Source organism: Mya arenaria, chromosome 9 (assembly GCF_026914265.1).
Source record: "Mya arenaria isolate MELC-2E11 chromosome 9, ASM2691426v1".
NCBI lineage: Eukaryota > Metazoa > Mollusca > Bivalvia > Myida > Myidae > Mya > Mya arenaria.
This window is the reverse complement of record NC_069130.1, coordinates 11,193,839-11,324,699: the sequence shown is the minus strand read 5'-3', so window position 1 is coordinate 11,324,699 and position 130,861 is coordinate 11,193,839. Positions and strand designations below refer to the sequence as shown.

The 130,861-nt window shown below is 34.8% G+C and overlaps 5 protein-coding genes across 5 annotated transcripts in view; 4 read left to right on the top strand and 1 right to left on the bottom strand.

The window, feature by feature from the left end:
- The first annotated feature begins 9,389 nt into the window (after nt 1-9,389).
- Nucleotides 9,390-45,630, top strand: LOC128246590 (sacsin-like). The gene is made up of 9 exons (XM_052964857.1): nt 9,390-9,421; nt 10,390-10,462; nt 11,341-11,453; nt 11,750-11,866; nt 18,100-18,247; nt 20,410-22,008; nt 22,235-36,162; nt 38,616-38,712; nt 39,491-45,630. Exons 2-9 carry the CDS (start codon nt 10,459-10,461, stop codon nt 39,679-39,681), a joined length of 16,197 nt encoding a protein of 5,398 aa, XP_052820817.1. The 5' UTR covers nt 9,390-9,421; nt 10,390-10,458; the 3' UTR covers nt 39,682-45,630.
- LOC128245738 (pleckstrin homology domain-containing family B member 2-like) lies at nt 42,988-51,823 on the top strand. Its single transcript, XM_052963964.1, has 6 exons — nt 42,988-43,013; nt 46,647-46,688; nt 48,347-48,492; nt 50,580-50,689; nt 51,336-51,470; nt 51,739-51,823. Exons 1-6 carry the CDS (start codon nt 42,992-42,994, stop codon nt 51,821-51,823), a joined length of 540 nt encoding a protein of 179 aa, XP_052819924.1. The 5' UTR covers nt 42,988-42,991.
- Nucleotides 51,824-53,297: 1,474 nt separating this feature from the next.
- LOC128202921 (uncharacterized) lies at nt 53,298-57,347 on the bottom strand. The gene is made up of 5 exons (XM_052904098.1): nt 57,140-57,347; nt 56,380-56,525; nt 55,995-56,102; nt 55,489-55,595; nt 53,298-54,908 (listed from the first exon to the last, which is right to left on the bottom strand). The coding sequence occupies exons 1-5, from the start codon at nt 57,278-57,280 to the stop codon at nt 54,736-54,738; spliced, it is 675 nt and encodes a 224-aa protein (XP_052760058.1). The 5' UTR covers nt 57,281-57,347; the 3' UTR covers nt 53,298-54,735.
- A 293-nt stretch (nt 57,348-57,640) lies between these two features.
- Nucleotides 57,641-85,157, top strand: LOC128245652 (trifunctional purine biosynthetic protein adenosine-3-like). The gene is made up of 22 exons (XM_052963861.1): nt 57,641-57,725; nt 60,786-60,931; nt 61,295-61,417; nt 62,261-62,408; nt 62,593-62,704; nt 62,995-63,063; nt 63,476-63,601; nt 68,914-69,001; nt 69,324-69,409; nt 69,915-70,083; nt 71,260-71,476; nt 72,163-72,267; nt 72,791-72,905; nt 73,628-73,826; nt 74,587-74,835; nt 75,929-76,131; nt 77,039-77,192; nt 78,422-78,541; nt 80,117-80,253; nt 81,811-81,928; nt 82,283-82,422; nt 83,040-85,157. Exons 2-22 carry the CDS (start codon nt 60,787-60,789, stop codon nt 83,223-83,225), a joined length of 3,009 nt encoding a protein of 1,002 aa, XP_052819821.1. The 5' UTR covers nt 57,641-57,725; nt 60,786; the 3' UTR covers nt 83,226-85,157.
- A 44,593-nt stretch (nt 85,158-129,750) lies between these two features.
- Nucleotides 129,751-130,861, top strand: part of LOC128245572 (L-rhamnose-binding lectin ELEL-1-like) — a 5,731-nt gene continuing 4,620 nt past the window's right edge. Inside the window, exons 1-2 of the mRNA XM_052963770.1 lie at nt 129,751-130,010; nt 130,740-130,861. The exon at nt 130,740-130,861 is cut by the window's right edge and continues 75 nt beyond it. Of these exons, the coding sequence (XP_052819730.1) occupies nt 129,953-130,010; nt 130,740-130,861 (180 nt within the window). The 5' untranslated portion in view covers nt 129,751-129,952. The remainder of the gene's footprint in view (nt 130,011-130,739) is intronic.

The window sequence follows — 130,861 nt, the reverse complement described above, 5'->3', positions numbered from 1 at the left end:
AAGTTTCAGGGTTAGAATCTTATTTGTCTTTTTAAATCATCCAGCCATTTATTACCTTAAATATTCTATACATGTATACCAATATATGTCCTCAGATGTGTTTTAAATTTCACTGTATGCTTTTAAAGTGATATATTTAAACAAAATTCGGCGGTATGTGAAACCCGCCCTTCATCGTAAAAAAGCCTAATGACACTAGGTTAAAAACAAATATTCATATAATACAGAAAAATACATGTACACCATTTTACACTAAACTTAGTTTTTCCCCTAAACCCACATCTCAATTGAAGTTTATAGTTTCAGGAGGAGAGGGGGGTGCACTCTGAGTTGCGCCCCCAAGCTATGCCCATTCTATGATGTCTAGAACTCAGTGTTATATGACAGCTGACAAAAGATCAGATCGCAGTTTTTATGCCGATATGTTTTTAAGAAACGTTTTTTAGACATAAAACATTAATTTTGAACGTAAATATGAAAATTGCGATCTGCGGATCTTTTGTCAGCAGTCTTAAATAAATGGTTTTCATACGATTACGCAAAATTGGCTTATTTCAAGACGAAAAATTGAAAAATTGTCAAAACGGTCAATCTGTGAGAGTGCAGCTTTAAGCAGCGCAAGGCTTACGACTAAATATATTATTGAAACGGGACCATGGAATCCCTGCAACTTATTGTATGCACAATGATTTATAGTTACTGAGGGCATATCATTGATTGGTTGATATATTGATTGGCAAGCTATTACTTAAGAACATTTATATTTAGATAATTATATATACCATAATACACACCATATCACAAGCGGATCCAGCAGGGTGGAGGGCGCATCCACCCCCCATAAATTCGTCCAGATTACTTTTTGTTTCAATTAAGGAGAACAAAGTAATAAAATAGTGCCAGAATGCACCCTTTCGGACTAGAAATTGTTAAAAAATAATAAAGATAAGCACTGACAAAGAAATTGTCTACCATAAAAATGATCTACCCTCGTTATATAATTATTAGTATATTGCATGGTGTAAGATAGGTTCATCCAAAACCGACCGTAAGGTGTTTTGCGGAAACAACATTCACCAAATTTCCGCAGAACACCCCGCGCGAGTGTTGGAACGTGCCTATATTAATTCGCGTAAAGATAATATGTGCAAAAATTTGGATAACAACAGCATTTCTTGAAATATCGATATTCATCAAAATAACTAAAATGCATGTAATAAACAGTTTGTTTAATGAAAGAAATGAACAAAAATCTTTTTAACACATGTATGATTTTTGAAATATTACTAATTATTAAAAAAATGTGTACAAAACAAAGACTCACGACGCACACATCTTTGCATCGTTCTACACAATTCCGTCGAGGAAATTTATTGGCCAAGGAATGCATCGTTAAAATACAAGCAAATCTTAAATATGTCTTACTTGTTGAAGCAGAAAATAGCATAGTCTTTTATAGGCTAAGAAATATTTCCATTTATTTTCTCTCAAAAAAGTTATTTAAGAATTAACGTCACTTTTTTGTTTAAAATAGGTTATGACCCGTGGTGACTCATGTTGAAGACACGTGATTCCTCACCCTGTGTATGCCCCCAAAATGATATATTTCAACAAATGCCTTTAAAGGGATGGGGGTCTTCCGCGAAACGCGAAGCCCACCCTTCTCCGTAAAATACAATACGGTAGAATAAAATATGCATGTTAGGAACCTAAACAAACCATTTTACGCTAATATTACCTTTTCCCCAAACCCCGCATCCTATTTCAAGCTTATTTTTTATTTCGTAGGAGAAGGGGTGCGCTCTGAAATGCGCCCTTAATCTATGCCCACTCTGTGATGAAATACTGTGCCACATACCAATAAAGATAGAAAGGCTTTAAATCGTAATTATTTAGGCGTAACTCCATTTTGGGCGTAAACTACGTTTAAATAATGAAATCAAATCGTAAAGACATTATTGAATGGATTTGCCCGTAACTTTTCGAGTGTCACCGAGTACTCTTAAAGCTGCACTCTCACAGATTGACCGATTTGACAATATTTTTTTGTTTGTTTTAGAATCAGTCAATATTTACGTCAATGTCTAAAAATCAGTGATATAAGACTGCTGACAAAAGATCAGATCACAGTTTTTCATATTTACAATTATAAATGCCGACAACTTTTATTTCTTAAAGCGTTAGTAACGCTTTTAGCCATAAAACATTAATTTTCGAGCGTAAAAATAACTGCGATCTGCTGATCTTTTGTCAGCAGTCTTACATAAATGGTTTCCAGACATTTACGCAAAATTGGCTTATTTCTGGAAGAAAAATTGAAACGTTGTTAAAATAGTCAAGCTGTGAGAGTGCAGCTTTAAGCAGCGTAAGGCTTATAACACGACAAAGATATATTACTGTTTCATCATGTTCATGGAAAATGATAATACTTTAAAATACTGATGACAAATCATTGATTGGTTCATATATTGATTCAAGCAATTTATTAAGAGTATCTATATTTAGATAAATATTTAGATAAACTATATATACTATACCATAAACTATGTCACTAGCGGATCAACCCCCCCCCCCCCCCCCCTAAATTCGTCCAAGTTTACTTTTAATTTCAATTGAGGAGAAAAAAAGTAATTAATTACTCCCAAAATGCACCATTTCGGACTAGAAAATGTTCTTAGAGGAGAACCCGCCTGTTAACACTTTAAACCAAATATTTTTCGATTCTGAGGGAGGTGAGCAAGTCAAAAGGTTACGCCCCTAAGTTACGCCCTCTCTAACGTCGAATCCTGGAGTCGCCCCTGGATGTCACTATGATAATAATACGTTGCAACCTTGCCTTATTGTTTTATCTAGAAAGTAATTAACTATTGATTACAAATATACAATTTATTAAAACCACAATCTGAATAACTAGATCACTCATTTCAGTGTGTGTACACCACGTGGAAAATAACGTCATTTATGCTACGTCGGAAGGCAACATTTCGCTTAAAATTCAGACTTAAATCAAAGGTAACTTTTATTTCAATACACCATTTAAAAATAACACAAAGGGCAGTCCATGCCGCTTAAAGAGCCCCGCCTTCGTTTTATTACCGAAGTTTGATAAGGTGATTAGTTTCATCAAACACTTCCACGGGCGCAACTGAGCCTTTTTGAAAGGTACTCCCTTGCTAGAAGGGGTCCGGGGGCATGCCCCCCCCCCCTGAACATTTTTTAGAGAAGGAAGCGATATACTGGCGTTTCGTGACTATCCAGAGGCTATATTGACGACATATTTGGTTGAAATAAAAAATAAAACAGATTAAATGTTAAATGTTATTGTATTCAGGGCTCTCAATAAGTTTTGAAGTAGGAGGGTGTTCAAGGTAAGTAGAAAGGGGGTCTGGGGGATCTCCCCCAGCGGTGTTTTAGGGGCAGAGCCCCTATTTAGCAGGGGGCTGCAGGCCCCCGGCCGAAAACGATTTTAAGCATTAATATGAATTCAGTCAAGGTTAGCTCTCATTAGAGCATAATTCCTGCTTTGAACATGATTTTACATATGTAAATACCATTGATACAAGTAAACAAAAATAATCCTTGGTTCAAAAACGTACATATTTTTATTTAAAAAAAGAAAAATTGAATTAAAATAGTCATCTAGAATAGTCATCTTCTAATCAAAATAGTCATCCTCCAGCTCTGACTCATCAGCCCATGGCAGATCAAATGCCCTGCTATAAACCAGCTCTTCGTCCCGAACCAGACCCGCAATCTTGTCTCGGGTCATAGGTTTTCCACCTTTAGTACAGAAGCATCATTTAACATGTACAATACAACAACATGTATTATGAAAATCAAAGATTAAAAATGCAGTATTAACAATATTGAAATTCTTAACAACAGATGTTAAAATAATTTGGGCAGGGTTTTTCCTATTGCAGTGTTACTTGATACCTTAAAGCAATAACAAGTGCCCCTCTCTCCAAGTCTTCAAAAAACTGTGAAAGTTAGCATCATTCCTGAGTATCAAACAGCTTTAAAGTTTATATATATATAACAATCCACATACCTGTATCAGAAATATGTCAGATAAACTAGCTTAAAGCAGTCATTGTAACAGAAAACTGGGTCTTTCAAAAGAATATCAACACAGTCGAAAATAATCGTATCCGAAATATGTGCAGTTCTTGCAATGACATTTCAAAGCCACAATTGCGCCGTCATTGAGTCGCCATAAATATAACTGGAATATCATTTATATACCTACATAGAAACAAAGAACGATTCCATTTATCTTTGTTTGACATCGTCCTTCCCGTCTTTTTTACTTTTTGACATTTTCGCATGTTAATGTTTTTGTTGTTTTATCGAATATTTTGCTTGTTATCGCCGATGTTCTGGGTTGTACTTTAACAAATTAATACGCTGATATCATCTCATGTTATTTTAAATAAGCGTCTGTCGGATTCAAAGCACTCCAAGTCTTGTAGATGCATATTAGTTCAAATACAAGCGTTTGAATACCACGATGCAAATCGGCAATCGGGCGCATTTAACAATAAAATTGATCGTAATTTACATTGTTTCAATTCATTTTTTTACGTTTAGACAAAGTATTATCTTTATTTAAGATAAGGGACATTTTAAGAATAAGGGACATTTTAAGAATACAATCATGACATATTACTAATTGAGAAGGCAGTTGTTAACCTGAGAATAGCCGGGTCATACAGCCATAATTGCCGGGGGATATCCCCGGGCCCCGGCTCTTATTGAGAGCCCTGGTATTGTTTCTCTGACACACAGTACATTTTATAAAACACATCTGATTTTATAAAACTTCCTTATTGTGTCTTTCACAAGCGACATTGAGCTTTAAACCTTGAACACAAACGCAAGGCGTCCGTTTTGTTGGTTAGCAAACTTAAACTTTTCGACAACGCGCCCGGCACTGATTTCTCTTTCTCTATACACATTCATGAGACCAAGACATTATAGGCGCTCAGTACCCATCGTACTTCTTAGGTATGTCTTGACCCTTCTCATCACCGAAAACGACCGTTTGGCTGTTACCGTAGACACCGGCATGACCATTAAAAGGATGAAACAGTGTCGTATGCTTGGGTAAAGAGCTTTTTGATTCCGCTATTGACGCCGGGGCAGCTGGACGGTCAACCGCCATCGTCCAGTCCGTCCGTCCGCCACATACGCCGCCGCTCACACTCGCGGACAAAAATGGTTTCATCCACATCTAGGCATGCGTGGAAGGCTTGGTACACTTCATTGATACTGTCCCGGGGAAGACCGTCATTCTTATTCTACAAAAAAAAAATGCAAACGTTGCGACATATGTTTCATCATTCATTATATAATGATTTAGTAAACAAATCCAAGGATGTATATAAATGTATGTCAAAAGATACCTTCAATGGAAGAAGCTTTTGGGCACAGAACCGACCATGGCCCTGCATCAAGCGTGTTTCTTTTTCTACCAGCAAGTGGTCGACGAAAGGCCAAAAAACATGTTTCTCTTCCGAAATTCAGACGTGTTGCCTGGGGGCGTTCGGCCGATTTTGTTGACGTCCATAATGTCTTGGAGCGGAGGGTATGACGTCAACGTCACAAGCAATGTCCACCACCTTCTCAAACAGGCTGTTCCAGACTTCATCGTCATTTCTCTCCGCCTGAAAGTATTAGGATTCGTAAGGACATTATAATAAATTATTATATATATAATCAGTTTATGCTTACCCGTTTGTGCTTGATATTTAACATTTATCATGAAAAATGGTAAATAAAATTTACCTGAAGAAGAACCATAACGACCCGTGTGTTGTTAGATGCATAAAGCAAGTCACAGTCCTTCGCCTCTAGTATGTTAGACAGTGGGACTAGGGCTGACAGAAGATGTTCAATCGCCACCAGGGTCACAATGAATTCGAAATTCGTAACTGACAGTTTGAGTACCGCAACCTTTGTATGCCCTTCATCGGCAAGTCGGTCGAGTGTCGTTACCACAGTCCTACAGGATAAAGAAAATTATGTCCGTACCAGTATGGTGTTTGGTTAACAATAAAACAACATTTACGCAATAATTTCATTTTCGAACGTATAATCAAGATTGTTTTACTGGGGGAGTACCTAAATCGGAACAGTACCTAAATATGGAACACCCATTATAAAAATGTTTTTCCGATCGAGATCAGTTTATTTACGATTTTAATCAATAAAGACGCTTGCTTCAGATACTAGTTCCAAGGTACACGATTCTCTGGTAAGTATTTCAAATACTGTGATCATTTAAAGTTTTTCATGTTCAAATGTCAATACATGACATGAGGGGAATGACTTCATGCTTGCAACAATCACAGCATATTGGTACAGCCTGTATTTTACTGAAACCATCAAATTTTACTGACAAAAATGACAAAAAAGACAAGCTGGAAATAACATAAATTTATTAATTTACTTAAACAATTAAGGAGCAATAATTTTAAAAGAATACATAAAAATGAATAACGACTTAAAACTGTTCCATATTTAGGTACTCCGAGGAAGAAAATGGCAGTCCTCGACTTTGCAGTTAATAAAATACTTTTCATGCAGATTGGTATTATCATGAAAAATGACATTTATATCAACAAATTGGTCTTGAATCCTAGTAATACTATGCTGATGGAAGATTTTGTAGTTGTGGTGCAAGTCTAACTAAAAATATTTCAAAAATAGTGCCAAAAGTGTTCCGATTTAGGTACTCGCCCAGTACCTGTATGATAAAAGGAATGTGTGCAATGCGTCCGCACGTGCCGATCAGCGAGTCTCACAAAGAGATGAGCCGCGTCCGCTTCGTCATGCCTTCCCTGCTGACATCATCTCCTGCAAGCGTTTCTTGGAATTGAAGTAAGCGTTTTGCGGAGTAGTTAAATGCGAATGCCGCCTGTTGCACCGTACTCATAGGGTTTTTGGCATAAACCTCTTTGGATGCATGGTTTATGGCGATGTTCAAACAATGCGCCTTGCAATGGGTATATATCGCCTCTGGTATGAGGCATTGCATCCTCGCCTGCACTCCACTATGTATGCCTGACATATTGCTGGCACTGTCGTACCCCTTGCCACGCATTTGATCCGTTTTGACACCTTAAAACGAGTTATGATAAGCATTAAAGGACGTTTTTTAAACAGTAGGTAAGTTTTATTCGTTTTTCTACTGTTTCAATCTTTTAGCAAAGACCCTAACACGACATTACATAATATAAAAAAAACGGCATACAACAAATGAAAATTACATACAGAACAAAAAGGGAAAGGTTTCCTGAAGGATACATTTTTTTGTATGTAATTTTCATTTGTGTAATAAATCTAAATCTGACGATTTTTTTAAAGATCTTTTATATGACTGCATATGTGTTACAGAACCATGAAATATTTTCAATAGTATTGCATACCTAATTTAGTGAGGTTTTCAATGAATGCATTAGCCAATGCCTCTCCAGTGGTGGACTCGCATTGGGAAATCCCGAGGAACTCCTCATGTATCTCGTCGTTCTCGGGATCTACAAAGCGCACACATAGGGCCATCTGCTCCATAGTGGCAGCGTCCGTTGCCTCGTCCGCCATGAAACCAAATACGCCAGCGTCGTCACACCTCGAAACGATATCGCCACCTATAAGTTGGTCACAAATATCTATCAGATCATTCTGAATCTTAGGCGATGTACGAGTATATCGGGTTTTAAGGGCACCATTAACCAAATGATCATTGAGAAGCTTATTATGTTTTTGCCTGGAAATGCAACAGTGCTTTTAAATTGCTTTATCGCTCATCATGGCCCCTAAGTGCAATGTTTTGCTGACCACAAAGAATAATTGTTTCAACAATTGACACTAGAATCTGACGATTCTCTTCAACCAAGGCGTTAAATTGAGATGATATTGTGCACACAATGTCTTTTTTCTGCCCTTTTAACACGGTCAAGTATTTCTCCGCGGCAATTAATTGGTCAATATGACATTGGGATTTGCTATGTCTTTCTACAATCTTTGAAATATTACACCAGTCTGTAAAAGATTCCCTTTTCAAAGTTTACTACGGGCCACCTGGTCACCGAAAAAGAAGCACGGCGCGCAAAAAACGTCATCGGTGCACGGAGAATACCTCAGCCATTAATGGGTCCTGAACCAGACACCTTGGGCCTTCCGTAGTTTTCCACCGCTGAATCTGTAGATAAGATATATTATATGTGTACTTAAATTATTTGTTTTGAAAACTTTTAAAAAAACTCAAAATAATAGTTTATCGTACAATGTTGACAGCATTAAAAGCTTTTGCTTTACAATGCTATGAAGACGTTTCAAACGTGTTTGCTACTCATAATCATACAATGTTGTCTGCTATTTACAAAATCGTATACCATACAGTACTGAATGTTTTCTTTAAAATAATGCCTGTACAATCCCCAAGCATGGAAAAATATCTTCATAACAAAACATACGATTCTCGGTACAGAAGGCAATAAATCGGTGCTTAACTTTACTTGCTTAGTATACAAATCCGACGTAAACATTATTTCATGAAATATTTGTATATCTAGGTACAGTGCAGAGCAATTATTTAAAACATACCTTGAGGGGAAAGAACAACAATGTGCCTCGTCCCATGAAGTGGACAACATGACAAACTTCTGGGCATCAGTCAAAGGCTGAATACTGCTAAAAAACATCCGGATATGGCGGATAAACACATGAGGATGCCATTTTGAAATTGCTGATTACTCGGAATAATCTCGGTGTACGTATATAGCTGACGTCACAAACGTGACATCATTGGAGGTATAGTTAAAATTAAAAAAGCGGACACATTTAGTTATCACTCTTCCGAAAACTAACATCGAAGTCATAAGTTCGAAAACAGAGTTCTGACAAACCACAGAGTCAGTATATATGTGCCCATACCCGCCTAAGCCTCTGGTTTTTATTAAAGTTTAAGCCTTTCTCTTTTTCCGATAACGGAATCGAATTGTACGCACGTGCGTACAGGTGTACGACTAGTTACGTCCCTGACTTCGACAAACCTGTTTCCAAAATAAGGTTTTGACATTGCTCCGTCAGACGGCCGTTTTGTCAAAAGGTTTGTCGAAGTGTTTAAAGAAACTAAACTTCAATCAAACTCTGGTTACAAAAGACCAGCAAAATTCGAAGAAAAATATTGCCGTCCGACGTAACATTTATGACGCAAATTATCACGTGGTATACATACACTGAATTTAATGCCGACACAGCGCTGATTTTTAAACGATTTTTAAAAAATAACAATCTCTATTGTATAGTGACAAATTCTACTTTCGTTTTCTCTTCCTTGTAATGAAGTCTAGGTGTATAAATAGTATCCATGCAGTTTACTTTCATTTTAATTCGTGCCGTGAACACATGTGTAAGGGTATGTTATTCTTCTTTTCCTTGTTTTGTAAACATTTGAAGCTAATTGTTTGAATAATTTGTCACACTACTCGTACATGTAAGATATACATAATATTTGTCGAGGAATTTGTTCTAAATCAGTTACATATTCAGATAAGCCATAAGGATACAGGAAATTTATTTAGTGATTCTACATTACATTGGTACATACGTTAGTATGTGAAAACATATACGGCGAAGTCAGTCAGTTGAATATTTATAAAGCAGACACGAACAATTAAATTAATTCAATGGCTACCTGTCCTTCTACATGTATATTGAATGTACATGCCTAGAACAGCCGGCATAATTCGAAAAATATTTCAGTCGGTGGTGTTTGAAAACATAAACTTGAAATACGTTATGCACCAGTCGATTGTAACCACGGCCCCAAGGTCCGGGGAATAGCGGGGACTTTGACTTTCGGTTCAGCCAACCCCGGCTAAAATCCCCGCCCTGCGGGGACGAACAGATGGTAAAATCCCCGCCAAATGCCCCCGCACCCCAGGGACCCTATGTAAGGCCCATTCCCCCCTATATTTAAAGCGAAGACAAAACCACCGCATTCACCCGGCACCGCGGGGTAACCTGAAAGGTAAAAACACGGCCCATTTCCAAAGCTATCCCCGGTATACCCCCGGACCGGGGGGTGGGGGGGCTCTGGTTACAATTGACTGGTGCATTACGTTTGAATCCTAATGTCGAATCATTTTCATGTAAGCCTTTTTTGTGCAAAAATTGATTTTTTTAATGAAATCTATAACTGGATGGTAAACAAACAATTATTTGATAATCAAACACTGCATTTTAAAGAGTTCAATAAGTTATTGAATAACTGATAAAGAGACCAACTCAATGACTGCATTTTCTGAAAATGATCATGCACAATACGTCTGATAAAATGTCCGTGTTAAGTGTTTAGTTACATGAATATATTTCCCTTTTCAGCTTAATATTACAGGTCTTCTATCATTAAACGTGCAGTAGAAAATATGTAATCTACAAAAGGAGTTTAAAATGGGTAAGTTTATTTTTATTTTTTTTCTGATTTTTATTTATAAGTTTAAACATCATACCTACATTTATATCAACATATGTGCACAGATCATGACTGAAAATCGATATTATAAGATATATGACAAATGTTTAACATTTGTTTAAAGAAAAAATCGATGCAAATTGAGGGGAAATATGCGAATTCGTCTTCTATTAATGTACTACAGATAGCGATGTTCCAAGTTTAATATAAATGAACATTTTGAAGAATTTCAGATAATTTACCATACGTTGATTTACGAGTAGTTTACAAAATGCGTGTTTTTTGGTTACTACTTCGCCGGAACATTTTTATTAATATATGCCTTATATAATGTCAATAACACTATTCCAAGCCCCGCCCCTGCAAGAGGGTGGTGGGTAGTGGGTGGGGGTGGTGATGGTGGTGGTGGTGGTGGTGGGGGGGGGGGGTAACACAATACGGGAGACGGGCCCTTTCCGTATAAAATCACTATGCTCCCCCGTACACACCCAAAAAAGTACACATACGCGCGCGCGCGCACACACACACAAATACACACACACACAACACAAGCTAATACTTTTAAAGGTTATTCACCAGATTGTATTCAATTATACACATTTTGTTTATATATATGATAGTTTTAATGCATGAGGTATCTATGCAAATAATTAAGGTATTTGTGGGTGGCTATCGTTCGGCCTACTTCCGCGCCCTGCTATTAACGCTTTACATCTCTTTCAAAGACATGTCGTATCTTTGACCGGTTTCCTACGAACCAAAATAACATACTCTCTCCGTATTCCACCTTTACATATATTCTCCTGCTTTATACATTTCTTCCTGTTGGATTCCTTAAACCTTTTTTTCTATGCGTCTAGGCGACTCGGATTCTGGATCAGACGCCGAGTATGCGGGGATAGAGCAGCCGCCCATCATCGACCAGCTCCGGCGTATCCTGGACGAATACAGGAATGATGTACAGATCATTAAGGTAATGTCCCCAAATAGGTACCGGGATTGATGTAAGTGTTAAGGTATATGGTCCACAGTATGTATGCGGGGATCGAGCAGCCACCCATCATCGACCAGCTCCGGCGTATCCTGGACGAATACAGGAATGATGTACTGATTATTAAGGTTATGATTAAGGTCTCATTTAGACAAAAACCGCAAAAAATAGGTATCGGTTATGATGAAAGTGTCATTAAGATAAATATCCAGATGCCATTGTTGTTTTTTTGGTTAAAACAAACGCAAATAATATTGTTTTGCATTCATTTTCCGTAGGAGCTGGTACAGAACGCAGACGATGCGGGAGCGTCCGAGTTACGGGTACTTTACCAAGGAGAAACCTTTAACCATGAGCCTCCAACCCGCGGTGATCGATTCCGGAAATTCTTCAAGGTAGGATCAATAGTGTGGTCTAGTCTTAAAATCTGCTCACAACGTCATTAAGGTCTCATGTTTAGCGTCTCATGTTTAGCTTTTCTGATAAACAGGATAATTATGAATAAATTCAATATATCGCATATCCTGACAAGAATGAAATATCATATTATAGTATTTATTTCTACGCGGACTCGACTGATACGCGTTTACACACCGAACGCGACGTGATACAGGACCTCAGAAAAGTATCAGGTCATAGTATCCCACATACATATATAATAATGCTATAAAATACGCAGAAAGTTGCCATAATGAAGATTTGCGTTGACAATGTGTCAGCCAATGAGGTTGTATTCTAAGTCAGTAAGATGATCTGAATTATAATTTAATTGATTAAGCAAGGCTCGTTCGCTACGCTCACTCCGCCCATTCTTAAACATTAAGATTTTTCCTTATGTCATCTAACTATTACTAAAATGCAACCAACATTTGCAGCAAATGAAATTGCATATCAGCAATTATTAAGTGCTATGCTTAATCATCAAGAATTCCAAAATGAGCGGGTGTTTTAAGGTCTGCCGACTGCCACTCATCCAATACACAACCCCGGCGTCAGATTTTCCTTTGACAAAGAGGTACCAAAAGAGGTTCGCAACGGTCACTGCACCCATTCTTAATCATTAATATTTTATTTCATGACAGAAAAACACTCTAACTTTATTGTGTTTATACATTATGATTGATTTTGAAAAGTGTTCTTTCGGAAATGTTTATATAATGTACATGTTTATATTGTATGTAACTCATGGGCTGTAAGCTTATAGTTAATAAAATGTTCTACTTCTATACATATACTTAGGCCAAGACTCGGTTATTTTCCACACCTCGCATGATAAACTTAATTTAATCCCCATCTCGTATTTACTGTAAATTGATATCTGTTTATAATAAACACGTGCATACACTTCTTCAACTATCAAGATGTTTTTTGAAAGTCTATTGATAAGATTTATGAAAAACACGCGATCCTTCATTTTTAGAAAATTAAGTCGTTTGTCTAGGAAGAAGGAAATGATAAGCGACCATTTTTAGAAAATGCATGCAATCCCGCTCGCTTGTTTTTACTTCATGAATTGCAAAACCTTATCGTTCACGGTACTTAATCCCAGTTATTTGGTAATAATGCACACACATGAATGACAAAGGGTGTTTTTATCTGGGTCTGTGGATCGTTTATATAATATTTTGTCTGGGTCTTTGAAGCGTTTAAATGATAGAATACATTAAAGATTATCGCTTTTTAAAATACACTTGATCTTAAAAGGCCATAGTGTTTGTCAATAATTATTTGTTAAACCGTCTGTGAGAAACATTGTTTCCTTTAAACTGCATTTCAGTATTGTAGAATAGTTATTTTAAATGGCATGGAGTTGTATCTAACGTATTGATTGCTTGCTTCAATAAATAAATAAAAGAAGAACTTGATCAAATATTTTCCATTTTAGAGACCCTATGTACAAAGTTTTTTTTTATCGCGCCATTAGCCGCAATGTTAAATTTGGATACCTAGTGACCCCATATAAAAGTTAGTGTTTATTTGTTGGTCTTCTAAACCTCGACTTATTGTTTAGAAGATGTGAGTGAGTGAGTGAGTGAGTGAGTGAGTGAGTGAGTGAGTGAGTGAGTGAGTGAGTGAGTGAGTGAGTGAGTGAGTGAGTGAGTGAGTGAGTGAGTGAGTGAGTGAGTGAGTGAGTGAGTGAGTGAGTGAGTGAGTGAGTGAGTGAGTGAGTGAGTGAGTGAGTGAGTGAGTGAGTGAGTGAGTGAGTGAGTGAGTGAGTGAGTGAGTGAGTGAGTGAGTGAGTGAGTGAGTGAGTGAGTGAGTGAGTGAGTGAGTGAGTGAGTGAGTGAGTGAGTGAGTGAGTGAGTGAGTGAGTGAGTGAGTGAGTGAGTGAGTGAGTGAGTGAGTGAGTGAGTGAGTGAGTGAGTGAGTGAGTGAGTGAGTGAGTGAGTGAGTGAGTGAGTGCAATTCAAACAGAGTAGTAAAAACATATACACAAACATTTGCACCCGAAGTGTAATGTAAGTAATATAAGGTAAATAATATAAATTGACTAGTATATATTTTCTTTTTCTACTCGTACAACTCTTTACAATAGTATCAAAATATCAGGGGCAACCGGGATTGTTATTTAAACAATGAAGTCGACAGGTCTGGCCCAAATATCTCGAAACTGATGACATGAATTTACATTTTAAAAACTGTTAAAAACTAAAAAAAAAACCATCCCGCTTTAACGTTTTAAGCACATAACAACATCGTATCAACCATTAAAGTAATAACCAAAATGCATACATAAAGCAATATTAAACCTCGCATCAGCGATTTTAAACAAGTGGCATCATCGTATTGACCGTTAATAGCAAGTAACCATATCGCACCAACCGTAAAAAAGTTACTAAAACACACCAACCGTTGAAAGCAATCACTAAATCGCATAAACCATAAACAGGAAGTAAAAACATCGCACAAGCAGTTATAAGCAAGAAATCACATCTCACCAGTCGTTAAAAACAAGTAAACACATCGCTCCAGACGTTAATTGCAAGTAACTACATCGCACCAACCGTTGAAAGCAAGTAACCACACACGCACCAACCGTTGAAAGTAAGTAACCACATCGCACCAGCCGTTGAAAGCAAGTTACAACATCGCACCAACCGTTGAAAGCAAGTAACCACATCGCACCAACCGTTGAATGCAAGTAACACATCGCACCAGCCGTTTAAAGCAAGTTACCACATCGCACCAACCGTTGAAAGCAAGTAACCACATCGCACCAACCGTTGAAAGCAAGTAATCACCTCGCACCAGCCGTTGAAAGCATGTAACCACATCGCATCAACCGTTGAAAGCAAGTAACCACTTAGCGCCAACCGTTGAAAGCAAGTTACCACATCGCATCAACCGTTGAAAGTAAGTTACCACAACGCACTAACCGTTGAAAGCAAGTAACTACATCGCACTTACCGTTGAAAGCAAGTAACATCATCGCACCAACCGTTGAAAGCAAGTAACACCATCGCATCAACCGTTGAAACCAAGAAATCACATCGCACTTACCGTTGAAAGCAAGTAACAACATCGTACTAACCGTTGAAAGCAAGTAACCACATCGCATCAAACGTTGAAAGCAAGTAACAACATCGCATCAACCGTTGAAACCAAGAAACCACATCGCACTTACCGTTGAAAGCAAGTAACCACATCGCATCAACCGTTGAAAGCAAGTAACAACATCGCATCAACCGTTGAAAGCAAGTAACAACATCGCACCAACCGTTGAAAGCAAGTAGCAACATCGCACCAACCGTTGAAAGCAATTAACAGCATCGCACCAAACGTTGAAAGTAAGTAACCACATCACACCGACCGTTGAAAGCAAGTGACAACACCGCACCAGCCGTTGAAAGCAAGTTACAACATCGCACCAACCGTTGAAAGCAAGTGATAACACCGCACCAGCCGTTGAAAGCAAGTAACCACATCGCATCAACCGTTGAAAGCAAGTAAAAACATCGCACCAACCGTTGAAAGCAAGTAACCTCATCGCACTAACCGTTGAATGCAAGTGACAACACCGCACCAGCAGTTGAAAGCAAGTGACAACACCGCACCAGCCGTTGAAAGCAAGTAACAACATCGCACCGACCGTTTAAAGCAAGTGACAACACCGCACCAGCCGTTGATCACAAGTAACCACATCGCACCGACCGTTGAAAGCAAGTGACAACACCGCACCAACCGTTAAAAGTAAGTAACCAAATGGCTCCAACCGTTGAAAGCAAGTAACAACACCGCACCAGCCGTTGAAAGCAAGTAACCACATCGCAACAACCATTGAAAGCAAGTAACCACATCGCAACAACCGTTGAAAGCAAGTAACCACATCGCACCAACCGTTGAAAGCAAGTAACCACATCGCACCAGCCGTCGAAAGCAAGTAACAACATCGCAACAGTCGTTGAAAGCAAATTACCACATCAAATCAGCCGTTAAATCGCACCAGCCGTTCAAAGCAATGTGCACTAATTTGTCAACCGTTAAAAGAAACTTACATCGTAGTAACCTTTAAACGCAAGTAACAACATTGCGTTAACAATTTTTCGTTAAAAGTTTCATTTTTCAAGAGTTTGTATCCAATGGTAATCAAACTTCATACAATGGTAGAGCACAATGAGAGGAAGTGCAGTGTACAAAACCATAACTCTATTCTTGCTTATTACTTAGTTATTGCCCCTTGTTACTTTTTTTTGTCCGGAGTATAACTTGAAAAGTTCTGGATGGAATTCATTGGAACTTCATTCAATGGTATAGCACAGTGAGAGGAAGTGCAGTGTACAATAACCATAACTCTATTCTTGCTAATGGCTGAGTTATTGCCCCTTGTTACTTTTTTTGTCCGAAGTATAACTTGAAAAGTACTGGATGGAATTCATTGGAACTTCATACAATGGTAAGGCACAGTGAGAGGAAGTGCAGTGTTCAAGAACCATAACTCCACCTAAACTAATTACTGAGTTATTTCCCTTTATTTGTTTTGTTTTTTGCTGTCAATTTTTTTCCAGTCCTTAACTTGCAAACTACTAGATGGAATTTATTAAAAATTCACACAATGGTAAAGCACAATAAGAGGAAGTGAAGTTCACAAGAACCATAACTCTATTTCAGCTTAGTACAGAGTTACTGCCCTTTGTTACTTTTTTCTTGTCTGGAGCATAATTTAAAAACTATTGAATGGGATTTAATAAAACTTCATACAGTGATAGATCATAATGAGAGGAAGTGCAGTGTACAGGAACCTCAATTCTATTTCAGCTTATTACATAGTTAGTGCCCTTTGTTATTTTTTCTTGTCCGGAGCATAACTTGAAAACTATTAGATGGAATTTAATAAAACTTCATACAGTGATAGAACATAATGAGAGGAAGTGAAGTGCACAATAATCATTACTCTATTTCAGCTTATTACAGAGTTACTACCCATTGTAACTTTTTTCTTGTCCGGAGCATAACTTAAAAACTATTGGATGGAATTTAATAAAACTTCATACAGTGATAGATCATAATGAGAGGGAGTGCAGTGTACAGGAACCGCAATTCTTTTTCAGCTTATTACATAGTTAGTGCCCTTTGTTACGTTTTCTTGTCCAAAGCATAACTTGATAAAGCCTTCACCTCCATGTGAAAATACAGACTACTACTCTGGCTTGGACCATATATATATATCAGATATGCCTCACAAAACAGATGTCATGGAAACTTTCTGGACTGACAACAAAGCTGTCTGGATTGCCTTTTAAGTGATTACCATTACCATTTAAGGTTAACCATTTCATATAATCCTGCCTACACAATTCTAACCAAACCTATCAATATCTTGCAGGCAACAACTATGTTCAATTGCTAGTTTATAAACACATATTCCAATCATGAATTTCATATCTACCCATATTTTTCAAAAAATTAAATTTTAATTAACTTTAAAAATATTTGTGTACATGAAATCTTAGATGATAAAGTGTGTCATCTAGGATCAAAAGTTAGGTCTCTGGGACAGATCTTATTGGAAAAGCTGATGAATTTATAAAATGTTCATTTTTCCTCACACAAATGGAATAGTTTCTGTTCATCAGGCTTTTTGTATGAACGATATATCCGATAAGTATATATATGGGTCTTTTTGGTTAAAAATACTAGGTCACTAGCTCAAATCCTCGGATTGCAAAATTTCATCGTCAAATAAAAATCCGGCTTTAATGCGGCGTTGCCGCATTTCGTCTTGTAACATCATTGTATCTACCGATAAAGGAATCCATACCATCGCATCAACGTTAGATGCATGTACCAACATCGCACCAACTGTTAAAAGCAAGTGAAACCCTCGCCTCAACAGTTATAACCAAGTAACATCAACGTATCAACTGTTAAAATCAAGAGCAACACCGCATCATCTGTTGAAAGCAAGTTGAAACATCGCATTAACCGTAAATAGGAAGTAACAACACAATTGCACGATTTAATTCAATGAATATTTACATTTTATTGACAACTACAAGCGAGTGGACAAACCAACGTTAGTAATGTTCTTTATGGATAAACGAACAATGCTCGACATAATCGGGCAACCAATATCTGTATGAGTGTGTTTAATTATACACCACATGATCTAAATGGTTCGTTTTTCCAGGCACCGGCTCTGGTTTTCTACAACGACGCTGAGTTTACCGAGGACGACTGGCGGGGCATCCGACAGATATATGCTAGCATCAAGGCTGACGACCCGATGAAAATTGGAAAATATGGCCTGGGATTCAAATCCGTCTTTCATTTGACAGGTAAAATAATGTCTTATTTGTCCGGGCTGTATTTTGACCATGCATTTTAGGATTGCAAAAGGCTTGCCATGAAGATTCACCATGCTGAGATGTCGTTTTGCGCACAAGACCCAGGTATGTACTTCAAAGATCAAGCTCGAACTTAATAGTGAAATGTCAAAATGAGTACAATTGATAGGACTGATTTGGACTGAGCCTTATCCGGGCTGTTTCTTTACCATACAATATAGGATTTCAAAAAAATGCCATGGAGGTTCACCATGCTGAGGCGTGGTTTCGCAGGTACACGTATTATTGAACTCCATGTGATTATGTGTTTCATTTGCATAGAATATCATTATGTCTGTGTCAAATAATCTTTAAACGGGCTCGACATGTCGCCATTTGGTGTCTTGTTTATAACTGCTGCTTGTCCGAGTCATATCTTAAAATAATTTTGAACAAAGTGATGGTTTTGTTGAGACGTTCCAATAATAGTCAAAATTTTAATTAGAGGCGTCTAAGAGGCCGAATGCAGCTAATTATTTATTTATTCGCAAATATAAACAAATAAACAGGACAAATGGCAACTGGGCTTAATTCATTAAGTTCTTGACAAGCAAAAATAAGTTGTTGTTTTTTAAATTGAAATTAAAAATATTTAAAAAAAATCGTGATCATGAACGTGAGATCGTATTGCTAAAACGTAGCTGACCTTGTTGTTCAATTATCCCCCGCTGTCAAAATCGGTGGAGGGATGAACATTTAAACGTTGTCCGTCCGTCCGTCAGTCCATAACCATAACTATAAATCTTTTGAACAAAAATTAATTTAACATAAGCCATGTGCGTATAACCATTGTGCACTGATAAACATGTAAGCTATTTATCTAGTTCAGGTAAGTAACACAAGAGTTATTTCCCTTCAATAAATGAAAAAGAGCTACAAATATCCGTCTGGAGCAATTACTATGTAACGTATCGCATAAATAAATGAAACTGATGCCATGTGTGTATAGCAATAGTGCCCTGGTGCATGCACACGATTCATCTGATTGCGGTCATTAACACAAGCGTTATTACCCTTTAAGTATAGAAGAAAGCTGAAATTGGTTATCTAGGAGTTTTTACAATGTAACTAATTGACCGAAGCTAATTAACGTTTTAGGTATATAACATATATGTGTCCTGAGTGCTGTGGTGCACGTTCAAGATTTGTCTTCATCGTGTCAGTAACTCAATAGCTGTTGCCCTTTAAAAAATAAAAATGCTGGAAATTGTCCTTTCATTGTAGAAATGAAACAAATGTGAAGTGTGTATAGCTATGAAGTGGTGGTGCACGCGTAGTTTTATCTTGATCGCCTCGTCATTACAAGAGAAATCACCTTTTAAGTAATGGAAAAAAGGCTTAATATGTTATTACTTTGCTACTAATTGTCATAAATTACTGAAACGTTTGTAAAGTGCGTAAAACTATATTGGAACAGTGAATGTGCATGATTCGTATGTATTTTGGTGTCAGTATCACTAAAATTATTCCTTTAAGTAATTTGGCTATCCTCATAAGCTATGTAACTTAAGAACAACAATTAATAAAAACTCACATACCATGTGTATAACTATTTCTCGATGATTGATGCGCAAAACTCAATTATTGGATCAATAACATTTGACTAATATTATAAAAAAATCTCTAATTTGCCAATTAAAAGCACTGTAATTTATGAAATTATTATGCTTGAATTTGTCTTTTTGAAGCGATAATTGTGGTTTGCTGAATTTAACTTTTTGAAATGTTAAATAACTCTGAGATATGAATAGTCAAATTTGCATTTTACATATCTAAATGTAGATAGGACAAACTAAGCATATGATCGAACATCGATGATTAGCTCTTCGTGAATGTGGCTTTTACCTTGTGATACTGATTAAATAAGATTTCTGCACAGATATCAAAAGTACACTTATGAATAGATTTTGACGATCTATCCGTTTGGCCGTTCGGCCCAAAAATGTTTATATATGTTATAACTCGATTGAACACAAAGTGCTCAGGGTGAATTGTTCACATTGCCCATCATCCGGCGTCGGTCTCATGGCCCTCTTGGATAAACAAATTGACCATTAATACAATAACAAATGCACGATGCGTTGCTACAGTTATAAGTTCATAACAAATTTCAGATCATCCCTGCATAGTTAGCGGTCAGAAGATACTTTTCATCGATCCTCATGAGAGAAATCCAGGAAAGGTCTGTGTCACTATGAAATTAAATAAACTACGAACATGGCGACGACTTGACATGAACATTTGCCTTCGCGCTCTTGACGGTCTATTTGGGTTTGATAGTGATACTCTAGACAGCGGGCGATTCCCGGGTACCTTGTTTTGGTTTGGCCTAAGAACTGAACCAAACAAACTTTCTGAAAGCATATGCGATGAAAACCAAGTAGAACGACTTATGCAAGCATTTATCGATGAATCAAAGAGGAGTTTGCTCTTCCTAAAGACGATTTGCAGCGTGAAGATGTTTGCGAATTCATCAAAAGAAAAATCACAACATGTGGCTCCCGATTCATCTCGAATTTTATATCAAATGTACAAAGGCATTGGCACCCCATTCTGTCAAGTGAGCATTGATAATGAAAAGGGGAATCTGCGACACCAAAGAAAAGAGATGTTGGCGGAAGTGTCTGAGATAGGAAGATCGATACCAGCCGAGTCTAAAATGTGGACTGAAACTGTCACAGTGCATACGGAGATTTTCGGCAATTGCACTGTGTCCAAATGGTTTATGATTAGCTTTATGAAAGGAGGCGACGTGTCGGAACGATTTAGGACATTACTGGCCGATGAAGACATTTGCAATCCGCATTTAGTTGGACTCGCTTCTCCTATTGTGGAGAAGGGAGAGTACAATCGAAACAAAGGCCACGTATTTGTATATCAACCTCTACCGCAAGAGTCTAGCGCGGTGACCGGACTTCCTGTGCATGTGAATGCATTTTTCGTGCTAAGTCAGAATCGCAGGCATATACGATGGCCAGATACCGATAACGAAGTTGTGGACAAGAAAATTGAATGGAACTTGAAGTTGGTGTCTGAAATTCTACCACACGCATACGCCAGTTTGATAATAGAGAATGTCCGGTACTGCAAAAACAACGGATGCGAGGCACACTTAGTTAAGGGTATCTGTAATGCAATACCCGATACCAATCTAGTTAATGAGAGATGGCTAAAACTGTGTACTGAGACATTGCGTTTGCTTTGGAAACAGCCGATACTAAGGACGCTAAATTTGAGTTGGATAGAACCACAAAGTGCTGTTTATTTGTGCAGGAACAAGGTCCCCAATGTTCCACAAAGAGTTTTGGAGCATGTTGTTTCAGTCTTCATGGCCGACAACCCTGCGCTTACCGACGTTAGCGATCATGTTGCGGATTCGTTTGAAGGAACTCACCCAGGAAAATTGTCATACTTAACACCTGGTCTTTTGCGCAACATCCTGTTAGCTAACGAAACCTACAAATCTCGAGACAATAAAGTAAAATTGAGCCTGCTCCAGTTCCTTTCAGTTGACAATAATTATACTCGTTTCGAGTCTCTTGAACTTTTACCACTGGCCGATTCAACATTCACAAAATTTGAGAAAACAGCTTCTTCTGTTTACGTAGAGGATCAAGATACAACCAAACTGTTCAGTGACCAAAGCGAAAAGTTTCTCGATGAACAAGCCTTTGAACATCACAGCACTTTGTTCAAAAACTTGGAAAAAACGGGTATGTGCAAGCTTTTGCAAGTTTGATAAGACATTCCCCTTTTTTCTGTCTATTTCATTGGTTAGAATGAAGAAAAAGGATAGAAAAGAAAATGTTTAATTGCATACCGAATAATTCAACTAAACAGCATAATGTTTTAAAATATGACTTCTCCATATATTTAAATTATGATTAACAAATCATTATTATTATTTTATTACGTAACCTTTTCACATATCTTCTGCAGGCTTTTTTCAACTAAAACACCTAGACACTACCGACGTCATCAAGTTAATCTCTGAAGCACTGAACCACTTTGACGTCCACGGCGGTGAAACTGTGCAGAATTCAAAAGTAGAATGTTGGATAAAGGACCTTTGGACCCAAATCATCTTGCCGAGATGGGGAAGCAACTTGTGTGCATTTGAAAACCTCCCAATATTCATGGCATGGCAGCGTAACGCAACTCTGCGTTTGGTAAGCTTAAAAGACTTAATTATGATTGCCCATAATATTGAAGACAAAAGAAAAGAAGAATGTATTGACCAATCGTTTTGTTTATTTGGCGTCATCGTGATCTATAAGTTACCAGATTGGTGTAACGATCCTCGTATCAGAAGTTATGTTCTACCCAATACATCTGATGGCATTATGTCTGCCATGGAGAGGGTAAGTGTTGAGCGAACCAAAATGTTCAATGAAGATTCGACAGTCTGTCAAAAAGACTGTTTACGGGAATTTCTTTCTGAAGTATTCGAAAACAAAACCATATCAATGGACTGTAGGTCAAAGTTGAAACATTTTAACATTTTCACTAAGTCCGACCTAAAGATCTCGGAGCACATTTCAGCACAGTCATCCAACGACGTATATTTCATTGACAGTTTCCCTGTTGAATTTCCTATGCCTGTGTTATTGGCAAACTCACAAGCTGAATTATCTCTTCTGAAATCCTTGAGAAAAAATGCAAAAACAACGAAAGATATGATAGTGCATGCACTGCAACAAAAGGATAAATACACTACCGAAACTCTTCAGAAGCTTATGTTTTGGTTGCTAAATAATTCAATTTATTTAGAAGACGACACTATCTTGAAGCTATCTAAGCAAACGGCATTCCTGACGACAGATGAAAATGTGACTTGTAAAGCATGCGAACTATTTGATCCCAGCGATGAGGTGCTCAAGAACATTTTCCTTGCAGAATCCGTGTTTCCTGTTATCGAAGACTTGAAGAATTCTACCTTAAGTAATTTATTTCGGATCGGTTTAAAAAGAAGAAGTGACATAAGGAAGGAAAACATACAAACGTCAATTGAACGGGTAGAACGTTTGGCCCTAGAAAACTATGAAATGGCGAGGTGCAAGTCAAAGAGTCTTATGAAGTTCTTGAATGAACACATTGACTTAGTTCCAGTGGAAGAAAGCAAGTATAAACACTGGATAGTTGTAGATTTTGATGATGAAACCTATCCGCAAAATATGCCGCTAAAATCTCGCGCATCCACCCATTTGGTGTCTCCTGATTCTATTGTATCCTCCAAATGGGTATATACTGTTGGATCTGTCACTAACGTCCACAACTGCAAGGACTTGCCTGAGCTTGCCAACGTTTACAACTGGAACAACACTCCAAAATGTACAAACGTTATTGACCATCTTTCAAATGTAATTAGCGTATTTCAGCCTCAGAATAAAACAGAGTGCTTAAAAATGATAACGGATATCTACAAACATCTGTCCGAGAGGTCGATGGAAAATGATGATGTTTTCGATGAAATGAAGCAGAAATGGGACCAGATATTTAACAATGGCCAGGTGGCATGTGTATGGAATGGATCAGATTTTTCCCCAATTTCAAATATTTACATTGAGTCGCAGGAGGGTGATGTAAATTTGCATCATTACATGAGACTGTTACCAAGTGAAATGATGGATGTTAGTGAATTTTGCCTAAGACTTGGTTGCCAACCAAGGTTAGGGCTCGAAACCTATTTAAAGGTGTTATCAGAAATCGATACTGATAGTATGAACGGTACACTGAATGGGCAAAGCGAGACTCTAAAGATAGCAATTGATATTTTGAATACCATTAATGAAAAATATTTTGAAGAGACTGATGACGATTCTGTCAGGGAACGATTGCTTTTTCCGATCGATAAACCGGACCAAATCGTTTTGCAACCCGTCTCAAAATGTGCATTAAACGATCTCGGAAGTAACTTCGACGACAATCCCTTCGACGACGACGAAGATATTCATTTTATAAATCCGAAAGTTCCAGATTTAACGGCCAAAGCGCTTGGGGTTAAATCGGCCATGCAACAGTTGTTGTCCTCAAGTGATGCATTTGAAGAATGGGGACAAGAAGAACCTTTGACACGACGAATACATATGCTGTTACAAGAGGGCTACGTTGAAGGCCTGGCAATAGCAAAGGAACTTTTGCAAAATGCTGACGATGCTGGTGCAAGCAAGCTGTATATACTCTATGACCAACGGACGAATGACGACTTTAAGAGTAAGCTGTTAAGTCCGGAACTGAAAGAGTTTCAAGGTCCAGCGCTGTGGGCGTTCAATGATGCAGTTTTCAGCGAAAAGGATTTCAAAAATATAACGAAATTGGGTGGAGCTACAAAAGAAACAGATGCGTCTAAAATTGGAAAATTTGGACTTGGGTTTTGTTCAGTGTATAATGTCACAGATGTACCAAGCTTTGTTTCTAGAGACAGTTTCGTCATGTTTGATCCTCATATGACACACCTGAGTAAAGCCTTGCCTGGTAAAAACCCAGGAATAAGAATAAACTTTAAAAATGAAAGAAACAAGCGAACACTACAGAGGTTGAAACATCAGTTTCAGGTGTTCGATAATATTTTTGGATGCAACCTTACGGATGCTAGTGAACCGTTCTTCAACGGAACGTTGTTTCGCTTACCTCTTAGAGTAAGAGGGAGTGAAATTAGTGATAAGATCTTCTATAAAGAAAGCATAACAGAGCTGCTCGGGATTGTAATAAAAATGGCACCCAACATGTTCCTCTTCAACCAGAATGTAAATGAACTAAAGATATTTCATCTGAATCAGTCTGAATCGCCAGATGAAATGAAATTGGTGTTCGAATTACAAAAGGATAAAGCTTGCCTGATTCCAAAATCACTTGGAAATATTGGTATTGTTCAGGAAACAATTAGACGAAAGCAGAACAACGATCTCAAGTCTAATCCACTGAGAGCAATACAGAAAATTTCCGTTTCTTATCAGTCCCACAAGAACAAACCAATGGGTACTCAAAACCATACAGCAGATAAAGAATGGTTCGTGTCGTGGGCAACTGGTGTTAATCAAGCTACTCTAGACTTCGCGTGCAATGACGATGGTGCTTTACCTCTTGGTTCAGTTGCAGTTGAATGTGCAAAATGTATTGATGGAGTCCTGAAATGCTTCCCAATTACTGTGTCAAATGATTCTTATAAGGATCCTCAAGGAAAGTATTTCTTCTTTTTGCCACTTCCAATTGCAAATAAACTTTTCTTTCACATAAACGGCCAATTCACGGTTACATCAAATAGAAGACATTTAAGGACAGTAACAGAAGATGACACAAACAAATCTCAAGCTAATTGGAACGAGTACCTCATGTCAGATATCATTGTGGAAGCACTCGTTTATTTATTTGAAAATAGCCATTTCCAAACACCGAATGAATTCCGGTTTTGGCCTGCTACAACAGAACACGATGAATTTGAAAAACACTTGGTGAGTTCTTTCTACAACAAAATTTCAAAAGAAGACAACAGAGTTTTCTGGGACAAAGGAAGTACATATTCGTTTTCACAAATTGTGCTCATTGACCCGGAACTGCATAGTATTGAAGAGGATGCCGTGGGAAACGTAGCGTTTGAAATGCTTCAGACACTGCTTAATAAAACAATATTGATTTCCTTACCAACAAATGTGCATATGGCCTTTGAAACAAATGTTGGTGAGGTCGTAAAAAGAAAGACTATAAGAATAGTGCAGTTTATTATCAAATATTTCTTGCCCAACCTTACACATTTCGGTGGAAATCCTGATATAGAGAGAAAAAGAGATTCTGTGACACGATTTATGTTAAATATGGTTTCATCGTCAACTGAGGTCCGAAACAACGTCTGCAAAACTGCGTGTATTCCAACAGAACCACATGCATCCCTTAAGTTACCATCAGACCTTGTTTACAAACAGTCCAAGATTGCTGTGTTGTTTGACGTAGATGATGAGAGATTTCCATGTGAGCCTTTTCATGAAATATTGACGGAACTCGGAATGATGAGCAATACAATGCCCGAAGAAATATTGATCGAGAGAGTGAGATCGGTGTGTTTAAAGAAGTGCTCACAGTGTGCATATGAAAGATGTATTCATTTAATGGAATATCTCGAAGACAATGCCGTAAGTGATACCTGTATTGAACAAATGCAGGCAATACCTTTCCTTCCTGTAATGCAAGCACCAGATGATTGGAAATTTCCCTGGCATGGAAGTTCTTTAAACGCTGTTGGACATTTATGTGAAAAGCACACGCATACAAAGCAATCTTTTGCATTTTTAAAACCAACTGAATTGTTCATAAGCGACAATTTAAATCTTGTGGGATGCCATTCCTTCGTTGTCGAGCATAATTTTTGGAAGCGTGTTTGCGATGAACTTAAGACTAAGCTTGAGTTGAAGAGAGTAAAACCCAACAATGTAACTATTGTAATTGACCAGATACAGATCATGTCGAAGTCGAATGCGTTTGATGTCACAGAGCTGGGAATTAAACCGCTTTTGAATGTTTACAGTTTTTTAGAGAATTACTTCAAAGAAAACAACCATGATTCCGGTTCTATTGCAGAGTCACTTAGAACAATGTCCATCGTGCTGATCGAAAATAAGTTTGTTTCGATTAAAGATGTTGCCAAGAGTCATTATGTGGATTGCAGGCCTTTCCTGTATGGTTTAAAGGATTCTCCTATCAGCAAATATTGTCATTTGTGCGATTGGTTGCAAATCAAAGACAAATTTAGCGCAGACGATATTGTAAACGTACTGCGTGTTCTTCAAAACAAAAACAATGGGGTTGCTTTAAAAGACCAAGATCTTGGACTCGTCAGGCGTCTATTGGAATGTCTTCATACTGTGCTTAAAGTCTCCGATCGGGATTGGCAAGATTACGACGTTAAAGATGAACACATTTTCCTGCCAGATATTGATAAAATTCTGAGGTCAAGTAGAGAGTTGTGTTTTGACGAGTTTAATTCGACAGATATCAGTGATGAAGATTTTTTCTACGTTCATACAGACATTCCAGAAACACACGCAAAATTATTTGGCGTTAGATCCATTAAACAACAGATTTTGTCTGAAACAGACGCATTTGAGGATTGGGGACAGGAGGAACCACTCACTAGACGCCTTAAAGTCTTGCTGGAAGAGGGATATGTCGATGGGTTTTCTGTTGCAAAAGAACTCCTCCAAAATGCTGACGATGCAGGGGCTTCGAAATTGTACTTTTTATATGACGAAAGGACAAATGAATCCAAACGTTCATCTTTGCTTTGTGAAGAAATGAAAAGTGCTCATGGGCCTGCATTGTGGGTCTATAACGACGCAGAATTTTCTGATGAAGATTTTGTAAACATTACAAAACTAAACGGCGGTACAAAAGAACTGGATACTAGAAAAATAGGGAAATTTGGGCTAGGGTTTTGCTCTGTTTACAATTTAACGGACTTGCCTAGTTTTGTGTCTCGACATAGCTATGTAGTATTTGATCCCCACATGCGATACATTCATTCAATTATAACAGGCAAAAGCCCAGGACTGAGAATAGACTTTTCTAAACCTAAGAATGCGCGTGTGATGTCTCGAATGAGAAACCAGTTTGAAATATTTGACGACATATTTGGGTGCAACATAACACAGCAAGAACATCCGTTCTTTAAAGGTACTTTATTTCGACTACCCTTACGGTCATGTCCGAGCGATATATCTGAGCATGTATATGGAAGAAACGAAATGATATCCCTCTTTCACAAGATACAAGAAATGGCACCATTGATGTTCATTTTCAATCAGAACGTGAAGGAATTCAGGTTGTATCATATGAAAAAAGGTGACTGTGTGGATTACCGAGAAGTGTTTTCCATACAAAAACAGTCCCTAATTATATCGGCAAATCCAAGCATAAACACAAACGTCGTTGAAGAGGCTTCAAGAATGAAAGAAGAACTTGAACTTGAAACATCGTCACTTAGGGTATTAGAAAATGTTCGCATTGATGCAACGACTCTCGAAGATGAGCAAATAAAATTTTCCTCAAATAAAAACTGTTATAATTGGATTGTGTCCTGGGCAACAGGAAATAACAGGGCGACGTTAGAAATAACAGGGAAAGAGAGAGGATCCCTTCCAGTTGGTGCAACAGCAATACCGATTCTAAACAGTTTGAAAGTTAAACATCTAACTTTGGCAGAAACTATGAATACAAATGAATGTAAATTATTGGAAATTGGGCAATACTTCTTCTTTCTTCCACTTCCAATCGTAAGCCCATACAAGTTCCATATAAACGCACAGTTTAGTGTAACATCAGACCGACGACATTTTAGAACATCAACTCAAGATGATATTGGAAAATCTTCATCAGCATCCGGGGAATGGAACATATGTTTAATGTCAGATGTTGTAGTAAGGTCTTTACTACATCTTCTCGGAGGCTTAGGTAAGGCGGCTTATCAGCTTTGGCCAACGGAGAACAAAAGAGACCTCGAATCTGTGTTTGCTGATTCGTTTTACCGGCATATAATTGAGGAAGGGGAGGATTTCAAAGTGTTTGAAAGCAATAAAATGCTTCTAGCGTTTTCAGAAGTAATCATCTTAGATCCCCAAATACGCAACAGTTCGGTTGGAAATACAGTGTTTGAGTTTCTTTCAGGAATATGCACAGAAACAAGTTTGGTTGATATCCCTGATATAATTTATGATATGTTGGTTAAAACCAATAAGGAAGTGGTCGAAAAGAAAACAATATCTTACAAAACTTTCGTTACAAAGTTTTTTTTAACAAACATTCACATATTTGAAGAAAGTGCAAAGAGAGATAAGATCATGTGCTACGTGTTGGAAAATGTTTTAGACGATGATATAGAACACTCAATTAAAACTACTCCGTGCATCCCTGTTAAGCCAGACGGCAAGTTGAAACTCATATCGGATGTAGTTGAACCCTTTGCAACAGCAAGGATATTTGAACTATTTGAAGAAATAGATGAAAGATTTCCAATGTACCCATACGCCGAAGACAAATTTATACTAACGTTAAAAAGACTTGGTATGCTACATGATCGTCTTCCACCGAACTTGATCATAGATCGAGCACTATCAGTTACTACAAAAAATGATGTTTGCAGTGTTTGTGCAGGTATCCGTTCCAGATCACTTGTAAAGTATATTGACAAAACATTACGAGTTCACCAAGATGATTTCAAACCGATTTCAAATGAATTGAAGACAATTCCGTTTATTGCTGCTTTGCCAAGACCCGGCTATTGGGCTTTTAGATGGTTAACAGACGATTGTGAAACTAGTGGACTTTGCGCTAAACATTCTGAAAAAAATACAGAGGGAATAAGATATCAGTTCTGCAGACCAACAGAAATCTATAATCACAACTGTAAGGATCTTGTCAGTTGTCATTCTAAGGTAATGAAACTTCAATGTTCAAACGAGTTTCACAAATTATTGGGCGTTTTACACCTTGATGCATCGTTGGATGTTCCAACTGTCATACGGTTACTTACAACACAGCTTGATGCAATGCAGTTAACTTTTCAATACCAGCAGCCGCACGCAATAAAAAGCCCAGAACAGTGTGTTTCGGACGTATACAAACGCTTAAATTCTTGCTTTCAAACGCTACCAGAAGGACATGAGATACCAGAGGTTTCAGAAATGCGTAGAAATTCCATAATTTTTGTAAAAGATCGTTTTATAACACCGCTGATGATTGCTAGGAACGTACTTGCAGATTGTCGACCACATTTGTACAGGCTTAACGACAGTGAAATTAAAGGATGTTCTGCATTATGTACTGTTTTGCAAATCCAGGGTCACTTCAGTCCGTCCGATATTGTAAAAACATTGAGGTCATTTTATGAGGACAAACATTCTAAACAACTGACAGACAAAGAATTGTCTCAGTGCAAAAATATTCTGGAAGTTCTCACTGACGAAATGAAACGGATGAAAATAACAACAAATGTATTTGTAGAACATGAGTGGGAAGTGTTTATTCCGGATGAAGACAAAGTTCTCTTTCGAAGTACCGAGCTTTGTTTCAATGATTTTGATGCAGCTCCGAGAAGTGATACTATGAGATTTGTCCACGAAGGCATTCCGAAAAACGTGTGTAAATCAGTTGGTGTGAAAAAGAAAAAGGTGCAGATTTTCGATGAAAATACCGATGACCTTGAGGATTTTTACCAAGAGGAGCCTTTAGTTACGAGAATAAAGACTTTAATAGACGCCTATCCTTTAGACAGTGGTATATTCAAAGAACTACTTCAAAATGCAGATGATGCAGGAGCAACAGAGATACATTTCATTTTGGATGGTGACATGCACTCATGCACAAATCTTATGTCGAAAAAAATGAAGCCTCTTCAAAACAAGTCACTTTGTGTTTACAACAACAGTCAATTTACCGAAAAAGATTTGATTGGTATCAGAAGACTAGGACAAGGGAGTAAAGACGACGATCCATCGAAAACGGGTAGATATGGTGTTGGTTTCAATTCAGTGTATAACTTGACTGATGCTCCCTCCTTTTTGACGAAAGGAAGTGTGGTTCCTAATGGGGAAGCACTGTGTTTTTTCGATCCGCTTGCGCGCTTTATTCCTGGAGCTACCCGAAAAAAACCTGGAAAACAGGTAAAAAATGTACAGTTATTTCGAGATCATTATTCAACGACTTTAGATGGCTATCACGAAGACCATTTCACAGCACACGAAGGTACAATGTTTCGATTTCCTTTGCGAGCAGAACCGTCTGATATCAGTGAACAACCATGTACGTTCGAAACAGTAAAACTTTTGCTCGAGGAATTTAAAACGGGCTTAAAAACTGCTCTTCTGTTCTTGAAAAACATTCACTCAATAAAGGTGGGCGAAATACACGAAAATAAATATACCGAATTATACAAAGTCTGTTTGGTGATGGACGCTACATCTCGAGAAACGAGACGCTCTTTTACTGAAAACTATAATAAATGGTGTCGTTCTTACATTGAAGACAGAAATACCGTTGTAGAAGCTTCACCGTATTTCGCTTTGTACAAAGTAGATATTGTCGTGAAAAGTGGAATATTACAAAAAGAAAGCTTTACTGTTTCACAAGCATTGGGGTTTAAATCGGGGCCGTCTGCTGAATTATCCAAACGCATAACTGAGAGAAATATTGGAATGATGCCGGTCGCCGGTGTAGCTTGTAGAGTTAGAAACAAGAATACCCGTGTTGTACCAGAAACCGGGTACAATGTACACTGCTTTCTACCCTTACCAATAGATTCAGGTTTGCCAGTATACGTACATGGTCACTTTGCACTTGATCACGAGAATAGGCGGTCTCTTTGGCAAGAAAAGGAAGACAAGGCATGTTTTAAAACAATGTGGAATACAAATTTGATACAAACTGTACTATGTCCAGCTTATGTCAAACTTTTCGATGTCGTTCGTGATGAAGAAACAAAAGATATAACAGACTTTCAAGTGCAAAGTAAAGTAAATGCAGTGGTAAATTATGTAACAGGCCTACTTCCTCGTGTGAATGACGTGAAAGGAGATTACTGGAAATTGCTCACCAAGTCTGTATTTCAAGAATTGGTCAGGGAAAACCATCTGTTTTTGCCATGTTGCTTAAACAAGTGTATTGAGACGACCTCATACATAGTTATTAAAGACGTATCTATCCATAGCTGTCTTTACTGGCTTTCTCTGAAAAGCGACGAAGATAAATTCCCTGTATATAACAGTGAAGAATCAAGCCAATTAGGCGATTTTTCTAAATCGCAGCAAAATGCTGTATTGAGAGACATTGGAATGAAAATAGTATTTGTAAATAAAACAGTGCAAGAAACGTTGCTTTATGCAGAAGAACCAATTCTTAATGTTACGCCTGCGATTGTCATGGACTTTCTGTGCTCGTATGATATGAATGTTAGAGACGGCTGTACAATAAACACAGATGTTGAAATCGCCTGCACTTTTTTGAAGTCCGTTGCAAACCTAAATTTGCTGATTAAATATATTGTCCAGGAACCAAAATATTTGTTAGAACATCTTAGTAAAATGCCCATAATGCTTTGTGAAGATGGGATTTTGCGTTGCTTAAAGAGGAGAAGTATTTTCATTACAAGCTTTTCAAAGCTATTTGATAAAAACAGGAGTTTATTTCTTCACCATGCAGTTTACAAAGAGCACAACGAAAAGTTCAAAGAAATGATGCAGCTAGATTCATCAATATTAAAAGAATTCACTGTAAATGAATTTAGCAGACTTGCCAAACTGTCGAGCTTTGTAACTGCTGAAAGTACAACATACGTTCTTTGGGACGAAGACAAATTGGCAAGTGATTGGTTAAAACAATTCTGGTTGTTTTTCGAAGAGTGTGTGTTAAAGCAAACAAAGATCAATGAGAAGACACCCAAGGAAAAATGCGTTGCAAATATCTTAAACGATGTTAGTGAGTTTGCACTCGTGCCAATTAAGAAAAAAGATGGGAAAAGGTTATGTGCACCTAAATTGCTCTATTCATTGATTGTAGCTGGCACATTTTCACTTAAATATGACAAGGTGTTTAGCAAACTGGACATTCCGGCAATTGAAAGAGGTGTAGTTGGCTCTGCTTTTGGGAAAGTTTGTGCATACGACTGTCTGACTCCAAACATGGCAAGGAATGAGAGTCCAAACACTGTTGCACGATGCCTTCATTTTCACAAGGATAAACTTCAAGCTACTAACCTATCTGTAGATGACGCCAAAACCATTCTTAGGTATTTCAATGATAATCTGCCAATCAATAATGTCAGCAAGGACACGCTGAAATCATTGCGGTTGTTCTCAACATATACAGGTGATCTTGTTGTTTTGAAAGATTTTAAAACGTCTTGTTTGATTCCAAACGCCATGCCAAAATGTGGAATAAATGAGATTATAAAAGGGAGCAGTGTTCTTCTAATCGAAATAGATCATACTCTTGACGCATTGATGAAAGAACTTGACGTGAAGGAAAGAAGAATATTAGATGTTTACATCGATCATATTTTGCCAATGCAAAAGCACATGGCTCGAGCGGATTTTTATGAACACGTGAAATATCTAGCGCGGTATATGGAAGAACATGAAGACCTAAAAAAGCAGAAAAATGGAAAGATTGTTCAAATGTTACAAACAGCACAGTTTGTAGAAACAACGGATGGTTTTAAACGAGTACAGGACTTGTTCGACATTAAACATCCAGTATTTGCTAAGTTTTGCAAAGATTCCGAATTTTTGCCAATGGCTCTTCGAGATCCGTCTTTACGAAAATTGATGAAACAACTGAATTTGACAATAGAATTACAGTTAAACCATTTTGTGCGGTTTGCACATGAAATAGCATCAGCTTCTGGAATCGGTGTGATATCCAAAGAAGTATTTGAAAAATCAAATCTACTTTTGAATCAATTGTGCAGCATGAACGATGACTTTTTCAAAAGCAATTGTATTGACAAATTGCTGGACATTCCATTTGTCGTACCCTACGTAGTGGAAAACCAGTATGTTCCAATAGCTGATAGCATTTCGAGAGGAAAGCTTGCACCAATACGTGGAATGGTTAAACGAGAAAATTGGAAGATATGCTGGTCTTCGTCTCTGGTATTTCCTATAGAGTTAAGGCAAACACGTAAACAAGTTATGTCATTTCTAAAGATTCTGGACAACCCTTTACCGGATCAGTGGTGTGCGCATTGCAAAACTGTTGGAAAAAACATACTAAATGCTTTAAAAAAGGCTCCTAAAACCATTGATCAGAAGGATTCAAAGTTTGTGATGGAATGGATTTATAAATCCGTCAGCTTTTATGAACAAAACGTGGATATGAAGACGGAATTTTTCGACATTCCAATAGTTTACCTCCCCGAAAGAAATTTTATCGTTCCTGCAAAAAACATTGTAGTACAATGTCAAAGTACCGATGAAATTCCACCGTACGTTATGCAAGCTCCTACCTATTATGGGAAATATTTTGACACCTTTTTAAAATTAGGTGCATACCAGTCCGCCGAATTACCTTGCTATTCGGCTGTACTGTCCCAGCTTTTACACGGGGAACCGTTATTACCTAAGGAACTGTCAGATGCAAAGAAAGCCATGATGAAAATCATGGAATTGCTGCGTTCTGAACCGTCAGATTGCGTTCGATTACCAGAGTTGTTTCTCCTTTGTAGTGATACATTAATCAGAAAATCAACTTGTACCGTTGTTGCCGACCATCCCTTTTACAGGAAAAGGTTGGAAATAAATCTGAAGACTATTCCTTTTGTTATGACATTCCGCCATCGTTCCGAATTTGAATTGAAAAGCTGGTTTAAGAAACTTCCGCAAAATATAAGGCCGCACTTTTTAACTGACGTTGTTAAGGAAGAAATAGATACTTCAAGAATGACTGTAGTTCCTAACGAGGTTGTCAGCAAAATTAAAGATTACATGCATTCCTCATTGTTTAAGGAGTTCTTGTTGAGGCTAGCAAGGCATTCATATATAACGAAGAACAAAGCTGAGTGGGAAAAAGAAATGGAAAGTAAAATAATTAACAGAATAAGCAATTTGGACATTAAATGCGTTGAAGGAATAAATACTGTTTTACAAATGTACTCAGTGGAAACAGGACTAAAAGAAAACTTGCAAAAAGTTTCCGGAACTGAATTGTCAAAACCGGTCCATACGCAGTATACAGATGAAAAAACGGAAATATTTGTGCAATTCTCCCGCAGCCTTCTGTGGCTTGATGAAGTAAAAGAAGATTTGCTTAAGTTCATTAAAACTATAACAGAAGGATCAATTGACGACATTTACGGATACCTTATAATACGCATACTGAATTATTCTGCAACGCGAAAAGACATGGACGAAACGTTCGAACGTTCAGGTATTTTACCGTACGATGTAAAGTTTGAAGAAGATCCCATTTCTCCAGAACCAGGTAGATACGTTCCTAAGCATTTGCATAAATACTTAGATAACAGTTATGGGATTATTCATGACTTCGAGTACAATTTTATTGCCTATTTAGTTGAAGATCCGGCTCTGTGTGACGATGAGATAGACGATTATTCGCCAACATATATTTTTGTTAGAGTAATCCAAAGGATAGAAAGGACTGCACAAGAGCACGAACTAGTGCAAGAGTACGAAATAAACATCGGAGAAGAGAAAACCGTCACAGTGAAAGCATATTTGCTATACAAATTTGTTCGACAGAAGAAGGTTCAACTTTCTAAAGAAAGATCCATTGTCTTATATGAAAGAGAATCAAGCGAAGCGTCGTTTGTGCAAGAACGATCATTAAAGGATATTTGCGTTGAAATAAGACAAATATTGATTGATGCATGGCCCAGAAATGACATCGAACGCCGGCATATTGTCAAACGCTTAATGCTGAAATGGCACCCTGATAAAAATCCAGACAAAGTTAAATTAGCGACAAAAGTGTTTCAGTACATTCAGCACTGTTTAGGTTTACTTGAAAGCGGCAAGCCAATTCCTGAATATGCAGGAGACGACGAAGATTTTGTCAAACGAAGTCAATCTTCTGGCGGGTCATCGTACTGGCATGATCGATTCTGGCAAAGATACAGAGGGAGCTACGATGACGATGATTGGTATCCACGAGGGAGGAGAAATAGAAGAAAAAAGGGAAGCGGAGCACACGGAGGGCAATACAACTACGATCCTTTTTCGGGGTTCTTTTCCGAAGATAGAAAGCCATATCACTTTTACAGCGAGGCCAAGCGATGGCTGGCGCAGGCTGATGCGGATTTACTAGAAGCAGAGAGAAGTCTGCGAGACTCGGAAATGGCAAACAACTGGATATGCTATAAAGCTCATCAGGTTTGAACATAACGTGCATTTCTAAGTATTATTGTTAAAAAAGGTACAGATCAAACAAAATGATCAACGTTTTAATGTTTTAGTTCGCTAAATGATAAATTACGTCTCCCCCTCTCTGGGGGAGACATATTGTTTTTGCCCTGTCCGGTAGTCCGTCAGTCCGTCAGTCCGTCCGTACGTCACACTTCGTTTCCGATCGATAACTGGAAAACCGCATGACCTAGGATCACCAAACTTGGTAGGGAGGTTGGTCGTGAGGTGTAGAGGATCCCTATTGTTTTTGGCGTCACTAGGTCAAAGGTCAAGGTCGCGGCGACCCCCAATATAAAAAACATTTCTGCTCAAAATCTTGAGAACGGTTTAACCTAGGTTCACCAAACTTGGTAGGGAGGTTGGTCATGAGGTGTAGAAGATCCCTATTGTTTTTGGGGTCACTAGGTCAAAGGTCAAGGTCGCGGCGACCCCCAATATAAAAAACATTTCTGCTCAAAATCTTGAGAACGGTTTGACCTAGGTTCACCAAACTTGGTAGGGAGGTTGGTCATGAGGTGTAGAAGATCCCTATTGTTTTTGGGGTCACTAGGTCAAAGGTCAAGGTCGCGGCGACCCCCAATGTAAAAAACATTTCCGCTCAATATCTTGAGAATGGTTTGACCTAGGTTCACCAAACTTGGTAGGGAGGTTGGTCATGAGGTTTAGAAAACTCCTATATTTTGGGGGGTCACAAGGTCAAAGGTCAACGTCGCTGTGACCTCTAATGTAAAAAAATATTTCCGTGCAATATCAGGAGAATGCTTTGATCTAGGTTCACCAAACTTTGAAGTGAGGTTGGTCATAGTGTCTAGATGATCCCAATTGTTTTGGGGGTAACAAGGTCAAAAGTCAAGGTCGTGGTGACCTTCCATGTAAAAATCATTTGCGTGTAATATCTTTATGTCTCCCCCATTCATGGGGAGACATATTGTTTTTGCCCTGTCCGTCAGTCAGTCCATCAGTCTGTCAGTCAGTCAGTCAGTACGTCACACTTCGTTTCCGCCCAATAACTATAGAACTCTTAGACCCAGGAACTTCATACTTGGTATGCTAGTTGGTCATGACTAGTAGATGACCCCTATTGAATTTGGGGTCACTAGGTCAAAGATCAGGGTCAACGTGACCTTGAGGTGAAGAAACGGTTTCCACTCAATAACTAAAGATCCTTTGGGTCCAGGAACTTCATACTTGGTATGCTAGTTGTTCATGACTATTAGATGACTCCTATTGATTTTGAGATCAAAAAGTCAAAGGTCAAGGTTACCTTCAGGTAAAAAATGTTATGTTGGCAGTGACCTTAAGCTTAAAAATGGTTTCTGCTCAATAACTAAAGAAAGCTTGTACCCAGGAACTTCATAGTTATTCATGACTAGTAGATGACTCCTATTGATTTTGAGATCAGTAGGTCAATGGTCAAGGTCACCGTGACCTTGAGGTGAAGAAACTGTTTCCGCTCAATAACTAGAGAACGCTTGCAACCAGGAATTTCATACTTGGTATGCTAGTTGGTCATGACTAGAAGATGACCCATATTGATTTTGAGATCACTAGGTCAAAGGTCAAGGTTGCCATGACCTTGAAGTGAAGAAAAAGTTTCCGCTCAATAACTAAAGATCCTTTGGTTTCAGGAACTTCATACTTGGTAAGCTAGTTGTTCATGACTAGAAGATGACCCCTATTGATTTTCAGATCAAAAGGTCAAAGGTCAAGGTTACCTTCAGGTAAAAAATGATACGTTGGCGGTGACCTTAAGCTTAAAAATGGTTTCTGCTCAATAACTTAAGAACGCTTGTACCCAGGAACTTCATTCTTGGTACGCTAGTCGGTCATGACTAGTAGATGACCCCTATTGATTTTGAGATCAGTAGGTCAAAGGTCAAGGTTGCCATGACCTTGAGTTGAAGAAATGGTTACCGCTCAGTAACTAAAGAACACTTGCACCCAAGAACTTAATACTTGGTATGCAAGTTGGTTATGTAGATGATCCCTATTGATGTTGTGATCAGTAGGTAAAAGGTCATGGTCACGATGACTGTGAGCTGAAAAATGGTTTCCGATCAATAATTGAATAACGCTTGCGCCCAGGAACTTCATACAATGCAAACTTCGTTTACATTTTCCATGATTAATCAACAACACTTTCTTCTATTCACTATTTAATATAATCGAATAAACCAAACTTCACTGTTGGTTTGTCTCCAGTCCAAAGTTACAAATTTCATGTCCATCATTTATTTTTTCTCACCTACGACCACACAATAGGGGAGACAAGCGCTTTTCCAAAAAAGCAATCTCTAGTTGTCATTCCATTTCAACGTTTTATCTTTTTTTATATAAAACAACTTGTGTTTCTTGATTGTGATATTGAAAAGGATGATTATCGAGGAACATAAGTGAATGTTTTACAATAACAATTGTAGGCAGCTGAAAAATCTTTGATGGCAGCCTGGTACGCAAAAGACGCGAACAAAATTGGCAGTGTTAAAGACAGCCATGAGTTGACTTCTATCGCCTACGGTATGTACCAGTTTAGGTTTTGGTTAAGGTTAGGGACATAATCTGTAAGTTTCTGCTCTGTTTTTATCTGTCCATGTTTTACATATTGAACGTGTTCGATACACGTATATGTATGCCAGGACCTCAAAGATTATGTAGCAACTGCTATCAAAGAACGTGAATACCACTTGTTAGTAAGCCCAAAACATTAAGACTTAAACAAGTACTAGTTTATAAGAAGATGTTATTCCACCTGTCCAACAAAGCAAATATTTGTCAGTTTATTTTATTAAAACTCAACGAAATATTTAAGCAACCTGTCGTGGTTTATCAACTATGCAAACATCTTAAGAAACTAGAGGTTATGCTGTTGTAAATAATAATATTGTTTTGTATTTCTGTAAAAAACATTGGCATTGCTTAAAGACATGCCCTTCCTAACGCTGCATTTGCTATAATCATGTTTTTATCAATGTTTTATGCGATAAATGGAGTTGAAATGAACTGTACCAGTCATGCGCAATATTTTAAGATATTTATAGCATAAATGCGAAAACTATTAATAAATGTGGCATTTTGATTTTGTATCCCATAGCCTACAATTTAAAATCTACAAAGTGATTAAAGAGCCGCACTGTTTCTGCTCAACACATGTTTTTCTACTTTAGTTTTTTTATTTAGTTTATTCTCAAGTATGAGTTGTGTATAAAGTAGGAAAATCGTTTTACATTACTATGATCTCTTTTACTGAACCATTCTTTAAAAAATAATACAAATACAAATTTTATTGCGATTTCAGGTCTTGATAGTACATTGAAGGCGCTCGCCAGACAAATTACTGTCATTTCTGGAGATCATAGGCGCATGCGCTATCCACATACTTTATCTGGTACGATTCCTGCGCATGCGTATACGAGGCAAAATGCAGACATTATGACTTCTTTAGCAAAGGATGTCAATGCGCATGTGCGAGGTAATTTTCTGAAGTAAAAACACTGAGTTTTCGTATTTATGGACACAACTGAGGTTTTGAATTGTGCATTACTTTTCATTTTCTGATGAGAAATAATGCGTGTGGTGTGTTATTTTGAAAACTATTGATTTGCTATTTTGTTGGCGATTTTTATTGATTTGAAATCTTCAAATGAGTGTAATTGGTTAATAACATTTTCCTTGTATACATACAATACTATGATTTTGATAGACTCACATAGATTTGATAGTTAGTTTCTTCCACACATGTTTTTGTTCTATTGGCAAAGTTTCTTCCACACATGTTTTTGTTCTATTGGCAATTATAGTATTTTGTTCATGAATGTATTTCTGTTTTATTAAGTGTGAAATGTTAATTAATGTATTATTGTACATAATGCTTGAAATAAGATTGTAGAATAATTGTTGCCATTGTTTTTCATAACATGAAATGTCACAGTATACAGAAATATGAAAAAGAAGAAAAAGAGAAAAATATATCACCAGTTCGCTTTGCTTTTTACAAGAATTATATTAATGCCATACATGCAAGTGTGAAAAATATGTGCGTTTAGTTTGAATATTATCATTATGCTTTTGATTTTCATCTTTTGATACAATCATATCTATACCATTGCGGAATGGGTTTTACTATATGCGTATAAGAGTGTGTTAAAAATGTTAAATTAAGTGATTAATTGTTTTAAATAATTATGCAATTTTCTAAGTTAGTTAGTAGCCTACTGATTATAAGGTATTTGAATGTTGTGTACTTTTTAAGAATGTAGATAGTGTAAATATTTCCCTTGCTGACATGTTTTGTGTTTAGAGGACAACCAAATATTTGCATTTGTGTTATGTATAAAATTTGCTTTTGATTTGATCATTATTGGTAAATCTATAATATGTTCTTTCAAGTATCTGATGACAACCAAATGAAAAATATGATAACCGTATTATTTAAACGATGTAAGGAAACGATGCAACTAGAAATCATTGCCATATTATTTTTCTTGTAGCATGGCATTTGATTTGATTGGAGCTTCAGTAGCACTTTTGTAAATAATAAAAGTGATATAAGTACATTGGATATGTTTTCTTCTATATGACCTGTTCACTTGATTGACAACTTATGCACTTATGTGTTTAGTTAGTAGCCTGTTAGTTAGTTGGACACTTTATAATCTGTTTAATCATTTGTTGTATATAATGTCATATTATTATATTTAAAAATTACACACTTTTTTATCTTTTTAATCTATATTGAGATATCTTTGATTTCGATTTTATGCATTGTATCATTTCTTTGAATTTCAGTCCTTCATTTTTCGAGATACTGTTGAAATGCTTTAAATGCCAATAACTAAAGTTTTGTTTGTATTCGATCATGCTTTGTCTCTGAATGCGTGCGATACCATTGTCGGTATATACGTTGATTTCCTTAATTATAAAATACATAGCTTTTCTTGGATGTAATTTATCTAAATTTCGTGTCTGAACGTGTGTATAGGATGGATGATTTAATGAAACAATTAGATCTGCATATAGTGTGCTAGTGTGTTAATTGGATAATACTATAATGAAAGGTTTCACAATGCTATCTGCATTAAGTGTCATAATGTGTCACTAGGATAATACTATGATGAAGGGTTTCACATTGCTATCTGTAAATAGTGTCATAATGTGTCAATGGGATAAACTTATATTGAAAGGCTTCACAATGTTATCTGTAAATAGTGTCGTCATAACTTAGTCAATAGGATAATACTAAATGAAATGTTTCACAATGCTATCAGTATATATTGTCATAATTTGTCAATAGGATAATTCAAAAACGAAAGGCTTCACAATGTTATCTGTATATATTGTCAGGATAATTAAATAATGAAGGGTTTCACAATGCTATTTGGATATAGTGTGCTAGTTTGTCAATAAGATAATACAATAATGAAGGGTTTCACAATGCTATCTGTATATATTGCCATAATGTGTCAATAGAATAATTTAATAATGAAGGGTTTCACAATGTTACCTGAATATAATGTCATAATGTGTTAATGGAATAGTTCTAATATAATAGTGAAAGGTTTCACAATGCTGCCTAATTTTAGTGGTTAAATGTGTTTATAGGAAAATGATACATTGTATAATGAAACGTTTCACAATGCTTTCTGTATATAGCGTCGGTTGGGTGTTAACACACATATACTTGATAATTATTCTATTTGTTTATATTCTGTAAAATATATATCATTTAAATGATCTGTTACCTGTTACGCAGCACTGCGCCTGTTTTTTTCTGTACATTGCGACTCATAACAGCAGGAGTTATATATTTGTTTTTTTTTATTGTCTACAGATAATATGATTTACACATTTTATTCATTTTACTTTAATCGATAATACTGTTAATCATTTATATTTAAATGTATTTTTATGTAAGCTATTCTGTTTTCGTGTTAGGCTGGACCGCATTCTGTTTTTATTCAGTAAAAACTGACAGGAAACAGCATGTTGTATTAATAGTTGTCCAGTAAACTGTAAACAGTTGAAATAATTAACATAATTTAAATAATTAATATATGTTTGTACATAATAGTGAGTGTTGTTTGTACGATATGTAACATCAAAATAATGTTGTTCTGTTTTCATGTTACGCCGACCCCATGTGAGTTTTCTGTACTATGTGACAGATAAAGAAAGTATATATAAATGTTCTGTAAATAGAAGGTTTAATTTACAAGACAGAATAAATCGTTTATTGTTCTATTATATTTTATAATTTTGGTTGAGCTTTTTATGTTGCAAACCGCTTAATGCAAAACATTCTGTCTTCGTGTTAGGCTGGACCACATTCTGTTTTTCTGTAATAATTGACATAAAACAGTTTGTAGTATTAATATGTGTGCAGTAAACTGTAAACAGATTGTAAAATTTACTTGGTGTAAATAATTGAAATATGTTTTTACCAGATATTGTTTATTGTTTATATTATATATATATTAATATAGTAATAATTAATCAATCGTTTAATTGTTATGTCAAACAGTCTGTTTTCGTGTTAGGCTGGACCGCATGCGGTATTTTCTGTAATCACTGACAGAAAACAGTATGTAGTATTAATATTTGTCCAGTAAACTGTAAACAGATGATATTTATTAACATGACGTAAAAACTTGAAGTATTGTATCTATGATATGTATCACAAACGTAATATTGCTCTGTTTTTGTGCTACGCAGGACCGCATGGGTGTTTTCTGTACCGTATGACAGATAAAACTATGTTATATAAATGTTCTGTAAACTGTAAACAGGGGATACTATTTACATGGCGTTATCAATTGATAATTGTATTTTTACCTATGACAATATAAATCATTTTATGTCATAAACCGCTTAAACTTATTATGTAAATGCTCACATATAACTTTCATTACATCTATTTTCTTGTTACACAGGACCGCACGTGTATTTCTATACTTTGTGACAGATAACGGCATGAGTTATGAAAAATGTTCTGAAATATTTAACAGATAATTCATCACGACTTTATAATTTTTTAATATACTATTACCTTTTATACTGGAAATATGTTATAAACGCTTAGTAATTAAATTGCCATGTGAACCGTTCTGTTTTCGAGTTAGGCTGGACCGCATTCTGTTTTCTGTATAAAATGACAAAAAAAAAACAGTTTGTAGTATTAATATTTGTCCAGTAAACTGTAAACAGATCATATACTTTACATGACGTAAATGATTTAATATTGTTTTACCAAGTATTGTGTTTTGTATGTATTATCTATAACAGAAGAGCAATAGCTTTATTGTTATGTTAAATATCTGTTTTCGAGTTAGGCTGGACCGCATTCTGTTTTCTGTATAAAATGACAAAAAAAAAACAGTTTGTAGTATTAATATTTGTCCAGTAAACTGTAAACAGATCATATACTTTACATGACGTAAATGATTTAATATTGTTTTACCAAGTATTGTGTTTTGTATGTATTATCTATAACAGAAGAGCAATAGCTTTATTGTTATGTTAAATATCTGTTTTCGTGTTAGGCTGGACCGCATTCTGTTTTTTTCTGCATACACTGGCAGAAAACAGTTTGTAGTATTAATATTTGTCCAGTAAACTGTTAACAGATTGTAGAATTTACTTGGCGAAATAATGAAAACATATTTTACCAGATATTGATTATTGATTATATTATATATACCAGTTAAATTATATTTTATTAATCGTTTAATTGTTATGTAAAACAATCTGTTTTCGTGTTAGGCTGGACCGCATGGTGTTTTTCTGCATAAAGTGACAGAAAACAGCATGTAGTATTAATATTTGTCCAGTAAACTGTTAACAGAGTGTAAAATTTACATGATGTAAATGCTTAATACAGTTGTTACAATATAGATTGTTGTATGTATTATATATAACTGAAAGTAATATTTAATTAATCGTTTTATTGTTATGTAAAACATCTATCTGTTTTCGTGTTAGGCTGGACCGCATTTTGTTTTTCTGCATACACTGACAGAAAACAGTTTGTAGTATTAATATTTGTCCAGTAAACTGTAAACAGATTGTAGAATTTACTTGGCGAAATAATGAAAACATATTTTACCAGATATTGATTATTGATTATATTATATATACCAGTTAAATTATATTTTATTAATCGTTTAATTGTTATGTAAAACAATCTGTTTTCGTGTTAGGCTGGACCGCATGGTGTTTTTCTTCATAAAGTGACAGAAAACAGCATGTAGTATTAATATTTGTCCAGTAAACTGTGAACAGATGATTCATTTACAAAACGTTGATAACTATATATGTATTTAAAATCGTTAAATGTTTTTATGATGGTACCATTAAATAAATGTTGCTCTGTTTTCGTGTTACGCAGGACCACATGTGTATTTCTGTACTTTGTGACAGCTTACTGTGTGCGTTATATAAATGTTTTGTAAACTGTAAACAGGCGATATAATAAACATGACGTTGTAAGTTGTAACTTGTTTTATGTACATTTACCTATTATCATTGATATCATTTAATGTTACAAACGTTTAGTCGTTTCATTGTTATGTGTAAAGTTCTGTTTTCGTGTTAGGCTGGACCGCATTCTGTTTTTCTGCATAAACTGACAGAAAACAGTGTGTAGTATTAAGAGTTGTCCAGTAAACTGTCAACAGAACATATTATGTACATCACGTAATAAGTTTAAATCTGTATTTTGCCTTTTTAATGTTGTATATACAATATGTTATATATCAAATATTTGCTCTGTTTTCATTTTTTTTCTACTGTGACAGAAAACACTATACCAACTGTAATTAGACGACATTTTTTCCGCGATAAATAATTGTGTTAAACGCTGTTAAAGTAGTTTTCTGTATACATGTACAACCATCAGTTTTCGCGATATGGTGGATGGCATGTAGTGATTTCTTTCTGTTGAGACTGACAGAAAGCAGCATGTACTACTGATATAACTCACAAGAAGTGAAGATTGAAAGTACTATTAAAAAATGTAGAGTGTAATATTACTTCTAGTATTAATTTATAATGTAACGCTTACTTAACATTCGGATGGATATTTTTAAAAATAAAACACATTTTTTGTCTCTTTAATCGTTTTTCTATTTTTTTTTATTAAAGTGACGGCTTTTCTTGCAAATTCTGTTATTTTCTTCCAACTTTCTCTTTGATTTTTTTTTATTTCACTTGACACAATATCATATAAAATCATATGTAAAGAAGTTGATTAGCGTTTAAAAAAATACATAAATCAGTTAAGAAGCTAGTTTAAAGCGATGATAAGTTGATTTGAATTTTTTACTATTATCAAATTCATTTGTTTCTGATTTATTAAAAATGAAAAAAAACTTAAAGTGTATGTTAGTTGATATCGAATATGTTTGTATGCAACGTATGAATGAAATAAAACTATATTCACTATTTAGTAATCGTTTTAAAATTATGATGCTGCTGATGATAATGTTATAATAATGATGATGAACATGATGATCATCATGATGATCATGATTAATGGTGGTGGTGATGATGATGATGATGACGATGATTATGATGCTGCTGCTGCTGATGGTGATGACGATGATGATGACGATGAAGATGATGATGATGACGACGGTGACGATGATGATGATGAGAATGAGACTTATGATGATGAGACTGATGATGATAATGATGTTGATGGTGATGATGATGACGACGGTGACGATGATGATAATGAGAATGAGACTTATGTTGAAGAGACTGATGATGATGATGATGATGATGATGATGATGATGATGATGATGATGATGATGACGACGACGGTGACGATGATGATGATGATGAGAATGAGACTGATGATGAGACTGATGATGAGAATGATGATGATGATGATGATGATGATGATGATGATGATGATGATGATGGTGGCGGCGATGGTTATGATGATGATGATGATGATGATGATGCTGAGGAGGAGGAGGAGGAGCGTGACATTTAATTGTTATTTAGAAAGAACGCTTGTTTATATGGACTTAATTCACACACAAGCCATGATCGAATATTTAAATTTGTTTTAAAGCTTAAAGGGATAAAAAGATTAATCTGTCGTATAATACTATATATTTAGGTTAAATCCCTACTTAAACAAGAAAGAGCGACTGCACACCTCGATTACTAATTTTAGCAGGTATTAACTAGTTATTTTAATGCAAAACTAATTATTATAAAATAGTATTGCATGAATCGATTAGTTCCTAAAAACGTTGTCCATTCAAACGTTAATTGAACAGAAACCACTTTCTGGATTGTATTTTATCACACACGATGGAAATATCACATGCTTTCAACAACTACCTTAACTATATTTGAATTTTCGCAAACTGTCAATACAAAAAGTTTAAACGAAATTGGACGTAACGTCGAAGGAACAAAATGGCGTCACTAGTGACGGGGGAAGATGACGTTGTCGTTTTGAAGGCGGGTTGGATTTACCGCCAAAGTGAGATTGAACATTTTTATTTCTTCTTTAGTATTAAAGTGACACTCTTATTCAAAATCAATACATACACATGTATAACAAATGTAATTTTGAGTGATAAACCTTTAACTACTTACTAAATAATGCATATATGGAAAATATTAATTACTGATAACATGACTGTAACCGTGTATTTAATAGCTGAAATCGCAAAACTATTAAATGGTTGGTGATTGCTAAAAGATTTACCGCGATTTACTAAAGTCTCATAGGGTAAACATACCGTGTTTCCTGCACCTTTTTTTCAAATTGAACTCGGTTTCCTTCATATGAACCATTATTTTCGACATTTATCCATCCTTTTTGGTATATTAAACTAATGGTATTACTTGTGGTTATTCTCGTTTGGGAGTAATAGCGCATCTTTAAGTCATGACGGTGATATTTCTTAATTTCTTGTTATTATATACGCAACAATTGTATCATCGCTGACTGACACTGCCTATGGTTTTACTTTTTTTTGTAAAAGCTTTTAAAGCTGCCCTCTCACATATTGACCTTTCCATATTTACTGTTTTATGCAAAGCGTTAGTAATGCGTTTAGCCATAAAATATTAATGAACGTAAATATGAAAACTCCGATCTGACCTTTTGTCATTCGTCTTATATTAATAGTTCACAGACATTTACGCAAAACTGGCTCATTCCAAGACATACGATGATGAAAACGCGATAGAACGATGGTGAAACGCGACAGTTCGATGATGAAAACGCGACAGAACGATGTGGAAAACGCGACAGTACGACGATGGAAACGCGACAGTATGATGATGAAAACGCGACAGTATGATGATGAAAACGCGACAGTACGATGGTGAAAGCGCGACAGTACGATGATGAAAACGCGACAGTATGATGATGAAAACGCGACAGTATGATGATGAAAACGCGACAGTACGATGGTGAAAGCGCGACAGTACGATGATGAAAACGCGACAGTACGATGATGAAAACGCGACAGTATGATGATGAAAACGCGACAGTACGGTGGTGTAAACACGACACGCGACAGTACGATGATGAAAACGCGATAGTACGATTTTGAAAACGCGATAGTACGATGGTGAAAACGCGACAGTACGATGATGAAAACGCGACATTATGATACTACGATAATGTGTCACGATTGTACAGCGGTAAAATACGATATTACGATGGCGACAACACGATAGTATATTATCATCATCGTAATGTCGAATTATCGCGTTTTCGTTATCGTACTGTCGCATTTTCATCATCATACTTTCGCGTTTTCGTTATCGTATTTTCGTGATTTCGCGTTTCATCATCGTACTATCGAGTTATACCTTTTTGAGGGGATGCAGCTTCGTTTATATTAATTTCATTATCTAAATATTCGTGAATGAAAAATATCACGGGTTGGATAAGCTTTCTTGAACATTTCTTATTACCCAACTTACTGATAAAAAAAGTTGATGTCATTGTTTAAAAGTATGTCCAATTTACCTTAAAGGAAGCAAAAAGCACAAATTCAAATACTGACAAATACTCCACAATTTATATCATATACAGTCGAACCTCGTTTTCTCGAACTCATGGATACCGGCGAAAATACCTCGAGACAACAAAAAGAACAAAAAAGGCTTCAAATATTTCAGAGCCATTGTTCAAAAGATGGAAAAAGGTGTGGATGACGGTGAGTCTTGGGGGAAACCTGAAATGTTTCTCCAAGAAGCGCAGCAGTCGTGCGACGAAGACGTACGACGTCAAAATGGACCTCATCTCTATCAAAAGTGGCAAGCAGGTATACAGTCTATTCTAAAAGTAAGTGTGCATCACTGACTCATGTGGGATGACCGTTCATTCGGAATTTCTCGGCCATTTTCCATCGAAAAACCATCGGATGTTACATCATGTATATGGACGGTTAACAATGTCAGAAATTTTAACATTTAACCACACTGCAAGTAGATCGCGTAGTAATTTCAATTTAGCCTTTAAACTTAATGACTTTACTCTTGGGAATCTTTTTTATTTATGCAATAAAACACTTCACTGGCAATTAATTTAAACATAGATATACAAAATACACGTTAAAACAATGACGGTAAAGTTGGAAGGTAGTTAGTAGTTGGGGATTTGAATAATCAACTACTTACCAGTTGCCAGTTGGGGATTCGAATATTCAACTACCTGCTAGTTGCCAGTTGGGGATTCGACAAACACTGTTTTAATTCACTTTTATTGGTATATTCGCCAGTCGGATATTCGACCATTTCCAGTCGATTATTCGCGAATGTTCAACTGCAAACCAGTCAGTAGTTGGGGATTCAGTTTATGTGTATATGTATAGTTTTAAAGGTCACATATGGGAAAATTAATCGCCAAATGTTTCTTTATGCATGAACACATATGTATCGTTGCGACAAACACTGTTTTAATTTACTTTAATTCTTATATTCGCCAGTCGGATATTCGACCATTTCCAGTCGATTATTCGCGAATGTTCAACTGCTTACCAGTCAGTAGTTGGGGATTCAGATTATGTCTATATGTATCGTTTTATACTAGTGCAAAGCGCTGCTGCCGCAAGCGTATACGTTCTTTCTGATAAGGTTAGAATTTACACTACGTCAGAAGGCAACATTTTGCTTAAAATGAAGACTTAAATCAAAGACAGCTTTTCTTTACTACACCATTTTAAATGAAACAAAGGGCAGTATATGCCGCTTAAAGAGTCACGCCTTTTTTTTCATTACCGGAGTTTGATAAGGTGATTAGAATCATCAAACACTTCGACAAACCTGTTTTCAACAAAATAATGTTTCAACAGTGCTCCGTATTGTGAATAGGTTTGTCGAAGTGTTTTAAGAAACTACACGTTCAATTAAACTTTTGTAAAAGACCAAAGGGGGAGGGGGGGGGGGGGGGGCACGGTAAGCGGCTTAGACTGCGCTTTGTTTCATTTAAAATGGTGAATTAATAGGAAAGTTATCTTTGTTTAAAGTCTGCACTCGAAGCAAAATATTGCCTTCCGACGTAGCATTTATGACGCAATTTACCACGCGGTATACACACACTGTTGGAGAGGCAAGCGTATACGTTCTTTCTGATAAGGTTAGAATTCACAGATTTGGTAGAGGTCCATCATTACCATGTAATATTTTATACAAACCTACATGTTATTGTCTAGTGTCGGAGACACAATCTATCTATCTCTACTTTGCTGGGCCGGTGTGGATAATTCGGTCTGAGATTACTACATCCACATACAGGGGCGGGTGCAGGATTTGACGTTAGATGGGGCGAAGCTTAGAGGACCCTCCTTCAAAACCGAAATTTTATTGTTTAAAGTGTTGGCATGGTTGGTGGGTTGAGGTTAAAGTGTTGGCATGGTTGGTGGGTTGGGGGATACTCCCCCGATAATTTTTTTTAACAATTTCTAGCTCGAAATGGTGCATTTTGGGCGTATGTTTTTTTTTCCTTTCTGTCCTTAATTGAAATAAAAAGTATATTTGAACGATTTTGGAGGTGGGGTGGGTGGGGGTTGGCCGCTAGAAACTAGCATGGAAATTCAGGGTCCGTCGCGCGTAGTGGTAACGACAAAGTAGGGCTAAAATGCCCCGGTTATTACTTAAGCGAATATTATAATAGTTTACTACAACTTTAAAAAAATGTATTTTGGTAATCGAATATTCGAATTCGTTCGAAAGAATTACCGAATATTCGAATATCAAGTTTGCCATTCGTTTGCATCCCTACTTATTATCTGCCTCCTGCGAACATTAACATAGTTGATTTGGTAGAGCCAAACTCCACGATTAGAAGAGTTCAACACCAGTCACACATCTTTCTGTACACCACATTTATCTTGTCTATGTTCTATTTCAGTGCCGGACGCTGCTACCTCCACCGGACATTGACACATTCTGCTTGATGGAACTGCACTTTACGGGCGCTCGGAAAATATCCCTGTGTGCGCATGACAGGGATAGCGCAGAGTACGCCATTTCAAATTTCAATATTAAAGTTACAGTCGAACCCCGTTGACTCTAACTCCCAGGGATCTGCGAAAATATCGAGCCAATCGGATTTTTCCCCCTTCAGTTTAAAGAGTTTAAATAAATGGGTCCTTAATATTCAATTCGAGCCAACGGCGAATTCGAGCCAAATCAGTTCGAGTCAACGGGGTTAGACTGTAACTGTACTTATTGGTGTACCTCTTTAAGGTTTTGAAAGCATTTTCTATTTTAGGCGGAATTAAAATGTTTATCTCGAACTTGACCGGGAATGTCTGCGAAAGCCTATGTTTCTGTCTCTTGTCATGTCTTGTGTACATACCCTATTCCATAGCATATCTCCGAGGGGAGGGGTCACATATTATCTACGTATATGTTTACGCGACGGGTTAGAATTTAGTCATTTAAAAATCGTCCTACAAATTTCGACCACTAGCGTTCCATTTGGTCATTAATTGCTATCTATAAGTTGGTTATTCAGCGGTTTTCACGGGCTGGTTTAGTGACATTTGCGCAAACACTAATGTCGATTCAAAGATTGAGTGAAGCAAAATAAATAAATAATAAATAACTTTTAATATGTGAACTGAAATTAATTCACTTAAAATGTGTTTATTATTCCCTACAGACTTTGGCTGCGGGCTATCGGTAAAGCCAACTCGGACAAGGCCCTGCCCACACCCAAATACTCTCGGAAGAACCGGACGAAAGAGGATGCGCTGAAAGAGGAGAGCATGGAACAAAATGAACGACAGAGAAAAATGTAGGTTCATTTACAATATAAAAGTACACATGTGTACGTTACTTTATACAAGTATTCGTTACTTTAAAAAATAAACAACAGGGATAATTGTAGTCTACTTTTTGTAATAAAAAACAGGGAAAGTTGTAAATTTTTAAAGGACACATTATCAATTTTCATATTAGCAACGGTTTTGATAAAATGACCTTTGTCTGAGATTTAGATTTGACTTGAGTATTGTTATGATATTTGGGCTAGGAGTACTTTCATTTGTTTTGTTTTGTTTTAGCTGGTATCGATTGCTGTGCTGCGGAGGCGAAAATCAAGTGAAGAACTTTACCACGCCCCGACACCCCAACTCTTCATGGACTTGATGAGGCTTAGTTATTATGCCCCCACAAAGTGGCGGCATATAGGGTTGCCCTTGTCCGTACGTACGTCTGTCTGTCTGTACGTACGTACGTCCCGAAGATTGTTTCCGATCTAATTCTTGAAAACCGTTTGTCCAATCCTCACCAAACTTTAAACACATGTTTGTGACCATAATATCTTGATCAAGTTCGATAGTCATGGAAATCGCTTTAGTCATTTAGGAGTTACGGCCCTTTTTTGCCAAAAATACTTCAAAAATATATGTTTCCAATCTAATTCTTGTTTTTAAAGGGACTCGCTCATAAACATAACATTGGCTATATGTTTTGCAAACATTGTTCAAACTGAGTTATATTACTTATGTTTGTTAAGAAAACACACTAAACAACAACTTAATTAGACAGGCGCTCATTTAAAAAGAACTTTGTTAAACCAATTCTAAATTATTCAGTTTACAATATTAAGTATTAAGACTAACTCACGCTGTTCGCCAACATAAAAGAAATAGTAGCTTAGTTAATACAATATTTACTAAACTTTGAATTATGTTTTAACATTGTTTGCAAGCATTTCACACGAAATAAAACATGATGTCAGATCCTTTAAAATGTGAGCGAGTCCTAATATGATTATATGTTTCCTTGTTTAATTTAAAAGCAGTGATATAAAATTGTCAAATAAAGTTACAATGTGCTTATTAGTGACAATTGTTCCATTAAATACTCTTGTAATTAAATTATAAATGATGTCAAATCATAACACTAATACCTCATTTATACCAAGTTTAAGTTTCCTTATTATCACTCATTCTAATACATACATTGATAAATGATTATTTCATGACCATATCATTGGTTCAGATGTTCGTTAATGTTATTGCTTCTTCTCAATTCAATCATAAAATTTTAATCATAATTATATGAATTTTCACGATTCTTGTTTTCGCTTAATGATTTTCGCTTTATATTTTCATAACATTATTTGAAAGTTTATTTCTGTTTAACTTATTATAAGTAATGTGTGTTGTTGTTTTTGCCAAAGGCATAGATATGTGTAAATGTTATTGTTCAAATAAAAAATATGTTGAGGGTATATTCCGTGTTTGCATCGTTTTTGTAATCCAATTAAAACATTTTCGTTTAACTCTTCAAATACCTAGCAGTTAAAACTTTATTTATGTAATAACGATTGTGAACAAATCTTTTAACATAATGTGCTAAGTCACTCTCGGTAGCACGATGTTGCACGAGAGGGTGCTCTTGTGTTGCGTTGGAAACCTGGGTGCCCGAAAAAACAAACTTATCAATCTGGCTTGGTAACCACCAACCAAACCCACATGTGCGAAGCCAGGGAATCGAACCCGCCCAGTCATAGCGAGTGCGCTAACTGCAGCACATGGACCTATGGTTTATAGGTCCGTGACTTATCGAACAACCATTCCAATGAATTCTGTATGTACATCCAAGTAATAATAGTTAAAATTTTATTTTCTGTATGTTCATCAATAACTGATAATAAAACAACAACATATTATCAAACACAATTGTAAATATAAAAAGAAAATTTAAAACAACATGATACACAACAAGTTGACAGTAGGAATAACAGTGAAAGATACATATATATAGAACACATCTCTAAGATACGCATATGTCAAATGAGTGTTTGAAGATCAGTTAGTTTGGCTGTGACTTTGAATGATGAACATTGTATTTAATTATGCCATACATGTACAAATCAAGGACATCCTATCTATCTAAATCATGTTTGTTTTGAATGTGCAATGGAAGACACGTCAACAGCTTGCTGTTGACCTTCTTTTCATGACAAGTTTTGGCTACTTGGCCAATCACAGTAGTTGTGTGTGTATTGTATGAAATCACATAGTATCGATCATAAATATTCCCTGGTTTTCAAAAGCTTATATGGAAGAACTGAACTTTAAAACTTTCCCAATGAATCGGGGCTGGATCAAAGTGTTGTGTTAGCATTTGAATCAAAATAAAAATTGCATAAAATAACTATCAAAGTCGTAGAGTTTTTAAAAAAAACAAACATGTTATTCCTTTTGGGTTAGAAATTATCAAATACAAGTTTTGATCCAAAATCATTACTGTGATGCGCCACACACAGTGATAAAAAAGAATGGCATAAAAATAGTTCATCAAAGTCATAAAGAGTGTTAAACAAAAGCTTATTCCAATAGGGCTTGCTTGTTAAGCTCTCAGTGAATTGGAAGAAATGGTAACAATTATTCCTAAGACAGATGACTGTGAAATAAAATGTTGATACATTTTTGTCTAAACTACAGAAAAAGCAGTTTTGTAAAGTTGAAAGATTACCACCATCTTAACTTAAATTTTAGAGGCAATATATCCTGAAGCTAGGTGAATACAACAAAAATTAAGTGTGTTACTCATGGCAACTAACTCATACTTAGAATCTTGAAACAGTTCCTTCTGAGAATACGCAAAAACACACTCTGTCATATCATATTCAAGCGAAAAAATAGAGGCGAAACTTTTTATATGCAAATTATACAGCAATTCTGTTTTCTTTCAGTGCTGTTCTGAAAGTAATTTTACAAAAAGAGTCAGCATCAAACTCCAGGGCACATACATGTACTCACTATCATCTTGAGTTTGACACTTAAGACTATAAACTGCATTTTTGATATTCTTGTAACATAAGAACAAGCAAAACACCAATGGTCTACAATGATGAAAATTGCTGGATGTCACATATAACTAGTTTCGCCTTTATTTGTTTACCTGTTGTCAAAAGGAATAATATTACAGCCATTTTGATTAATTAAAAAAATCACATTTCTAAGACTTTGTCCCAAACCAAAATGTTGGTGAATTGGCCCTGACATTAGTAAATATTGGATCTGATTGTAAGGATATCCTTGAGTTCAAAACAGATTTGTTTCCAACATTATGGAGATGAACTCATCCCTGTCAACAAGTCCATCTCCATTTGTGTCAGCTTCTTCAATCATCTCTTGTAGTTCCTGCTTCTTGAACTTGACCTTTGCATCAAGACATGCCTGTTGAAGGTCATCTAGGGATATGGAACCTTTAGCATCTGTAATGATGGTAAGTTAAATTAAGGGGTCATTTTAGTTAAACTATGAACAGTGCATTTCTAATGACTTAACTCTCTCCTAGACAAAAAATCGCTACTATGATTTGTGTTGAATCTAGTTTAATAGCAAATTCACATGAGTAAGCAGTCTTATTGTGATATACCAAGAAGATATCATTAATATCTTACACTTAAAGTCAGGTATCTTTTACTTATAGGTCCTGTTATCAAATTATAAATAAACATGCCACTTTGCCCATAAGTTTCTTTTTAAGTGGGTGAACTATAACTCCATATCTATCATGTTGATGCCATAAATAATAGGAATATACAAGTTAATTTCTTATAACTAAGAATGTTGTATTTCTGCAATAAAAGTTTTGATCAAATCTTTTTTTGACCATTAACAATGTCATAAAAATAACTAATCATATGAGTATAAAGTATTGTATTTGATTCACATACTTAACATATTTAAAGTGTAGTTGATGCATGTGCACCCAAAATTTTTACAACTTTGTATTAAATATAGTATGCAAATCAATGTTGGCTCTTTTAAGAGAAAGATTTATTCCCATACCTTTGTCAAACATAGAGAATCCTTTACTGATTTCATCATAGGCATCTATAGAATCTGGATCTTGTCTGTCAATAACAGTCTCAAGGAACTCATTGAAATCCAGCATTCTGCAACAGAAACAAAGCCAACATTTCATTCACATCAATCACAGTCCTGAGGAACTCATTGTAACAGTCTAAAAAACTTATTGAAAGCCACCATTTATTACAATAACAAAAAACAGCCTCAAGTATCTCATTGAAATCAAGCATTCTGCAGAAAAAACAAATCAAACTTTTTATTGACATCAATAATAGTCTCAAAGAACTCCTTTAAATCCAGCATTATGCAGCAGAAACATTTAAATATTTTTATTTATCTAAAGCTGAAGAGATCAAACACTCAGTGACTAAGGTTTAAATGTTTTAAATACTGAAAGGTACATTTCTGAATAACTCACGTTTAAGGGTATCGTCCCTTTAACATATTTACTTTTTTTAAGAAAATAGACAAATATTTATTTTTACCCTAGGCCTTTAAGACTGCCATCATTAGCCAGTTGTTTTGCCTCTTCAATTTTGACTTTAAATCCGAGAGCTTTCATTGCACGTCTTAGTTCAGGAGGACTCAGGAACCTGGAATACATTGGGTGAAAATCATTTTCAGATAAAAAAACCTCACACAATTAAGAGCAAGATAACATACAACATAGACTAAATTATTTTGGAATAAATTATGTTCAGACAAAAGAAATATACAGTTTTAGACAGTTTACAAACATCATTGTTATCAAGCTCCAACTACATTTGTAAGCAACATAAATTGTAAATTCAGATATTATTTTTTGAATGGCTCTTGTTAAATTCCGAATTTTAGCAAAACTCGAAAGCACTTTATCAGTGTAAGGCTTACCCATCATCATTTGTATCGAAGAGTTCAAAAACCACTCTCAAATCCCTAATCTCTTGTGGCGTAAGATTGTCTAGAATCCTGGTCGACACTTTCACACCATGGATTTCCTTCTCATCAACTGGATGGGAAGTCAGCAGCTTAACCAACTGAAAATGAGTTTAGATTAGTGCATGTACACAAATGTATATGTAATAATACATGTTTGTAAGAATATGATGATGTTCATATTGAACAATCTTTCATAAAAGACAATTAACGTTGTACATGCATCAAACTTAATTCCTATAACTGGATCCTTGGAGTCTACTTAAAGCCTACAGAACAAAATATGTGAATATTAGTCTAAAATAATAATGTTCGAATTGGGATTCTTCTAATATATGAAAGATTTGCCATATAAAAATCCTTCCACCTATAATTATTTGGACTACGTGGGACACATTGTAAGGAGTCTCTGGTCTGGATCTGGATATATATGTATACTGTAGGGCCTTCCAGCATACGCATAGTGGGAGAGGGGTGGGAATATATCAGTTTTGATGAAGCAGGGCTGTTCTGAAACTGTTCTGCTCACACTGTATTGTCTATTATAGAATGTTCCAAAGTTGCATAACAAACGTGTTCACGGACATGAACTATCATATATGTAAAACATTCGGAAAGCATTTTAACATGTTAAAACTTTCAAAATCTGCATGCACTAAGATTAAATATCATACAGGCTGCCTGTTAAACACAATGTTTACAATGATCTGCTCACCTGTTCACCTGGTTTTGGTGGAGGAGGAACATAGGACGGAGCCATCGGATCGACTGGGCCAGGGGAGCTGTCTGATGACTTTTTACCAGACTTTTTCTTTCCCTTCTTCCCTTTCTTCCCCTTTCCCTTCTTTTTCGGCATATTTATAATTTTTGTTTACAAAGCACCTGTTTCAATTAGCTATCCGCCATTTTGACGCTACTTTCTGTTGTCAAATGACGTCACTAGGTCGTAATGTTTTGATTGGTCATGATTAGGGAATAATTTCTTTCGTAAAAATAGTAAACCCAGTAGGCTACGTTCCACCATTGTACGATTTTTTTGCGCTACTTCACTGACAATTGCTTCTATATGAAAACTTCCATGTGTTAATTGCATGTTTGCTTACTTAAAAATGTTTTAACCGACCAAATATTACCTTTCAGTTATTTTTTTTGTTTGATTAGATTAATTCTTACTTTTCTTTGGAGAAATACTCGGTACGAAAAAGTACGGGGTTTACTGTAACGTACCGTACCGCTCTACAACAGCGTGGAGCGAAATTCAACAGCAGAATATTTTAGGAAAACATTAAAACGAAGGAAAGGTATAAGCTATGTGTGTTAACAATATGTTATATATGATTAATCTAAACAAATAAAGTTCAAATGTTCCAATGACATTATTTTTAAATGCTTGGTATTCTGTTAAAAAATAAGCGTTTCGTACCCATCTGTTTCGTATCATAAATTTATTTCATTTCGACATATTGTGAAGTTCTAACCCTTTTTATATCATGTTTTGATATTAAGTTTTTTTAGTATGCCACACCCATTTCGCATAAAAAATATCAAAAATGTCACAATGAAAGGGGCGGGAGGGGGTTGTAGTCTAGTCCAAATAATTGGGCTAACAGACAAATCGGCCCCTTACCAAATCGGCCCCTAGCTCAAACGGTTACCTTTTCGGCCCCTTACCAAATCGTCCCCATCACGTAGACGTTTCGGCCCCTGATTACCGAGACGTTTCGGCCCTTATTTTTATTTTATTTCTAAATATAAGAAAAAAAAACATGTAATTTCATTTTTTTTATTTTAATAGACAAAGCTATACTGTATAAATGCATACAAAGGTATAGATAAAAATAGATTTAAAGAAAATATCTGTACACTTGAAAACATGTAAAGATTTCTTCACGAGATATTTTTATAAAACGAAATAGAGTTGAAGAAGAAATGTTTAAACTTATTTTTTTTTAAATAATCTTTAAATATTATACAGAACTATGTTGCTAATAATATGTATAATGACATGTCCATTGTCTAACATCAGACTTGACCAAACACCAGATGCCTTTTAAGATGGATATTGATGGATAATGATTTATGAACAGAAGAGAACATATATTTTATAAGAACTATTATTCAGTACATCTTCTTATTAACTACAATTTAATAATAAATAAACAAACACATGGAAAGAAAGTTATACATTTTATGAAATTCAGTAATTTATATTCAAATCAGGTAAGGATGAAAAAAAACTATTATTAATCTTATATTGAATACGTATGCAACACCATACTGGCTTAAAAGGTGTTTTTAGACAGACGGTCTTATGGCGAATTGTCATTCCAAAGAGGTATCAGGCGTTGGTATTGTGACACTCTGTGTTTACAAGCTTATAAATACGTCTACAAGGATTGTTCTGACTTTCCCAACCGCTAATTCTCACACTTACAGAATAATACCAATCAACTGTAAATAACATTAACAAATTAAAGACAATTATTCATTCACACGTTTTTGAATGTCTTTTTCACACCCACAACACTTACAGTTTGCCTTGCAAAGAACGCATGGTTCAAAGACAATTTTTCTTTGAAGTCTTTAATGATCAATTAATAATTAACAGTTATAACAAATAAACTTTCTTAGATTTTCTAACATTTTATATATAGTTTTATAGTTATTTAGATTTTAATTATATTTTTTTATATCAGACATATCATTGTTTTTCATGCATATTTGTCTATTTGTTAATTTAAATATGTTATTTACAACTTATTTACAGATCTCATTGACATTTATAAGACGACCTACAATGTTTTTCTTTATACTCAAGATAAAAAATAAAATAAAATTAAGGGGCCGAAATGTCTCTATTGAAAATCACTAAGGGGCCGAAACGTCTCGAGTCATTTTAATTAAGGGGACGAAATGGCAGGGCCGAAACGTCTTAGGGGCCGATTTGGTAGTAGGCCGATTTGGTAAGGGGCCGATTTGGTAAGGGGCCGATTCGTCTTGATCCCAATAATTGTACGTTGACGGATTTTTGTAGATTTTTGATATGGCAAATCCTTCACATACAAATTGTTTAGTATCAAAAGTGGGTAGTTGTTCCGATCAGGATTCCGGGTTAAAGCATATAGCGTCTATAAAATATCATAAAAACAAGAAATATTACCAGATAATGTTATTTTATATTAGTTCCGTATACAAAAAAATAAATATCCAACTTAAAATTATGAGTTTGACGGCTTTTCTTCATTTCATTCTGTCAAAACATAATAATATATACATGAAGGGCACCTGTAAGGCTTTAGGGCACAGTTTTAAATCGCTCGGAACATTTCGGCCATGGCCGAGATGTAACGATTGTACAACGAGGTCTTTCTCGAAGCTTTGTCGGAGGAGGCCGAGCTATTACGATTGTATCGAGTTGTTCCCCTTCACATAATTGTTGTCTGTGTCAGTCAACTTTCGTTTTATTGGAAAGGTAAACAACTTGTTTTAATGCAATTAAATGCTTGTTTAGTGCAAAATAACATTTCACTTACATGGTAAAATTTGAATATAACTCTTTATGATCAATTTCAACCAAAAAATACTTCACTTAAAACAATTTCAATATTTTTAAAACACCCCCGTTTTTTGCACATTCCCGTTTAGACGTTAGGGATTGGAAGAATCCCGTATAACACGTCTATTATTTTAGACTAGGTTGTAGTCCACCTAAATGGCCGTCAATGAGTCTTTTGACGATTTTTAGACTATGGCAGAGTTACAGGGATACACATTAAATGTCAAAATAATAAAAAAGTATCCCTGATCGCTCATTATTGTAGCTAGAGGGGGTTGGGGATGTCAACATCAATATTTAGCCACAATAATGTATAAATGAGCTTATAGGCAACTTTTTTTAACATTTGGATATTCATTTTGTTCCCTAAATGCCACAGGTCGACTGATTCATACCAATGTAAAATATATTTTTTAACTGTAACTCCACAATATTTAACACTGCATTGTTTAATAAAAACACAAAAGTTAAACATAAATTATTTTTGGCCAATACCTTTCTCTTATTACACTGTTGAAACACAAATTTAGATTAGATCAATCTGTTAACAAAGCATCACCATTTTTTAACTATCTAGCAGGTGCCTGTTATCTTTACGCTCAATATACTTAGCGCTTGGATCTGTCATTCTTGGCTAGGAAAACAAGAAGTGGGATATGGATGCGTAGAGTCGCCAAAACAAAAATCTTCAAAGATTCTGAAACGACTGTTTATATGGACTAATTGTTATTTTAGAGAAAGCTTACTTCATTTTCATGATAAAGATAGTACCTAAGTACTGTAAAAATTATTTTGTTCTTTTCAGGATGCCTGCCAATGTGCTTGTGATAGGAGGAGGTGGGCGTGAACATGCATTGTCATGGAAACTTGCTCAGTCATCAGAGGTCAAGGCCATTTATGTTTCCCCTGGCAATGCTGGAACTGACAAGTGTGGGAAGATAGAGAATGTTGGTATGTGAATGTAATGTAAATGCAGTACAACTATTCATACTTCAAATCCCAGAGATTGTGACAATTTTTTATATTTTCAGGCTTGTTGGGTTATAATCTCCTTTATTTAAAATAAGATATGAATTAATAGTAATTAGGCTTACAAGTTCGAGGTAATCTTCGATGACTGAAAATGCTAAAGGGATTTTAAAATTGGGTCAAATGGTTTTGGAGAAATTGATTAATTTAAATTTTTTATTTTTATTTTAAATATAACTTCGTGCAAGTTTATAAAAGGCAGTTTGGATTAATTTATGTCTTTATTGATGTGTTGCCTAAAATGCTTTATTCAATGAAGAATTTTTTAATTTTTTTGTGTATTAGCTCTTGATGTGAAGGACCATGATAGCATTGCCTCCTGGTGTCGGGAGAAAGCTGTGGAGTTAGTAGTGGTTGGACCCGAAGATCCGTTAGCTGCTGGCCTTGCAGATAGCCTTGACAGTCAAGGTATGATTGTGTAAATGGGTGAGATGGTGTAGTTGTACATTGTGTCAAATTATCTGTAAAGCAAAGCTCCCTTAGGCTATTGGGTTTGAAGCTTTTAAGGTCTTGAGATTGCATTTAAGCATGTACAAGTTGTTGAATGATTACCGCCCCTTTCAGTGAGAATCTCAAGAATGTATTTTATTTATATCAGCAAGGCTGCTTTCACAAATTTAAATTTCTGTAACTGTTAACAAGAGACAATCATGTGTGTGTGTTGTCCATTCTCATACACCAGAGTGATGATGCTATGGTTAGATTTATCATTGTCAAACCTCTGATGAATGAGAATGGTAATATTAGAATATTACTGTTTTAGATTGTGAGTACTATGAATGTTTTATATGTAAAAACATATTGATGTACCTCATCAATACTTATTTAATTGGTATTCTAAATGCACAGAGTTAAATGCCTTTTATACTCTTGAAATCAAAACAATCCAAAACATTAACATACCATATTATGTATACCATCTTGTATTGAACATTTAATTCTTAAAGGGAAGTAATTATGATTACTACATGTACTATGCTTGTATTGATCGATTCCCATCATAAGTTTAACACAACTTCTCATGTTGGTGTAGTTTGGGCTAGTGGCCTTATATTACCACTTAAACAATTGCCTAGACTAGACTTGTTAAGCACTATTTTGAGGGGATACTACAGTGTATGGGTAACTACAATGTTGTTATTACATACTTTCTGCTTGAAACAAGAGTAGCAGTTGCAAGCTTCAAGTCTTAATTTAGTGATAATAGTTACTGTCCTTTTAAGTCAAAATATGTTTAATTTCTTCTTCAAGGTATCAAATGTTTTGGCCCCAGCGCTAAGGCTGCCCAGATTGAATCAAGTAAAGTATTTGCCAAGGAGTTTATGGAGAAACATAGCATTCCTACTGCCAGATATGCTAGCTTTACTGATGTAGACCAGGCCATACAATACATTGAAGGGTAAGGTGTTTGAATATACATATACTTGTTTTATATTGTGAAACTTTCATGGAGGTTTACATGAACATAAATAATGCCATGGCTTGGCATGGCATTAAATAGATTGGACACTTTTTTTATAAATCATTAAGTTTTCAACTTATAATAAAGGCAAAATCAAAATCCTCATGCATTACAATTTCAGGGCAGATTTCCCAGCCCATGTTGTGAAGGCGAGCGGGCTGGCCGCTGGGAAGGGTGTTGTCATAGCAACCAACAACGAGGAGGCATGTCAGGCTGTCAGAGATTGTCTGCAGGTCAGTGCCACGATGATTGTACTTTCACACCATTTTAGAAATGATATAAGCATTTTAACATTACTGCTTTGAGTTTCTGCTCTGTTTGTTTTGGCAAAGTATTTGTGCACATGACTGTTTTCACAATTAGATATATATATATGCATATACATGTACTGAGCAAGCCTCATTACTCCGGCTGCAGTAATTCCTGAGGTATACCTCTCAGTGGGCAGAGGCAAGAAGACAGGTATTTGTAATCTCTTATGGTAACCTCGTTATTAAAATTCGTTCATTATTTGTTTATATAGGAGAGGAAGTTTGGTACAGCTGGAGAGACGGTAATTGTGGAAGAACTGCTGACAGGAGAGGAGGTTTCAGTAAGTAATATTTCAATGTTAGCACTACTTTTAAACAACAAGGAGGAGTTTTCCCATTTTTCAAATTTTTGTTAAGTTGTACAATTTATAAATCTTCTAAATCAGGAAAATCTATTTGATTATACTAATTTAGTTTAGCTCATTTTTGAAGACAACGGAAAGCTGCATAATATGAAAAAAACAGAGTTTGTCTTATTGAGGTGCCATGAGAAAGTACCCTGGTGAGGAACAAACAACTTCTTGGGTGAGAGACGGGTACCTTTTCTACTAGACCACTCTCACTCATTTATTTGTTTGATAGTTTGAGTTGATGTAAATAAAAATGAATTGATTACATTTAGTTTGTATCATTTGCGATTTGTCATAAGCTATAAATTATAGACTAGTAATTGCATGTATGAATACTTTTCAGGTGTTGGCATTTACAGATGGAGAGACTGTGTGTATGATGCCACCTGCTCAAGACCATAAGCGTCTACTGGACAGAGATGAGGGGCCTAACACAGGAGGAATGGGCACAGTCTGTCCATATCCGAAGGTATGTACATATTATGTTAGACTGGTTGTAACTATAATTTTGAAGACCAAAGCCCTGGACCGTTAGCGTCTTCTTGAGTGAGAGGAGGGGCCTAACACAGGAGGAATGGGCACAGTCTGTGACAATAAGACTGGTTTATTAAATGTTTGGACTGGCTGCTTTTGGTTGTGACAAAAACTGTAACTTAATTCTATTTTGATGCCCTAGAATCATAAGTATCTATTTGACCGAGATGGGGGTCCTTACAGGAGTTATAGCAACCCCTTTATTTTAAGGTATGGAATGGTTTACTAATGGTTTGGTCTGTTTCTTGTATACAAGTTTTTATACATCCTCCCCATAATATAAATGTGTTTCTTACAGAGTTAAGGCTAGTTCATTTACATGTAGGTTGACCTGTATACATGTACATGTTTGTCTAAGACGACTTGCAAACATGAGCATACATGTACGATATGTCCACTTGCATACACCTAAGTCCACAACCACTTGCAAACATGTACATGTATATCCACGACCACATGCATACATGTACATGTTGGCCCACTTGCATACACCTAAGTCCACAACCACTTGCAAACATGTACATGTATGTCCACGACCACTTGCATACATGTACATGTTGGCCCACTTGCATACACCTAAGTCCACAACCACTTGCAAACATGTACATGTATGTCCACGACCACTTGCATACATGTACATGTTGGCCCACTTGCATACACCTAAGTCCACAACCACTTGCAAACATGTACATGTATGTCCACGACCACTTGCATACATGTACATGTTAGCCCACTTGCATACACCTTAGTCCACAACCACTTGCATACACCTAAGTCCACAACCACTTGCATTAACCTAAGTCCACAACCACTTGCATACACCTAAGTCCACAACCACTTGCATTAACCTAAGTCCACAACCACTTGCATACACCTTAGTCCACAACCACTTGCATTAACCTAAGTCCACAACCACTTGCATTAACCTTAGTCCACAACCACTTGCATACACCTAAGTCCACAACCACTTGCATACAGTACTGTTAAGACCAAACTTGACAGTAAGTGCACATCGTGTTCACTATCAGTTCACTTCGTAGTGCACTAGGGTAAGACAAGGGAAAGACTAAATGGAGACAAGGGGCTGACCAGATAAGGCTTCTTCAGTCTATAATAAATGCTATCTTTACAGTGAAACTTAGAATGATGTGTTTAGTTTCAACAGATGTTTTAATGTAAACTATTTTATTTAATAATTATAATCAATTTTGACCTTTCATTTTAACAATATATAATTATATGATTGATGTTGTTTTATAAAATAAAGTTAATTTGTCAAACATTTAGACATTTAAATGTTTTTGTTTTCTTTATAAATATGCATTGCATTATTTTCATATTAATTGATAGCTTTAATTATATAACTTTGGTTCTAAATAAAAGGGTTTCATCTTCAAATACTTTTATGACATAACATTCACAGGAGTTCATGAGCCTTTCTTTAAAGTTTCACAAGGTGATAATTACACGTTGTTCGTTATTTGTAATAGTTAATTATCAAAGTTCACGCCTTATATATTGTTCCAAGCTCAAACTGTGAAATTGTTGTGCCATTGTTGATTCATTCAAAGGATATATTAACAAAGATTTTCTTCCAACTCTTTTGAAACTTTCAATTTTATGTTTATTCTTGTTTAACAAATGTGTTCGGATTTACGGTGACAGCCTGACAGCAATCATCATCAAATAAGTACACCATTAAATATTATAGTATATTTTCTACATTGTACCCAGATTTATTAATTGCATTTCTAATTTGATACACATAATAGATAAACGTATATTTTAGGCATTTTGTATTATTGGTTATGCTGCTCCATTATTTAATGAAATACTATCCATTGAAGGCTAATTTAAGCCTTCTTTAAGAGCCCCCCCATAGTACACTGTGTATTGATTTTTATCTTTATTGCCTCCTGCTAACTATCAAATGCTTTAGACTAAGAATATGAGTAGTATTATTTATAATATCCCATTAAAATTATTTATATTTTACAACTTAAATGGAATAAAACCCTTTTTACTTTTTTTGTTTATTATTTACTCCCAATCAGTCAAATTAATACATTTGCTATGCATATATGTTTATGCAAGAAGTGGTTGTGTATTAATGAGCTAATGCTATTTTCTACTCTAAATGTTGTCATCTTTAAATGGCCCCAAGCCAATAAACAAATACACAGGAAATTGGCCCCTGCAATGACACTAGTGCAATAAACAAGGGATACACAGCAGACAATTAACATGACAACCATTCCTAAAACTAGGCCTTTGAAGGAAACTCAATATATTTTTTACGAATTTTGTTTTAGAGAAGAGATGCAAACAAATATGTTTTAATAAAAGATGGAAAATAGTTAATTTTTATTATATTTTGTGTTGCAACTGCATAATAAAATAAAAATACTATTTCTTAAAGTGACACTTTTATTCAAAATCAATACATACACATGAATAACAAACATAAATTTTGACTGATAAACCACTAACTACCTACTAAATTAGGCATTAATGGAAAATATTAACTACTGATAACAAGATTGTAACCGTGAATTTAACAGCAGAAAGCGCAAAAAATATTAAATGATTGGTGAATGCTAAAAGATTTACTGTACACTACTGTAGTCTACAATAGTCTCATAAGGTAGAGATAGCGTGTTTATGCTCATTTCTTTCAAATTAAATTCGGTACCCTTATAAGAACCATTGTTTTTGACATTTATTCATCCTTTTTGGAATATCAAAACAATATTATTAATTTTGGTAAATTTTATTCTGCATCTTAAATGACACTTTTCATCATTTGTTAATCAAATTATTAAGAGTGGAGATATTTAATATTTACCATGCACATCATGTATTTTAACATCAAATAGCAAGTTTAATATGAAATAATATTCATTGTAATGCCTGGTTAATGGTTGAATGCATAGGATAATTTCATCTTTTGCCATTTTGAATGTTATCACAGCAGGGTTCCTGATACTTCCTGTGTATTGTTTATTGGCTCTGACCTATTGGGGCTAACACTGTTACAATGGGTAATCTCATTACAAAAGTATGAATAAGCATTTTATCATTTTGCTGATATTCAATCAATTTTAATGCCTGGTTAGTTGGCCATATAGTATCACAATTATATTTATAACACTCTTATTTAAAATATTGGCTAAGAAATAATTTATTTAAGAAATGTTTTATTTTTATTTCATCCGCATTAGAATTAAGAATTGACAAATATGACCAGTAAATGACGGGTCCCCTTTTCTTCAGTTACTGGCCCGAAAAAATGATTTACATCATCAGGTGTGGGCTGAGTGTGTGCGTGTTATGGACAAAAACAATGTGTACTTGTGATGAGTTGTTGGGAAGAAATTTGACATTTCATCTGTTCTAGCTTACGTCTGTTAAGGGAGCAAAACAGTATTATGTGTTGTAAATATTATGATAGAAATAGTGCTGTTAACTGTATATACAAAGCATTCAGAGTTAATATTTTGTTATCACTTAGTGACTTAAATCAAATGTCTGAATTACAAAAAATTGTCATAATTGTTCAGATGTTACAATAGTGACACAAGTATATTATATAACACACCTGTTTCAAAATATTGGCTTTCAAATAAACTTATTGTATTTATTTTAAGAAACGTAATATTCTTTTTTATCAACAATAAAATAAAATTAAAAAATATAGTACATGTATCCCCTTGTCATAATTGTTCAGATGTTATAATAGTAACATAATTATATTATATAACACTCCTGTTTCAAAATATTGGCTTACAAATAAACTTAATGTATTTATTTTAAGAAATGTAATATTCTTTTTTTATCAACAATAAAATAAAATTGACAAATATAGAAACCCCTTGTCTTATAAGCCTAGTACAATGGCTTTACATCATAAAGTCATCAGTGAATACTAAAAGATTTTGTCACAAGTTTTGAAATGAACTGGTAGAGGAAAAGATCTTATCAGTGATATAAAATCAATATAGTAAGGCCAATCTCAGTGGACCAGAAAAATCAATACTGGCTTATCAAATAAACTACAGACTACATTAGTTTATCAATAGTGCACAAATTGTTCACTAGTAGTTCACTCCTAGTGCACAAGGGTGTAAAGTTTGGTCTTAACAGTACTGTAAGTCCACAACCACTTGCATACACCTAAGTCCACAACCACTTGCATTAACCTAAGTCCACAACCACTTGCATACACTTAAGTCCACAACCACTTGCATTAACCTAAGTCCACAACCACTTGCATACACCTAAGTCCACAACCACTTGCATTAACCTAAGTCCACAACCACTTGCATACACCTTAGTCCACAACCACTTGCATTAACCTAAGTCCACAACCACTTGCATTAACCTAAGTCCACAACCACTTGCATACACCTAAGTCCACAACCACTTGCATTAACCTAAGTCCACAACCACTTGCATTAACCTAAGTCCACAACCACTTGCATACACCTGAGTCCACAACCACTTGCACACACCTAAGTCCACAACCACTTGCATTAACCTAAGTCCACTACCACTTGCATACACCTAAGTCCACAACCACTTGCATACACCTTAGTCCACAACCACTTGCATACACATACATGTAGGTCCACGCTCATTTGCATACACATACATGTAGGTCCACACACATTTGCATACACTGTAACACATACATGTAGGTCCACACTCATTTGTATACACATACATGTAGGTCCACACCATTTGCAAATACATTCATGTAGGTCCACACTTATTTGCATACACATACATGTAGGTCCACACTCATTTGCATACACATAAATGTAGGTCCACACTTATTTGCATACACATACATGTAGGTCATACACATACATATAGGTCCACACCATTTGCATACACATACATGTAGGTCCACACTCATTTGCATACACATACATGTAGATCCACCCCCATTTACATACATGTACATAAAGGTCAACACCCACTTGTATTCATGTACATGTAGGTCCACACCCACTTGGATACATGTATTTCCATGCCCACCTGCATACATGTACATGAAGGTCCATTTGAGCTTGCATAAATGTACATGTCGGTCAACTTCAACTCACATACATGTAAATGTAGGTCCACATCAACTGACATACATGTACATGTAGATGTAGGTCAACTTACATGCATGTACATATTTTGCACAAATGATAAAAAGTGTACTGATTAATGTCTGTTACTAATTTTGAATATTCGAAGGTTGGATTCTCTGACCTAAGGAAAATCAAGGAAGAGATCATGCAGAAAACTGTTGATGGTTTGAGGGAGGACGGAATACCTTATAAAGGTAGGAATGGCTTTTAAACATTGGTCTTTGAATTTTTTTAAAATTTTATATTTCCAGACTTTTTTCCCTTAAAGTGTAGCCTGTCCACTTGCTTTGCTCTTTTTTGGAAGAAAAGAAGTTGGGGTACTAAAATGTTTTGTTATAGTGTTGGAATTGTTGTCATGCAAAAAACATCATGTGATCAGTATAAATAAGATATTCACATGAACAATTATGAAATTGAATCTCAGAATTGGATGTATTGCCAAAAAGTAAAGTTGGATATGTAACCAAAATTGTTTTCTGTCTGGTGTAATATTGTTTGCTGTACAATCCACTTCAGGGGTGTTGTATGCGGGTCTGATGATGACCGAAGATGGACCCAAGGTGCTCGAGTTCAACTGTAGGTTTGGTGACCCGGAAACACAGGTTGGAAAATGTTTATATAACAAAATGCAACAATAAACTCTTAGTTTTTGAAGTATGAGATAAAAACTTATATAGGTTCAAAGTAAAGAAGAAAAATAAAAACTCCAGCTAATTTTAGCCAGACTTTATATGATTATTCCTTTCTTCATGACCATTTATATTTACAATTAAAAAGCTATCTGGGCAATTCAATGTCTGATAAAGTTTAAACTGTTTATCGTTTAACCAAACTGTTTTTGACAGGGATTTCTTAGGCCACTATAAATTAATTGCTAGATTTTCATTCCCACCCGCCCCCTCATTTTACTGCAGCCCCTTAAAACTTTATTGACTTGAAAAATGTGGAACTGTGGTCTGAATTTGGGTATCGGTCCAGTGCTGTCCGAAAACAACGTTTATTAATACCAGCTGGTGTACATGTAAACATTCACATGTAAAAAAGAATTGGATAAAAATCTAGCAATTAGTTCATATGTTGGCCTTACAATGGTTTTATATTTTCTAGGCAATTCTACCCTTGATGAAGTCAGACCTCTTTACAACATGCCTTGCCTGTGTGTCTGGAACTCTAAAAGACAGGGAACCTGAGTTTGACACCCAGAAGAAAGTCCTGGGAGTGGTGATGGCCAGTGGGGGGTACCCGGGGACTTACAAGAAAGGATGCCCTATTTCTGGTATAATATCAAGATAAGCATCATCAAAATTCAACTGTGACAAGCAAGAATATGTCTTATAGTATGTTTAAAACCATAAGGAAATATAATGTCACTCTTTCCTGCCACTAAGAATAGAATGGCATGTGTATACTTCTTTTTGTGTGACAAAAGCATGGGAAAAAGGGATTAATTTGACCAGCAGCGTATCCTACTTTATTAAATTCTGATTAATAATCAAATGACATGAAGGTCATTTAGTTAATGTTGACCTTTTAAGTCTTTACTAGATAAATGATAAGCCCTCCTGTAAGGCCATACATCCAATTCTAAAAAAGTTAAAAAGATTACGTCAAATAAATGGAGTTTGAGTAACTTACATCAATATATATCAAAAATTCAGATTTTGTAAAATATGTAGCGTAAATTCCAAATGCCATGAGTACTGTATAGGTTATTTTGCCAAAATACAGGAAAAGACATTTGGATTAGGTAATTGTAGTAGATATTATTTTTTTATTCCCCCCCCCCCCCCCCCACACACCTTCAAAGAAGAGGGGTAAATTGCTTTGCACATGTCGGTTGGAAGGTTGGTCAGTCAGTACGTCTGTAGACCAAAGCTTGTCCAAGTGATAACTCAACAATTCCTGGACCTTTGGTCATCAAACTTGACATGAAGGTTGGGCCTGACCAGTAGATGACACCTATTGATTTTAGGGGTCATCGAGTCAAAGGTGAAGGTCACAGTGACCTTAAACAAGAAAAGCTTGTCCGAGTGATAACTCAACAATGCCTGGACTTATGGTCATCAAACTTGACATGGAGGCTAGTCCTGAACAGTAGATGACCCCTATTGATTTTAGGTCAAGGTCACAGTGACCTCAAGTGCTAAAAGGTTGTCCAAGTGATAACTCAACAATGCCTGCACCCATGGCCCTCAGACTTGACTTCGCAGTTGGGCCTGACCAGTAGATGACCACTATTCATTTAAGGGATCATCGGGTCAAAGATCAACGTCATGGTGACCTTGAACGCAATCTCGCCATTTACTTTACCTATGGTCATTAAACTTGACATAAAGGTTGGGCATGACCAGTAAATGACCGCTAGGGGGGGTGGGGGTTGGCATAATATTTGACAAAACATCTCTTGTTTACGTTATATTAGTTGAATGATTATACTGTTGAATACATATAGGCCTGGAAGAAGCAGAAAACCTGGGCCTCACAATATTCCATGCAGGGACCACAATGAAGGACGAAACCTTGGTTACCAGTGGAGGGCGTGTCCTTGCTGTCATGGCAATGGAGTTGGACTTCGAGACTGCAGCAAGTGCTGCACAGAAGGGGGCAAATATGGTGAAATTTGACGGGGCATTTCATAGAAAGGATATTGGCTTCAGGGTGGTGAGCAGGTAGGACTTGCCTTGTTCTTTGTGTAAAACTTTTAAGTAACTTGTCGATGGTGAAAGGAGGTTTAATGTTTACCAAAATGAATATTTCTTTTTATAATATACCCATCATAAATCCACACGCAATACATATCGCAAAATACAGTAGTCCATATTCCACTCCAGTGCAATTCGGCCGTATTCCACTCTTGTGACGTCAATTCATAACCAGTATCGTTGCGCGATGTTAAAATGATGTCATAAAATAAAATAGTGCGGCGTTTAAATGACATTTATTATGAAAACATGTGGCTTTTAAGTGATCTAACCAGTAATGTATAATTATAATAAAAGCGTTATTAGTACTGCGTTTTGATCCGGAATGCCGTATTCGACTCTCGTGAATTTTTCAGATTATGATTTCACTCGGCTTGCGCCTTGTGAAATCCAAATCTGCAAAAATCCACCTCCCAGATCAAAATGCAGTACTAATAACCCTATTATATTTATCTTCTCAAAAGGAGGCATGTAGTATTCGCACTATCCATACTTCTGTCTGTCTATGGTAAAAAAAGCTGTTAATGCATATTATATTTGCATTGTCCGTCCGTCTGTATTGTAACTCAAGAAATAGATACAATGTAAATCATAGGGAAGAAAACCCATGTACATGAAATATTAACTTTGATCACAGATTCAATTTTATCCAGGTCCCTGCATACACCACCTCTAAGTTACAAGGACGCCGGTGTGGATATCGCTGCTGGGAACAGTCTAGTACAGGCCATAAAACCAATGGCAGCGGCTTCTAATAGGTAAGAGTTTACATAAATGCCATACAGTATCCCCTGGATTTTTAAGCTTGACTATTCGAAGAATAAGACACTTTAAAGCGTATGTTTCACACCTTGGTAAGGTTTTGCATGTTAGCACCTTCAAGTCATTTTCTCAGCAAATACAACATGTATTGCATTCAAACTTAAGAATGTAATATTCCCAACTATCCAACCTACTTAATTAATGAAGTTAGATAACACTAATTTGAATATAATGCAAATAATGGGCCTTTTCATATATATCAACTTACAAGTTCTGGTTAAAGATTTTCATGTAAGCACACATAGGTTAATATCTCATTACCTACTTGATGTTTTGCATTGAGACTTTATTATTCAACTTCTGGTTAATGTTTTGCATGTAACCACATTTCATTATCTCAGCAATTATATTATGTATTGTATTGAAACTTTATACATGGACCAACCATCCAACCTTCTTAATTAATTAAGTTAAATAACTCTATTTTGCATATAATATAAATGTTGTAAACTATTAAAGGTCTGGATGCATGGCTTCCCTGGGAATGTTTGGTGCCCTGTTTGATGTGAAGGCAGCCGGTTTCCAGGATCCAATACTGGTCTCCGGAACAGATGGTGTGGGAACCAAACTCAAGGTTTGTCTTACGTTTTAAGCAGCACTATTGGTACAATCAAAACTCGCTGGGACCTTGGGAAATACTTTGAGATAACAAACATTTCATATAACTGAATTCAAAACAAGTTTAACTAAACCCAACACATTTGAGTTCGACTAGAATGTTGAGATAACAGAGTTTGACATAGCAAGTTTTGACTGTATCTCATTCCAAAATTTAGCTTAAAATAATGCTTCCTGGAAGTCAAACTATTGCGAAGTAACAATAAAATGTCATCTAAAACAAAAAGGAAACATTTTTTTTATGGTTCATCAAATGAAAAGACGAAATGCTGTCTCACTGTTCATATGAACTCACAAAGGTTGGGGATTATAATCAATGAAGAAACACATGGAGAAGATACACCTCTTTCATTCTCTTCAACATGCAGCAGGTAACAAGGCTAATTTATGATACCTTAAAAACTTTAAACATGAGATGGTAATTTGGTATTGGTCAGGTACCAGATACTTGGATTTTACCCTGGTACTGTCCAATATATACCCAGCCCACTGGTATTCAGGTATCAATGTTTTTAAAATTAACATCTCATACTCAGTTTACTTACTATATTCGCCCCAGATTGTGCGGACTACAGGATATTGACTTTGAACTGGTTGCCTTTGTACATACATGTAATTATGCCAAGAACACAATAGTATTTTGACATCATGTGTTTTAAAACTTCATTTATTATCCAGATTGCTCAGATGACAGGGAAGCACTCAACAATTGGTTTAGACCTTGTCGCCATGTGTGTGAACGACATCTTAGCACATGGTGCTGAGCCGCTTTATTTCCTGGACTACTTCGCCACAGGGCGACTAAATGTGGGTGTGGCTAGGGATGTTATACAGGGGATTTCCGAGGGGTGCAAGCTAGCCGGATGTGCTCTTGTTGGTGAGTATTGTTTGAAATACTCTCCAAAACTTAAATCTAAGCTCAGTTTTAACATAATATAATAAGAAATTCAATTTTGTTCAACTTTGTACAAATTGAAATATATATTTATTTGATGTTATAGCGAAGTGAATTCTCAAGTTAAGAAAAATAGGGTTTTAATAATTTTAAATTGAATACAATTGTCATGAACATGTAGATTAGGGATAGGTTTTTGTTAGTGATTGCAAGAAAATCTTTTGTTTTCAATAGTAACATTTACATTCATGAAAGTATTATTGATTTAAAGGGGCTAGACACACGATGGTACAACTGCAAGGAATAAAGAAAAACTTCCATAAGATTGACATCATTGTGTACAGCACATTAAATCTTACTTACTAATTTATCACATCGCCTGTGACACGTGCATCTTTCACAGTTTTTGCAAATTTTTCCAAATCAACATATACTGGGATTGTCTACTACTATAAACCCCAGTAAGTTTAAAAATAGCATCAGTATATTTATCTGTACTCTTAACCAGATATGATTTAAACTGGAAAACCATTATGCACTATTTTCAAACTGGGAAACACCGATGAGACAGCAACATGATTGTTGCGTTTATTATTTTAATCATGTAAAATGATGTATTATCAGCATCCTTCTAGCTTGCATTTATATTCTAGGCTTGTTTTGAGGAAAAACTGTATTTACCGATTTTGGGTCCTTCTGGTGTCCAGCCCTTTTAACAACTCTATGTTTTGTATGCATTCAGGAGGTGAAACAGCAGAAATGCCGGGAATGTACCAACATGGAGATTACGACGTCGCTGGTTTCGCAGTGGGAGCAGTGGAGCGAAACCGGATCCTGCCAAGGGTCCAGAACATCATTGCTGGGGATGCTGTGATTGGATTGGCTTCCTCTGGTCTCCATAGCAACGGGTTTAGTCTCGTCAGGAAACTTGTGGAGAAGTTAGAGCTCAGATATGATAAGCCATCGCCCTTTAAGACTGGCAAATCTCTTGGTATGGATTATGTAACAGTTAAATGCATACTTAATATACATGATGATCACTATTGAGCCCCAAAATGACAGTGAATGTTTTTAAAAAAATAAAAGTAAGGTTATTCTTACTTTTGGCAATAATGGGCTGTTTAGAATTAAAGGATATGGCTTACTGTGACAAATAGGTCTTTTAATATAATTAAGCAGGACATAGTTACTCTGTAGGACTGTTTCTCCGGGTAATTCTGTGCAGGTGTCTATCTTCAGTTTTTATATGCTGTTCATAGAAAGGAAGGTTTGATAGTTAAACCTGTTGAGCATACAGGTGGGCGGGCATCATCTAATATGTAATCGGATCCATAAGTAGCCTTGTCAGATCATTGCCAAATTTGGTCAGAATGTGTATTGGTATAAAATCTTAGACATGTTCGATAAGTAGCCATATAGCTCTAGTTGCTCCAGAGTTATTGCCCTTTTATCATAGGAATTACCTAAAATTTAAATGGGTCTTGTCCGTTCAATATATTTAGAAGCATTTGTTCAATCATCACTCAATGTAGTCAGAATATCTTAATCAGGTTTGATAACTAGCCATATTGCCGGAGTCACGCCAGAGATATGTCTTGAATTGGTATGTCCACTGCCATGCCATGTTCACTCTCTAAATTGGGTAACATCAGATATCACCAAACTAGGTGTCCTATCAATAGGATGGAAGTATTTTCCGACAGTTGGTGCTCTTGTTGGGATAAATGGCCTATATTCCTGGAATTGGGAATTGTTGTTTTTCAAGGTATTGGGAATTTTATGTAAATACTCTTGTATTAAAATTGAATATACACAAATACTCAAGATTATTAATCGTTTATTTGTGGGCTTCACAACTTCAAACAGAATGCTTGAATTGTAAATAAGCAACAACAATATAACTATTTCTTTTTCTTTTAGAATTTCTGAATGGAAATCTGTTAAAACATTTGTGAAAAAGACTTTCAGTTGACATTTGAATTATAATCGAATATTGTTTATAAAAATGGCCCCAAAAACCACATTGTCTGTCCTAGACCTTTTTACAGATTCAAATACTTCAAAAATGTACATTTATTTTGCAGGAGAGGACCTTCTGACACCAACAAAGATCTATGTATCCTCTGTCCTCCCTTTGATGAGAACAGGTGACATCAAAGCGTTTGCCCACATCACGGGTGGTGGTCTGGTGGAGAACGTCCCCAGAATCCTTCCTGATGGACTTCGGGTCAGGCTGGATGCAAGCAAGTGGGAGATGGCTCCCGTGTTTGGTTGGCTATCGGAGAAGGTGAGTGTTACAGGACTGGAGATATGTTAAATATAGCTTATTTGTTTTTATGCCCCCGAAAGTGGGCAAATTAAAAATGCACCATCTGTCAGTCTGTCCTCATATCCGTCCGTGTGTGCAACATCTCGTGTATGGGCTGTAAGTGTCTCTTGTATGGACTTTGTTCTATGAAATAACTTGACACATGTGTTCGGCATACTAAGACGATGTTTTGTGTACCAAGACCTGTGATCCCACCTTTATGGTTAAAGTCACACTTATTGTTTGAATACTATGGAATGCTGCATATAAGGATACATAAGAGTATAGTTGGTCGTTTACGGGCTGTAACTTTCTCATGTACAGACATATTTTAAAATAACATGCCACATGTGTTTGACATACCAAGACGACATGTCACGTGCAAAACCCGTGTACATTTATAGCTACAGCTGTATTCAGAAGTACAGCTACAGATGTACGTTTATAGCTACAGCTGTATTCCGAAGTACAGCCACAGCTGTACCTGTACATTCATAGCTACAGCTGTATTCAGAATTTCAGCCACAGGTGTACATTTATAGCTACAATTGTAGTTTGGAACACAGGTGTTGTTGAAAATCAGCTTTGGGTGTATATGAGGCAATAATAAACAGCTTCACCTATGAGTAAAATACAACAATCGTAAATTAAAACAATAAAATGCAACATTCTGTTGTGAAGTAACAGCTTTGGCTGATGTTATTGGCGCCCAAAACAAAGCCACAGCTGTTTCTATGTTTTTTCTTTGGAATATAAGAATTGTTCTAAAATACATATACAGCTGTAGCTATATTTGCTAGGTCATTGTTATCATATTGCAACTTTTGAGCCACTTTGTATGTCATAGTTTTGTTCTAAATTAAAACATGTAATGCATCATTATCAGGGAAATATACCAGCAGAAGAGATGGCCAAGACATTCAACTGTGGTGTAGGGGCAGTCCTGATAGTTGACGCCTCTCTGGCTACACAGATTACTGACCAGCTGATGACCAGTGGAGAAAAGGCTGCAGTCATTGGACAAGTGGAGAAACAGTCAGGTAAGTGACTGACCAATAGAGGTACTGTATTGACCACTAGACAAGTGGGGTAACATTCAGGTAGATGACTCCGGGCCATGGGCATATAAATGACCACTCAATTTCTGGACCTTAACTGATATTTCTGGACACCTTTCTGACCGGCCAGATAACTGACCAACTAGTGACCTGTCTGAAGAAGGCTGCAGTCACTGGAAAAGTGGAAAAACCGACCAGGGATGTTGGAAGTTTTGCCTGTCCGAAAAAATATTCCCCTGTCCAAACAAACATGTTAACAAAAACATTAAACAAAAAAAATCAACTGATTTTAATGCTTTCCTGATTTTATTGAAAAGAACAACAATATAAACACTACATAGACATGTCGTTTAGTAAAACTAAAAACACTTCGTCTCGCAAAAAATATTTCAACACGCCCGCCATTAAGGTGTTTTCCATTTTTGCGGACTTCCAGTAATTCTACCAACCATCACCATTTTGTCTAAAGCTGAAGCATATTGAGTGCGGATGAATTTGATTGTGCCTTGTTGCCAACCAAAAACCAATCAAAACAGTTAATGCTGTTACGGATGCATCGTATTTACTCGTTTATACCTGACAAACAACATTATGATTCCATATCGGAAATGGCCGGCTTTTGGCAAAGTTAAGTGAACACAACTATCAATGTAGGATTGACTTACTACCGCTATTAAAGGCAAATAATCAGCAGACTATTTTTATAGACATTTTGCTTTTAGGTACCTGTTCGCTATTTAGTCGTCTAAAAATTTCTTGCTCATCCGGACCGTCATTTACAAAAGAGCTGCCGGCAGTACAGAGTTTGCTGGACTTGCCTGGTGGACCCGCACATTTCTGGAAGACTGTTATCTTATTAACTATACACCAGATTAGTTTAAACATATTGCACTTATGGTGAACTAGTAGTGCACTTGACGTGCACATTTGAAACTGTCAAGTTTTATCTTAACAGTAACTGTACCATTAGAGAAATACATTGTTGGGGCCTTATCTAATGCAGTCGAATAAGGTAACACATACTTATTGGTGTGTTTCCAGATAGTATTACAAAAGTATTGCTATAAATTAGATTTCACATCATTCCATTCAAAAACATATTAACAATTTCTCATTTTTGTGTTGTATATGGACATACATAGGTCCTACAGAAAAAACAACATTTTTGTTGGGACAATGTCTATCAAGAATAAGTTGACCCTTTCTTTCAGTGGCCTCATGTGAACGACGTGTGATTATTGAGCGCCTCCCCCAGGCCCTGATCAACTGTTGGCGACACATCCCCGGGGTCAGTCGCAAGAAAAGAATTGGAGTTCTCATCTCGGGATCAGGTGGGTGGTCTGTGTTGATGTCATTAATTGAGTAATATGCATGTTACAGTCTGGTGGGTTATGTATGGGTTTTTAGCTCGACTATTCGAAGAATAAGGAGAGCTATACTACTCACCCAAGCGTCGGCGTTGGCGTCACCCCTTGGTTAAGGTTTTGCGTGCAAGCACACATAGGTTATTATCTCAACAACTACTTGAGGTATTGCATTGAGACTTTATACAATGGTACTCAACCATCCAACCTACTTAATTAACCAAGTTTGATAACTCTACTTTGCATTTAATGCCAATAATAGGCCTTTATTATTTGACTTAGAAATTCTGGTTAAGGTTTTACGTGCAAGCACACATAGGTTAATATCTCAGCAACTGCTTGAGGTATTGCATTGAGACTTGATACAATGGTACTCAACCATCCAATCTACTTAATTAGCCAAGTTAGATAACTCTAGTTTGCATTTAATGCAAATAAAGGCCCTTTATTATTCGACTCAGAAATTCTGGTTAAGGTTTTGCATGTAAGCACACATAGGTTAATATCTCAGCAACTACTGGATGGAATAGTCGAGCGCGCTGTCTCTGTGACAGCTCTTGTTTTATGTTGACATAGAAAATTAGCAATACACAAAGTGGTAAAATATTAAAAGAAAAAAAAAATATAAATTAGTAAAATTATGTGCTCTGTTTTGTAATGAATATAATCGTACCATGTCACATAGCAATATTTTATTTAATGCAATTGACCAACGAAAGAATATTTTTAGCTTGTCCGTTTTTTCAAAGAGAGAAAAGTAGTCATAGCCATGGTGTCATTGTCCTCTTAACTTTGACCATTAGTCTAAAACCTTATATTCAATTTTCAGATTATGTTAGACAATAGGTTCATGTTAAGGAATGAATTGCGGGGTTGACCAGCCCAATTGCGTTCATATCCCCGATAATGACATCAACCCTGCAATTCATTCCTTATATTTACACCAATAGTTCATTATTTTATTCAAGAAACGTTAAAAAAATACTTCTTTTCATTTCGGATTACCTTTCAGTAATCCTTTCTTACCCATTCTGTAAATAGGACGACCCGACTGTTACCGGAAACATTTTTTTTCAAATGACGTCACAATACGCGGGAAAAGATCAACCACTTGAAATCACTAACGTAAAATTGAAACACTTTTGGCAACAAAACGTTTAAAATATAATAACTTAGCACTTTCTAAAATGTGGATTTATTTTTTACGGGACCTGCTGACACAATACAAACAATAACAAGATCAATAGTTTGCATGAATATTGTTATGCGATGAATTGCGATCCGAACATATCCGAAGATGTTGCGTTCATCGATTGATGAACGCAATTGCCGAAAGGCAGTTCATTTAAGGAATGGAAGTTGAGGTGTAAATATTATAGCATGCAAGGTCCATAACTCTGGCTTCAATAATTAATGATAAAGTTATGTATCTTGTTTGGTAAGAAAAAGAGGAGATTTGGCATTTGCTCTGAGGCAATCTTGTTTAATAAACTTATTTTGATGCAAACAATGTAATTCACATTTTCTTCTCCTAATTTCCAGGCACAAACCTTCAGGCTCTGATAGACTTTACCCGGGATCCAATGAACTTTAGTGCAGCCGAGATTGTACTGGTCATCTCCAACAAGGCTGATGTCCAGGGGCTAACCAGGGCAGAAAAGGCCGGTATTGCTACAAAGGTAGGGGATGGGGAGACTGAGCTTGTATTTATGGACTATTTGATAACATACATGTAAGTATTGCTAACATTAGTTTTGTGTCATCCTCAATAATCCTGATGCAGGGCTTCTAAAAACCGGCAATTTGCTGGTCTGGACCGATTTTGACCAAGCCAAACCGATTTTAGTTTCAAAAAGTGTTGAAAAAATTGGTTCAAAAGTTTCTATTTTTTTATAATTGATGTCCAAAACAATTAAGTCAGTTATAAATGCAGAAATTGTAATCAGCAAACATTCTTGGGTCATTCACATATTCAAAATTACTCACCAATAAAAGTGTCCTAGTTACCATCAGACCAATGCGACCAGCTACTTTTTCCGCTAAGCTGAACACTAGCTGAACACTCAGTATCTGTTAATAAGCAGACGCTTGCAATCAGTCCAATCACGTTCAGTGGTAGGTCCCAGAAGACACAATTAAACATTAAATGTGTTAATTATGTATAGGGTTTAAAGGCACTAGACACCAGATGATACCATTTCAAGAAAAAAAAGGAAATTTTCAAAAACTTCAATTAAATTGATATTGTGTGTACAGCGCATTGAATCTTACTGATGTACCAGATCGCTTAAGACACATGTTTTCTGCAGTTTTTGCGTATTTTTACTTTTGGAAATTTACTGGGTTTGTCTACCACATAAATCCCAGTAAATTTAAAACTAGCGTCGGTCTACGGTCTACGTATCTGTAATTAATTACATGAATTTCACATGCTTAATATACACACTATAAACTGGGAAACCATAATGCAAGGTTTTAAATGGGTCAACTCAGCTGATACAGGGACGAACTATTCTTTTAATTATGTTAAATGATGTATTATTAGCCTCATACTGGATTGTATTGATAATCCAAGTCTTGTTTTGAGGAAATACTGTATTTGTTGATTTTTGGGCCATCTGGTGTCTTGTCCTTTTAACATAAGTTTTGAATAAGATGGCCTTGCTACAAAGGTAGTGGAAGCAGTGGGAGACAGATGTATTACATGCACTGTATTAGGATGATTGTATAAAACACTGGAAGTATTTTTTAATCAAGCAGTTGTAGCAATAATTTTAAAGCATTAAAACAACAATCTATCTTAAGTGATAAACCACAAGAACTTTGTTAGACATGAGGAGTTTGACTTTGCCCTAACTCACAGGTTTGTGGTGGATTGTGTGGAGATTGCTTGTACAGTTAAAACCCATTTGGCTCAAACTTCCAGGGACCGGTGAAAATACCTTGTGACTCGGAAAATTCGAGCAAAGCAGAAATGCTTACCTTTAGTATAAAAAAAATGCTCCTTTACATCCAGGTTGAACCAAGGAGAAGTTTTAGCCAAGGGAGTTCAAGTCGACGTGGTTTCTCTGTATTTAATTTTGAACATTTTAACACCATTCAACACCAGGTTATAAACCACAAGAACTTTGGAAGTCTTGAGGAGTTTGCCTCTACGCAATATCACAACTTAGTGGTAGCTGGTGTGGAGATTGTCTGTATTTAATTTTGAACATTTTAACATCATTCTATCCCAGGTTATAAATCACAAGAACTTTGGAAGTCGTGAGGAGTTTGACTCGGCCCTACATCACAGCTTAGTGGCGGCTGGTGTGGAGATTGTCTGTCTGGCTGGGTTCATGAGGATTCTCTCTGGTTTGTAATTTTAGTTTCACAGTAATCAAACAGTCTAGAATGTGCAAATTATCTAATTACTAACAATGGTTAATTTTCATCAAGTGAAGAACTTGAAAGAAACCTGTTATACTTGTTCTAAAGTAGGTAACAAGAAATATGATGTTTTCAAAATTGACTATTAAGGTTTGCTAGCATATTTGCTATATAAATAACGTCTGTATAATTACCAATTCTTTGATGAGCAGATTTAAAATTAAAAGGCTTGATAAAAATCACTTGTTTTTAAAGCATTCTTTGTTTTAGTATATAATTTATGTTAAAAAAAGTGAACACAGTATATTTAAAGTGTTTTTTGTTTTTGTTTTTTTGTAGGTGAATTTGTGCGTAAGTGGTTGGGTCGCATGTTGAATGTCCACCCGTCCCTCCTGCCCGCCTTCAAGGGAGCCGATGCCCACTGGCAGGTGTTGAAGGCAGGGGTCAAAGTGTCCGGGTGTACCGTCCACTTTGTCGCTGTAAGTAGGATGGCAAAGTTTCTAGAGTAACCACAACATGTAGAATCCAAAATGTGTAAAGCCAATATTTTATTATTTGTTATACATGAATTATTTATAATTTGCAAGTCCCAAAGTAAATAAAGACCAGGGATATCCAAAGGAGAGTAAATGAAACCCTGTCAGAGTGTGTAGTCCATCCTGCAAATCTTTAGTTTTAACTTTGTAATAGAAACTAAAATGTTTTTCTGAACTGTTTTAACCATTGCAGGGCATAACTTTGATCATAGAATGTTCAAAATAATGTATATGAAATTTATTGGTTACAATTGAATGCTAAACAACAGCTACATGTAAATTTATAAAACTGGTTAACCGTTAAATCTATGGTTTGGTTAAAGTAGGACAAAATATTTATTGATTGGTCAATGTTTATCTAATAATAACTGTTGACCAATCACATTGCTTTTATGTGCTAACTAGCATTAAGATAACCTGTGAATAAATTTAATATCCAGTTTTAAACAATTGGCTGCACAATCATTTATCATTTAATAGTATTCAGACTCTGGGAAGAAATTGTTTGCGGTGATATTTTGATTACTAATACTTAGATTGGTTCACAATATTTCTTCCAGGAGGAGGTTGATACTGGAGCCATTGTTGTCCAGGAATCTGTACCAGTCTTCCATGATGATACTGAAGAGACCCTTTCAGAACGGGTAAAACAGCGGGAACACAAGGCCTTCCCGCGGGCACTTGAGTTACTGGCAAGTGATCAGGTGAAGATGGATCCCGCGGGAAAAATCCAGTGGTCAACATGAGAGTTGAGCGAGAGTTACATGATAAAGAGGGAGATAGCTTTATACATGCTACATGTACTATTGTGTTGTCTATTTTCTAATCTATTTTGTTAAAGACAATCATGTTCTGTTACAGACAATCATTTTCAGACCAAACACCTCACTGGAAACATACTGGATCCTTTGATTTGAATAATTTGTGGACATTGTAGGCTGGTTAAGATATATATTTTACAAAGGAACGTTGATCAAATGCTCCTGACCAAAACTGTAGTTTCAACTTGCCAATCCATGAAGTACATGTAGATTTATATATTCTTAAGTGTTCAAATATTTTTCTGAGATATGAATCTATATTTTCATACCATTACACTTTTTTTCTGAGGAATGAATCTGCGTTTTCCTACCATTACACCATTTTCTAAGGAATGAATCTCAAGTTGTCATACTATTACACCTTTTTCTGAGGAATGAATATGCGTTTCCATACCATTACACTTTTTTCTGAGGAATGAATCTCAAGTTGTCATACCATTACACCTTTTTCTGAGGAATGAATCTGCGTTTTCATACCATTACACTTTTTTCTGAGGAATGAATCTCAAGTTGTCATACCATTACATCTTTTTCTGAGGAATGAATATGCGTTTCCATACCATTACACTTTTTTCTGAGGAATGAATCTCAAGTTGTCATACCATTACACTTTTTTCTGAGGAATGAATATGCTTTTTCATTCCATTACACTTTTTTCTGAGGAATGAATCTCAAGTTGTCATACCATTACACCTTTTTCTGAGGAATGAATCTGCGTTTTCATACCATTACACTTTTTTCTGAGGAATGAATCTCCGTTTCCATACCATTACACCTTTTTCTGAAGAATGAATCTCAAGTTGTCATACCATTACACTTTTTTTCTGAGGAATGAATCTGCGTTTTCATACCATTACACTTTTTTCTGAGGAATGAATCGCAAGTTGTCCTATAATTACACCTTTTTCTGAGGAATGAATCTGCATTTCCATACCATTACACCTTTTTATGAGGAATGAATCTCCATTTTCATACCATTACACTTTTTTCTGAGGAATGAATCTGCATTTTCATACCATTACACTTTTTTCTGAGGAATGAATCTCAAGTTAGAGTATAATTACTCTTTTTTCTGAGGAATGAATCTCAGGTTTTCATACCATTACACTTTTTTCTGAGGAATGAATCTCGAGTTGTCATACCATTACACTTTTTTGTAAGACCGATCATTTCTTCCAGTCTACACACTTTCATTGCGAGAATCACTTTACTGTCTGTTTTTGTGTTCCTTACGAATCATGGCAGACACAGGGATTACTTTGTCGTCCGTATCTTTAACACACTTTTGTAAAGCTAGTTGAAGAATCTTTTAACTTTTTATGACTATTGACCATGGTCCAAACTTAAACCCTATTGCTTTTTGGGTCAGATTATATAAGTCTAATGTCAAGGTCATGGTAACCTTCACTAGAAAAATGATGGGCACTTCCTATAGGCAAAAAAATTGATTCCCAGAATTCAGGTTGTTCAAAGATAGGTTGTATTTGTGTTTCTGAAGGATTGACACCTGAAAGTTATTGTTGCCTGATGTATGTCTCTTGAATTGTGTCAGCTCACTGTCATATAATTCTTGAATTGCTTAAAGCTGCATTCTCACCGATTGAACGTTTTGACAATTTTTTTATTTTTTGTCTTTGAACGAGCACATTTTTGCGTAAATATCTGCAAACCAGAGTGTAAAAAGACTGCTGACTAAAGATCAGATCGCAGATTGTCATATTTCTGTTCCAAATTTGATCTTTTATGCATTTTTCTTAAACCGTTAGTAAAGGTTTAAGCCATAAAACATCAATATTTTGGAATGAAAATATGTAAATCTGCGATCTGATCTTTTGTCAGCACTGTTATATCACTAGTTTGCAGATATTTACGTAAAAACTTGTTCATTTTAAGACAAAAAATAAAAAAAGTTGGAAAAACGGTAAATCTGTGAGAGTGCAGCTTTAAAGTGACACTTTTATTTGAAATCAATACTTACACATGTAGAACAAACATAAGTTTTGAGGTAAAACCTTAAACTACTTACTAAATAATGCATTTATGGAAAATATTAATTACTGGTATTGTCTTTAATAGCTGAAAATGCACAAATATTAAATGACTGGTGGTTCCTTAAAGATTTACAGTGATCAACTATTGTTTCCTAGGGTAGAAATACCATGTTTGCTGCACCTTTCTTTCAAATTAAACATGGTATCCTTCATAAGAACCATTGTTTTTAATATTTATTCATCATTTTCAATAAATTAAAACAGTTGTCTAATGTAATAATTGTGGTACATCTTATTTGGGAGTGAGAGTGCATCTTTAAGTAATGATTTGTTTCAAAAACCTTAAGGCTTAATTGTAATGAGCCTAATGCACTTGCTCAATGTGAAATTAAAAGGAATTTTGTATGCTTTTTTTTCTTGATTCATTTGAAGTGCCATATATAATTGCCAATCCATGTCTTGTTTTTTTTATTTTTATCAAGTACTGTAATTGTTAATTGATCTCAATGACTGAAATTATCAAATGTGTTTTTGATTCATTTCAAGTGCCATAGAATTCTGCAAAGTCAATAAATGTTCATTTAGATATAAAGTGAGTTACTCTTTGCCTGTTATTTTGACTTTGTGTCATTTGAAAAAATGGATTTGTATTCAGTTTCATTGTGATTAATAATGATTGCCGTTAAACTAGGTTTTTATTATAACAAACTAGGATTGGAGTAGTTTGATGTTTTCACCAAAGATAATATTTCTGGATCAAAGACCATGCTTTATTTGATGCATTTAAACCAGAACTAATGGAGGAGTTTAAAAATAAAATGGAATAGCAGTTTCCTATAAATGCCTTTGAAGTTGTATTTACTTCATGTTTGAAAATTTCCTGGAAAAGCTGAGAATCTCATTGTTTATCAATTTTACATTTAATGAAAGTGATCTCTTTGAAACCCTGTTTTAATGGGTGCCATACAAAGTTATTTGATCTCAAAAACCTACTTTATATGTCATAACACAAAATCTTGTGATCGTTTTTGCTTAATACTGTTCATATAATGGGCAAGATTGTTGTTGTTGTTTTTTACAAAATGTGCCAGATTTTTGTTGTTTTTTCATAAAATGAGCCAGACTGTTTTCTTTTCTTCATGAAATGAGCCAGACTTTTTTTTCTTCATAAAATGTGCCAGATTTGTTCTTTTTACACAATATTAGCCAGACTGTTTTTTTTTTCATAAAATATGTTTAAGTATGTGTTTTTTTTCATTTTGTACATGATAACTGGTTGCTTTATTGTTGCTGGAAAGATTGAAAAGTAACTTTTGTCCAATTGCCATAGTTAAGTACAAATGTATATCTAAATTCTGTTAATTCTTTATAATTTTATTCAAATTGGATTTTCATATATTTTGCTCAAAATTAGCTAAGGATCACATAAAGATACCACAAGGGTGTCCACGTTTTAACCTCAAACAAAATACTGATTGAAATTACATGTGTTTGTATATTGAACCAGCCAGGTTAGCTATTTGTTGCATTTAAACCTAATACTCAATGTTTGCATTTTATCATGAAATGTAAATGCAGTTACATGTATATAGTTGGTTTCATGTAATATCTTGATATATTTCATCGTATGTGTGATTACATGTCATGTTCTTGTGAAGTACATGTACAAGCATGTTTTAGAGATTTTACTATTTCAGACAGAAATAATGAACTAAATGTAATTAGATGTATGTTGGGTTTGAATGAATCTTTGTTTTTGTTAGGAAATAAAATGTTAATGATCGAATTTCGCCTTGTATACAGTTGATATAATCCCCTCCATTTAAATTCAGGAGCTCCTAAATAATAGTTACTGTACCCACTACCCCAGATATTGAAATTATACATAACGGGTGATAGTGGAGAAGGCATTTGGTGGTGCCAATGGTCAGGTAGACTTTCCAAGACAGACTTTCGTTACATTTGGAATCCCTGATGCGTCTATTGATAATATGCGAAATGCCATAAATACAACTACAACTACTGATATTAAAGACACTCCAAATATTTGTAATATGCCATAAAGATATCTACTTTTGATATGCGAAAGAACATAAAGACGAACCCATCTCCTGATAAATCTGCCAACTGCCATAAAGACAACTATCAACTGAAAATCTGCCAACTGCCATAAAGACAACTATCAACTGAAAATATGCCAACTGCCATAAAGACAACTACATGTATCAACTGAAAATATGCCAACTGCCATAAAGACAACTATCAACTGAAAATATGCCAACTGCCATAAAGACAACTATCAACTGAAAATATGCCAACTGCCATAAAGACAACTATCAACTGAAAATATGCCAACTGCCATAAAGACAACTATCAACTGAAAATATGCCAACTGCCATAAAGACAACTATCAACTGAAAATATGCCAACTGCCATAAAGACAACTATCAACTGAAAATATGCCAACCGCCATAAAGACAACTATCAACTGAAAATATGCCAACTTCCATAAAGACAACTCCATCTTTTGAAAAAGTTGCTGACTGCCATACAGATTATTCTAACTACTGATATCATGCGAAAGGCCATTTATAAGAAAAAGTCCAACTACTTATTATATGCGAAATACGATCAAGACAACTTAATCTACTGATAACATGCTAACTGCCATAAAGATAACTTCATCCACTGATATGTGCAAACTGCCACAGACAATGATTTGCAAACTGCATACAAAAACCTCACATCTACTTTTAATATGCTTACTGTCAAACAAACATTTACCATCTGCTTATAATATACCAACTGCCATAAGGACAACAACCCAATCTACCGATAATGTGCCTGCTGCCATAAAGACAACTCAACCTACTGGTAGACAACTCCATCTACTGATAATGTGCCAACTTTTATAAAGATAACACATTCTCCCACCTCAGATAAGTTGATCCATAAATTAGGCCTTGCTGGAAATCCTTTTCTTGCCCACGGGCATAAAGAAAACAAGAACTCGTACTTCTTTTTTATTGCCATCAAACAATACAATCCATTATTGAAGACCGTCGTCTGTAGCATCATGGAAACCTTGTCTTGTGGCAATATTTTAAACTCCAAACTAATTATTTCTCGCTTCAAATGGCACCAAAAAAGTTTCACGCTATATTTATGAAATAATGCTGTACTCCCATCAGAACTATTTAAAAAACTATTTGACTGTTTACATAATCTGAATCACTGCACGCATATCCATGACAACCTCGAATTATAACATATCTATACGGAAATGTTTTCACTATCATGCACGAAAGAGTTCCAGCGAAAAAAATACATTTTAACTTTATTTTGTTTAACTGAGGTGGGAGAAAAAGCATTACCATAGTCGCTCATGCAAGATATTTGTAATCTTCTGGTAATATGTCAAATGCCATAAAGATAACTCAATCTACTGGTAGACAACTCCACCTTATAATATTATGCCAACTGCCATTAATACTAATGTGAAAAACTACAAAATCAAGCTCAGTAGCCAAAAGTTGAAACATAGACCCAACTTCAACAACCGATACATGTAATATGCCAACTGTCATTAGAACAACTCCATCTTCTGATAATGTGAAAACTGACATTAAAGAAACTCTAGCTACTGATATTATGACAACTGCCATATAGAAAATGTCGCTCTAGGTAGCTATATAGGGTGACACAACACATAATACATGTACATGTCCACTATTACTATTGACTAACCAGATTTATGTCACAAAGCTCATTGGCTATCAGCCGATCATATTCAAGCATGTCATCAATTATGTACAAATTGATTACAAATTGTCACCTAAATGTACAATACCTTTCGTCGTATATCTGCCCCTCACATAAATTACACTGGCCAATAAGATGCAAGAATGTGCTTGAACTATAGAATATGATCGCATTGTGCCTCCTACGTCACACCAGGTATCCGCCCACTTTTTAAAGTCACACTGGTTCTCAGCCAATAAGATTCGAGAATGTGCATCAGATATAGATTATGATCGCATTGTGTCTCTTACGTCACACCAGGTATCCGCCCACTTTTTAAAGTCACACTTGTTCTTATCCAATAAGATTCGAGAATGTACATTTGGAACACCATATGTTCACATATATGGCCGCCATCCCCTCTCCAGATATCCGCCCTGCCAATATGAAACGAGTATGTACATCAACGTAAACTACTGTCACATGTTTTCCCCCTAGTTAATGTTTCAAGTTAATTTCTATAAACTAGTCATTATATCTCATCCATCTAGTTAAATGACCAATTTACTAACAGCTTTTATTTGATACATCTTGAAATTAAAAGCAAACTTCTAAATGATATGTCCCTGAATCTCACGAAAGGCGTATCATATTTCAACATTTATTGTGATATATACATTAAACAATATATCGTATTTTTACCATCGGTTTTAATGCTTTTAATTCTGCAAAACCTACACCAAAGTCAGTCTTTTATGATAATAAATCATGTTTGCCTTACTATAGGGAGACGTTTGAGATTAAAAAAAAACTATTTTAAAAGAAAGTTATACGACAACAATGTTTTAATGGTTGTATTTAATTGGAACTGCAATATGATTCCAATTCAGATATATTTCCCAAAAGAAATATCTACGTTTTATCTCTCTTGGTGATATAAATGTAATTGCCATAACCGGTATATAAACTCGGTCTTAACACATTCATCGAAATTTTACCCACACGGACTTGAGGCATGAAGGTATCGGACAGATGCTAAAATGCCAAGTAAAACTACAGTGCGGATTTGGTTTTTAATTGGTTTGATTTTGTGCAATGATAGTTTTATACATATCATTTGTAATAGTCATTTTCAATATGATACCGATGATTTATCATACCGATTGAAACGCAGCACAACTTCAAACGTGGTATTTCCATCGAGAGACGTCATACGGAAACTTATGGAACAAAACTATACTCTTGATTATTTGGCCTCGTTTTCGAATTATTTGCAAAGAGCGACAATCCATGGCCAGCTTGAGGCATGTCCGTATATAAGCATTTGCTCATTTTCATTCAATATCGTGTACCCATTTGGCGATGCGGGTGCTAAATATGACTGTTGTCAGCCGTGTCGGTGCGACTACCCTCCATGCATGGAAACAAGATCATGTTGTCCGGATATCATCCCTGAATCATATTTTCAGACAAACAACAATTCTTTTCAGCCTTTAGAATCCCTAAAATGTGTTCCATTAATAGTGACTCAGAGAAAACAGTTTGGTGAATTGAAGAGGGAAAGTGCATTCATGTACGCAGACTGTCCGTATGGCACTGGGGAAGACATTCGTGAAAAATGTGAGGAGATCTACACTTACGAAGGGGTGGACACTTTGGATGACATAGTACCAGTCTCGGACCAATTAACTGGTTATACATATCGAAACAGATTCTGTGCGATGTGTCGAGGGGCAGCCTTATCAGATATGATAGTCTGGACGAAAACTCTAAATTGCCAAGTACTCCCGTACGAATTTCCCTCTGCAAATACTCTTAAACAACGTATTTTTCTTTATGATACATGCCAACTTAATTTTGAGACACCGGACAATCGCTTGGTATTAACAAATTGCTATGAAAAATACGACGTTGTAAGCTTTTGTAATATAACTGGCTTATGGAGCTCCTACGATCCATTTGTAGAAAGGCAATGTGAACTGTACAGTTCACATCTGCCAGTAAGCGCAGCAAGAAGTGATAAAACAAATTATCAAAATATATTTTGTGGTATATGCAATGGTAAAACTGAGATTGAATACACCTGTTATGACAAAGGAGATTACCCATCAATGTCATTTTCCTTCTCTGGTCTTTTGGAGACAAAGCATAGTGTAGCGAGCGACGCTACAGAAAAGGATACAGTTGCAAAATGTCAACATGAAGTTTACAACCCGTTTACCGTAAGTAGGTTTTATTCAAGACGGTTTTATTCGGTCTATAAAAGAGCCAAACATTTCCCATCTCAAGAAAATTTAAATGTTAACTTCAGTTAATAAAAGGTCTTCAAAATTCACTTTATTTCTTTCTCAATGTATCATTATCTCTAATTGAATAGTAATTATTAATTTGTATTTCTTCAATAATGTAACTGAGTTAGTAACAAGTACACAGTATCCGTCTTTAATTCATCAAGATGACACATAATGCAGAAAACTCACAGTTTCAATTCACTCTTATTTAATTGAAGGTATGTTAGAAACCATTTATACATTTATGTATTTATTAGATCTCCGTTCTTTGCAATGAGAGAGGTCAAACTAGAGCTATCCCAAAAAACCACACATGTTACCTTTAAACAATTTGTATATAAATTGATGTAAATATTAAAAGGAAAAAACCAAGAAAGTAAATAAATAAAAAAATAAACGAATAACTTAATAAATGAATAAATGAATGAATAAATAAATAAACAAATAAATAAATAAATAAATAAATCAATCAATCAATCAATCAATCAATCAATCAATCAATCAATCAATCAATAAAAATCAATAAATAAATTAATTAATAAGTCAAATAACTAACTAAATAACGAACTTGATAAATAAATAAATAAATAAAAAATAAAATCAGTAAATGAATAAATAATATATAATTAAAAATAATAATAATAAATAAATAAATAAATAAATAAATAAATAAATAAATAAATAAATAAATAAATAAATAAATTAATAAATAAATAAATAAATAAATAAATAAATAAATAAATAAATAAATGAAAGAATGACTGAATGAGTGAATGAATGAATGTGTGGATGAATGAATGAATGAATGAATGAATGAATGAATGAATGAATGAATGAATGAATGAATGAATGAATTAATTCATAAAGCAAATAACTAACTAAATAACTAACTTGATAAATAAATAAATAAATAAATAAATAGATAAAATAGAATAAATAAATGAATAGATAATTAATAATCAAAAATAATAAATAAATAAATAAATAAATAAATAAATAAATAAATAAATTAATTAATTAATTAATTAATTAATTAATTAATTAATTAATTAATTAATTAATTAAAAATAAATTAATTAATTAATGAAAAATAAAAAGATAAATGAATGAACGAATGAATGAACGAACGAACGAACGAACGAACGAACGAACGAACGAACGAACGAACGAATGAATAAATCAATAAATAAATGAATATGTCAAATAACTATCTAAATAACTAACTTGATAAATAAATGAATACATAAAAAATAGAATAAATAAATAAAAAGATAATTAATAATAAAAACTAATAATTACCGAATCCAATGAAAACTCGATACAGTTATTTTCTATTGTCTGACATTTTTTTATTATTTTATTCCAGGACAGTTGTGACCCAATCCGCTGCCCAATTCTTCATGTCTTTCATGATGGCGAATGCATCACAGCGGTAAACTCAAACATTGAAGTTCCCTTGGAGATTGTATTCAAAGTCATTCCCGACTCGCTCGTGACTCTAGAACAGTTCATGGGCGAGTCATATTTCTCGAGCTCAAGTGCCCTTGAAACACTTGACTGGGATAAGACATTGGAGTCAGGGGAAGGGACATGGTCTTCGTTTTGGAGTTTAAGTACCCTTGAAACACTATTCTGGGATAAAAGAGAAGAAGTAGGGGGAGTGATATGGTGCGAAAGAAATTTTCAATTTGTAACAGAGAATGGAAATGTACCTGTAAACTCTACAGATTTGATGAAGAACAAGGTTCTCTATATCGTTGTAAGAGAGGTTGTAATCTTGTCGGGTTCTCCTTTTGTTTACACAGACTATTTCGGCAGTCCAATGTTCTTTTTACTTATGTTAAATCAATACGAAGGGGTCTCAAAGATTACCGTACTTACAGATCATGAAGACAAAAAGCCAATCAAGCATTTTGATAATAGTAGTATAGTAATTGTTAACCAAAGCCTCATTCGACCCTCTAAAGAGAGTTGTAAGGGGAATGACCCTCCATTCACTGTAAATCAGATCAGGAACTGTTCTTTAATCGAGTTCAGAAATGACTGGTTAAACTGGTCAAAAATTGACAATGGTGTTTATTTTGATATAATTGATTTTACGGTCACTGATGATTATCTCATTCTAAATGAAAACTCAAATGACAGAATATATGTTTGTAAAGACATTTTCAAAAAGTTGACCGACGTCTATATGAATTTTTCTGCGCAGTCAAGTATTTCCCCCAAAACGGAATATTCAATTGGATATGATGTTGAGGAAATAATATCCATAGCATGCGTTTCTCTGTCATTGTTATGTCTGATATTTACTGTGGTAGTGTACGCCATGTTTCCAGCCCTTCGAACACTACCCGGGAAAAATACCATGATGCTTGCTGTGTACATCTTTACCGCACAAACTTTATATTTGATTGCTAGTTTCGGACGCCTGGAGCAAGAAAGTGTATCTTGTATAGCAATTGGCATAGCTCTCCACTTTTCTTGGTTATTAGTTATTGCTTGGATGTTTGTTTGTACTTATCATGTCGCCAGAGTTTTAATGTCATATCAAATTGTTAGGAACAGAGACCATGCGTCTCCTCTATGCAAGTACCATGCTTTTGCGTCTTCTGTTTCAATGTTTTTCGTTGGTTTGACCATCATATTATCTGGCAACGAGTCTAACTGGTCTTATATCGGATATGGAGTCCCATTTTGCTACATTTCAGACAGTACAATGCAGCGATACACATTCTGGCTGCCTGTTCTTGTCATTCTCTTGGTGAACCTCGGTTTGTTTGTAGGTACCATATGTTTTGTAAAACGAAACAAAATATCTACACGAAACAGTTCTTTTGACCGGAATTACCTTCTGATTTTCACAAAGCTATCAAGCCTCACCGGAATATCTTGGCTATTCGGCTTCCTTTACTCTTGGCTTCAAATTGCAGTCTTCTCCTATCTTTTCATAATTGTAAATGGGTCAATCGGCGTAATTCTGATGGTGTCATTTACTACGTCTGGACGAACTTTCAAACTCTTAAAAACCAAAGTTTGGAGATCCTCAATGAACTTAACCTCCCCCGAACCTCATAGCTAGATTAACCTCTGTTTGTCAAGCCACTAAGCAAATCATATGACAATATCAAAGGTCATGTGACTACTTAATACATTAGTTTGTATTGTGTCTTTTTATTTTGCAGATTTTCTTTGCACTCACATTTCAAGTTAAAGTTCTAATAAAAACCCCAATTGATGACTGTTCTGGAATTTTAGACTTGAGGGGAAACACTTTGTAGGGCTGCCGATTCAATATGCCTTTGAATAATATCACCATGGAAACACGTTATGGTAAGCCATATTCATCACCAGGGGAAACACTTTGCGGTCCGCAATATCCCTTGACCCTAGAAGTATGAATGTAATCAGGTGATACACCGTAGTTTAGGCCATGTCACTTTACCTTAGAAGTATATCACCAATGAGGACAATGTGTGGTAAGCCATGTGTCTTTACTTTAGACGTATATCATCAGGGAGAACACTGGTCAGCCATGTCACTTAATCTTAGAAGTATATCAACACGGGTGACACGGTATGGTAAGCTATGTGTCTTTACTTTAACAGTATATCACCAGAGAGAACACTGGTCAGCCATGTCACTTAAGCTTAGAAGTATATCAACACTGGGGACCCTGAATGGTAAGCCATGTGTCTTTACTTTAGAAGTATATAACCAGGGAAAACACTAGTCAGTCATGAAACTTTACCATAGAATGATATCAACACGGCGGACAGTTTGTATTGTAAGGCATGAAGTATATCAACCAGTGGGACACTGTATGCTAAGGCATATATGTCTTTACTTTAGAAGTATATCATCAGGGAGAATACTTTGAGGTCAGCCATATCCTTTGACAGTAGAAGTATATCACCAAGGCGTAAACTATAATGCCAGCCAAATAAATTGACATTGAAAGTACATTAAATTAATATAATTTATTGGAATTTATTTGCTTTCCATGTAACATGACCTAGTTCGAACTACATGAACAGTGCATCTTCATGTGGTTCTCTTGATGTCGTTCGTGTATTGAACTAACCTGTTGTAACCTTTTTAAGCTCAATGTTGTTGTTTTATAATGTACACTCCGAATTTTTAACCTCGGGTCTAGACATGGAGAATATTTGTTTATTTCAGAGTAAGCTCGTATTTTATTTCTCGATTGTCACAGAACAAACTATATTTTTTCGCGAATGGCGATTGACAATATAGTTTTCTGTGAACACGAGTGAAATAAACACTGAAATCAACACTTGTTTTGCTCATTTTGTGCTTATTTTTGGAGGCTATTTGATATTTTAATTCGTTTTTCTAAATACACTCTGTTTTGCATACTCGTTTGCTATCTGCTTATCCGTAGGTAACGAACAGTTTTGACCTCGTGTTCGAGTCCAGTATAGTTCTGGATGTACGTCAATAAACTTTGATTTATGTATTCATGTTTCCAATAATAAAACTTTATTTACAAACAATTAAAATTGAATGACATATGCATACATAGCTAACTGTCACCGGTCGCCATTAAATGAATGAACTTTTTTAAGGTACAAGAGCAAATGTTAGAGCAAGCAACATCAAGAAAACAATTAAAAATAGGATAACCATTTCTCTTAAAAACGGCAAGTGATTTTCATTTCCAGACCAAAAAAACATATGCAATCTTGTTATTAATGTGGAGTTATTATTTTGACATGAATAATTAGATACTCAGTTTTGATTAAAGAGAAGTAAATACAATTAATTTTGAAAGTAGTTCTTAAATAAGTAGTTCGCAGTTAAAATATCAAATTGAAAAGTGAAAAAACAACATCTTTGTTTTGTAAATCATTTTGTTGTATTTGTAGCAAATGTAACATTGGTATTAATAAAAACATTATAAAATATGTTGTTGCCTTCTTCTCTCGTCTTGTTACTGCTATATGTCACAACAACTGCAATAGGGCTCTGCTTTTATTAGTCATAGGCGTGAACCTAAGGGAATATGTTAAAAGACAATTCGATGATTTATGTACAAAATTAAGTCTATTTTCATGGTTTATCTTATTAATAACGACATTAGGCTAATTCCTCTTGTTTTGGTTTTGAATTGACAATTACCATTTCTGGAATATCACTGTACGCATAAAAATTAAAACTCTATAATAACATAAGGTGGTGAAGATTTGTGTTGGCTAGGATCTATATTTTTCCCGTCTAACCTCGATCCGTAAATAGACCCCTTCATTGTAAGACTAAGAGGCTAACATAGATTGGTGGGTATTTACCGCAATCGTAAATGATAAAATGTTCTTTACATTACACATGGTGGCCGATGTAGTTTCATACCACGGAAGAAATAACAAAGTGCACATAGGAATGTTAATACTGTCAAAATATAAACAAATAACGATGGTGGACAAATTAATAGACTGACAATAATTACACAGAGTTTGACTTTGAGTTTAAAAGAAGTTTAAAAGTTTCATGTATGTATTCGCACTCGAAACTTTGCAATTTGCAAGAGGAAAGGTTTCTTCGGAAGTTTCGTATTATGAAAACGGCGTACCCAGTTACCCAGTACATTGCCGTTCTGTAGCAACTGGAATATTTCTCTTGAACATTTCGTATTTGTACGCAAATTATTCATTAGAACATCTATCTAATTGCAGAGCCTTCATAAGCTCTAAAAATGGGAGAAAACCAATTAACCTATCGATGCAACCTGACAAAGTACACTATCATCTGCCAACCGTATACTTCAGTTCCTTCAGTACTTAATGTTTATTAAGTTCTTATTCTTTTTAATGCCTGAAAGGCATATATGTTTTTGGGTTCGACACAAGAAGTCCGAAACCACCTCACACAATTATTTTGTAGCATGCTTCTATTCATATATATATACGTTAAATTGCCCCCAAGTAGTTACATTTCCTCAAAAGGGTTCGACCTATTTGTCTGTATCACCTCATGCCATTCTCTTAGAATAACAAAGAATGTTATACATGATCGGCTTGCCAAGAGGCGAGCTGTTTTCCTTCTGTAGTATAATGTACCCTGTCTGCGATATCTTCCGAGTTAAATTGATTACCGGAATTATAAAATTGGAAAATAGCGGCTGTTTAACTTTGGTAAGTACCATATAGCGCTTTGTTAACACTAAATGTAATACAGAACATGGAGATGGTCGAATTGACCAGACGATCGGAATTATCCTAAACATCTTTTTATTTGTCAACATTTCTAAATAGTTTACATTATTATTTCAGTTGTTTCTAAATTTTAAGCTCAGGTTCTGTTTTAATGCTTTTTGACATTAGGTATCGCATCTGGCACATAGCACTCAAACTCAGTGTTCATTTCATGATTTGCAATGATTTTACTAAAAGTAACATTTAAGACAATACAACCCATTGAAACAAATAAAATCATTACATTTATTTATGTGTTTTATTTGAAATATTACCTTTAAGGCCAAACAGAGTGATTCAGATTGTACTAAGATAATATCCCCATACGAAATAAAATATATCATAAAGATAAAACAATCCGATCAGCATTTACCATGTTTAAGTAACAATAGTTATGAAATGGCGCCATCAATGGTGATTTATCTTTTACTTCTGCGCTATTTACGTATAATACAATTTTATTCTTAACACATAAGAGTAGGCTAATATCCTAGCGAAAAACTCTAAGCATTATCTTATGTGTATGTAATCGTATATGTATTTGAACTGTTGCTCCTGTATCCGATACACAAATATCTTAATAAGGAATGCATGTTGTCCCGATATATTTGATTATATACTGAAGGGTTTCATATGTAGAAAAACTATATCAGAAATTATAAACTAAACTGCTTGGCCTTCAAAGATGAAAAATACTAACTGAAAACAACTGTTTTTAGTTTTGATTTAAAATTAGATTTTTACTAATCAGCTGAATGATTCTAAAATTGTGACGGGTCACTAAGCATTTAAATTCACTTTAACGGCTAATGAATCTGAATAAACTAGCTTATTTATGGGTTGGAATCCTTAAGACATTTAAAAACCGAACGAAAAAAAAACACGAAAAAAGAGACAGTATATTGTTATTTATATATATATATATATATATATATATATATATATATATATATATATATATATATATATATATATATTTAAATTCTCACTGAGTGTACAAACCAACTCAGAGTAGTTTTGTGAAAATTCGGACAGCTTATATAAACATCGATACACACCGTCTGCATCTTCGCGACCAATAAACGTCGTCTGCTTCTTCGAGACCAATACATCTTGCATATTTCTTATAGCATCAGGCAGTAAAGCAACATTTACTCCACAGAACTCCCAGAATCATCGGTACATTTATCAACTAAATCAAATAACGAACCCCGACAGAGTAATTGACATGTCTCTGTGATTTGACAGCCACTTATGAATTAGGAGGCTTGTGTGTTGCATCTTAAATATAGCAGAACCGTTTCCCCACTGTATGAGCGTATCGAGGTGTGTAATCTTCTTCTTTATTAGATGTCACATCAAACCTTTACGCTTTCATCCCTAAAATTATTATTGTTAAATAATAATACAATTTTCTGACCAGACTTGATTTTCCCTATTCAACGGTTCAAGTAACCGTTTTTACTGCTGACCATCGATGGAACAAAACCATTATGCATGCAATAGGTATAGATTAATCAAAACGAACGGCCAAAAATATCGTGTTTTATGGATACCGGTCCTCAGAATCGTCTCAGAATCTTTTGTATATTGGCCAAAATAATCTCAATCCCGAACCACAGCGTCGATGCACAAGTCGAATGTTATACTGATAAGTCTCTTCCCATTGGAAGCATTAAGATAAAGATCTAAAAGTGTACACGTTCCTTTCTCGTTCAGTCTTGAAGCATGTCTCTGTACTTTCAATTACATTTTTAAGAAAAAAAAAAATCTGAAGAAATAAACCGCTTTCACAACACAACATTTCGACTTGGCCATGTCGTTTTATTTTATTTAATCAGCCCAGTTTATGGGGTCTGACCTGTGTCGTTGTTCTCTTCGTATGTCAGATGGTCTCTATGTCATTAAATTAACGTTACAACTGCTAATTTTCTCTTAAAGGGGCACAATGTAGTTGCAATTAGCTTTTTTTAATTTGAATGCCATTACTATGTTTTACTCTTTTGACTTAAATGATCAAACAAAAATCATTTGATTTATGGACAGATATTTTGGCGCTTTTTTCACCACGTAGCTATTATTTTACAAAGGCTTATATTTATTTATCATAACATTCAAATGAGTTAAACAGAAAAATGCAGTACCTGTTATTATTATTTGGATCAACCTTTATTGTGTCCCCTTAAAGTTATCCCTTATTTTAATTTGATTCTGGATATGAACCCTTAGAGCACGTTGCAATCGTAAGGCTGTTTTCTCACTTGATTCTGATCGCGAGCCCAAAGAAATTCTGGGCGTAGTCTTGACATACTGAATTTCTCCCTCAAAGTACTAGTATACAGATGCATCAACTGTGGAAGTTACCCCTTTTGTACCACTTGATTTTAATTATAAATCATTAGAAATGGTGGTTCTTTTTATGTTTTACAAGAGTTGTATGTCATATTACACTTTCAGTAACGATGCTCTATTGCTATATTCTCGAAAAGATTTTAACTCATCAGAACATTGGATCGAAAATATTATTCTCTTTTTAAAATCATAAAAAGTGATTTGTATCATCCGGCCAGTATCATTTTGCCACAGCGAATATAGTATTGAATGTTTACAGCATATTTGATGATTTCAGTGTGAGATGGTATTGTTTTACAAAATTGTTATAGTGAAACATGTTTTCACAGCGACAAAGCCATGATTCAACAGAGAATATTTCAATGATCTCGGCAGAAACATTCTTCTTCCACCTAATATTAGTATATCCAAAAAAATTGACCATGCTAGAAATTCTTATCTTGCCCACGGGGAAGACATTTGTCTATTCTTTTGCTTCTTTTATGCTTTTTTTGGGACTTTTTTGTATATAATAAATATTATTCAATTCAATTTTAATTCAGTTTATTTTTTATTAAAGTATCTCCTTTTGGAATATAGCTTTGCTTTACGGCCACCCGTGGGATGCCACTCACATTTTAATTGATCACTGATGACGTAGACTGTAGTTCATACGCTTACCTGTGGCGACACATTTCTCCAATAAGTTATTATTTCTATTTCTCAGTGCGAACATTTGATAAATATTCAACACATTATATTTTTATGAATGTATTTATATTCCTAAAAGTAAGTGTTAATAAACGAATTCTTTTAATATTCAACAGGTCATGAATGCATTGTACATGTTTCATATTACCCTAACTGTCAGAAATCAATCTTATTTTCTTGTAGACGGGTCGTTTCCAAGTTTGTATGAGGACCACGCTTCGTTGTTTACAACATTTCAGTTCATCGAACTGATATTAGAACAGTTGTTTTCGTCTAATATTTTGTACGAAAGCCAGTGTTCGAACATTCGGTTAAATAATAAAATAAAATGGGATTGCCATTCCCGTTATTAACATTTTGTTGTGCTTTTTTCTAAAACATCTTTATTCAAACCTATGCAATAGTTATTTAGCCTTAGGAGTAAAATATTATTTTGACATCATTTACTGGTGCAAAAGTGAGGAACATAGTACATTGTAAACTTTTTGAAATCAATTGTAGTTACTAACATTTGATCCATACTATGTATGGATCAAATGTTAGTAACTACAATTGATTTCAAAAAGTATTTCATGAAGTTGATATTCTTTTTCTTTCGCATTAAATCACTGCTGTTATTTTACTAATGAAACTCCGTATTTCATAGAAAAGCATGAAAGACGTTGGAAATACAAAGAAACACACACACACGCGCGCACGCACGCACACACGCACGCACGCACGCACACACACACATATAAAACGACGATTAATGTAAATATTTTTGGTAAGGCAACACTTAATATATATTTTATAGAAAGTATTCAACACGTGGTAGTATCAGATTATGGCACGTTTGTCACAATCTTCTTTTGTCACATAGTTCGTTTTCATTTATAAAAGCTCGTCAAATGTCTTTCAGTTCAGATGCCAAAAGGTGGTTGAACTGTTATCAGCTCACATATGTGCCCATTCAAAGTATTGCAACATGCAATTTCTTTTATATTTATGTGACGATCTATCTTTGTGAACTGACATAAAGGCACTGCTCAAGATCCTGGAAATCCTCCAAAATATGATATATAACGAACAAGTTTCCAGACAAATGGGAATGTTTTGGAGCCTTTGTTACGATTTATTGTTTTTATAGTCAGCTTAGATCAAGACACTTATTGTAGTTTAGCATATTGATTTGAAATATTGATGCCGTAATTTGCATATATTTTAATGGCTTGTAAAGATTACAATATACAATATAGCTCTTAATTTCTGCTTAAGTTATTTTATTTCTGAATATTATCGTAACAAAAGAAATGTTTGTTTTCGGTTTTGCGACCAACACAACCTCTTTTCAACAGACCCTATTTTGTATTGCCATCTGACTAATCATTTTCTGAAACAAACAGTATATTAAGTTTGGCCTTTACATATGATTATCACTGAAGGTATGCATGCATAATTGCAATTGGCTTGTTTTGAAACACCAATGCTTTAATGAGAGCAAAATACGTGAGTTAAATGATCAGTTCTGTCATAGAAATTGTATTTTGGGGGGATTACTAAATCAAATGCAATGCATTTACGGATAACAATTCGTCCGTGACAGCAAAAACATTCAAATAGAAAACAAGTTCGTAATGGATAATTGAAGATTTAATGACGCACTAGCGTTATGATCATTTCAAGAATTTCAACATGCTGACTATTTATCCTAATACCAAGTCAATCTTAAAGGCTCATGCAGTTTTTGAAACTGTGATTTATATGAACTGGTAATCAGATGAATGTGACTGTCATCTTAAAGACTTTTAATGATAAAATGTATTAGACTGATGCAAGGGTATCGTATTATTATATTCATTACAGAAATTGTTGTCATAAAATGCATTTTTTCCCAAATGGTTAGTTAAAATAACAAAACATAAATAGCAATTTTCTTCTCTCGCTGTTTCTTTTCCCTTAACGATTTAATAAAGTAGATAAATGCAAATGGTGATGATTTTACAAGTATTGAAGATTAATATCAAAATAGGAAAAAAAAATACATTGTATCACCTGCTACATCTTATTTCCAATAAAATGCAACAATTATGACTTTTTAATATATCTCACGTGTAATATAACGTTGTATTATTTCCACTGCTCTACACATCGGAAAACACTTAAATTGGAAAAACAACAACAATTGGCTTATGTGTAATATTTCACCAATTAATACGCTTACTTCCCATAATGCATTTTCTTTTTATTATCTTGTAGAAAGTGGTTTATTTTCTATTTGAATATTAAGAAGAAAACGGTTATATAGCGATTGATTTTCTGAAAACAAAAATTTAAAAAAAAAGTTTTGTACTTTATGGTTTTATTTAAAAAATGACCTTATGAACTTATGAAAACATTTTGACGTCGTCAAACAAGGTTTTGTGATACGATTTAACAGAATAGTTGATCTCATAAACATTTAACTGTTTATTTTGTGATTATTTTTGGATATAATCTCAATATCATTTTCATATATAATCGGACTTTTAACGATCGGGTATATCATTTGTGTTCTACAGTCGTCTGGGTTACTCAATTTATTCAATGCATGCAGCGCCGGAATCTTCATTACTGTGTGCTGTCGGCTCACCAGCAACACATTTATAACATTTAAAACAAGTGGGTCCTTTTTTGACACTCGAATAATATAAGCACATTCCTTTATTCAACTCGTCCAAAATATGTCAAACTTGGAATTCAGAGTTAAAAACACGCGTATATAAGACAATAGTACAACAGCAAATCATTTTAAGGTTTCATAAAAATGGAATTAATTCATTAAATATACAATTTCAATTTAAAAAAAGTGATAAGAAGTTCTGAAAGGGCATTTGCAAAAAACAACCATGCTTTGTAAATGAAACGATGTATCATGGCGCATAACACGGGTTCCATCATGATATAATCGTTGAAGGGACGGACCCTTGACAACTTTAAGATTCGTATTGAGCGTTACTTTAAGAAATATAATATAAACCATTGCTATTATAGAAACTCTAAGTATCAAATCATGTATCAATGCACATGTTTGATAGATTGTTGCGAGAGCTTATCATAAAATAATGATACAATTCAGAGTCAAATGTCTTCTGTCAAACTTTGTGTTGTCATAACCAAACCATAACCAAACCATAAAAGAAACACATCATGCTGTTCAGAAAGTGTATGCCAGCTAACTTTTTCACAAGGTTACAAAAAGCCGGATACCGATGAAGTCAATTATGGTTATTCATCTTTTCTGTTTAATCCCCGACAGCTACAACGATTTTGTTTTCCAATTCTCAAAATTTCTATTCAACGTTGGAACCTGCAAAATGTATTTAATATAACGTGAAAATAGTACATGTAAACACTACATTCAGGAAGGCGTTAACACGCATTAGAATCAGCAATGAAAACTGCTCATTTTCATATTGCCTGTGTTTCTTTTCTCAACTATGTCTACATAGGAAACATACACAGACAGGAAAATCATGAAGGCGCGACAGTCTATGTCGAATTACCATATCATTGTCATATACCACGACAGAGCAACTACTCATCTTCATTTTACATATCTTCTAAGATTTAAAGAATGTGATGACAGGATCAAAACATTTTGCTTTCAAATAACACCATTCCCCCGCATGTGTTATTAATGACTTTTAGCTATAACTACTTAGCTGAAACTTTTTATACGTTTTTAAATCCAGATTAGGTTTTGAATCCATCTTTTCGAGGAATACAAAAACCTGTAATATTTCTTTTCCAATAACTCGCAGATAATGAAAATGAACATATTGTTCACGTTTCTGAACAGCCAAGTCATAGGCCTCGGGCACACTTGAATTTCAAAGTTGCTTACAATAATGACACTGATTAGAACCGTGGAGATCCTAAGTTGTATGTATCTTTTATATTCTGTTTTATCTTTACAAAAACATGATCAACACAAAATTGTCCAATTTTATATGAATTTTTAATCTTTTGAATTTGTCATCAAATTTGTTGGTTTTTGCGACGGGCATCGACGAGTTTGTATTCCTGCCTTTAATTGCATAGACATATAATTTACAATAAACCCTTCTACATGTTTTGATGCACACCCGATGAATTTGCTGCTGCAAACATCCTACTGTGCATACGTATTTAAACATTCAAAAACACAATTAATGCACAAACACAACAGCAACAAAACAAAACTTACCATGACAAATAAACTCGAATACGGTTTGACAAATCTTGAATGAATAGCCTTCCCAAAAATAATATTATATTTTTTCTTCACAATAAAGAGCAAACGCTTATCTGTTTTGTAGGAAAGTTAGTTATTCCAATAGCAGGAAGCACTTCCGTCAATCCAGTCACAGAAAACTGATCAAGATAATTTCTAAGAAGCACTGTTTCAAGTCTGGAACGTGCATATTGTGTTTCAAATTTAGACCTTCAAAGTTTTAACATCTAGTGTTTGCAATGAACTTGCTGTTTATATTTTGCATATGACAACAGTAGAACATGTTGGTTTAACGTCGATGAATTAAAGAGGAAATGTTCGTAGAAACAGCAAATATTATTCTCGTATTAAATCTTCACCTGTTATGTTTGAAGTATATTATCCTAACGCTTGGAAACATGAATAAACACAGAATTCAGAAATTCTTTCACGAATATCCAAAAGACGCTGTCAGGTTTAATGTTGTAGGCAGCAGAATGACATTATTGCACACCTTCACCACGGAAATTGATATATGTTCTGTGTTCAATTGGTCTAAAACTAGCATTTTACAACTGTAACACTCCTGTTATTCTTCAACATCAAATCGAACGTGAATATTAAATCTGAAAATAATCTATTTAGCGCAGATTCGTCACGGGCACTTTTTATGCTACCTTGATATCACCGAAAATGTGAAAATTATTTAGTGTTGTCTAATAAAGAATTCAATTACAACCGACCGAGTTTAACCGAGGTTACTCGAATATGTGCAAAAAACATTAATTCGGTCTCCCCTTAAAGCCAAAAATCAACACATTTCGTGTAAATTTGATAATTATCAAGGGATGTCATGTTTGCAAAGATTGTCTTTGTTGTTCCTCCCTCTTTATTTATAAATATAATATTTAATTAGTTATAATCCGGTGCGGGCGTTCGTTCTTGATATTCGACATTTATAGTTTTGCTTGTTTCATTATTATGTTTATTGCATATGACTTCTCGCACACATTATATTAAACATCTATATATGTTGTAATCTACTATTTTATATATATTTACTCTGGGAAATTATGGCAGTTCAATTGTATGACTCTATTTTTACTGGTGCAGACAATTCAAATATATTTTTACATGAGTATTTTGTTTTGTAATCCGCAATACATTTTATCCAGAACGGCCACTGCAGAGCGTAAACTGCAAATAAATGATAATGCGTCCTTTCTTCTTAAGTACCATCCTTAATGCGAATTGAGTGAAATAAGCAGGCGTTGTGTTCATAACCATTTTAGTCACTAAACCAAAAGCATAACAAACAGTTGTCTATAACAAAACGTTATGTGGACAGCCAACTGTATCTCCCGATTTGGATCGTTTACCGGAAAAGTTGAACAAGCGGTTATCTGTGTGCAGTACTTCATAGCTTTTTATCACTCTAAATACAAAACAGAACATGGATAGGCATAATTGACCAGACGAACGGAAACGTCTGAAACCACTCGTACTTTCAATATTTTGCAACTCGTTTTAGGCATTATTTCTTCAAAACCTTAGGTTTTTTGCAGATGTTGTTTGCTATTTTACATTAGAAATAGGTATTCAAAATCACCAATACATATATTTCTGAATAAACAAGTTTCAAATTTTATTTAGATTCTTTAATGCATGGTGAAAAAAGTCAGGAACAGTCAAAATTGTTTACTTTTTGAGTCTGAGAAGGACAGCCAATGTGAACATAGGTAAATCTCGTTCGCATCGTTTAGACCATTAAATCTTGCATAATTTTTACGACATAAAGCTGCAGAGCAACATTTAACTCATAAAACTCCCAGAATCATCATATAAATCATAAAACATTCCGCACCAAAGTTATTGATATGTCTCTGTGATTTGACAGCCTCTATGGATTCTTGAATCTTATGTATTGCATATTAAAATATAGCAGAACAGTTTTCCCACTATTTGTGCGAATCGCGATGTGAAAAAAGTATCTTCTTCTTTATTAAATATCACAAAGAACGTTTTCGATTTTACACTTTTTCATGTCAAAATAATATTCTGACCGGACTTGAATTTCACATTCCAACGACTCTAATCCCTTATTGTCGCAAAAATGCTGACAAACTATGAAATTATTTTTGAATGTATTGAAAGAGTATGGATTAGACCGAACCGCAACATCGTTTGTCCAATAGCACTGACCATTAAATTTAGTTTGAAAATAAATATCTTACTACACTAGCTGGTAATCCGTATTATTATTATCATACAACACATTTATGATATGCATTAAAGCAAAGACGAGAGTTGGTGTGGTGGAATTGGAACACCTACAATACACTTTGATGAACGTCTAAACACAGTATGTTTGCAACTGTCATATTATTATTGAGTCTTAGAATCTTTAATATATTTACCTAATCAATCAGAAGCTCAAGGCACAACAACGCTGCACCAGTGAAAGGTTATATTATTGATAATGATCTTTCAGTTGGAAGGAAGAGTCTTTGATATAAATGAGTCATATTAAAAATTATACCCATTCCTTTCCCTTTTACCATGGGATAAGTGTCCCTGTACTTTGAATTGCATTTTTATGAATATTCAACAGATAACTGCTATCGCCACACAACATTTTTATTTGGCCATGTTGTTTCACTTGTTTAGTTAGACCAGTTTGTGAAGACAGACTTGTGTTGTTTTTCACTGTATACTTTAAAAGCTCTGTTCCCTAAAACTTAAAGCTAAGGTTATGCAATTGCTTTTTGCCATTCTTATTAGGAATAGCATTCTTTGTATTTGAACAATTGATAATGATATGTTGATAATTTGTAAAGCATTATATGATAATATATGTTAAAGACAATGGAAATGTAACGTTTTATTTGCAACATTACGGTAAGGGAACACAATCACGATTAAAAATGCTATCATACAAAAGATAAATATAAACTATGAATAACCTTTTCTTTCTACACTTTTTACTCTTTGTTTATAAAATTCAAGTTAATTGATCGTATGTGTAATTGGACGGATTTAATGGATAGTCTGTACTCTGTATGAGATACACAAATAAGGTTTATTTTGGATGTCAGCTGACTCAAATTTATTTGCTATCATTTACAAGGGCTTGATATGTAGAAATTAAAATTGTTTAGAAACATATCAAAGATGGCATACAACAAACCATACTGTTTCGCTTTTAAAGATGCCATATTAGTCCTTAGGCCTTTTCAATCAATGCCGACTTGAAGTGAAATTAAGAGCTAAAATACAAACTGCAATTACCTTAGTTAATATTTACCTTCGTTACGTTTTGAAATCAGTTCAAATGATACTGAACATGTATAGAGTCACCAGGTATCCAAATATAACATCAAGGTAAATGGAGCCCTGACAAGACTGACTTATTGGTGGGTCGGATTACTTTGGGCAAAACAACTCGGTAAAACCTCAAACGTGCATACTTTTTATTCTCAGCGAGTGTACAAACAAACCCAAAAAAAGTTTGTGGAAATTCTGACATTCAGGTTAAACATAAAGAACATCTGCGTGTTAAAACAAATTTCTCTTGCATTTTTGCATTTTTTTCCATAATATGTACATCAACATTCATTTCACAGAACTCCCAAAAACTTCGGTATATTTATCAAATAAAGCAAATGACAAACCGCACCAAAGTAATTGATATGTCTCTGTGAGTTGTCAGCCTCTAGTTGATTAGGAGTTCGTTAGTTGCACCTCAAGATTGACCAGAAACGTTTTGTGACGAATTCAATAATTCTAGAGGAGAGAGCTAAAATGTTCTAACTGCATCTTTACATCATGTCAATTAGAACATTTTACTTTAAGCCCTCGAATGTGTCATGTCGTTTTCCTGTTTCCATTTCCCTGGCCCTACGTGTCGCTGAAACTGCTGATAAACGTTTATGGGTGGTCAGCATGAAAGTGTGTCCAAAGAGAAAGCAATATATTTCAAATATGCCAATACAATTATTTCCTTAAATCAGGAGTCAGCCTTTTTCGATCGTCGTCCTGTAAAGCTATAGATATAAACCCAATTGATGGGTAGTTATTACAATAATATGTAGAACACTAAACGGGTAAAATTGACAAAATAAATGGTAACCGATTAGGTCGCATCAAAACGATAAACACTTATAAAACAACTTTTAGCCATTACATGATGTATTGCAAAAAATGGATTTAATGTGAATAATAATGTTTTCTCTTATACGGTAGTAGTGACCTTTATCATAAGTTCAACATTAATGGTTTGCTACAATAGTTGTTTTGTGTAAACATTCGAGAATGACACACATGATCCTGAGACAATTTAAGATCTAAATCTTTATTTGTAGGACCTCGGGGTTTCTACTTACCTGGTTGTTGTTTTTGTGGTTGTTTTCATTTTATCAACGTAATTTAGTTAATAAACAAGAGCTAACTAATTATATATTGAACAACTACTTGTTTGGCAATGACATTTACTCTATGGTATTTGACATAGAAACTTATCATGATTGATATTATTTTTATTGTTAACATATATGACTAAAATGTAACGTAGTGGCACGTGATCTATATATTGACTATTACATTATTTCTTACCGTTATCACTTAATTAATTTGAAAAGCAGTATGCACTTTTTGAGCATCATTTTTCTTTTTATTAGTTGTCCGGAGTTTATTCTTTATCATACCAGTATCAATGTACGATCTGGTTAGCTGCATTGTTTTCTTTTCTTGCATTGGCTGTAACAGTTTTGTTACTGCCCCTGTTCGTGCTTTATGCTTCCGTGTATGTCTCCATCTAGCCTCAGTCAAACCGTTACACACATGGCCTTTTTATTCATTGTGGATATATATCATACACCTTAAATACGAATTAGTTAGTCAGAAGGCCTTAGTGTTTCGGTATTCTCGATTGGTACATGCACTCTCTCTGCCACACTGTATGTATACGCTTGTGTTTCTGTTAGCAATGTTAGTTCTCATTTCAGGCGATATTCACCCAAACCCCGGCCCATCCGAAAGTAATGTATCTGCAAACACATCTTCTTCATCATATGCTCATTGTAATAATAACGGGTTAAGCATTATGCACTTAAATATCCAAAGTCTTAAACCTAAAATTGACATTCTTGAGATAGAAGCCCAATCATATGATGTATTGATTTTCACGGAAACATGGTTATCTGATCGAGTTTCTCACAATGATTTAATAATTCCAAATTTCTCCCTACCATTTCGTTGCGATCGTGTCGGTAGAATTGGAGGCGGTATAGCCATATATATTAGACAAGGAATCCATTCTTTAATTCGACAAGACCTGAGCATAAATGGTCTGGAAGCTCTATGGCTTGAATTCAAAGTCAATCATCGTAAATTACTTGTTGGTGGTTTTTAACAAACTTCAAACACACTCCACAAAATCATCTTTACTTTACAATGTCGGTTCGCGCCGCAACCAAATCATGCACTGTCGTCTAAGACTTGGGTGTAGTTCGCTTAACCATGATCTTCACAGAAAAAATATCATTGACTCCCCTTCGTGTACATGCACCGCAATTGAAGATGCGTCCCATTTCCTCATTATATACCCTTTATACTCCACCCAGCGACAGCGATGTTTTAATGACCTTCCTTGTGCACCAACTATTCATAATTTACTTTTCGGTGACGATCGCCTAACTTTTTAACAAAACAATGATATATTTCTGTGTGTGCAGAGGTTTATATCAAATTCAAAGAGATTTGATGCTTGATCGGGTCTGTTCGGATAGTGTTCGGTGTCGGGGCCAGTGTGTCATGCATGAGATGATAGACCTACTATATAGCTACATTTTTTAGAAATGATAACAGTATGTAAGCAAATATACCACACATCTTTTTTAAAGCATCTTGATCGGATTGTAATATTAATATATGTTTATTGAACTAAATAACTATTAGGAACGGAATTTACATAAGTTTTAAGTAACTTGTTTTCCAATCCTTATTATTTGTATTGTTGTTAAATACCTTGTATATTTAAATTTGAAATAAATACTGTTTAAACTAATACATGATCCTTTGCGAACGTCTATTTGCATATTTTCATAAAATGTTGTTTTTTTGCCAGATTCGATTCTGTTCAATGCAATAGCTTGAAGTATGTATATCATTTGGTGAAAAAATATAGGGTCAGCCATGTCTCTTGATTTTATAAATATTACCATATGGACCACTGGTCAGCCATGTCCATTTACCTTAGAAGTATATTGCCAAGGGGGACACTTTACCATCTGTCTTTACTTTAAAAGTATATCACCAGGGAGAACACTTTTGGGTCAGCCAGTTCCCTTGACCTAAGAAGTATATAAGCAATGCGTGCACTTTAAGGTCGGCCATATAATATGACCTTAGTAGTAAATTTTACACGAGTGCGATTATGATTCAAGATATTATATTGTATATTCATCTATATGAAGGAGAGTCGTTGTCCAAATATAGTAATTTCCTTATACCGGATCAGTTTGCCGTTATCTAAGGCTAATAACTTGAAGATTCAGGAAAGTTTGCCAGAAATAATGCCTGGCATGGCTGTTTGACATCCCAAAGTGAAAATATTAGTAATTTCTAGACTCATCAAAGCACTCTCACTTGCTATTTTCTTGTGGCTCCCAAGGAATTTTAAACACAATGTAATGACCAGATCAGATGTGACATACGGGCAGTTTACAAGGCAAGACATTGATGACTCATGGACAATTCTATTCCTTGCATACCCTCGTTATTTGCTTTAATATTTAGGACCCTAGGCAAAAACATGGCCCTTAGCTGACAGGTGAGCATGCACAACTTTGAGAAATGGTAAACACCCCTAGTTTATATATTATATATGTATTGTGTTGTTTGCGGAGGTTTGATTTGTTGTAAAATGTTTCTGGTTTGTGATTGTTTGTTTTTGTGTTCCATGTCTTTGGCGTTGACACTGTGCCATTAAACGGGGTTTATGTTAAAACTTTCGACTACTGTGCTTGTTTCTGTAGTATTCTGAAGTATTGGTTTATGCTTCAGTATGGTCGTATTATTATAATAGCATAACCCTCCGAACTAAACCTATAAACAATAAAGTTAAGATCTTTTTAAAAACTTGTACTAATTACCATTGCTGCAAAATCACTGAACGCATATAAATGAAAACTCTTTAATACCATAAGCTGATCAAGATTTGTGTCGGCTAGGATCTATATTTTTCCCGTCTAACCTCAATCCGTAAATGTATCCGTTTATTGTAATATAAATTAAATACTTCTAGCATATATCGATGGGTATTTACTGCTGTCGTAAATGTTCTTTACATTACACATCGCCGCTGGTGAAGGAGTTTCATACCATGGAAGAAAGAACAAACTGCACATGGGAATGTTAATACGGTCAAAAATATAAACAAATAACGATGATGGACAAAATTATAGACTGACAATAATTACACAGTGTTGGACTTTGGGTTTAAAAGAAGAATAAAAGTTACATGTATGTATTCGCACTCGAAACATTTCAATTTGCAAGAGGAAAGGATTTGTAAACGAATTCTTTGGAAGTTTTGCACTATGAAATCATCGTCCCCAGTTACATTGCCGTTCTCTAGCAACTGGAATATTTCACTTGAAGATTTCGTATTTGTACACAAATTATTCATAGAACATGATCTAGTAAAAGAGCATTCATAAGCTCTAAAATATAGAAAACACAATGTACTATCGATGCAACATGATAACGTACAGTATCACCTTGCCTACTGTATTCTTTAAATCGTTCAGTATTTTATGTTTATATATTTAATATATTTTAAAAAGACTGAAGGCAAATTATATTTTAAATTGACACAAAAAGTCCGAAACCACCCGTCGCGATTATTTTGTAACATGTTACTTTTCGTATATATAGGTAAACAAATGCCCCAAAATTGTAACCTACCATCGATAGGTTTCGGCCTATTTGTCTTTACAAACTCATGGTATTCTCTCAAAATCAAATAGATTAACATGATTACAAAACATAATTGCCAAGCGGGGAGCTATTTTTTTCAAATGGCATTTAATGTACACTTTCAGCGATCTTTTCCGAGTGAAATTGTTTACCGGATTTATTAGATTGAACAAAGCGGCGGCTGCTTTACATTGTCAAGCACCACAAAGCGTTTTGTTAACACTAAATGTAATACAAGAACATGGAGATGGCCGAATTGACCAGACTATCGAAATCAACCGAAACTTCTCTTATTTGCCAACATTTGTGACTTGTTTGCATTATTATTAAAATAGCTCAGATTTTTTTTCAAATGTAAAGCTCAGGTTCAATTAATGCTTTTTGACAAAAAGAATCGCATCTGACCCTTTGCACTCTAAATTAGTGGTGCTCTGTTAATGATTTGCATTGGTTGTACTTAAAGTATACGTTTAAGACAATTTGACCAATTGAAACAAATAAAATAATTACATTTATTTGTATTTTTTATTTCAAACATTACTTTGATAAAGGTCGAACAGAGTTATTCAGACTGTGCTTAAATAATGCTCTCATACGAAATTAAACATATCATAAATATAAAACAATCCGATCAGAATTGTGCATGTTTAACGTAACAATAGTTATGAAATGGCACCATCAATGATGATTTATCTTTAACTTTTGCGCTATTTACGTGTAACATAAATAAATTCTTTACAAATATTACAAATAAGGATAGGTTAATATTCTAGTGAGGAACTCTGAGCATTATCTTATGTGTATACAATCGTATATGTAATTGAACGGTTGCTCCTGTATGCTATACACAAATACTTTAATTTTAAATTCCTGCTGTCCCCATGTCATTTGATTATATATGTAATGGTTTCATATGTAAAAAAGTATATCAAAAATGGTATAATAAACTAAACGTCTTGGCCTTTAAAGATAAAAAATATTAACTGAAATCAACTTTTTTTTACTTTTGATTAAATCATTAGATTTTTACTAATCAGCTGGATGATTCTAAAATTGTGAGGTGTCACCAGGCATTCATATTCATTATAACGGCTAATGAAAATCTGAATAAACTAGCTTAATTATGTGATGGATTTCTTAAGGTATTAAAATAACAAACATTGTAAACGAAAAAAATGAAACTGTATATTTTGATTTCTCTCTGAGTGTACTTATATGCAAACCAACTCAGAGTAGTTTTGTGTAAATTCGGCCAGCTAATATTAACATCGATATACAGCGTCTGCTTCTTGCATAATTCGTATGGCATACAGCAGTAAAGCAACATTTACTTCACAGAACTCCAAGGATCATCGGTACATTTATCATCTAAATCAAATAACGAACCGCGACAGAGTAATTGATGTCTCTTTGATTCGACAGCCACTTATGAATTAGGAGGCTTGTGTGTTGCATCTTAGAATTTAGCAGAACCGTTTCCCATTATATGTGCATATCTAGGAATGTAATCTTCTTATTTATTAGATGTCACCTATAACTTTTACGCTTTCATTCCAGGAATTCGTGTTGTTAAATAATAATACAATTTTCTGACCAGACTTGAATTTCCTATTTCAACGATTCTAGTAATCGTTATTTCTGCTGACCATCGATGGGACAAAACCATTATGCATGCAATAGGTAATCAAAACGCCGCACAATTCGAATTTTATATTGATATGTCTCTTCCCGTTGGAAGCGTTTAGATGCAGATCTAAAAGTATACCCGTTCCTTTCTCGTTCACACTTGAAGTAAGTGAATGATTATTCTGAGGAAGGGAAGTCAAGCTCAAAGTCAAACTCTATAACCGGTTTTAATACACAACGTTTTAACTTTGCGATGTCGTTTAATTTTAATGAAATAGACCAGTTAATGAAGTCTGACTTGTGTCGTTGTTCCCATTACACGTCAGATGGTCTCTGTGTCATTAAACTAACGTGACATATTTTCTCTTGAAGTGGTGCAATAGAGGTTGATGCAACTTGTTTGCTAATTTTAATGTCATTATTATGTTTCACTAGTTTGTCTTAAATGATCGAACAAAAAATGATATGATTTGTGTATAGATATTTTGGCGCTTTTTACCATAGCTATTGATTGAAAATGAGTTAAACAGAATAATGCACATCAATCTTTCTTTTGCTCCCTTCAAGTTATCCCTTGTTTTTGAGTTAATTCTTGGGGTGAATTCATAGGGCACGTAGCAAGAGTAAGCTGTGTTTCGCTTGATTTTATCTCGACCCCCAAAAATTTGGGTCGTTGTCTTGACATTCTGAAATGCCCCTTTAAACTTCTAGTATACAGACGTATCAACGATTCTGTTCTGGAAGTTACCCCTTGTGTCCCACTTGATTTTAAATGTTAAATCTGAAAAATGGTGGTTCTTTTTTATGCTTTAACAAAAGAGGTATGCCATATAACAAGTATAGTAACGCTACTCTATTGCTACATATTCGGAACGTTTTGAACTCAACCAAGCATGAACATTATAATTTCAATTTCTGATTTAATAAAATGTTTTGCATCCTCCGGCAAGTATAATTTTGCAACAGCGATTATAATATTGAATATATAGAGCATATGTGATGATTTCAGTGTAAGAACGATTGTTTTTTTAAAAGACTTATAGAGTAATATAACTTCACGGCGACAAAGCCATGATTAAATATATAGGTTTTCAATGATCTCGGTAGAAACATTCGTCTATTTTTTTTGTCTTTTATTTTTTTCCGGAGATTTATCGTTTAGTTTAATTTTAATTCAATTTATTCTTTATCAAAATATCCGCTTTTTGAAAAACCGCTTTCCTTACGGCCACCCATTGGATGCCCCTCATGGTTTTATTGATCGCCGATGACGTAGACGGTCGTAACTATGCTTTAACTTGTGGAAAAAAGATCTAGTTTATTATTTCTCATTTTTTTCAGTGCGAACATTTGATAAACATTCATCAATTATTTTTTTAATCAAAGCATTTATGTTCCTAGTATAAAAAAATATTTGTTTCATTCAACAGGTTATGAATACATTGATCAAATTACACTGTTTGCCATTTACTGAATGAATATTTGAAAGGTTATAGTGTAAACACATATAGACGGGAAGTTCGTATTACAAAGTCAGACAGTATACGAAATATATTTAATAGTTGATATATTATCGAACTTATAGAACAACAATATTTTTCGTCAAATGTTTTGTAAAAGACATGTATTGGAGCATTCAGCTATTAAGTAAAATAAAATGGAATTGCTATTCTTGTAATAAATGTGATAATTAGTTATTAATTAGTATTTCTTTACCGTGTGGATGTACACTTTGCCGCAATCAGTCAATCTATCAAATTTAATCTTTAATTGAGAACTATTATGTTGTACTTATATTCGTATATATGGTATCATTTTAAATGTTGACTTAATTTTGTGTTTGATTTGTTTTAGCGAGTTAAAAGCTTCAAATTTCAACGCATAAAGTTGCATTTATATTTATAAACGGAACCACCTAGTGATTGAACATTGATTTTCATTGGTTTTAATTAAGATAGTTATCATTAGAAGCGGAGAATAAACTATTTGGAACTTAAGGCCAATTCCTTGTAATCAATGTGTGTTGCGTGAAACATCATCCGTATATATAAAATAAAGAACGACTTTTAAAGCTGAAAGGACCCCCCCCCCCAGTAAAAACCCCATCTGTAATTGGTTTAGCCAGACGATATTTTATTTCGATATTTATAATTAAATCTTAATACACATATAATTACAAGCATACAGGAAATCACAACGTTATCATGTTAGTCAAATCATGTTAGTCAAGATAAGATAGTATAAAATGCTATTGGCAAATAAGGTACACATTAACAGAATTGAGAAGTGAGTAATATGATTTTTCTAGGTCTGTTAAAGTAAAATACATATTTACTCAGTCTCCGTATGCACATTCAAAGTATTGCAAAATTTTAATTTTTGTTTTGGTGTGACGATCTATCGTTTGTGAACTGACATAAAGGCACTGCTAGAGATCCTGTAAGTTCTCCAAAAATGATATATAACGAAAAGTTTCCAGACAAATCGGAATGATTTAGAGCCTTTGTTGTGAATAATTTTCTTTATTGCAAACTTAGATTTAGACATTATCGTAGTTTAGCATATTGATTTCAAATATTGATGTTGTAATTTTCATATATTCTAAATGGTTTGCAAAGATAACAATAAAGCTCTTCTTTTCTTTTTGAGTTCATTTGTTTCTGAATATCAACGTTGACTTTGGCGCAACTCAGTATGTTGTTTGCTTCATAAAATGTTAAGTCAGATGGCAACAATAGTGTCGGGTTAAAAGAGGTGGTTTTAACCCGACACTATTGTTGCCATCTGACTTAACATTTTATGAAGCAAACAACATACTGAGTTTGGCCTTGACATACGAATATGACTGAAGGTATGCATGTATCAGTACAATTGGCTTGTTTCGAAACACCATTACGAGCGCACATCCTGTGAGTTAATTGATCAGTTCTGTCATAGAAATTGTATTTGGGGGATTACTTAATCAAATGCAATGCACTTATAGATAACAAATCGTACGCGGCAGCAACAACATTTCAATAGAAAACGAGTTCGTAATGGATTATAGAAGATTTAATGACGAACTTGCGTTATGACCAATTCAATTGTTTTAACATGCTGATTATTTATTGTCTTTTATCCTGATACCAAGTCAATCTTAAAGGTTCATAAAAAAATTCGAACTGTGATTTATTTGAACTGGTATTCAGATAAATATGTGTCATTTTAATCACTATAAATAACACAGAGTATTAGATTGGTTCATCGGTATCGTGTATTATTATAATTATTATATTTAACAGAAATTGATGTCGTAAAATGCATTTTCCCCAAATGGTTTGTAAAGATAACAAAATATAAAATAGTATTTTTCCTTCTCTCGCTGTTTCTCTTTCCCTTATGATGTAATAAAGTAGATAAATGCAAATGGTGAAGAATTTTACAAGTTTTGAAGACTATTAGCAATGCATATGTCGGCCAACGAAAATAAAACAAAAACAAAATGGCTTTAAATCATATGCTACATCTGTTTTCCAGTAAAATACAACAATTATGACTTTTTAATATATCTCGCGTGTAATATAACGTTGTATTATTTCCACTGCTTTACACATAGGAAAACACTTAAATTGGACAAAACAATTGTCTAATGTATACTATTTCATCGATTGATACCTTTACTCCCATAATGCATTTTCGTTTTATGATAAATTATCTTGAAGAAAGTTATAGTTTATTTTCTATTTCAATATTAAGAAGAAAACGTTTATAAAGCGGCTTGATTTTCTAAAAAAAAAAGATTTTTTAAAAAAGTTTTGTACTCTATGGTTTTATTTAAAAAAAAATACCTTTTGAATTTATGATTTTTTGACGTCATCAAACAAAGTGGCGATACGATTTAACAGCAAAAGTAATATCGTTTATATTTAACTGGTAATTGTATGATTCTTATCGGATATCATCTCAATATTAGTTTCACATATAATCGGAATTTAAACGATTGGGTATATCTTTTGTTCTACTTTCGTCTTGGTAACTATTAAATCAATGCATGTAGCTCAGCCATTGCTGTGTGTTGTCGGCTCATCAGCAATGCAAATGCCATTCATGCTTTGTAAATGAAACAACGTATCATGACATAATCGCCGAATTTACGGACCCTTGATAACTTTGAAGAACCGCAAAGATTCGTATTTAGCGTTACCTTAACCAATATTATGTGAATCATGACATTAAAGAAAGAAAGTATTATATCATGTATTACTGAATATGTATGAAATATTGGTGTAAGAGTTTATTATATAATAATGGTATAATTCTGGAGAGTCAAATGCCATTTGTCACACAGAAAAGTGATACAATATGTTAAGATTATTATTGACCACATCTTTTAAGGTCAGGATGCAACTAATCTGAAAGCAACCACGTCATTCTACCCAATATTTAATGTTTACAACTTTAAAAAACATTAAAGTCCGGAATCATTCTATCATGTTTGTCTTTCAAAATTATCTAAATATTATAATAACGATATACCATAACAGAATAAGAATCACAAACACAAATATTATTGGCGATATTATTCTGTAGAGCATCAAAGCAGCTGTGTAGAAAGGTCCCTCTTTGTCATCGTGCTCTATTGTGTTTTCATACGCACTTCCGTTACTGGGTGTTATGCAAGAAAGTAGTCCTGCCATTTCGTTTTTAGAATCGCACTTTAAGGAAATATTTACCATTCATTTCAAAATCATGTAGAATGTCCAATAAGTGTATGCCAGCCAACTATTTCACTAGGTAATAAGAAACCTGATACAGATGAAGTCATTTATGCTTATTCGTCTTTTCTGTTTATTCCCGGACAGCTGCGTATTCTTTATTTCCAAGTTCTCATCATTTTCATTCTACTGATAACCTACAATATGAAGTCTATATAACGTAACTGTTTGACATAAACTCTGTATTCAGAAAGACATGACTTAAAATTAAAAATAAATACTGCGTATTTTTATATTGCCCGTGTGTCTTTTTTCAACTACGTCTACATAGGAAACGCACAGAGACAGGAAAAGCATGTAGGCGCGACAGTCTATTACCATATTATTGTCATATACCACGTCAGAGCCATTACTCATCTTGTCTTTACATAACTCATCGATTCAACAAATCGTAAGATTATCATATACCTTATTGCGAACAGAACAGAACAGAGTCAATTCGATTTAAACCATTACGGTTTCTTATCATAAAGAAATACAAAATAAATAAATACAAATATTAAACAATAAGTAATACACCAGCATGAGTTGCTTCATATGCCATATCAACAAAGTGGTACATAAATATTAAGCAATGCATGAGCTCATAAAGATAAAAAAAACAAGTTATTGCGGCACCCCACGGTACAGGTTGTCAATATCTTTAAAATGTCTTATTCTCAATATTGTTTTACTATTCCCAATTGAAATGTTACATAAAAATTTGATGACAGGATCAATATATTTTGTTAACGAATAAAAACAGTCTTATATATGTGTAATAAGGGGTTTCCATGTACTGTTGTTAATACCTATTATTTGACCTAAAGATTTATATTATTTTTTTGTTTCTGTCAAACTGGCATAAGGTTTTCAATCCATCCGTCCGAAATTCGAGAAAAACAGACGGTACTATATCTTTTCCAATAATTGGTACGTAAGGTGCGTACAATAATGACACTGATTGAAAACGTGGAGAATATGTTTCTTTTAGTATTCTATTTTATCTTTACACATAAACATTGTTAATAAAATAAAATTAATCAATATAATATGAATGTTAAATATTTTCAATTTTGTTGATTAATACGACGGACATCGTCGGGTTTGTATTCATGGCTTTCATTGTACAGATACATAATTAATACCATGTTCTTGTATATATCGTCACCTTAGTGAAATAACTCAATAACTGCATATAGCAATAGAAGCAGATATTGAGTTCTTGCACTAAGGTGCCGATATGTGATATACTTTGTGTATTTTATTCTTGATAGTTTGATGCGCACCCTATGAACTTGATGTTGCAGACAGCGTACTTGACATACTTGAAACACTTAAAAACGCAATTAAAGCACATAAACAAAAGCAGCAAAAAAACAACAACAACAACAAAACTTACCATGGCAAGTATTTTCGAATACAGTTAATAAATCTTAATTGGATATCCTCCTGGAAAACAATAGTATACTTTTATCTTCACAACAGAAAGCAAACACTACAGTTATTTTGAAGGAAAATAAGTTATTCCAATAGCAGGCAGGACTTTCGTAAATCCGGTTGCTGAAAACTGATCAAGAACTGCAACATTTCTAAGAAGCAGTGTTTCCAGTCTGGAACGTGTCAATTGTGTTTTAGAACCTCTGATATCAAACAGCTAGTGGCTGGAATGATTGACTGTTTATATTTTGCATATGACAACAGTAGAACATTTTGGTTAAAGGAATGAAAGCGAAAAGATGCTTAGTAACATGATTTTCTCGTATTAAATCTTCCCCTTCATATGTTTGAAGTGTTTTCTCCCAACAGCTTGGAAGCCTGCACATTCAAAATGCAGAAATCCTTTCACAATTATCCAATAGACGCTGGCAGGTTAAATGTTTTAAATTATTTTTCTGAGGCAGCAGAATGATATTTTTTTGCACAGCTTCATCAAGGAAATTGATATATGTTCTGTGTTCAATAGATCTAAAATAACTGTTTACAACTGTAATACTCCTGTTATTCTTTAATATCAAATCAAAAGTCAAAGGTTATTACCACGCTATTGGTTGTTATTAACTGTGTATTATCAATCTGCGCATTGATTATTAAATCTGAAAATAAATTATCAAGCGCAGATTCGTAACATACACTTTGTATGTTACCTTGATGTCAAATATTGAGTGTTGTCTCAATAAAGGATCCAATGGCAACCGACTGAGTATAACCGAGATTTCTCGAATATGTGCAAAGAGCGTCAACTCCGCCCAACATTTAAGCTTAAATAAAATACATATCGTGTAAGTTTGATAATTATAAAGGGATGTCAAGTTTGCAAAGATTGTCTTTGTTTTCCTTGAATTGTCAATCCCTCTTATTTATTAAATACTAAATTAGTTTCTGTATCTCCTGATTTGGATCGTTTATCGGAAAAATGAGACTAGTGTTTGGTAATCTTTGTGAAGTACTTCATAGCTTTGTGTTCACTCTAAATGAAAAACAAAACATGGGATGGCAAAATTGATCAGACGACCGGAAACGTAAGAAAACCACTCCTTATTGCAATTATTTGTAACTAGTTGTAATTAGCATCATTACCCAAAACCCCATTTTTTTTGAAGCTGCTTTTTGCTATATTACTTTTGATATCCGCAATACCTTTATCCAAGACGGCCACTGCAGAGCGTTCATTGCAAACATATAATAATGCGTTTTGTTTAAGTACTATCCTTAATGCCTTTTGATTTTGAGTGAAGTAAAGCAGGAGTCAAGCCAGCTTGTTTTACAACTGCTTTTTGCTATTTTGAGTACTTTATATTAGGAATTAATCCGGCTAAGCCATCACTGATCTACTACACCTTTAAATATTGTGCTATATTGCTCAGAATATGCATAGTTTTATGATATTAGCCAGTAACTCTAAACATTATTTACGTATATGTTATCGTATCTGTAATTAAACAAGTTTGGTGGATAGCTTGTATTTTATATCCGATACACACATAATCTTACTTTTGTTGCCTGCTGCCCCAATGTTATTTAATTACTTTAATTACATCGAAACAGTTTTTTGTGGAGAAAAAAGTATTTCAAAGCTTGTGTACAAAAACGAAAATTTCAGACTGCAATAACTTCTTTTGTTTCCTTAATGGGTACGAATTGTACATAACATTTACAAAACAACCTCAAATACTATCAAACTAGAAAAGAGTCACCAGGTATTCAAAATCACCAATACAGCTAATATATTAATGGAAAAAAATGATATTTTATTTAGATTCCTTAAAACAATGAAAAAAAGTTGGGATATGTTGAAAACTGTTCACTTTTTGTTAAAAAAGTACACAAATATAAGTTGTTGTGGGAAATAGAACAGAACATAGATACATGTCGTTTGCATCGATTAGACCAACAAATATTGCGTTATTATTATGTCATAAAGCTGTAGAGCAACATGTACCTCATAAAACTCCCAGACTCATCGGTATATTCATCACATTAATCATAAAACATATCCCACAAAAGTTATTGATATGTCTCTGAGAGTTGACAGCCTTTTATGGATTATGAATCTTATGTACTGCACCTTAAAAAAGAGCCAACCCGTTTCCCCAGTGTTTGTGCACATAGCGAGGTGTAATCGAAAAAGTCTTCTTCTTTATTAAATGTCACAAAAAACCTTTTTGATTGTACACTTCCTCATGTACAAAATATATTCTGACCGGACTTTATTTGCTCATTTCAACGACCCTAATCCTTTATTGTCGCTAAACTGCCGACAAAAGATAAAACAAATGTCGAATGAAATTAAAAGAGTGGATGTAACCGAAACTAACACCACGCAAAATCATTTTTCCAATAGGACTGACCTTTAGATTAGTCCGGAAATAAATATTGTACTACACGAGCTGGTCAGCTGGTTTTGTTATCATACAACACATTCATGATATGCATTTTGACAAACACGAGCTCTGGTGTGGTGAAATTGGAACGCCTACAAATCTCTTTGATAAACGTCTAAACACAGTATGTTTGCTACAGTCATATTATTATTGAGAGTCTCAGAATATTTGGTATATTTACCGAAGCAATCACAAGCCCAAGCCATAACAACGCTGTACTAGTACAAGGTTATATTATTAATACTCTCGTTGTTGGAAGAATCCTTGATATAAGTGAGTCATATTAAATTTGTATACTGTTACTGTGTTTTTGTGAATAGTTCTCCCGAGAAAAGGACAACCAACCTCAAAACCTTATATCGGCACGCAACATATTTATTTTGCCATGTAGTTTCACTCATTTAATTAGTCCACTTTGTGAAGTCTGGTGTTGTTCCCATTGCATGTCAGATGGTCTGTGTCATTAAACTCACATTGCAAATTTGCTAATCTGCTGATTAAGGTTGTGCATTCTTAGTGGGCTTGGTCATTGTCTCTTTGCCAAACAGCCTATAACCCTGTCCTATTGAATTAAAATGACGTTGACAATTGGCTTATCTGCCATTGACGTTGCCCCTGTAGTCTCTCTCGAATAAGATTTTACATTCTGTGAAATGGTCGTTGAATTATTGTTATTCGATATTTATGCCATTTGTCTAAACTAACGATAACATTTTGTTTAACTGCACTGACGGAGGCTGTTGTAGGCTAATTTGATTTTGTTTGAGAAGAGATTTAATTAAGTATTGCAGCTAGTCATACTTTGCGATGTTGCTACGATCTACCACTTGTGGAATAACATATAAGCGATTCTGAAAATACAGGAAACTCTTCAAATTACGATGAATTACGAACAAGTATCCAGACAAATAGGAATGCTTCAAAGCAATTATTGGAATTTATTGTCTGCTAATGCTTTATGGTAAGATTAAATTTAGACATTTATGGCTAGCTATCAAATTCGTTTCGAATGTCGAATTATGCATTTTTTCTTAATGGTTCGTAATGATAATAACATATAAAATAGCTCTTCATTTCTATTATCTTCTCTATTCCTAAATTTCAACCTAACTTCCACATGAAATAATAAAGAGGGTTGTAGATTTGCATTCAGCATTATTGATGCAGTACAACCAATTTAAGACAAATATTGGATTGTTTCTTTACTTGTTTTTGATTATGTTTTGTTTTTATTCCTACGTTTCCTCAAGTTAATGCATAACCCTTTGCCACTGAACGTGGTTTATGTTGACACTTTTGACTACTGGACTCGTTTTTGTAGTTGTTCATGTAAATATTGTCATAGAACCTGTTTACGTGGGGATTACTTAATCCATAAAAAATCACCATGAACGGATAGACGGTCAGTGGCAGAAAATAGATCCAAAACGTACAAGATTTCGCAATGGATCTCGGAACATTTAATGACGTACTTGCGTGAGGCCCAATTCAAGCCATTGAACATCATGACGATTTATCGTCCTATAGCCAATGCACTTTAAATAGTCATGATGTTCTTTGAAGTATGATATTATTATTAAGAATGGTGTTCAGATAAATGGGAATATATCTGAAACATTCGTAAAACTATTTAGTTTTTAGACAGGTTTATGGATATCGTTCTTATTGTAATAATTCCAGGGATTGATGTCGTAAAATCCGTCGCACAGACATGTGAAACAGTATCTTTAATACGTTATATATGTATAATTGACTACATAATGTTATTTCAGGATGCAATAAATCTGAAGACAACGACATATTGTCACCCGAAATTTAACATTTACTATTTTGAAAACTTATAATTCGGGTATCATTCCCTCATGTCCATCTTTTACGGTTTTATATACTATCACGATATACCACAGGAGAGTAAGTATTACAAACAGAACTATTACTGGCGAAATTACTTTATAGAATACCATACCAGCTATAAAGATCGGCCCCTCTCTCCCATCGTGTTCTTTAATATTTTATAGGCAAGTTTGTTACATGGTGATATGCTAGAAAGTGGAACGGTATTGTTTTTTTTTTTTTATAAAATTGCTCTTGAACGAAATATCTACAATTCTTTTATAAATCATGCAGTTTGTGCAATATCCCGTTTCTTCTTGTACACATTTAATGAAAAATTATTCCAGTTTGAAACATTTGAGTTTGCATATATATTTGGCCATGTAGTTTCACGCATTTAGTTAGATCGCTTTGTGGAGGCTGACATGTGTTGTTGTTCACAATGTATGTCAGATGGTCTCTGTGTTATTAAACTCACATTGCAAATTTGCTAACCTGCTAATTATGGTTATGCATTCTAAGTGGGCTTGGTCATTGTCCCTTCGCCGAACAGTAAACAAGCCTGTCCTATTAAATTAAACTAGCGTTGCCAATTTGCTTCTCTGCCCTTGACGTTGCCCATGTAGTCTCTCCCGATCATGTGAAATGGTCGTTGTATTATTGTTATACGGTATTTGCGCCCTTAGACTAAACCAACGTTAGACGTTCTGCACTGACAGAAGAAATATAACTTATTTTTGCAACCTGTCATAAGTTGCTTTGTTGTAACGATCTACCGCCTGTGGCAATTCTGAAAGTACAGGTAACACTTTAAATTACGATGTATTACGAACAAGAATCCAGACAAATCAAAATGCTTTAAAGCATCTGAATTGGGAATTTATTGTCTGCTCATGTTTTATGGTATGCTTTAATAAAGACATTTATCTATGGTTATCAAATTCATTTCGATGTCGAATCAGGCACATTTTCTAAAAGATTCGTAAGATAACAATGGTTGTCTTAAGATTTTAGACGTACTTTTCTCCCACCTCAGATAAGTAGATTCCATTAATTTAACCATGCTTGAAATTCTTATCTTGCCCACGGGCGAAGATAAAATTCCCGTAGGGAACTTCTTTTAATGGTCACCACATTGTAATTACCTCCCTTGTTGAAGACTGTCGTCTGTAGCGCATCATGGAAACCTTGTCTTGTGGCAATATTTAGAACGCTAGTTAATTATTTCTCGCTTCAAATGCCACCAAAAAACAGTTTTCACGCACCTTTCAAGAAATGTTTCACTCTTCTTAGAACTATTTAAAGACCGATCAGACCATTTACAAAATCTGAATCACTGCGCGAATATCCATGACAACCACGAATTATCGCATATCCGCAATTATTTTCACTAAGCACAAAAGAGTTCCAGCAAAAAAATACATTTCTACTTAATTTTGTTTAACTGAGGTGGGAGAAAAAACATCTACCATAGCCGCTCGTGTAAGATAGGTTCATCCCGACCTTCGCGCAGGGTGTTTTGCGGAAACTCGGTAAACCTCGTTTCCGCAAAACACCCTACGCTCGGGTCGGAATTAACCTATCTTACACTCTCGCCCGTGGAAGATACTCATAGTGTTATACCCAATTCAGCAATTTAAACATGATGAAGATGTATCGTCCTAATACCAATGCAATTAAAATATTCATGATGTTCTTTAAAATATGATATCATTTGGTTTTCAGATAAATGAGAATAAATAAAAAACATTTGTTAAAATATATGTCTTAGACTGTTGATGGATACCGTTTCTTGTTATATTGATTCCAGAGATTGATGTCGTTAAATATATGTCGATAGGTTCTTAAGATAACAAAACATTAAACCGAATGTTTCCTCTCACAGTCCCCCTTGGTATTAAGATCAAAGTAAATAAAGGCAAATTGTGAAGATTAAACAAGTATTGAAGATTAATATTAATGCTGATATTGACCAAGGGAAATGGAAAAAGAGAAATACATTTTGTCACATGCATAGTTTCCTGTTAAATGCAACAATTATGAATCGTTTAACACAAGTGTTGTATAACGTTGCCTTTAATTCAATTGTCAAAACAACACTTTCATTCAATTAGTTCAAAATTATGTCAAACTTGAAATTCAAAGCTAAGAACACGTGAATATAACATAATAGTGCAAGATCGATTGTTGTGAGAGCTAAACATAAAAAGAATATATTATTCTGCAAAGGAAAATGACATCGCTCCCACAGACGTGTACAACAGTTTGTTATATATGCTAAACATGTATGATAGACTACGAAGTGTAAGGTAAGGATGCAATTTATCTAGAGACAACTACGTCTTTTAACCCAGAATTTAACTCCTTCTACTTTTAAAACATATACTTCGGGTATCATTGTCTTATGTTTGTTTGTCAAAGTTATATAAAATAACAATCACGATATACCACAAGAGAATAAGTATCAAAAACACAAATATTACTGGCGATACTACTTTCCATAACAGCTGCGTTGAACGGCCCCTCTCTTTTATCGTGTTTTATAATGTTTTATACACAATTTCGTAAATGGGTGATTAGTGGTCCGGCCTTGTGTGTGTTGTTAATAGAACTGCTCTTCAACTAAATATATGTAATTAATTCCTAAACTGTGTAGAATGTGTACTTGTTCACCTTTAATGAATAATTATTCAAATTATTGGCATTTAAACATGAAGAACTGATCGTGGAGGAAAAGTTATCAGTATGTTGTTGATATTATATATATATATTATGTGTTGTATCTAAATGAGTTATTGAACCTGGCATGTATACGTACGAGGAATGCAAAAAAGCTGTTATATTTCCGTTGCAATAATGAGAACATAATGACAATTTCTTTTTGTTCACGCAGAACAAACGAACAGCCTCAAACACACTTGAATATTAAAATGGGTTGCCATAATTGCACTTATTAGAATTTTGAATCAATAAGCAGGCCTTCCCTATACCATTTTACTATATTTGATTTAGTGTGTGCATTTTGAGAAATGGTGGTCATTGCTTCTTTGTTTAATGGTCAGTAACTAAACCCAATTACACTAAACTAACGTTGCCAATTCGCTTATCATCACTAGACGTTTCCGATAAAGGCTTACTAAGGTTTCAATTTATGAGAAATGGCCGTTGACTTTACCACATACGGTCATTTTGCCTCAATACGAAATTAACATAGCAATATACATTTTTTTTCACTTGATTCTGAACGTGACGCTAAAAAATCGTTGTGGTAACATACCGCCTTTAATTGTGCAATTACACTACAATAAGGCATCATTGATGCAATTCTTGTCTGAAAAATGCCCTATGCCATGGTCTGACATATTTCTACATGTAAATTGTAAAGAAATGGACGTCGTTGTATTTATTATTTGTTGATCTGTATGCCTGTCTGCCTGCTTTTTAGTCCATCCGTCCGTCCGTCCGTCTATCCATCTATCCATCAACCCATCCGTTATTGCAGTGGTAATCACGCCAGTGGAACTCCGTATTGCACCAAAAAGCATGAAAGAAATTGGCATTTTTGAAACACAAACCTTTAGGAAAAACACACAGAAAACCCGACGATAATAATAATATTTTGTGCAGCAACGCCTTCATATAAAAATGGCATAATTGTATAGACGTTTAACTTGATTAGAAACTCTACATGTTACGTATACTCTTCAAACTTAATTTCAAAATTCGTTATTTCTTTTTTCAAAATTGTTACGTGGTGTAAAGTATGTTTTGTATGGGCAATATAGGATTGTATACAAAAAATCAGATCGTAGATTTTCATATTTCCGTTCGAAAATTAATGTTTTATGGCTTAAACCGTTACTAACGGTTTAAGGAAAATGCACAAAACATCAATTTTTAAACTTAAATATAAAAATCTGCGATCTAATTTTTTTTGTCAGCAGTTTATATAACTGGTTTCCATGGATTTTCGCAAAAATTGGCTTGTTCCAAGACAAAAAATAAAAAAAGTTGCCAAAACGTTCAATATGTGAGAGTGCAGCTTTAATGTTGATTTATGTAACGCCAAAATTCGTGTTAATGAAGACACATTTGCGGTGTTTCAGGCGACGGATGATATTTAGACACAGCTTAAATAAATAACAATAATAACACAATTACAAAAACTACGAAATTCCTGACCTCTATGTTGTGTAAACAGTAATTTCGGAAACAAACATATCTTAGTTTCGCCTGATACTGTAATACGGTTTGTACTTTTTATAACTAACATGCGGTTTTAATCTACTACGTATGAATATTCTGTTTAAATCAACTGCACTTAAGACAACAGTTTAGTGTAATGAACATTAAATTTTTACTTCAGAAGATTGTTTGGTTTTTTTGACAGATAATATCGTCTGACAACTAAATTTAAAAAGCCTAACCACAAATTAAACGGAATACATTTGTCAATTAAACTATGGAATGTTTTGCAAGTTGTGATATTAATAATTAAAGAGTGCAGAAAGATCCGCTTGAAATCGATCAAAAGTTTACGTTGTTTACGTATAGCGATGTTAAAGTAACTCGCTCACAAATTATAATAATACTGGTGGTCAAAATGTGTCTTGATTAAGTCAATTATATTAATGTATTCGAATACTTATCAGCAACAAACACATACTTAATTGAACATACCTTTATTACCTCAAATTAGGCCTCATATCAGTCCAATTTCAAACTGCTTATTAATGAATTAGTATGTATTATTTTGGGAAAAAGCCAAATGCTCATCCGCTCATTCTCGAATGTACGAACGGTCCGTCTGTTCCTTTAACGTTCAATGTCAAGTTAACATTGCTTCAAGGACTTATTTCAAATTATAGACAAAAGGAATGCTTTTTATTATATATGACCCTATAAAACGTGTTTCATTAAATCCTTTCAACATTAGCGGTAAGATACTAAAAGGGTAAAACGTTTCTTCTTAGAAATGTTTTTATGCATACAAATTAACAATCAGGCAGACGTGTCCGGGTTTGCAACTATAAATATTCGGATGTTTTCAACCAATCCAAACAACACAAGACGATTTCAAGTGGTGGATAACAATTTTAAAAAGTTCAAAATATGTACACTGTTGCAGTGTTTCTGTTTGCAGTGTGTGCAGTGTTGGCTGTTAGCTCAGGTATGTTTTAACGCATAAATAAATTGTATTCGTTGTTCGCTTATTGATCACATTTAAATGCAGTAGTATAGTCATTAACTTAAACGTGATCTAATGTATGCTTCATTAATTATTCCTATTGTTACCTAGTTTACTTTGACCTAAGTTTTATTCCTTTAATACCAATTGCTGTACTGCATTTTTTTGCAGTTTGCAAGTATGTTATAAATCAAAATGGCTAAAATTGAGCTAATAATCCGTTGTCCATTTCAACCATCTATGTGTGATGCCTGACACCTTTATCATGCAAATGAACTATAACGTGCTCAGGATGTAGTTACAAATTACGACGTTTAGAACTGATACACACAACACAAAAACAGAAAAGAACTAAACAGCAAATTATGTGCCTTGTTTTGAGTGAACAACAACCAGTACGCGATATTGTATAATGCTATTTTTTACTATATACCTGTACGTCAATTTGCCTAATTGTATGGTGATAAAAATATCATGTTACGTACGTTCGTAGGCATTTAGTACTCACTTTATGAAACTTAGTTCATAGTATTCCTAGACTTGTTTGCCTATGGTTTTGGTTCAAATATGACCTTCAGAAAAGGACCAACACTGGTTTCCAACCTTTAAGTGGACTCCAGTGCGATTCATATGATATTTTATCTGGTTTCACATTTGAGCTAAAACTAATAAAAAATATCTAAATCAACCTAATTTTGTGTACCACATCAGTTTCGGGAGGTGCGATATTATGCGAGCGCTCGAAAGGCTACATCCACTGTCCCCCTGGCCAGAGGATAGCCGTTCATTACGCTTACTACGGAAGGACACACGATCGAAGTATCTGTCCCCAT

What these genes read in the sequence shown, in the direction of transcription:
- LOC128245652 (XM_052963861.1), top strand. Translation starts at nt 60,787, where the DNA reads ATGCCTGCCAATGTGCTTGTGATAGGAGGAGGTGGGCGTGAACATGCA. An exon ending in AGGCCGGTATTGCTACAAAG is followed by an intron (nt 80,254 to 81,810) that starts GTAGGGGATGGG and finishes ATTCTATCCCAG; the next exon opens with GTTATAAATCACAAGAACTT. An exon ending in GTTCATGAGGATTCTCTCTG is followed by an intron (nt 81,929 to 82,282) that starts GTTTGTAATTTT and finishes GTTTTTTTGTAG; the next exon opens with GTGAATTTGTGCGTAAGTGG.
- LOC128246590 (XM_052964857.1), top strand. An exon ending in GATTCCGGAAATTCTTCAAG is followed by an intron (nt 11,867 to 18,099) that starts GTAGGATCAATA and finishes TCGTTTTTCCAG; the next exon opens with GCACCGGCTCTGGTTTTCTA. An exon ending in ATCCGTCTTTCATTTGACAG is followed by an intron (nt 18,248 to 20,409) that starts GTAAAATAATGT and finishes AACAAATTTCAG; the next exon opens with ATCATCCCTGCATAGTTAGC.
- LOC128202921 (XM_052904098.1), bottom strand. Translation starts at nt 57,280, where the DNA reads ATGCCGAAAAAGAAGGGAAAGGGGAAGAAAGGGAAGAAGGGAAAGAAA. An exon ending in GGCAGTCTTAAAGGCCTAGG is followed by an intron (nt 55,596 to 55,994) that starts GTAAAAATAAAT and finishes TTTCTGTTGCAG; the next exon opens with AATGCTGGATTTCAATGAGT. An exon ending in ATTCTCTATGTTTGACAAAG is followed by an intron (nt 54,909 to 55,488) that starts GTATGGGAATAA and finishes CCATCATTACAG; the next exon opens with ATGCTAAAGGTTCCATATCC.
- LOC128245738 (XM_052963964.1), top strand. Translation starts at nt 42,992, where the DNA reads ATGGCGTTATCAATTGATAATT. An exon ending in GGCGTTATCAATTGATAATT is followed by an intron (nt 43,014 to 46,646) that starts GTATTTTTACCT and finishes TGACGGGGGAAG; the next exon opens with ATGACGTTGTCGTTTTGAAG. An exon ending in AATGAACGACAGAGAAAAAT is followed by an intron (nt 51,471 to 51,738) that starts GTAGGTTCATTT and finishes GTTTTGTTTTAG; the next exon opens with CTGGTATCGATTGCTGTGCT.